A 144,179-nucleotide genomic window follows, 5' to 3' on the forward strand; every position below is an offset into this window, starting at 1 on the left:
TTTTATTTTTTTTTCATTACCCTCAGTCGTGATAAGGAATCAGCATACTCTGTCTTTTGAATGAACTTTTATTTTGAGTCACCTGTAAAGGCGTTGTCGTGTGCCCACTTGCACCAGTGGTGTGGGGCGTCGGTGTGAAAATATCGACACAATCTGCACCGACACCGGCATAATAGTTTCGGTCTCTGTACCCGAGCATCCAATATAATTTACTTCTGACACACGGATATCAATGTGACAAGAAAATCAGTGTAATCTCACAGCATATTAAACCCCAGAGATGGAATAATTTATAGAAGCTGATCAACTCTGACCCCCGACTAGGTCAGGAAATCTCCACTGCCTGGATGACTAAGTCGTGTCACAGAATTAGTCCACTGCCTCGGATGATTAACAACACTATTTCAAATAAATGGCCTCTTGTGCTATTCAGAATTGAAATGTCTACGTGATAAACAAGCATCTTTGTCAATAAACGTTTGTGCTCCGTTGTTTTAACTGTATTGTTCTCAATATTCTGAATAGAGCTACCAGACCTGTGAGCGATGGGCTCTATTCTTTTCTTTTCTTAAATCCTAGCTTGGCCAATTGAATTAAAGGTGTAATCACAACAAAATGGGGGTTCTATTGAGTCTGGGGGCCTGAATCAATTTTCTTTTCTTTTTTTTTTCTTTTTTTTCCGTGAGAATATTTTGAAAACCCATTACCTTCTTCTTCACAATACATGCACTACTCTGAGGTAAACTATCATTTACGATCCCTAAATAAAACTTTGGGGATTGTAGTTGTATGATGACAAAAATGCAAAAACATGTCATTTGCCTTTATTGCAAAAAACAATGGAAAATGTCACAGAATACTTAAAATCGACAAATATCCTGTCACAGACTAAAGGGAACATGGTACGGTGTAATACGGTTTTCTAAAATCTTATCTATGCGCCATATGTTCAGACGATTTTGGAGATTTTGATACATAGCATCTGTTATAACTGATTTATTTAATATGTAGTGATAATTTAATTAAATGAGGTAAAACACGTGTTGTATTGAAAATAATCCATTAGTCAGGGTCTGTTTTCTGATCTGATTCAATATATTCTTGATCCACGTTAATAAAACATTGGCCTGCCTGCTTTCAGCACCACGGACAGCTCCACGCTCTCTTCGTCTCTCCTCGGAAGTTCTGAATGGGCCTGTCAATATAGACTGGACATATTTCATTGCCTTAATCACTTTTGCTGATTTTACTTTAACTTCGTGGTTTTCTGGGCTCCAATATGATTCAAACTTTGTAATCTGGAGGCGGGGGGTCACCCACCCTGTGTAAAAACAGCTACACATGTTCTTGCTGGAGGAGTAAACGCCGCCTCTCTGTGCGTCCTGACAATGCAGCAGCTGTCACAGCTGGAAGCGGCCAGTCAAGTCAGAATCATCGGCCGCCTGAGATTGCGGTGTTTTTATTATTATTATTATTGACTCGGTCAGCGGAGAGACTAATATTGACAAGTGCAGCGCTCTTCGTAATCTAGCAAGCTGAGACTTTATTCTTTTATATATATATATATATATATATATATATATATATATATATATATATATATATATATATATATATATTTTTTTTTTTTTTTTTTTTTTTTTTAATTTAACGTCAGATCAAGTTTGACCAACACTGGCCTGCCGCGACGGATCCAATCAGAGTTCAGATCAGCTTCATCTTCCCCCACCACCCCTCCCTCTCCGTCTCTTTCTCTGCCTCTCTTTCTTAGTTGCAAAAAAAAAAAAAAAAAAAGGAAAAAATGTTCTGCAGCTGGGCTGCACCTCAATGAATGAATTGGTGCACTGTGAGCCACCATCATCTACCCACTGGATTTCCATTTACTCCCGGCATCCACCCCGAACATATGAATCTGCTTAGACAGAGCCTTTTGAGGAGTTGAAAAGATCAGGTCGGAGAGAAAATGGCACAACGCGTGGTTCTCTTTTTGCTGTGGCTCTTTGACCAGTCCTTAGCCGGATTTCCGAATCAGATTAACATCGGTAAGTGTCCCGCTCGTTTCGGCGAGCTGCTGATTGTTGTTTGCGTAATATAATGCATGGTTGCAGTTTTCTACTGGGAACTGAATGCGGAGCTCTCCGCAATGACGCCGGACTAACTTGATTTTCCCCAGTGCTGCATTCTTAAAGCAGCTGGTTTTAAAACTACAATAAAGCTTCGGCTTCTTGCCGAAAACTACCAGAAATGGTTACAGATGATGACGGGCAACATTTTTATTTTGTATTTTATTTTTTGTCGTCTCTCAATTCCGAAGAGTTCCAGACCCGGCGCACCGATCAGTAATGCATGAGTTAATCTGTAAATAACAAATAGTTTCTTTGTTCACGCCGAGTTCCTCGACGAGGGTGAAAGCTGGTGATGAAACTGTGCACACCGCCGTTAAGAGTTGGTCTGATCTTGGTTTTGAATCTCTCCAAAGGGGGACTGTTCATGCGATCCACGGTGCAGGAGCACAGCGCGTTCAGGTTTGCTGTCCAACTCTACAACACCAATCAAAACACCACCGAGAAACCTTTCCACCTCAACTACAACGTCGACAATCTCGAGTCGTCCAACAGCTTCTCGGTCACCCATGCATGTAAGTGTGCCGCTTCCTTGTCGGTTCACGTCCAGAGCGGCCGGTGCACTCCTGGTGTCCGCCAAGAACGAGCAAGAATTACCCAGGTGCTTTATGGAGATTGCAGCCGAGTTTCAGGCGTGCAGACAAGTTTCTGTCGCCTCTTCTTCTTCTTGGATTCAGAAGGTCTCAGTGGAAATAACAACCCCGTGCAAACACGTTATTTTCTCACCATGAAAATCTATTTTTAGACTGCGTTTGTTGTTATAAAACACAGCATATTCAAAGCATACGTCACATAATTTTGCACACTTATTCCATGTTGTAATATTACATCACTCAGTTACAGTGGCAGTACCTGCATGAACGAGCCCCTCCTTCAAGTTTCAACATGCAATACGCAACATTGGGTTCAGAGGAATGTAAAAAAAAAAGTAACAATCTTTTATTCGTTTTTCCACAAACATGTTTCACAAATCCCAACTGTGCAATCAGTAGAATCAGTGTAAATCCATTTCAAGGTTTTTTTTTATTTACCAACATGTTTGTTTGTTTTGGTTTTTTTTGTGCTTGTCTTAATTTGAGGTTACATTAATGCTTCCCCAAATATGGAAATGTTGTTTTTGTGTCTTTACAAACAGCACAATCTCAAAAAAAAAATCTGGGTTTTAAAGAATCGCCGTTCGGTGTTGTCTAAGCAGTTTGACCAATATTTTTGCACAAATCTTGATCAGATTCATTCAAAAACAGTATAAAAGCTCGTTAGTTTACCACCAAATTGGAGTCTCAACTTTAACGGATTCATTTTTTTTAAGCTCCCCTGCCGCCCCTGATTCATGACGCCCTGTATGATTAGTCATGTTGCCCCTTTAAAGCAAGACAGTACCTCCCTCACACATGTCGTCCTCTTGCCAAAGTCATCTGATCTGCAAAAACAGCAACAACAAAAAACCCTCTTTAAAACTGTTTAATGTCAATAATTGTATCACATATTTAATTGGCAATAAGAAAACTTGAACTTACTTTTTGGGAAATTCTTTCTTGTTCTTTTTTTTTTTTTCCTTGTTGCATGTTTATGATCATACCGTAAAAGCTGATGAGGGGGAAAAAAAACAAAAAAACACGTTTTTGTGTAGCTTTCAATATCTCTTTGAGTAAAGCAGATACATAAAACAAGAGATGAGCGCAACAGTTTCCTTGCTGTTAATCATAAACAAGGACCTCCATTTGGTGAAACAGCTAACTTTGTTGGCCCACAGCTTCATGCGACTGACTGCATGGCATGATCATAATGGTCCCTTGACTTCCCCTGTCTGCTGGAGCATCGCCTACTGCTCTGTCCTATGATTCCCCCCCCCCCCCACCCCCCACCTCCATCTTTGTTGGAGAGCGTCTTCCCCGGCATTGCAGAGTCAGCTCATTAGCACTCAGCCCTCATAGCACCTCACCGTGCTGTCATTGGGTGAAAGGGGAAAAAAAAAATCCATAGCTCCCCAACCATCGCCAGCAAATGAGTTGGACTCAGACCTGCAGAGGAGGTGGGCCCGAAAACAGTGAGGCAGTCGAAGCAGAGCATCATATCGCAGGCAGCAGAGCAGCAAGTGGCTTAACGAAGGCATCCACGGGAAACAATAAGCAAAAGAGGGTGAATAAATAATAGATAATACCGTTCAATTCCACGCATGTTGAAGAGGGAAGGGGAGGATAGGAGAACGGGCTGATATCAGAATCTAATTAAAAACAGAGGCAAGCAGAGTTTTAGCAAAAGGAGTTTTCACCCCGAAGGAGCAGTGGCATTGTTTCTAGCTTCCCTTGCTAATAGTCCACCTCGGTGTTGAAGGGCTGCATTCAGCTGCAGGAAAATCATATACGTTTGAAACAAAATACCTGGGTATGAGCCTCAAGTTGTGTTTTATGTTTTGCTGCTGCTTTGCAGATTTGAAAAAAAAAAAAAAAAAAAAGCACACACTACCTCAGGTGGGTTTTTCCAGAACAAACACATGCGAACGAAACATCTGTGCAAATCCTCAATGACACTCAGCAACCATTTGGTAATACATCAATGGTAATACATCAAGTCTTGTGTTCTGCGACTTTTAGACGTCTCTCCGCTTCAACACACCCAAGTCAAACAATCAGGTCATTAACAGGATTCTGGACAACCTGGCTGCATACTGAGGAGATAATTCAGCCATTTGATTCAGGTGTGTTGGATCAGGGACACAGCTGAAAGCTGCTGGACGCCTTCCCCCGAAGCCTCGATTTGAGGATTCCCTGTAACTTAAACACTGGTTTGTAACACACATGCACTGGCATAGAAAAGCTTCTTCAGCAGGAAGAAGCTGCTCATGTGTAGGTCAGGAATGTAATAAACGTCTCGGGGTTCGTCTCCCACTGGCCACTTGGTCAACCCAACCCCTTTGTCCTTTCTCACTTTCATTTCGTGCCTTGACACTAACAATTATGTACTTAAGCCATTCATCTTAGTTTATGTTTGTTAGCATTTTGGTGAATTGTGTTGTAAAATTGTACTAAAAATGCGTAAAATCTGACATATAATTCAGTTTAATCAAATATTATTTTTTGGGATATGTTATGTTCGTTGGTTTATCTTCAAATACTTACTGGCTCCAGTTAACTCAGACGTTACATGAGAGATAAAGATCGCTGGAAGAAACCTGCCTATCGGTAGATGGTATTTATTGGAGTCCCACAAGTCACACTTCCTGACAGTAGAATATGAGTAAATTATAGGAAATTGCTTTAAGTCATTAGATGTTAAAGTCAGCATGAAATGTCCTCAATGTAGGTATGAATTTAAGCTTGGTTTGTACAAAAGTTCAGACAGCAGGCACCTCCTGTTTGCACCTAAAGAAGTCAGATATGAAAATCAAATCTACAGACGTCCTCAATGCTGAAGGGCCAAACGAAACGAGCTGCACCCTCATCACTGCCTCTCAGAATATCAGAACGCAGAGGAAATCTAATTCCAAATGCAGCCATCTTTCTTAGAAAAACCTTCACTGTCATCTTGATGCAGACATTCCTCTGTGCTGATTGTGGGCTCTCTATATTCATCTATTGCTGCCACTAAAGTACAACGTGCCATAACCACAGCTTCATGTCGTAAAAAGCTGGATACTTATGAGACGTTTAATTGTCCCTCTGATCATGCAGTTCTTAGGAGGCAATGAAAGCCTTTCAAAATCGCTACCTTGTTACACGGTCTCAGAATCTGCTCGATCCGACTGTGAAAGAGCTCGCAAGAGATGTGCTTGAATTTACAGAACGGATTTCCGTACTTATTCCAAAATAGGCCAGACCTGCAGCCAACATGCCTGGGCATTGCAAACGAGGAGCTAATGTGCTGAATTTTATTGTTAGTAGGGAGGGAACCTGCGACACTGTCCAAATCATTTGTTGTGCATTCGACAGCCAATGTGTGCAGCCATTTTTAATGAATTAGGACACACTCTGTGTTCCAATGAGGCTTGTGTTACAGATTGAAAGTGTCTTAGCAACCGCTAAGCAGGTGCTACATATACCTTTTTAAGCCCTCATTTGTTTTAATTTTTTTTTCTATATATGTTAAGGTAAGGTAAGGTAATTTTATTTATATGGCACATTTTCAGCAACAAGGCAATTCAAAGTGCTTTGAAGTTATTGGTCTGATGTAATATTTTAATTTAAATTATATGCCATGTTCTTATTATAACTCACTTTATCAACTCGCTTCAGTAAAGTCAGTTACTGAAGCATTTGCATTTTTCAAAAATGTTCAGATTTATTTAATATTTCTGTATCTAGTTTTTATTAAAACACAGCATGTTCTTAAACTGTGCCAAGGCGTACGGTGATCAGGCATAACATTATGACTAGCATGAGCTTCCTGACTGGGTTTGCGGTTATACCCGGCTAGCTGCACTGTGCTGCTCATTCTGATGCATTACCACAACTTTTGAGGTGCAGCACCTTCAACTGGATCAAGTGGACAAGCCTTTGTTCCTCTTGTGCATCAATTAGCCTATCCATGTTCACTGCAACACACCCAAGTTGCAGTGTATCACTTTTGACCCAATCATCCAGTCATCAAAATTCAGCCTTTGTCAAACTTGCCTAAAACATTACCTTGGGTTCATTTGTCCTGCTTCTAAATGTTGGAAACACAATGTTTCCAAAGTGTTCAGCAGTATTTGTTGAAATTAATAAGACGGAAAATTATAACTCGGTGCAGAAATACACCACTCAGCCAGAAATAACCAATCCGAGCCAGGAGGAGGGTCTTAGCGCTGTCAACCACTCTCATACACACAAACCCTCCTCTTGCTCTCTGCTACGCTACAGCTAGTTCACCACTACCATGAATATTGAGGCCGGGGACACAATATTCCCTAGAATATTGTTATACGACTGCGGAGAAACTGATTTTCTGGAACGCTGAGTTGCTTCTCCGTCATTAGCACTCTGAGCAGCACTGATTGGCTGCGCTGAGACCTTCCTCCCAGCTCTGATTGGGTGTTTTTTTTTGGTCGGGAGCGGTGCTTTTCTTCAGACAGCAACAGCGGCTCAGGGAGAAGGTGGAGGAGCTCAGTCTTTTCACAAACTATATCTGTCTAATACTATACTGTCTCAACATGGTGACAGTTTTAACAAATATTGGAAAATGTATATCCCACTCAGTAACAGGTGTCATGATGGAAACGTAATCAGTGTTGTTCATACGTTTTGATGTAATTTGTGCCCTCTGTGGTGTTTGTCAAGAAGGTGCCTTGATATTCTTGTTAGCTGAGGCCACAAACTGAAGACAGCTCACGTTGAGCTCACAGTAGTCCACAAGCATCGTACATTTTCTCTTCCAATATGGGGAGCAAAAAAAAATAGATAAAGGTTATTAAATATCACTTATCTGCTGACTTACAGACCTTTGGGTCTGTGCGTTTTAGTGAGTGAGGACCGCCTGTGCTCGGAGTTTTACATTCGTCAGGTGTTTTTTGCTTTGTTTTGTTTGTTCTGCAAGCTGTCACGTTAATTTACCGGACATCCAAAGTTCCTTTGGAATGATTTGGCTCCTGTGAATGACTCAGCACACAACAGTAGCAAATGCCTGCTGTGTGTGCTTTATAAATGTTTTGAAAAGGGTACCTTTTATTTTAAAAAATTATTTTTTGCATCCTTTAAGTTGTTAATTCTAAGAACCGCAGGACGTCACTACGGTCAAACTCGCTCAAAATCAAATAAATTGCATTTGGCTTTTAAAAATGAAACTTGACAATCCTTGCCTTTAATAAAAGCTCGGTTTTCTGCCGTTTCGATTTCTTTTAGGCAACTTTAAAGCCATGTGCTATTAATGAAATTAGTGACTTTTAGAACAACAATGCGTGGCTTCAAAAAAATCCCCGAGGCTTTGCTTTGTACCGCAGCAGCATGGTGTGTCCTTTGGTGACAAGACTGTTGTTGCTTTGAAGTAACATACGAAATTGTGAAATGTGTAATTACCAGCTCGGGCTCTATAATAGCTGCTGAAGCTAAAAGTCAGGTGTGCTCACAGAGAACTCAAAAGTGCTTCAAAGGAAAGGCTCCGCGTTTGAGGAAAAGCAGAGCAGACAGCATTAATGTTGCTGATAGTCATGGCTTCACCAACTTAATGACACCGCCATCCTTTCTTACCTGTTTACCCTTCTTCTTTGCTTCCTTTACCTGAGGCAAAAAAAAAAAAAAACATCAATCCTCTGCACATCTCTTGCTGTGCTATTTATGAGATTACTTACCTTGATTCTTGTTAAAAGACAATTTTGCACTCCTTGGCTTTTGAATCTTATCTCACCGCTCCCCATTCCTCATTCTGTCATTAAGCTAATGGTCTGTGTCCCCTTTGCCAGCCTTTTTACATCTGCCTACCCTCTTTTATTGAATCCTTGAGGTCCTTAAACTCTGGCAAGATCACGTGCTTCCTTGGCTGCTCTGTCCGTCCGCCTTTTCTTGCTGATCTTCACTGCAGCGAAGGCTGTCCCATTCCAACAGTTTGGGTTTTTGTTGAACTGAAGGAACCAGAGTGAATGTAACAGATAATGCATCTGTTGTAGCTAGTTGGCTTTGTTCCTCAGAGACACCAGGAATATATGAAAAAAAAATATAATATGTGTTTATCAATGAGTTATAGTGGTGTACATAAATTTAGCTGGGCTTTGCCAGGTCAGCTGTTTTTGCTCATTTTATGTGAGCCAACTGGCTGTTAGCTTGATATTTGTTTCCAAGGTAATAAATGTGCTAAAATGTCCCTTGATAAAGACAAATATGAAAGGAAGACAATAATAATAGTAAAAAAAACGATAGGAGAAAACTGAAATGTGAGACTGAGGCATTGGTACTGTTTGTTGAGTTTGTTCAATTGTTAATAGCCTAATATTGCGAGACAGGCTGTACTTGTATAGAACCCCAAAGAGCTTCACACCACATCCAGTCGTTCACCCATTAGAAACAGAGAGAATATTATATATTTAATTAGTCCTAAACGTAATTGCTACGTAATTATGTTAGAGCCTAACGTAATTGTGAAACTTGACTTCGTAGTCCTCTGCATATGAGCTACTTGAATATAATTTCAAACATTCAAAAGCAATGGAGATTAAAAAACAACAAAAGCTTTAGATTAGTTTTGGAAAATTTCTTTTGCCGTTTTTTTTTTTTCTCCACAGAAAACTAACAGAAACAACAACAACAAAAAATAATGTGACACAATACGCAACGTCTTTATCAGTTATAGTTCCCTTCTCTCTATTTGACAGATTCACTCAGACTGTGAGTTGATAGAGGGGAAAAAATTAGTAGAAGAAAATGTTTCCATGTGCTTTATAAACAGGCCATTATCATTTCTTTGTGTTAGATCAGTTATGATTACTTCTATTTATCAAACACCAGGAGAAAAAGGAGAGAGCCCAGTGAACGCTAACGTCATAAAATGCTGTACTGCATTACAAATGTTGAAACCCATTTAAAAACAGATTTTTAGCTAATTAATAATTCCTAACGTTGGTGATGTTTCAATGCTGAAAAAGAATTATATTTTTTTTAATGTTGAACACGCTGCAGCAGCTCCACATTTCAACTTGTGTCTCCCAAATGACCTGCTCTTTAACCGCCAGCTGTTGAGACTGGTCAGCTGGTTAGTCAGATGTGGTGGCGTGTTAGTCATGTTTAGTTTGAGGCAAGTAAAACTAAGACAACATGGCATTTATGTTTTTGCACCGTGACGCGGGCTAGTCGTGAGGAGGAATTCTGGACGAATTGAAGTTTCAAGTTGGTCAAAGCAGATTTTTGAATGATTTCTGCTTAGATTCGGAGGCCCTGCAGTCATGATTTGTTTCAACATATTTGTGCCCATTTAGAAAGGTGCTTCTCCTCATACTGCCCAGAAACACCAACGGATTCTTGAATGGGATGTGGCAGCTCACACTTGGACAGAGTGCAGGTGGCAAACGGCACATGTTGCGGAGCCCAGACAAAAAGGGTGCTTACCAAATCTTTGCGTGCATTGTTGAGTGTAGCTTTTGGAGATGCTGTTGTTTTGGTCCTGTGGGAAGAGATTGTAAACGAAGTGACAAGGAGGCATGTTTTCTGCAGCGCATGACCTGCAAGCACTGACAGGGACAGGCTGTCGTCTGAAGAGGCTCCTCAGGTGATTGTAAGAATGCCACAGCGTTGGCTCTTGGAGGCTTGCACAGCTCAGCTTGAAAGGTGTGATGAGGGCAAACGTGGGGGAAAGAAAAGAGGTAAACCGAGCAGTGTGAGGGCTGAGAAAGGAACTGGGGTATGTGAAAGAAAGAAGGAGAATATATATATATATTTTCTTTCTTTCTTTCAAGCTGCTCAGAGTGTGTGTGTTTGCGTGAGTGAGTGCACGACTGTGTTTAAGAGAGAGATTTCTCCAGGCAATGGGGGGGTTGTACAGGGACATGCCATCACAGTGCAGCTGTGTTGGAGGCACAGATGGAGGTTTGTGTGTGGCTATGATGCAGACGTACGAGAGACCCCACGAGGCAAAACTTTCTATCGCGCTTACATGCCTACACGTACTCTCCCACAAACACAACCACTCGCTTGCAGAAAGACAACCAAGCCCTCTCGCGAGCGCCACTATGGTTTCCATTTCTCAGACATACACCGTTAAGCTCTCTCGCAAATACTGTCATATTCTTTTAAATATATCAATATGCTCTCAAGTGTCCTTCACGCTTCACGCGCTCACATTTCTTTTTCCCCCCCGAGGGAAAGTCTCTTGAAAACCAAGAATATTACAGTCACATCAGTTGATTAAAGTGTGAAATAGAATAAAATTAATTTTGGTTCATTTTTAAATATTAATTTTACAAATTTTTCTGATTCATGTGCAAATAGTAACTTTTAATCTACATTAAAAATATTTACACTTCTTTTAGTATTATTTTTTCATTAAAGAGCTTAACATGAGGAGAGATTTTACAATAAAGCGGCTCTGAAACGACGAGACGTTTTAACAAAAAAAAACAAAAAACACTAGGTATACGGAGGACCAAAACTGACAGAATTAAAAATAAAAAAGGAAATAACATAAATGACCCAATAAATAAATCAATACAGTTAAAATGTGCCACTTAATTTCCAAAAGAAGAATTTTTATAATTTATTTTACCTCCATATTTATCTTTCCAGATTAAATCTAACATATTGCAAATGAACAGCACAGTGATGGAGCGACAGCAGGCCAGGCGATCTCAGGGGCTTCCGGAGGTGGCTTGATGTGGGTCTCAGTCAAATGAGTGGTACAGTAGCGAGCTGGGACGAGGTTACAAGCTCTGGGAGCTGCACAGCCTGAGAGAGGAGCACAATGTCAGCACATCACTGACAACAGTGCTCAGATAGCAAAAGAGCCAATAAGTGGAGGATGCTTTTTTTTTTTTTTTCTCCCCTGATACAAATTCAGATTGTGAAAACCTCTGCTGAATTTGCAAAACCAATAAATTCAGTTTGCGGAAGTTGTATTTGTAATTGTTTGCTTATTCGCCACTGTGTCCATTGTCTGTCTTGACAGATTGGCCCCACCTGTTTAATGCTCTGTTGAAATTTTAATGAGAAATGTACAACCTATACGTACATAGCCTATAATATTAGCTATAACATCAAATCTAACTACATGTCAGGTAGCAGATACCAGACCCAGAACTAGAGGCAGGACCACCAAACAGGTCAAAAGTTTGTACATTTATTTCTGCACTTTCATGGAGGTTTTTCTTGTTCCATCACTCAACTTTTCAGCACCACCTTCATGTTTTGTAGCTTACGTTCCCTGCTACATCTGCATAGTTAATGTGGACTGATCTAATGTTCCTTATAGCATCAGGTTATGTTCCGTAGAGAACAGACATAATGACAAAGCCGGTCCAAAACAAAGCCCTAAGTAGCTCCTTAGGGCCCCGAGACCTTCAGAGGCCTCCACCATCAATGATTGAATTGAGCGTAGAGCTAGAATTTTAACATTTGTTTATTGAGAATGGAATGCTATTATGTTTAAAAGTTTTATCAAAGATTAATTAAAATATTTCAAATAGTTATGCATGTACATTTAAGATTTAATTGGCAAGTTTACTTTGTGAAAGTGCAAAGAATAATCACAATGTATTTTGACTATTATGTTACTGTAGCTACAGTCTGGTGCCATCGGTTTCTTTGGGTTTGAGCTCACTTTGTTCACAATTACATCTCAGTAAATAATGACCAATTATCACTGTCTGCTTTGAAGCTTGGCCAATTGAAGCTAGCATTGATGATGTTTCTTTAAGATGGTTCCCTAAATCACATTCTGCTCAAGCCCCCCCTACAACACTGGCCCTTCATGATGAGCCAGAGCCATTGCACTGTGCATCTCTGAGCTGGACAAACAGGTAGATTTTATTTACGTGGCACTAGTTGGGACAAATTAGGTTTTTTTTGCAGGCTGGGCTTCATTGAACAATTTTCTTTTTTCTGATGTCAGCCGACCGGCCCCGAAGCACTCGTTCATGTGTTTTACAGGTCCGCTCCGCTGCCGCACACTTAGCTAATCTACGACGAGCTTGAATGGAGCGGAGGAGAGGTCGAGAAGGCATTTGATTTGGCATAGTTTGAGAAAAAGCGGCGCCGCAAAAACAACAGCACGGTGCGTGACTACGGCGTGAGCTCGACGGCTAAACCGCAGGCTCACCAACCCATCGGCTCACCGGAGAAATTCCCGGTAGTCCCGTACGCCAGACCGCCCCTGATCACTGGGGAACACGGACAAACAGGATGAACAACCAGGCACATAAGCAGCTTTGCAACTATATTTATAGCAAAGCCTCACGTCTCACAGAGTTTTAGGTAAATAGGAAATTAATATCCAATTCAAAATTAGCCATAAGTTTTTCAAACATCCTTACATGTTTATATGGTTACATGAGAGAAAGTTCTTTTTCTTTTTCCTCGAGCTCCACAGATAAAAGGCTAGAGACACCCCAAGGACCAAGCCTCCAAAGAAAACAATATTTCTGACCTAATTTACTGGCCATGAGATGCCCTCTGCTGCATTTCTTCTAATATATATATATATATATATATATATATATATATATATATATATATATATATATATATATATATATTATTTTTTATTTTAGGCACATAACAGAGGCAGTAATGAGATTCAAAATACAAAAACACGACACACTGCTAGGCATATCCAACACAATTAATTTTTAATCAGAATATCAAAGATCCTCTTGAACCCAACCTAAGGAGAAGTGCTGCTGTCGGAGAGTTATTTGTCTTGGACCCTGCGATACCGGCAGATGTTGTTTGGTGCGACGTTTATTCCTCTCTTGCTGTTGCACTTGGCTCAAGTTCTCTGCGCATCTCTTACAAACACAGGGCATTTCGCCATTTTCAGCAGCTATCAAGTTTGACTGGAAAACAGTACGGTGGGAAATGGTTGATTTTAAAGATCAGTTAACATCATCATATCTTTAAATTAAAAAAAAAAAATTTGCAGGCATGCCAGCTGAGCAGGAGTCCCCATTGATCCCCTTTCTGCTCGGTTTCCTGAATGAAATGTCACAGAATTTCAAGTGAGATTAAACGGGATTAAGAAGTAATAATTAACTTGAAATGTCCTGGCAGACCGACATTAATCAAAAACGGACTGCTGTTTACTTTTGCTCCACAGTTACACGGCAAAACTATCAAGAGCACTGGCAAGGACGTTTTGGAAAAACTAAAAATAAATTCCTCTTTTGTTGTAACAGCGTAAAGTCACACTTGAAAAAATGTTGAACAATTAAAATGTCAATTTTTGGTATAATTATTCAGTCAAGTGGGGGGAAAAAATATTAAATTTTAATAAGTACATGTAATTGCTTTGAACAAAAACCCTCGTGGTGAAATTATTAGCACCTCTACTGCTAATACTTTGTGCAAGTATTTAGTTTTCTTCTAAAATAATTCTTAAGGGATCTTTGACTATTCTCCAGAAAATATTTCTCACTTTTCAGTCTCATCGGTCCTCTTTTACAGACCTCAATTTCCCCAGAGGTCTTCTTTAGGATTTGTAGCTGTGGCTACAATCCAATAACTTGCCACCCTCGGCTTGTTTGTGTGTGCGTGAATGGGTGAATGACTGAATGGGTGAATGTAAAGTGAAGTGCTTTGGGGTCCTCCGGAATAGATAAAATGCTACATATCATGTACATCCCATTTACCTTTTATGTCTTAGTATCAGGATGACCATGGGAGAAGGTTAATCTAGAGTCTGATCAATCATTTCTGGATAAGTATATTGTTCAGAGGTCATTAACAACATCCTGGCCCGCAGCATCACAACAAACCCAGCGGTGTTCCCTTCAGCTCATTATTAGTCTCATCTCATGACTTTGTGGTAGAAATCACCACTAATGATTTTGTTTAAGCTAGTAGCAATTATTTCTTAATGTGTGATGTTTTCCCACCTATTGGTCTCAAATAGGTGGGAAATAAGAAATTTTAAGTCAGGCCGTTTGCACATCTACATCAGAGGTGCCAATGGGTTTGGCAAACACTGTACTATATAAATTGGGGCCTTTTAAGATAATTAAAAAAAATATACTGTGCTAATTTAAAAAAAAGAAAAAAAGAAAGAGCTCTAGATGAGCAGTGTCCAAAGCTATTTGTGCCTCACTTGAATACCTGAGGTTACCATAAAAAACAGAAATTAGCAAACTTAGGTGCGATATCCTGAAAAATTATGGATATTTGAGCTTTGCTGCAACGGCGTTACACCAAGTCTACGTCAAGTTCCCTTTTTTGCCAGCAGACATGATGTAACATGACAGCCCATATTTGCTCTGCCCATCTGCACACCGCTGTTCAAATAACGAGGTGGGTTCTGAACTATAAGTCAACAATGACAGGATAAGTCCATGTTCCCTTATTGAAGATGATATCAACACGGTCCTGTGATGAAGAAAAGCAGCAGGCAGAGTATATGAAAAAGCAACAACACACACTGGTGGGGGGGCCACGCGGCTGGAGAGACACAAAATCCTTGCAGCGCATTAAACAGGTTTTGCCGCTGTTCTCTGTGCAAAGAAAAAGCTGCTTCTGATAAGGAACAAACACCACTTGTTGTGCATTTAAAGTGAAGCAAACAGAGGGCCAAGCAGCTTTTTTTTTTTTTTTTTAAACTATTCGTCTCACGCCAGCTGTCCGAATATGTGTGATGGCTGCTTTCCATTTTGTTTTCTCACTGAGCAAAACCTCTCAAGCACAGTGGGTTGTGTTCTTGCGACCGAGAAAATTTCTTATTTCAATATGTCATTTAGCCTCCCGCCCCAGGTTTGAAATGGCACTAAAGTACAAAGAGAGTGAACGACAAGCATTTTTTAAAACCCTGACTCTTTCCAGTCAGTGTTCTTGCCCATTTTTTTTTTTTACCCATTACTGTAATACTTACTATTATTTCTGTATGTGCCCCACTTCACCCTGTATATGTAGATATACACTGCTCAAAAAAATAAAGGGAGCACTCAAATAACACATCCAAGATCTGAATGAATGAAATATTCTCATTGAATACTTTGTTCTGTACAAAGTTGAATGTGCTGACAACAAAATCACACAAAAATCATAAATGGAAATCAAATTTATTAACCAATGGAGGCCTGGATTTGGAGCCACACACAAAATTAAAGTGAAATGTTCCCTTTATTTTTTTGAGCAGTATATATACTTACTGGTCATATTCCTAAATACACCTTTGCTAGTATTTAGTTTGTCCTCTTTTCCTTTTAGAACCGCCTTAGTTTTTAGTGGCCAGATAGGTGTCGGATACATTCAGAGATCCATGTTGACTTAATGTAAAGTTACCCCAGATTTTTTTTTGACTGCACATTTGTGATATTTTTTGGCTCAGAAAGTTCTGGTGGAATTTTCTGTTCCACCAGATCCCAAAGGTGCTCTGTTGGATTAGGGTCTGGCTGCTGTGGTGATTGCTGGAATCCAATGTCGCGTTCAACAGACCAGTTTAAGAGGATTTGAGGGTTGTGCCAAAGTGTATTATCCTGCTGTATGTAGCCACAAATAGATAAGTACACTATTGTAAATTGACGCACATGTCCAGGAACAATGCTCACGCAAACCCTCGCATCTGAACTTTGCAGTTTGAACCAAAGCTCATCAGAACAGACGATGTTTTTCAGTCTGTCACGGTTTTCCACTGCATGTATGACTGCCTGAATGAAGGCTACTGTGCTTTGCGCATGTTTACGAAGAAAGGTAAATTCAGCGGTATGATATTCTGAACAATAAGCCATTTGAAAACAACAAGATGTCATGAGTCTTCTATTGTTTTTCTATTAAAATAACTTTTAAATGTTAGAGATATTTGCCCTGTGATGGGCTGGTGACCAGTCCAGGGTGAACCCCGGCTCTCATCCAATGACCACTGGACCTAGTCACCAGGCCCCCTGCATCCCTGCAAGGATAAGCGGGTATAGGCGATGGATGAATGTTATATATATTATTCTCAGTGAGGTAATGTATTATTGCAGCCAAAGGGATACTTGTTTTTTTTTGTTTGTTTCTTTAGGTCGAAGCAAATAGATTATAATATACAAGGCCGTTTAAATTTTTTGTTTAAAAACTGTGATACTTTGAAACTATGGTATTTTTTTTTTTTTTTACTCAAGATTGTCCAAGAAATCTCAGATCAGGTAGTTACTAACATGTCCTCTTTCTCCAGTCACACTAGCCCCATGCTAAACTCCACTACAATACCTGTAATCACTGAATCAGTAATCCTTTACTTGAGTCAGAACAACACATGCGCATTGTGCTTCATTAGAGGTTACTGCATTGCTCTGACTTCACTGAGCCCTAAAGAAAAGAAAAAAAGAGGAATTTTTATATTGTCTTCCTCAGTGGGAGGCTGCAGACCGCATCGTCCTAACCAAGGTCGGGCAGCTTTTTTTTTCTTTTTTTTCCCCTATTTCTTCCAAACATCCTCAAAAAAACAACAACAAAAAAACACATTTTAATCTTTTTGGCCTATACATCATCAGCCTATCGATTTTCTTTGCCTTTTTGTGCTGTGTGCTTTCTGTGCTAAAGGCAGCCAAAACTGAAGCGGGTGTGTTGTGATGAATACAAAGCAACCAACTGGGAGTGTCACGATGTAGTTCTTCAACTTGTAAATATTGGATCACAGTGCGACGGGGGCTTCCAGCTTGCAGCTCTCCATCTGCCGGCTGAGCAGATTGATCTGCACGATTCTGGCCTGTTTCGAGAGAGCCAGTCGCTGGCTAAGCCCCTGCCAAAGCAGCATGTCTGTGCAGAAACAAGGGCTCCATCATAAGTGATTGCTTGTGACAGTTCACAGTCGCCGGGCCACTGAAGCATCATAACCTTGTGAAGCTAGCGATTGGGCGCTCTACCACAGAGGGGAAGAAGGAATAAAAAAAAGAGAGGAAAAATATTAGCATATTTCTTGCAGTGATATAAAGATGCAAATAAGATAGTTGTGCCAGGAATAGCCTCCACGGTTAACGCTGAACTTTATTTCTATAATAAAAGGCGTAATCCAAAGCAATGGGGGTAGAATTCGTGGGATTACTGCAACTGTGGCTGCAGCAGGATAAAAAAAAATAAATAAATAAAAAAAAAAAAGGCTTCGGCGATGTCACAAAGAGGTTTGTTGTTGCCGTGGCTTAAACTGCTAATGATGGAGAAACTGAGATATTCTACGGCGAGGAGGAGGAACAGAACCTGAGCCTTCGAAATCACTGTAGTTGGGTTTGTAAACTGCAGCAAGCTCAGTGAGATTGCTCACTGATTCACGGAGGATGCATGGATTTAATCAATTCTGCATGAATGCTGTAAAGACTAGGACAATATCCAAACAGCCATGAGTAATATGCTTAGAATCTGTTGTAGAGGACTGTAAAGCTCCATTTCTGTTTCGACTCGTCTTGCTGCTTGGCCACCGAAGAATCGTCATTTGTTTTGAGATGATGTACATGTGGGCAGCCTTGCTTTAGATTTTTTTTTTTTTTTTTACTGCTGCTCTCCTGTCCTTAGTGCTCACTGACCCCCCCCCCCATCGGAAAAAAAATTAAGTGAACATGATGTGCTTTTTCAACCATTACCATCCTCTGTTTCTCCATCTGAAAGTTAATTCAAAGAGACTGCGGTGGTGTGGCTCTTGTATTTTCACACATGGCTACATAAAACCCGTGGGTGGATGTGCTTAGGCCGCTGTCCGTGTTTGCGTGTCCATGCATGATTGTTGTGATAAAATATTGAAGTTGTCCATCATGCTATAATCAACCGCCCCCTCCCCTTGTTTTATTTGTCACGCCTTTCTTTGTCCTGCAGCAGCTTTATTCCCTTTGACGAGTTCAGATCAGAAAGAAGAACCTCATCTGGACTCGTGACAAACTTAATACGCATCAGCAAGTGAGGGAGTGGATTCATTCCAAAGGCCTTTGTGGAAATTGTTTCTTGTACGTCAATGGCTTTTGCCATTCTAACAGGGCTAGAACATAATGAAAAGCAACACAAGTTCAGTAGCTTTGTGATGGTTATAAAGGAAGAGAGAGAAGCATGGCGGCGAGATAAAGAGATTAACCTGAGATACTTTTGTTCATTGAGTAAATATGCTCAAAATTATAGGCTGCGTTTTTCAAAATGTTCCAGTGAGTATTATAGAAAATGTATAATTTGGTCTGCAACCTTTTAGTGTCTTCCACCAAATGGTATTTCTGCTTTGCATCCCCTTGATGTTTCAATGTATTTATTATGTTGTATAAAAAGAGTTTTTGCTGTCAAGCAGGTATTGAAGAAAGTAGAGATTGTTCATTTAAACCTAGCATAGAGTTGATTATTCAAAAATACACTGCTCAAAAAAATAAAGGGAACACTCAAATAACACATCCTAGATCTGAATGAATGAAATATTCTCATTGAATACTTTGTTCTGTACAAAGTTGAATGTGCTGATAACAAAATCAAACAAAAATGACCTCCAGCAGGTCATAGTTGAGTTATATTGTGTTGTTTAAGTGTTCCTTTTATTTTTTTGAGCAGTATATATATGAAGTAAATACTGATGATGCTGCTGCTAAACATAATATTAAATATTGCATAAGTTTCTCTACAATCCACTCAGGTCCATCTTTGTAGTTTTTCGTAATACAGCTTACTACTGTACAGTCACAAATAGATGTTGCTGAACTCTCAGGCAACTTGACTGAATAAGGACTGGACGCAGCTTGAGGTGATTTTCAGATCTGTCATGCTCATGCCACAGAGGCTTTTTTTTTTTTTTAACCATGCCTTAAAAATCTGTGGCAACATGGCTTAGCTGCTGATGAAACTCACTACTGAAACATAAGTCAGATATCCAGTAGTGTTTCTGGGGGGTATCTGACAGCCTGATGAACTCTTGTTCAACGTCGTCACTCAAGAACTCTTCAGAGTCTTGTACATTTCTCAAACATCTGCTCTACTCTGCCATTGCTATATATATTTTTATGATTTTTCCAATTACTTTAAATTTCCCTGCTGGCGGTCATATTTGCTCTGTCTGTTCCCATCTCTGAGCTGTACTGGGATTGATTTTGTGTGTTTTGTTTAGAAATAAGCCTAAATTTAAAATCGTTCTCGTCAGGCCAAAGTTTATGAAAAGTTAAGGAACATTTCAGGGCTTCCAGTTTCTAGGGCTTTGTGTCTAAGTAATGCTTTTTTGGCCTTGGGACTCCCTGTAGCTGAATTAAATATTTACAAGTTATGAACACTTTTGTTCCATGAGAGGACTTAAGTGGTTGTTTCGCAGCCAGCGTGTTGTTTTACATCCAAAATCCATAATGGGCTCTGCAAGCAAGTCATTTTCTACCTTCCTAAAGGTTGTATATTGCAAATGCCCCTGAAAAAAGCTGTTGTGGTGTCACTTTAGGTCATCAGTTATATTGGTATCCTGACACATCTCAGCAGTCTTTGAGTGCACAGCTGCATTTCTAAAAATAAACCCAATAGTTCAGCAAACCAAGTCAGCCCCTGTACATGTTGACAAAAAGCCTTGGGTTAGACAAGCCCATTTATAAGACAAAAACAAGGCGACTGCAAAAATGACAAAACACATTATTTATTTTGAGTAAAAGCTCCATCATGGAAGCTGATTCACACTTTCAAATTTGGTCCCGTGTGCATCTTGTCATTAGTCGACTGTGGCTGGAAATAAAAAGCTAATCTCAACAAAATATCTGTAGCAGCTATGTTGCACAGCACCTTAGTCCCTTGCAGATTTCTTTCCATCAGTACCATGATAGACAATAATTCATTTATAATAAACACCCACAAAGTTAATTGATTTCCTGAATATTAAGAACATATGTCCAGGCTGTGGCTTGTACATTTTTAGTTTGTGACTGAATTTGTAATAGGGCAATGTGATCAATGTTAAATATCCCAGCCTAAGTGACACATCAAGAACATACCTGTAGTTTGATACAGTTTCTTTCTGTTCCAAACGTGTTGAAAATAGGAAAGGTTTTTCTCGTAAGCCAGACTACAACTCGATTTTAGGACACCTGCTTTTTTCATGACATTCACCTATCATTGAGCACAGAACAGCAAATGAAGATATAATACTTTAAATAAATAATGGTCCACCGTTACATTTCTCTTCATGAGATGCCATGCATGCAAACATGCGTGTTTCAAAAACCAAAAGTTGCAATTTAAACCCGCCTGAAACGTCACTTCACAAACATTTTTAATCTGACTTCTGAACATAACTTAATCCATGTTTTACTCAGCTCTGTATTCCAAACGCTTGAATAGGCTGAGATGATGGTGGCATCAAAACTCTTAGTGGCACACTGACTGGTTAAAAAGTATTTAATTTTGAACCTTGGTGGCACACATGACTTGTGCAACTTTATACACTGCAAATTAACATCCACTTTCCACTTTATTTGACAAGGGTTAGGGCTTGGTCATGTTTAAATCCCACAAATGTTACACAGACAAACCTGGCAAGATATCGTTAGGGTAACACTTATTCTATGCCAGTGAAAATAACTAAACAGATTGATGGAATCATAAAAGTAACATATTTCAGAACTAAAAAGGGATTTTCTCTTATTTTTCACCATAGACCCCTAATTGATGTAAATCAGATCTTTGTTTCTAGAGCATCTCTTGTCTATGAGCTGCTGAGTTCAACTAACACCCCACTACTATTATTCCACATACCAATGTTGTAATTATAGCTTGGAAAAAAAAGATTGCTTTGAGAAAACAATGTTTTAGTTTGAAGGTAGCGGATATAAAAAAAACCACCTCTAATCCTCTTAAGTTACATCTTAGGGATTCAAAGAGCCGGTAATTAGCAGTAAGGTTTATTTCACATTAGTGACCTGCAATTCATCATTTTATTCTGTAATCAAACAAAAACACAACAATATTTTATTCTGTTAGATGTCTGAGTTTGTATAGGTTTTAATATAGGCTTTACTTCCATTTATTTATTTTGAGAAAATCTTAACAAGCAAGAATGAAATCTGCTTTAAGAGCGTGCCATCGGAGGTGGTGGCATGTGAAGAGGTTACATTTCAGTCACTTTGTCACAGGGCCATGTAAGTCCTCTGTTTTCCATTTCAATCTCTCTCCTCCTTTCTAAAGCATTATCATTCAGGAACAGCGCACCGTCTCAGCGAGGGCACTAATAAGATGGAAAGTGATGTCGGACTCTACATACTTAACCACGCCTGCGCTGAGGCCGAGGCAGAAAAAAGGGAAATGTTGAAGTGATGCCTTCAAGGTTAAACATGCGATCCCATCTACCATCCTCTTTGACTTATTCTGCGATTTGTCACAAAGCGACAAATGGCGGGGTAGACAACGGTCCTCTAAGGTTTCTGTTTTAAAATGCAGCCTTGTCACCGGGATTTAGGCTGAAAATTGCTCAGTGACATGTAGCTTGCTTTTTTTTTATGTGAATGTTCTCAGTGGCAGGATTGATACATACTTCTTCCTGATTTGATGTAATTGTGCAGTAGACACATTGCTTTAGATGTGAATTTGAGCCATACTTCATAGCTGCAATGAAAAAAGTTGAACGTTATCCATTAACTGTTGAGCTGATTGTTCAGTAAATAGCAACGTGAAGTCCGAAGCCACCCTGTGACAAATATCAGGCAACGTCTGAATTTTATCGAATGTCGTGCAGCAGGACAGCTGCTGTGACAATTTATGTCATGAGCATCTCCAGACATATATCCTTTGCCATCCTTTGACAGTCTTATTCTAGTAGCTGTTGCTGAACTTTTCTGCTGAAGAAACAAACAACTTTCCTGACATCTGAGTGTTTATAAAATTGAGTTTGCAAAATGTGACATGTGTGAGTCCTGTACGTCTTTTCAAATTCCACATTTTGTGATCGGCTTAGCTGCTCTCTGGGTGATGTAGGACAAGTAAAGTAAACAAGAAGCTGCAGCAGCCGACGCAGTCTCTCTCTTTCTCTGTGAATGTTGTAAACTGTAAAAAAAAAAAAAAAAAACTTTTGGATTAGAAAGAAAGCATCCAGATTCATTAGATCAAAATATAACGTCCACAGCCTGCCAATTATTTACTTAAAAAATTTCTCAACATATATCAAATTTAGACTGAAGTTTGTCTTGTTGCTGGAGAAAAGAAAAAATTGAGAAGCTTTGACTGAAGCAAAATATACAAATGGCACTAGTGTGTATTAGATCCTGTAATTCGGAGTGAAAGTCAGTAAACTAAGCACTTTAGTGACATTTTACCAGCACTTAGTTTCTTATTTCTTTCTCCTTAGTCCCATTGCTTCAAATGTTTTTTTTTTTTTTTTTTTTTTTTTTTTTTACCTGACAGCTGTTCTTCTTGTTGGATGAACTGGATTCAAAACAAGTCGGCTGTGTGCAGGACATTGCACAGAAAATATACCAGCGTGAACCTTTCGCTCAGATCAACAGTCTTACAGCTGAATCAAATATTTCAGTGTCATCTTGTTAAGCTGTTGCTTTAATCTCTTTGATGGGGCTGAGATTTGTTTTCCCCTTGCATCTTTTTACTCTCAAAGGCAGCCTTAAGGTGAACTGTCTCTTATGATTCAGCGCAGCTTATCTGCCCCGCCTGCTGTGATGGCAGAGGCCAGCAACACTTCTGACAGCAACAGTTTGAATGTTTGCTGTTTTAGCGTGACACGGCTGAACTTCGCCTCACTCCTCGCCTTTTCTCGTGGACCTTGGCGCTCCGCTTCCTCTGATCACTTCTCTCCCACCTCATAGGTGGTGATTAGCCTGACTCCTGCGACACTCAGAAAAGTATCTGCCCTTAAGCAGTTGTGCCGCTACCCGCATCCCTCGCCCTCGTCCGTGCTCTTCCTCACTTCGTGGACCATTCTCTGCACTTCCTCCACATTCATCTAGAAAGAAGAGGACGCTCTGCGCCTGCAGTGGCAATTGGGAGGATTAGTGGTGTGTGAGGGACTTTGTCACCAGCTTTTCCAGGAAATCCAATTACAGACTATCATAAGCCTTACATGTTTCATACTCTGCTGAATCCTCCTTAAAAATGCACACCGCTAAAACCGGAAAGGTCAGTGTTTAGCCTCCATCCTCAGTGTAAACTGTGATGACAGGTGAGCAGGGTGATCAACTTTGAAGGGATGAGACAAGTTCAGTAGCACTCTCTTTTTTTTTCCCCTCTGCATTGCAGCAAATAGTGGACTGCATGAGCCTGCTGAAGAAAAGGTTATTTGCACTCTGTAATAGGATGGGATCTCTGTTTGTGTCATGGCGGAGGTAAAGCGAGGGCCAAAGGGGTGAGGTCTGTTATCTCCTCACACAGACAGTCCTAATTGCATGTGTCAAGGAGATGGCATGCAGAGAATAGGGGCATGCAGAATGTACCAGTGGAGTCTTATCAAACTGATTATTCTGCAGATGAACCACATCGCTTTTGGGGTGGTTTTGTGTTTTTAAATGTTTGAGATGCACCCTTATTCAAACATCTTTCTTTTTTTCTTTATTTGCTGTCTGTGTCATGCAGTGTTTTTAGCCATTTTATACAAAGGCATTACTATAAGACCACAGAGGGGAAAATATCTGTCTGAAGGAGACGGACTTGAGTCACAGAGCCCCTTGAGGATTGCTCAGCAGACGCCTGTACCTGACTGTACCGGCAAAATGGCAGATGGAGAGGCAAAGGAGGCTGACGGCTGAAGGACTGCGAGGCACAAAGCAGGAAAGAGAATAGGAAATGAAGTCTTGTGTGTTGAGATATACATGCACATAGGCTGACCTTTGTGTCTCAATTCCACAGGTCTATTTCACATTCATGGCACATTTTCTGTCTTTTGCAACTCAAAGTGGGAAAACTTTTGATGTGTCGTGGCATTAATCGGGAAAACGAAAGATTTGACACGCAGACAGTGGGCAGACCTAATGCTGGAAATTTTATTATTCACCTAAAGGAAAAGTGCAAGTGTTTGCCTTTTTCTTTATTCAAGCATGAACCATTTACTGAACAGATTGCTTATAGGACCACAGCGACTCAAATAAAAGGAGCATTTGTTCCACATCATTTCTTTTGGAAAAGTGATAAAACACCAGATGAGACTTGGTTTTTGTTTTTTAAGTTCAATTAAATAGGCGTCTTGATGTTTCTGGCATGACACTATGTTTTTTTTTTTCTTAATTTTGTTTTAGCTCATTTTAAAAGAAAGAAAATAATCAAACTTTGGGCAGAAGGACCAACAGAATGTTTTTGTTTATTTTTATTCTACATTTTATTGATACTCACTGCCAAGAGCTACTTACATTATATGTTATCATAAACAATTAATGATGATGAAGATGATGATGTTGAAAATTGGTACTTACATGCCTGAAAACATGAGATCATAATGTATTATAATCCTGTCTCTCCTCGTACTTCTTTTGATTCTCATGTTACATGTAATGGATAGAAGTACTTTCTTTTCTTTGTTCAGTCAAACAACAGGTGAAAAACAGATTTAAAAGAAATCTTTCTTTAGAAATGAACACAATAGTAGGTAGTAGAAGCCAATCTCAAAGCTTTTCTGGCTGTCAGATTTCTACAAATGTATGTTATTTTATTTATTTATTTTGATGACAAGTTAATTTTGCTAAAAAAACGACACACAATTACGTAGAAGTTGCCCAAAGTACGTTGTAAGTTTGTTTCAACTTTGACAGTAACTATTCCTTCATGTTTTCTGGGCAAAGAAACTGCAGCTTGAAAGCATCACCAGGCCAGACTCTATTGTCCAATATACAGTCACCAGGTAAGCACTCACATATATGCAAAAGAAGAAAAAAAAAATGCAGACACAGATGTGAATACACCAGTGACTTGCTTGTGCTTGTTTTCCAACCCAAACAGCAGATGAGGCACCGAGCACTGGGAATTCACAACCTGGCAGCTTGAGCATGGGGCAGATGTCAAATCCAGAGTTTCTTGTACAGAGTCGGAGCTTCTGTGAAAAGCAAAGTGAATTTTAGATGCGATCACCTGCAAAACATCTGCTGGCTTTGATTTTATGTTTATTGCCAAAAGTCCAAAGAACAGCGATTTCTAACCGTTAATTGGCGGAATTTAGGCAAGACGAAAAAAAAAAATTATCAGAAAGTGACCTAAACACAACACTTTTGGATTTTAGATCAAATGTCTGAGTCCAGCCTCCTGCCTGATCCTAACTCTATCTGGGGCAAGCTTAACCCAAAGATCAGACTGTGCATCGTGTGTTTATATGCATGTTGTAAATTTGGCTCTACGTAGAGTAGTTAGTGTAACTAGAAAAAATAAGTAAAAATATAGAAATAAAATAATAAAATACGCAAACACTGCTGAGCATAATACATAAAGTCACTATGCAGTTAAAAGGAGTTAGTAGGGATTTTGAAAGACAAACAGGGCCACAGCATCACAGGTCCTCCACCGTACTTAAGATTGTTAAAATTATAAACATGTTTTCTTACAGAACTGCCCCACAGCATGTTGCTGCCACCACCACCACGTGTAAAGTTATTACAGTGTGTGACTTTATTTAACAGTCTCTGCAGTGTTCGTCCATATTGTAATACAACTTTCTGGACATATTTGACTTTGCAAGTAAAAGAGATGGATTATGCAATCAAAGATAGAACTCAGCTTTGCCAGACCTTTTTAATTATAATATTGTGTGACATTTATCCAAAGGCATAATTCATTTGACCTTAACTCAATCAATGCTAAATATAAGTGTCGTCATAATAACAAATTGCTACATTCCTGAAGGGTACAAGATAATAAAAGCTAAGCTATTCTTTATTCTTAACATTCCCACATTTTGTCCTGGCCTTTGCGCTGGTGTGATTTTTTGCGGGTCAGATAATTCAAAGTTGATTCAGCAGGACTAGGAACAGCTTGCCTTTATCATCTCACGGCATCGCGGCGGTTGAGTACTTCTTGAATCTGGGTCTGCCATTTGAGTTAACAGTTTGAAGCACTTCATGTCTCTGTATGACAAGAGCTGATGCAATCCCCTTGGGCACTTACAAGAGATCTCCTTGTGACAGCGTTCCTCCTTCAGTTCCGAGCAGAAATGGCGGGCCCTGATGTAGGCGAGTTAGATGGGAGCAGCGGGGGAGAGTGGGAGAAACCGGCAGTGAGGCGGACCAGAGGGAGAAAGAGACTGAGACGTTGGCAGAAAATGGAGGAAACGTAAGAAAGGAAGAAGCTGAGCCAAAGCGGGAAAGTGAGAACGTGGATTTTGTGACACAGGCGAGAAACACAGCTAATGCCATACGATCATCGTTGACGTTAACCATTCCTGGCTCCAGTACCAAAGCCTCTTTTGTGCCAGAGAGAGCATTGAGGCCCAATTACCACCAGTCTGAAAAGTTATACATACATTTTTGAAATGAATGCCTTTATTTGATGCGTAATCTGTTTCATGAATAAGCCCAGAGTGCCTGGAAGACGTCACATTTCCCTCTGAACTGGCACACCAGGTCAGCCATCTTAAGTGATGCATTGGAAATGTAACATCCCCGTACGCTACTGAGTGTCCTGATTATAGAAGGGAATGAGGGCGGCACACTGTGTGTTTGACCAGTGAACTGGAGATGGGATGCATGGTTTCCTGCTGCAGGAGGAGGGGGGAGGAGAGCCACACTTAGCTGCAGAGAAAGAAAAGGGGAAAAAATAGGATTAAGGAGAACAGAAAAGAGAAGGAGCAGATGAGAGGGATATGTGGTGTGTTGTTTAGCACTCAGTCAAAAACAAGCCTCTGTAATGACTTTGTCTACATGCACATGGTCGTCCGACCTAAATAAAATTAGCCTTATTGAAATTCCAGGTGATGCTCCCGGAATCATATTAGCCGATACATAACTTCTTCAGAGTTGGAGAGCAGCTCGGCTGCCTTTATTTCCAGCCGGAGCGTAACATTTATTTCATTCCTATTTAATTGCTAAGAGATGAAACTTGAGGCCAGGGCATTTCTGCACAGCGCCTTCTGCTCCACCACACCGCGCCGCTCAATTTTTTATTTATTTATTTTTTTTTGTTTCTGCCGAAGTCCGGCGTGAATCTGCGCTCCACTGATGGGAGCCGAGCGATATTATGGGGGAAACAGTCTGAGAGAGGAAGAAAAGTGAGAGGCACTCAGGTGGAGAGAAAGACTGTCAGGCCTGAAGAGGATGTGTGCTTTGGGGGATGACCAGATGGCCAAAAGACAGGAGAGAAAAAAATAAGAGGTCAAATTGGGAGGCGAGGGTAAAGAAGACGAGACAAGAGAGAGATGCTGAAGTGATGGAAGAGAGGAGGGTCAGTGCAGCAGAGGAGGACAACTCTGTTACAAAGTGATAAACGGTGTACATTTCGGAGCATAATAATTCTGATCCATGGCTTTATTTGTTTAAAATATGATAATGCATGAAGCCGGCTTTTTTTTTTTTTCTTACTCAGGGGTTTTGTTTTCGTATTAATGAAAGAAGTTTCTGTTCTAGTTCAGTCTTACTTCCTATTTTATTCTATAAATTCACATTAATAGGAAATAAGTGATGCAGCAACTGAATGTAACAACACAAAGGTACAAAGTTTTCATCTAATAAAAAGCAACCCTTGTTCTCTTTTTTTTTTTTTTCTTACAAGTATTCATGGTTTTAATAGCCTGCACTTTATCTTTTCCCACTAGCACCGAGTAAAAGCAAATTGGTCATCTTTATTTCCGTGCACCGTTTTTTTTTAATTTAAGCCCACCAGCTTAAGGAAGATTAATTGCTGATTAGATCACATTTTTCAGTATTTAATCGAGATCAGTATCGCTCTTGCTGGGGAAAGTAATGCTACAAAATTACACAGTAAAATTACCTGCTCATACATTCATTGAGATTATCTGCGTGCTACTTCTCGCACCACAATGAATAGTGTTTTGTATGAGTTTTAATTAAAATGCCGTAGCTAGTTGCTTCAACAAAAATGGCTAGCTTTGCTTTTTAGAACCTGTCGAAGCACAAAATCGTTTAGTGATTATCAAAAAACGACTCTAAGATTAAATTAACATTACATCTTCAAGAATCTCAAGGACATCACTAATATCTAATGCACTTTAGATCTCTGATTTTCTAAACAAGAAATGTATAAAAATTTGAATTGCCTTGCAAGAGTATAACCATTAAATGTTCCACTTTTTTTTTTCAAGTAATAACTACAAAATTTACTGCATTGGCCCTGGGATATTTCTGTACTAAACCAACATAAATACACTGTAATTGTGTTACAACAAAATTGAAAACTAGAAAAAAAAAAGGATACATAGCTTTTCAAATGTTTTGTAGATAAAACAATATGAAAAGTGTGGCAACTTCTCCACAACTTTCTGTTTGACCCATTTGCTTTGGTCCTTGGTCTTTATGATGTTTGTTTTTTTGCTAATGTTTTCTAATAAACCTTTGAGGCTTTTTCAGATCAACTAGATCACTAAGACTAAATTACGGATGCACTTCAATCTGGATAAACTCAGACACAGAAAAGATAATTAAAGGATTTAATGACAAAATGAATAACAATTCTTTAGAAATGAATGACAGTTTTTTGGCTCTTGGGCCCCGGCAGAAGATTTGAGCGCTGTTTGCCGTGAACTCGGGTGAACATCCCCAACGCTGATTAGGGATGCTCTCCCCCGAGGCCCGACACTGGTGGTGGAGGTCAGGAAGGATGACGTCCTGGAGAGTTGAATGATGCTGGTGGAGAAGGGGGTGGAGGTGGGTTGCGCACAGCTGGAGAGCGGCTGCTGGCGTGGGCGTGGATCCTTATAAGCGGAGCTTGATTGATTAATGATTGAACACGCCGGGTCCAGGTCCAGCGCTGGGGTAGGAGGCGGAAAGCATGACGCAGCGATTGGGTGGAGCAGGTGAGGCAGAAGTTTTCCAGCTTGAATTTGCGCATGAGCTCCATTTCATTTGTGATCTTTCAAGATGGTTGGTTGTACTGGATTTAATTTATTGGTATCAGAGTAGATGGTGCTCAATGCAAATGTACGCCACATTCTGTGGATTTTAATTTTTATAATTTTTTTTCCCACTTCACCATTATGAATGAATTTGTGAAGGTCTATGAAATCTCAATACAGTTTGCAGATGTAACCAGATAAAACTGAAAAAGATTTTAAGGTAGCATACCTCTTCACAACATGGCAAAGGTGTAGGTGATAGTAATTACAGTAGAAATGTGAGGCTGTTAAAATATTCGGTGACTAAAGATGATGGTAATAGAGGCTTTTTTAAAAAATTATTATTATTATTTTTACTTGGAAAAAAAATACTAACCAGACATTGCCTGTGCGTGGATAGATTGATTATGCAATAATATAAACAGAAAATGGTTTAGAAATGCTAGAATACAACATGTTTCACAATAAAACATATTTGAACCACTTTGAGGTTGTTTGACATTTAGAATCTCTAATTTTCTAGCTGTACCTGAATGTGTCATGCACCATCTCATTAGCGGAGATTCCTCAGACGCTGCAGGTAGCCGTATGACGTCACGTCCGCTAACTTGTTAGCCTAGCAGTGATGTTGAGTAATTCAGCTAAATGCAGTGAGGTACTGCTTTTTAAAGAAGTGTAACTTTTTTGCCCCCCGTCTCTTTTCTCCACTGCGGCTGCATGAGAAACAGTAATGTTCACAGAAAGCCGAGTTGAGTGAGTCCTCTATTTATTTTTGTGTCGTTTTTTTTTTTTTTTAAGTTGCGCTGCAGAGCGTTCTGTACGCATCCGGTCCATAACTAACCAACAGGATTGAGAGAGTGGAGAGCCATAGAAAGTCACTGTAACAACTCTAAATTCAGTTTTCCTAAATGAACAGCAACCTTCCTCCTTCTGTGACATCTAACTAGAACAGAAATGACATAACCTCCACTACAAAAGTCCATAATCCCATAAAGTGTTGCTCAGCGTAGATCATGACCTGCGCACCTTCTGTCAGGACTGAGATAAATTAACATTGCATTAACTCAGCCTGTTGGGTAATAATTCAGGCCTGGAGGAATTCCAGTGCTAAAGATACAAGACCATCGGGTTAACACCCACATAAAGCATAAACAACTTACTATCAGTTTCTTGTGTGAGATAAAAATAAAGTACTGGGGGCTATCATAGACTAATTTGGAATAATTCTCTTTTTATAGGTAACCCGAGCCATCAACCTGATTACCTGATTAAAAATCCAACACCTTTCAGCGTCTTGTGTGGTCTAATTTCTGGACATCACCAGAAACCAGCTTGCAGCTCCTAAAAGCTGCAAATTGGTCCTGTTAGCAAATCGGTCACAGAAGAAAGCTGTAAATCAGACTAACAAAAACTTAGTATTGCTGATTGTTTCCATGAGTTGGATACTTTGAAGACAATAATGGATTAACATCACTACAAATGAGAAAAAGATTGATGGTTTTCTGCAGACATGTGGTTTTCACTCTGGGGTGTCAACATGAGCCCCACCCAAAGGCTGCAGTGTAGAAACATCAAAGGCAACAACAATAACAGTTTTATTTTATGCATTTTAAAACATGACAAAGGCAGATCTTTAATGATCAGCTGCTAACACATGTTGGAATCTGGGCAGTCATTGCATGCTATGATAATAGTACATTTGGAATATATTGTTACTGAAAGTGATATTGCGAATAGACTTCGCAAATCTCAAATCATGTTCAAGTTATTTTCAGTGTAAGCCTGTTTAGTTAATGACTGAAATGGTAAAATGTTTAATATTTTGAGCAAGGCGTGGTGAAATACACTCGAAGCATCAGTCTGTTATTATCATTGGGGCAAATTATTAGCTTCTAATAAGGCACTAACTTCAACATTATCAGGCACCTGCATTGCAAAACAATATCGTTATTACTTTTTTTGCAGTGCTTACACAGTGCATTAAACAGGGAGCGCCCATTCCCATTGACTGGACATACAATTAAGCAGTGGAAAACTAGCTCCGGGGCCAATGATAGATGGATAACTTTTCTTGCGTCATGGCTGTCTGCCAAGCCATGCTTATCTTGGCAGAAAGCCATTGCCCACGTCAAGCCGCCTCAGCTGGATGAAGGATGCATTTTTATTTTCATTTCCATCCATGCACCTGCTTGTTTGTTAGTTAGCAAAAGCAGTAAAGCCCTGAAGACGGCCGTTTATATGTTTGCTTTTAACTGGAACTTGTCCAGTAGTGATTGAGAGAGAAAAAAACAAGAGCCTTCTGCACCAAGCTTAAAGTGCTCTACTAAAAATCAATATCGCTGCTCCCGTTAATTGTATGTAGTGGTAGAATAACTCTAGTAGGGTCTATAGCGCAACGTATACACATTGCTACAACAACAAGCCCCCTGGTGCTGTATAAGCAGGCACAATTGATGTTCATTAAGGCTGACTCCAAAGGCGGAGGTGCAGCGGCAGATTCTGAAGACAAGATTGTTTACTACCTTCAGCAATAGTTAGGTATGGGTTGCGTAAAAGGAGGAGAGGGTGCAGGCATGTCTTTTGGAAAGAAAACGACCGGAGTTAAGCCCGCAAAACAAAAGCAGAATGCGTCTGTGCAAGATGTCACCTCCGTGAGACAATCTTTATTGAGCTCAGATTATTCAAGATGGCATTGTTCTTGGAATCACAGCAGCCCCCAAAACATTTCCACTAGAATAAGTTTGTCTCAGAGAGGGGATTCAAAGGGTTTCAACAGGGGATTATTTGGTAACGACGTCTGGGCTTGCTCAAAGGTTAACCCTAAAAGCACAGGACGGCTTCAGCCAAGATAAAGGAGCTGCTGGATCTAGACCCGTAGGATAGGTCTTATGTCAGTGCTCGCCCAAATTAAGAGGAAGTGCAGAGGAAGCCGGGTTTCGACTGGGGCTGCAGCTCTCACTGGCTCCCGTTCACTTTGGGAGATTGTCCCTCTCACCCTGCAGCCCTTACCCACAATGCCGCAGTCCGGTTGTTGATTCGCTTATCAAGAAGCTTTGTTGTGTGCATGTGCGAGAAAGAGAGAGAAAGACAGAGATCAGGAATACTTTGGAAGAGGTCCTTGTCTGAGCAAAGATGGAAAGGGAACAGAATTAAAGGAGATGAGGCAAATCACACCAGTGACGAGATCTCTCATTCGCACAGCAACTCTGCTTAAGAGCCAAATATCTGAGCACCATCATGTTGTTCTTTGCGCATCAGAGGGGGGTTGCACATTCAATCACAAAGGCTGAAAACCCCCACGGGGAGAGAATAAAGAAGTATCGTCAGCCTGATTAGAGGGCATAAAATAAGAACTGTCACCTCTGTGACTGTTACTAACATCCCCCTATTTAAGGCAGGAGTCGAAGCGATGTCTCACTGTGTAGCCTAACTGAATATCCATCAGGGAATCAGAAACAAATATTTGAAACAGCCATCAAACAGGATTGGATGAAGCCATCCTTCCCCCCCCCCCCCCCCTTGTAAACTGAACTGCTGAACTGTAATATTCAAAGTGTTTAAGAGTGATGAGAATGCTTGATTACCCAGCGGGAAAACTGGAGAGTCAATCAGAATATGTTTATGATCGAGCAGGCAACCAAAACACACCTGTAGCTTTTAATATTAGTTTACACCTTAATGGCTTCTGACTTAATGGAAGCTGTTCAAGCCTAGCAATTTATGCTGTCTCACTAGAGTGCAAGATGAATACGCAAACTGTTTTTTTTGTGGCCTCTGAAGAAATGCCAGAAGCTCTTTCTGACAAAGAAAATGGATCATTTTACTGAGCTGCACAGTTCCGGGATTGTCTGAGTTTTTTTTTTTTTTTCCAGACAACGTCAAAACTAATAAACTATTTGTTATGCTCACTCTGAAAGTAAATACCCAATTAAGCATCGTTTCTTAAAAACTTTCTAGGGATTTTTTTTTTTCAAACTCATTTGGCCTGTGTAAAGAAAAAAAAAAAAAAGATCTATCTTGGATTTGATGACACTTGTTACATTAAACACTTGCCACAACCTGCCACAACTGACAGCTATTATTTACGAGACTGCTGAAAGTGAAAGTTCACTCCTTGTGTTTTTTTTTTAATTTTTTTTTTTTACTGGAGGTGAAAAGGGTTGACGTTCGCAGCTCTTTTGGAGGGAGCCGACTGAAGCGGGGACAGGAAGCAGCAGCGCTCACAGCTGCTGTGAATACCGCAGCGACTTGTTCACTTTGGATGAGGGAGCAGAGAGATAACTGCTGGGAGCTTCGAGCTGGAGCTGGAAGCTTTCACTGAATGTTGTGACGTTTCTATCCGCTGCCTGCCACTTTCCCAACATACAAGCTGCAGCCTTTATCAGCAGATCCTGTGGGAAAGCGGGCTGTCTTTTTGGACGCAGTGCACTGATTTGGACGTCACCAGATGACTAACATTTACCATATCCTACAGTGACATTTATCTTTTGACCTCCGTTTTCTATACACCAGTGTTTGAAATTGCATTGCGTATTTAAACATTTAAGAAATTGGTTTTTTTTTTTATTATTATTATTTTTATGAAATTGCCTAAAGTTTTATATCTTTTTATGGTTACAGAATTCACTTACAAATGTTAATCTTCAAAACTATATTGCATTGTCTTAGAGTGACAGTTTGGTACTGTCATTTCCAGGCTGATTTATGAAATGTTTTATTCATCAAACGGTCGTCGTGAGTTTTTAGTCTTTTCAGCCAAGATTCTTCAAGTCCTTGCGGCGTAATGATGAATGCTTTCTTTAGAAAATCTCATAAAGTAAAAATGAAAATAAAATCAGATATTACTCATCTTATTGACATCATCTGTAGCACTGATTCTTGTTTAATTGCAAAAAGGTTCATCGGCACTCTTTAGGGATTATAATGCTCTGCAGAAAAAGTATTCTCAATTCTCTGTGTGTCACATTTTTACATAGCCACATGTTTCATTTATAGTACAGGGATTTCATGTGATAATAATTCCCTGTTTTTAGTTCTATCCATTTTCTCTTTTCTCTGGCCAGCAAAAAAAAAGACAAACCCATATCCGTTTTTAGAGTAGGGAGGGAGTGTTTATCACTATGTTTTTTTTTTGTGCCACATATACTATGTTGAATTAAGACCAAAACAGTAAAACTTATGTTAGCTATTAAGTCATAATGTTTCCACTTTTACAAAGTGAATGAAGCAGTGTTTTCTCACACAATCCTGCTTTAAATGTCATTCTCTGAGGCTTTCAGAAAACAATGAACTACAGGCGATGTCTATTCACTGAATGGTGAATTTTATTTGCGGTCACAAAGTAAAGGGGATTACAAATGTGCAACATTTTTTCTTTTTTTTTTATCAAAAATGTTGAAAATAATTTTCCATCTGCTTTGCAATTATGTACTACTTTGTATTGGTCTGTCACATAAATTTCCAATATAACATGTTGAAATTTGTGGGTGGGATGTGAGAAATGATTAAAAAAAACAAATCAAGAGGCATAAATACTTTTTCAAGACACTGTAGATTGTCACATGCACCCTGAAAGACATTAAATAGAAAATAAGGAAAATGTCACAGCTCAATGTTGTGAGCATCTACATTTGTGTGTTTATTTACTTCCATTCTTTTCATTAGTCGTCTCTGAGTTATCAAGCGCACAAAGAGCATTTACATGCAGATGACCCCTTTTTTTTCAGTCTACTGTGTGTTTGCCACATAAAGAACGATTCCAGCCTGAAGTGTCGACGCTCAAGCTCACAAAAGTGAAAACATGCTGACGCGTGTCCTCTTGCGCTTTGCTGTCCCTGCAGTTTGCTCCCAGTTCTCCCGCGGGGTGTACGCCATCTTCGGATTCTACGACAAGAAGTCCATGAACACCTTGACCTCCTTCTGCGGCGCTCTGCACACCTCCTTTGTCACGCCCAGTTACCCCACCGATAACGAGGTGCAGTTTGTCATCCAGATGCGGCCGACCCTGAGGGGCGCTGTGCTCAGCCTGCTCTCCTACTACAAGTGGCAGAAGTTTGTTTACCTCTATGACACCGATCGAGGTAAGTTGAAGAGTCTTGAGCCGGGCTCATACGGACTGAATTACAGCGGAGAACTGTGTTGCAGTGACTCCATAAAGCTAGTGCGTAGCAGGATAATGGGAAGTTTAAATTTGCTCTGTAATACCTCATGGGAGCCTTATGAAGAGTTGCACTGTTATAACTCTCTAATAGAATATTTTGGTGTTATGAAAATATAAAATGCACTCACTTGCAAACCATCACCCTTGTAATACTCTACCCCTCTAAAAGCAATAGCACTTTTATGAGCTATAGCATTTGGATCCGTCCAACAGTTGACTGGTTGATGCCAGTTAATCTCCTCTTTAATCGTGTTGTTGATATTGGCTCGTCTTTCAACTGAAATGAGGATGTCACAGCTGCTACTAAAGTGTTTCCAACCGAAGTCAGACTCTCCGGCGGCCTGCGGGAGCCGTTCATTGTGTTGCTTCAATGGGGGTCTCTGTGCAAGTTCCCAGATTGCCTTGCATTGTGGATGCTGTGTACATGACAACCTGTCAACACAGGAAAGTGTTAATTTGTTGGATTTCTAATGTCAGGCGGGGAAATGAGCTCATTATCTCTCAGTAGAAAGACGATCCTCTCCTCCTACCGTAGCTTCAATTTGTTCAAACATCACCTTGCCGGGGGGAGAGGGAGATTTCCAGGAGATGACAGACGAAGTCAAAATATCTCTTCCTCTTTGTAGGCGTGCCAGAAACAGTGTTTTCCTGGGAACGTGCATTGTGAAGTGGGGTTGCTATATTTAGTCATTATAGAGAAAAGCCCTGACCAGCAGATCCAGTGCTGTGAAAAAGTATTTATTCTTTTAGCTTTTTTTTGTCACGTTTTAAGACCATGAAGAAATTTTCACGAACAGTTTAAAATAAATTTAAACACAAGGAGATAATATTTTAAGACCTCTAAAGGCTTATTTATGTTGTCATAGATGTTATTTTTGAATATTTTGTTGATTCTACAGATCTGGCAGCTTTAGTGAAATTGAACTTAGTTTTCCAAAAGGAATAAAAATGAAAATATTTTTTTTAGCCACAGTAAACAAGTTAACAAGAAGGTGATTACTTTTTCACATGGTGTTAGGCTAGTTGGGACGATTACATTTTCATATATATATAAAACTATCATTTTAATAATTGCTTTTTTTGTATTTCCTTGAGTTATCCTTGCCTCATAACAAAACATTTAGGTTTAATAAAAGGCAAGAATGGAAAACACAGAGGCAAATGTTTAAATTTTATACAACCGTTTAATCCCAGCCACATTTCTCTTCCGCATTCTGCCTCCTTACTTGGATCTTTTGAGGTCCAGTTTCACATTCCCACCTTCATCTAAATTCAGGTTTGAGGCAGAGTATGAAGTGGGTTTTCATGCAGAGTCCTCTTTTCCTGGGTCTCCAGGCCTGTACGGTCCACAGCTAGGGGCCTTAATCCTCTGCACAGCCTGTAGATAATGTGTGGTTAATTAGGGTCACTCTGACTAGGACACTCATTGGATCTCCCCTGCGGATGCAAGCAACCCACATGTCCTTCAGAACAACCAATACTGCTCAGCCCCTGTGCTTCTTCTTTTTTTTTTTCTTTTTTTTTTATTTTACTTTCTGTAGTGTCTGAAACTTTCTGGGATAGAGCTGGAGTCATATCAGAGGAAAATGGCCTGAAATTCAACACTGCAGGAAGTATTGGAAAGATGGAGAGCTAGTGATGACAAATAGACATGGTCTTTAAAAAAAAAAAAAATGGCAAAAGGGGGCAACAGAGGGAGGTAAAACAAGAAAGAAACAAACAGGAACCAAACACCAATTCAGTCCGGCAATTAAAGCAACAGCAGGCGCCTGTGATTTACAGCCTGTTACCTGTGTACAGACAATTCCCAGCGTAGAGCACATCCGCGTGCTGAGGCGCATGCCAAGCCACTTTTACCTCTCTGCTTACAGCCAGCGGTGTAAAACGATCCCTTATTAGTGGGAGGACATTGGCCCCAGGAGGGGATTAAAGTCGTTTATTGATGCACTTCATCCAGCACTTTGGGGGGCTTTGACACTTGGCTCATCAAGCAGACAGATGTGTCAGAGAGCCTCTACCTTTGCTTATCAGGTAGTGCAGCTCCCCTGGCATCGTGGACACTGACTGCTGGCCAAAGCAAGAGAGGAGTGACGGGGGGGGAAACTGCTTTCAAGGGTGCATGTTTTCCTTTTAGACTCGCTCTGAAGGAAGGGGAAAACTGGCAGACAATTCAATACGTTGTTATTAAAGTCTTTCAAATGATTTTTATCTGTTACTCTGATCAGATTTTTCATGCCGACATTATGTACATGCTCAAAGAGATGAGATGTGCACTTTGATCCACGACGACAAATTCTAGTTTTTTCAGTCAAATGTTGACTTGATTTGATAAACTAAAACAAAAATAAAACAAAAATATTAGGGAAAGGGCAAGATACCCCCCCCACCCCCCAAAACCTGTCTGTTATTCTACTTTTCTGTGTCTGTATTTTAAACTTAAATGGTTTTAAGGGTTAAATTATATAGAGCAAAACATTTAAATCTGGTTAAAACACAGAATCCATATTGATCGGTGTACAACACATATGTTTTACATATTTGGGACACTTGTAATTTTTTTTTTAGAGAAACGGGGTAGAGAAAGAAACTGAAGACATGTCGCAAATGTCCTGAGACCGGGAATCGTGAAGTGCAACAATCTCTTAACAATTCTGTTTTCAAAGCTTTGTTGAGATTTTTTAATTAGCCCTGTGATCCTTTTCAAACCTGTTCAAAGCATCAATGCTTCCAATAAAACCGTCCAAAGGTAAAACCTAGAAGTCTCTCATGTCTTGGCCAACCAAGTAAAGGAAGACCCCCTGGAAACTTTACCCTTACTTTATAAACGAGTGAAATAAACAATTTTTAGTTTTATTATCATTTAAATCACAACATTCTTCCCATATGCATAGACCACCACCTTCTTTGCCATGTCATTTACTTTCCCACATTGTGTTTTTTCTGTTTTTATTGGTTTACTGTTTAGACATCAGTACAAGGGGTTCATAAAAAGCTCCGTATGGGCCGACATGCAGAAATTGGTCCTCAAGGTCGCAGTTGCATGATGAAAATCGCATCATTTTGTTCTCGGCCTCATATCGTCCGTCCCGTCTTGTCGCAACCCTCCTGGGAAACTTTTCGTTCTGTGCATGCACAGCTATTGTGTGAATGATCTGAATTTTGTGGCCGTGTTCGTTTATGCGCAAAACAGCCTTGACTGCTCATCTGCCAGAAGCTTTTTCAGCCTGAGAGCCGGATGGCAATTTTCTGAGGCGGTGAGGAAGTATGCACCGTCGGTCCAAAACACCGAGCTCCGCCCGCTCGGTTCTGGTCCTGTGCAGCAGGAGAACGTCCCACTGATGCCTTCTGCTCTTATTTTTTTCCACAACATGGAAAATAAAATGAGACACTGCAGCTTGTCAACGACTATTTCCTCTTCTTCTGAATTTGTGAACTTCTAATAGTTGTTCCTCTCTGCAATGATTGCTGTGTTTACTATTTAGTTGTAAATCACACAAAACACCATGATGTAGACTGCAGTGGGAGAGGTTTCACAGGAACTCAGCTAGGTTTGTCTTGTGACCCTTTTAGGGTGTGAGCAAAAACCAACGTCCTTTTACGTGGCTTAAAAGTTTCTTTCTTACCTGTTTAGGTGACATTTTCTCCGGGTAAAACATACAATCATCACATTTTAGAAGCCATCTTGAATCAAACTACACCTGACAATAATTTAACAACAAAATGAAGGCTTTATGTTAGAGCTTTGCCCTGCTGAGAATGTGAGACTGCACGACTTTAGTTTATTGCCAGGCAGTTTTGCTTTGGTGTTTTGTTTGTCTGATGGAAACGTGGCTTTTGCTTATTCTTTTGAAAATGTTTCTTGAAAAAAATAAATCAGGGAGACGTGTTTAGAAAAATAATTTCCACGTACAAGATCTTCAGAGGGGACAGTGGTGAAAACAACAATAAAAGCTAAATATAACGCAGTCCCTTTTCATGAGAGGCTACATTTATGATGTGCTGAACACAAGCATTGAATTAAATAAATAAATACATGAGAATTGCAAATGAGCCTGTGGTCGGGATGTGCAACACTAATCACCTGTTGAAATATATTTTCCTTTTTGCTTTCTAATTTGTGTTTGATAAAAGATTTGATCATCCACAACACTGGCAGCAACTTTGCAATTATTTTCCAAACTCTCCTATTAGAGAGAAAAATACAGAGAGGGGAAAACAGCTGAGTAGTACCAAGAGGTTTTTATTCAGTCAATAGAAAAGATTAATTACAGCCACACTATTCATTTAGCTCTGTTATTGGACAGGCAAAAAAATGCTTTTAGCCCTCTGTGCCGTGCTTTCAGTCAGAGAGCGATGTCCATACGCTTAAGGCTCGCAAGTATTGGAGAAAAATGATGGGAAATTTGTATCCTAAATGCCAATATGCGGAAGCATTTTGAAAGCAGATGTCGCAAAGGAAGAGCAGCAGCTGAAGCAAATGGAGCTTGCACAGGCGGTGTTACACCGTCGTAATAAGAGACTACTCTCCTCTTATCTGTGGTAATGAATTGACAACCTTCCTTATGTGTGCATGTTAATATGCATGTAGATGGAGGGAGATGAAAGATCCAAAGCAACTATCACCACCCTCTACTTTGATTAATATCTGAACGAATAAGCAGAAGGAAACTCTTCGAACACACACACACACACACACACACACACACACTCTCTCTCTACAGATACCCCTGTGAAGGGGAACACTATTGCCCTGCTCTTACAGTCTGCATCATCATATTTCCCCTTAAAAACTGGAGCGATATGGGATGATCGGGTGAAGGTAGATGGATCCTGCCCTTTCTGTTTTTGCGGTCAGGTATGGGCAGATAATTGCCAGGTCTGTGCAGCAGAGACAGATGATTACAGGCTTTATTGTCTCTCCCAGGCACAGTCAACCCTGATTCAGCAATCTCACCTTTTCTTGATTTATGAGTCACTCTCCCTCATTCTTTCCTCCCATCCCCACATCCCCCCATTCTTCTTCTTTATGTGCTTTTAGCTTTCACTTATGTCTTCTCCCTCCCCCCCAAGTGTATGTCTTTGTGTTCACTCTGATTGTTGTTGCACAGCAGTCACAACCTTTCCTTCCTCGACGGCAGCAAAGTGCTTGGAAAAAGATGAATTGCTGTACAAATCACAAGGGGTCAGAGAATGTGCTGTTTGTTTGACGTCCAAAAACAAATTTGAATTTTCCGGATCACTTAATGTGAATATCAGCGTCGCACAGCTCATAGTAATTTTTGAAGGAACCGGTGCTGAGGTTTTTAAAGCGCTTCTTCCACTGAACATTTTGACAACATTTGTCTTTGCCTCGGCTGCATCCAACTCATTAACTGTCTGTTAAGCTACTACTTACCATAAAACAGGGTCTTTTGTTAACTTCTTAAAGATGTCCTTAACATTCAGCCCCATGCACAAACTCATAATCCTAATCCAACAGCTGCTTATTGGTACAATTAAACTGAACTTAAAGAGCTTTGACTTTACTAGGCAAGCGAGTTGCAATACAAGAAAAACACTATTTAAAAGTCTGTCTTCAGGATAGATTCACAAATGAGAAAGAGCCAGGTGGATGTTTGCATGTACCCATCATAGGCACAACTCCATATTGATTTGGCGCTCTTTTTTCAAAATATCAAATAAAATCCCAATTTGCCCACCTCAGATTAGTGAAAAGTGGGTAGTTTCACAGTGCCACGCAGCAGCGAGTGTGCTGCACCAAAAATCTGCACCTACACGCTCAAGTGAAATTTCCGACTGTCTGCCTGGACAAACGAAAAGTTTTCAGGTGAAAAGTTTTGGAATAAATCAAGATGAAAGTGTGATCATTTGACTGTGATAATTGAGATGTAAGTTTAGAGAAGTCAAAATAAGTATTATGATGTGATGCTGACTTCTTGAAGATGTGCGACTCTTAAAAGAAGAGCATCATTCAAGTGCATGACTCGTGCAAAAACATCTATACAGATTTTCAATTTACTTTAAAACATAAGTCTTAGCTGCCATGTAAAATAATTTTTCTTCTTATATTATGTCGTGAAAACTTTCCTCCGTTTCTAAAAAAGACCTTTCAGAGGCATTTTCTGGATGAAAAAAATATATATATTTTTCAAAATCTGGGGCAAATGGCTGGAAACATTCAAACAGATGGATCCCTGCTTGGATAATATTTGTGTCACTCTGAGCATTCACTAAACCTAACTGGGAATTGTTAACACGGTTGCAGTAAAACTAGAGCAACGGCTGCCTCAATGTTACAGCCACATTTCATCTGAGCTTTTAGCAGTTCTCCTCCTTTCATTACTCAAACTACATTAACTTTGAAATTGTAATAATTTAGAAATATAGCAGACTTCACAAAAGTGTTTATGTGGCATCTGTTGATATAAGAGCAAATGCACTAATGATATATTTCTACGACAAACTGCTAAAACATCTTTGTAAGTGTTTAACTACCATTTTAAGATGGATTATATCTTCAGTAAGGGGGATTTTTTTCCTTTTAAAAAGCCAAGGCAGAGCTTGAAATAGTCTACGCAGCAGCCTAAGCTTTTGTGGTGAAAAGCTAACACATGGGGAGTTAAATACAGGGCGATCCTGAGAGAAAACCTTTTTAAAGCTGCAAAAGACTTGAGTTTGGGTCGGAGGTTCACCTTCCAATGAGATATGAAAAATCAACATATACCCAAAGCTGCAGTGGCCTGGCTTATACTCAGAGTCAGGGAGGATGTTAGATTCAATATGCTATTTGTTTATCGCCTCCCAGTCTGTAGATTCATATCTAACATATGTTATAGAACTAAATATGAACATACCCCCAAAACACTTGTCCCCTTAATACAGCAAAAGGTGAATGCACAATGTATTGACTCAGATATAGTTTACAGATGTCCCACTGAAACCACTTTGACATTTGCTGTTGTAATGTAACAAAGCATTAGTTGCCTTTGCAAGGCACCATAATCCTGAATCTTTGGTAACAATGAAGCAGTAAAAATGAAGATCCAGTGTCACAGGCTGAGTCATCGGACAGTGTCCCTGAATTCTGATTATAATGATCTAATTATTCATTTGTTGTTAGAAAATATTAAAAAAACATATGTTGCAGCATAGCAAAAAAAAACACCTTCTATTTGTGCAAAAGCAGTAAGCAGTACAGTTAGTAGTTACAAACTAATGAAACCACAGAATAAAGCCAGCCAATAATGTTTATCAGCATATTTTGGAGAGAATGTGTGTGTTTTGTTTTGTTTTTTTTAAACTGTGGAAGTATCAGAGCCGGAGGGCTTTTCTATTTATATTTTTGGCAATGGCCTGGAGATGCCACCTTCTCACTTACTGTTGTAATAAAAATGATTTAGGCTTGTCTCAAAATATCACTTGCCACACGAAGGCACTGGAGACAAATTAAGAATAATGCTGAGCTATGTATCCTCTGTTTTCATTATTCCCACCATTAATCAATACTCTGAGTGTGATGCAGCTCATAGGAAAACAATTCAGCACATGACTGCCTGTTGCACAGAGGAAAGCTAATATGACCCTTTGCTTTGATGATTTGCTTTTATCTTTCAAGTGGTGACAGATCAACCATGTCACGACCTCATGATAGCATCTGGACAAAGCAATGCCACGTGAAGTCTTATTTAATTTTTAACCATTTTCAGAGCATGCTTTTTTTTTTTTTTCTCAGTGAACTCACCTGAAACAGCAAGATGTGTAGAATAAGGATTTCATAATCAATTTTCATAATATATGGTCTCAGATGGCAATATAGATATCTACAGAGTAGAAAAGCACTTTCTGTCAAATTGATGTGTGAAATGTTACGGCCAACAAAGATATTCTACAAGCTTGCTTATAAAGTTGTCGAACAGTTAAAAAAAAATAAAAAAAAGTTCACATTTCAAACTTTGCACAGGAGGAGTGTGTTTGCATTGTATAAGAAGCGCTGAGGGATGTTAGGAGCTCCTTTATTGTCTTCTGGAGAACAGTTTGTTTGCATAAACCCAAATCAAACAAGTCAATCTGGGTTTTGCACAATGTAAGCAATGACAACTCAGTGCTGTTTAAAACAGCAAATAAATGGTGGCAATGGAAAAAGTAGAGAATGATTCTTTTCAATGCAGTCGGATGTTCAGTTTAAACATCCACAGAATTTATTTAAATTACTTGCAGGAACAAGAAATAAAAGCAGGGAAAGACAAAATGTTGAATGAAAAAGCATTTGTATGTCTGCATTAGAGAAGGTGAGATTGTATTATAAAATATGTAACCACTGTTTGATTTTATTCAAGCTCTAACTCTCCAAATAACCCCTACATTTCATCTAATTAAATTTCCTTTAACACTAGAACATCTAGTGTTTGACAGAACCGTTTTTGCTGATCAATGTATCTAATTTGCAGAAACGGTTAGGATACACTTGAAAGCAGAAAAAAGTCTCTACTGACCCCATAAATAGTTATATCCGTTCCACAAAATATTGACATTTTTCATAATTCGATAGGGTGAAACCTCTATATGTTAGTGCTCTCAAAAAGAGAGTTTACATTTTAAACTCTCTTGTTTAAAATGTAAGAAAAAGAAAATAAGAAATACAATAGGCAATCCAATACATTTTTTTAAGGTGCACTATCTTGACCAAGCCTGACCCAGTGTGAAAAAATAGTTTTCAGTTTTTAAATTGACTGTGATTTACCATATCTTTTTGAAAGATGTGTTTAGTTTTAAAAGCCATACAAAAGAAACCCAACCCAAACAAACAATGAGAAATCTTTCTTTCAAGATGAAGTAGACTAAATGTTCTGAAGACCAACTTGTTATGCCCAAATTTAAATAAGTTCAGGATCAGATGACAATTAAGGTACGCAACATCCATCACTGTCTCTGCTTCAGCGAACCACGGTAAGAGGCACTGTTCGCAAAAGTAGAAATCATGGAAAGGTGGTGAAAGTTTCTGCCAAAAATATTCCATTAGTGCATTAATAATTTCTTGAGAATGTCGCATTAAAACCCAGACCAATACCTTAAGGAAAAGCACACCTCACTTGTCTCACTTAAGGTCAGTGTTTGCAATTCAACAAAGGCAAAAAATAAATAAATAAATTCAAGGGACTGAAAAAGACCATCTCACATTTGTCAAACTAAATATTTTGATGAAAGAAGAGCTTTTGAACAACAGGGTGACCACAAGTAGCTTCTTTGATTTTGCGTAGCTTCTGGGATCCTTTGCACAAAAGAGGATTTTAAAACTGTATGCTTTCTGTCAGGCTACAGTGCAGCAGAGAGGAGAAGAGAAGGACAGATATAGGTCAGGGGGAGTAAATATCTGAAGTGAACTTTGTTCCCCATCCTTTAGCATCCTCTCTAATTGGCTATCTAGAGACAGTTGCCTTTGTTCCTCAAAAGAGTCCTACAATAAATGCCTCCTGCTTATCTCCCGAATGCCTTGGATGGCAACTCAAATGAAGTCGGATCTTTAATTAGATTAATGTGGTTTGGCATTCCTACTCCAGTGTGTGTCAGCATAATTAAAGATGTGATCAGGGTGATGGGTAGTGTTAGTTTTTCCACCACTCAGAGTATTTTGCATATAAGCCAGAAAGCTTCATTTTGGTCCCATCTGACCATAGCACTTTCCTCACTGTGTCCCCCTACATTATTTGTGACAATGAAAAATGCAACTACTTATGGTTTTCTGGTATTAAAAAAAAACATTGGTGGAGTGCATGACTTGTAAATCTCTGTAGGTCTCTGCAGCTCCAGTGGAGTTAAGATGGGTTTCTTGCCTGCTTGTCTGATTAATGCTCCCCTTTCCTGGCCTGTCAGTTTTGGTGGATGGTCACATCTTGGTCAGATTGCAGCTGTGCTGTGTTTACACTTTGTTAAATGGATTGAAAGTTACTCTTGAGGAATGCTCAAAGCAAGGTGTTGCTTTATTATCTAACCAAGCTTTCTACAACTTTATCCACGACCAGGCACGGACCGGTCTGAAATGATAACGGTATGGTAGCCTCACTTGTCTGCATGGATGTGTTGGAGTTGTTGGGTTGTGTATTTGAGTAAGTTTAATCGAAAGGCGGAAGTAAAGAGTGCTTCTGTAGCTTTACCTAAGCTGGACTTTAGCTGGACACACATTTTGTATACACACATTCATACTTGTGATTCCTTTATGTGTGCATATGATTTAGATATATAATCATTACATCAAACTCTGTATCACAATCTGAAACACAATAAAAACTCCCAACATGACACATTACGCCAAATATCAAGCAATCAAGTACGAACTCGCACGCTAAAGGGGAATTAAATTTCAGCATCACACCTGTAATTTAAAACAGCTTCCAAAGAGAACTATGACTACGGATATTAATGTGGGGGAAGGCTAATTTTGAAACTCTAACTTCCCATATCTGCCCGAATTGTTGTGTAAAATAACACGTTTTAGAATTGTAGCCATAATGCAGTGATACTGCAAAACTTTGATATTTCTTTCACTGATTGCTGATGCTAATGGTAGCTTGTTAATTTCAAGACAAAATAAACCTTACCTTTCTTCCTCCAAGTTGCCGTCTGTCTTCTTAAGGTTGTCAAAGTTTTCCCATATAGCCGACTGAACAGAGCGGTGGGGGGCATTTCAGGGGACTCTCCTGAACTTGCAGCGCTAGGGATGCACACACTTTGTGACTTTTTCATATCGTGGTATACCTTGGAACCGGTTTCTGGCTCATTCCTGTCTGCCGTGTTTCCTGATCCTCAGGATGCTGTTTGTTCTTTAACAGTCTTGTCCAGAACTTATACTGATTTTACATGAGACACAGATAAGCTCTATCAACTAATTAAGGAACTCCCTGCAATTTGGCATTCTAGGTTTTATTTAAGGGTATCAAAGTACCGAATGTCCAGTAGCAGAATTGGTGGAGTTCATTTAGATTGTATCAAAGGACGCTGCTCTTTTTGTGTTGACCTCACTTCATTTTAAAACTCAAACATGCCTTTCACAAAAAGGCAAATCGGCAGCGTATTTTCCGCTTTCCTAGTTGTTATAACAATTATTTTGCTCCTGCCCTGGCATTAATTCACACAAATAATTTCAAACAAGTGCAACCCTGTTCTCCACAAAAGGTGATTTATCCTTTTTTGCCCCCAGTCAGATAATAAGTGTGAATTTCAGCCGCTTACTGCAGCCGTGTCTGTATCATACACACTTTGTTTCTTCAACATTCAGGTCCCATTTCAGCAACAATAATAGCACCTCAGCTGCACCCAGCTGCGACACACAGACGCACGCACACGCACACACACACACACACACACACGCACACGCACACACACACACACACACACGCAAGCCTTTTGTGCTTTACTGAACTTCTCCTTCATGGCAAATTCGTAACAACTAAATTATGCATGCATCAGGAGAATAAATCAGCTTGGACACGCTGACAAGAAAGGGCACATCAGAGAAGCCATAAAATGCACTAGAAAAATAATATTAAAGAAATATGGATGAAGCGATGCTTCACCCGCATTCACCTTCTCTTTTTATTTTGCACACATAAACTGGTATCACTGCCAAAATGACAGCCCAATAAACAGTGTCAAAGCTGCAGAGCCAACCATCTAATTCAGTAACCTCTTGAAAAACTATGAGTCAAGCACCTGTAACTGAGCAAAAAAAAAAAAAACATGATATGAGAGCCACCGTCTGTCAGAATAAGCAGACAATAAACCTCTCTGCTTTTGCAGTGTCCTCTTAACTGAACCTGGTATAAAGCTATTTTACCACCTGCCCAGTGTTGGCTTCAGCAGCCATGAAATTACAGCTGGGAGCTTCCTTTTTTCATTATAACAAAGTGCCCTGGCCTTTTCTTGAAGCAGCCATAGAGAAGGCTGATTGCTTTGATGTTACTGTATGCCACTGGGCCAATTTGTTTCTCTGAAAGAACAAACGTATGTATAATCCTGAACAGTAAACAATAAACCATAATCATTTCAAACTAAGGAAAAAAAAATCTTCCTCTCCTTTTACATTTTTCTTTGTGCTTCAGCTGTGCAAAGACTTCAGAGCAGAACCTAATTAGTGCCTTCTAAAAAAAGAAAAAAAACATACGCAACTCTATTTGTCAAGATCCATGCATACTGTACACAAGTGTGGCGTAGTTTGTAGTAAGTGAAGTGGAACAAAAATTGCCAGGGAAATATCGAGGAGCTCCCCAAAGTCTGTGGGTGGATTTTCACCTGGGAAAATGCTCCTCTCATCTCTCCTGCGTATGTAAAAGAAACAGACAGCACGCTGATTTTGTTTGATTTTACAGCTGCTATCTTGTTGATTAGAACAACACCCTGGATAGAAGCTGTTCTGGTTACACTCCTGCCGTAAGTATCACGTCAAAGCTTTGGCAGCATGCTTTTGGGCTATGTTGGCGGCCTTTCTTTTATGTAGAAATTATACCAGGAATCCTTTTTTTTTTTTGATTAATCTCCTCACTTTCAAATTGCACATGTTGACGCTTTGATTAAATTGCTTCGTTTTACATTGAACTTTGGTTGTCCTAATGAAGCAGCAGTGTTGTCACCCAGTTCTTTTAACCTTAGTTTAACTTACAAAATTTTATTCAGACAAACATGGTAGTTTAATAATGACTCTATTGGCTCCAGTCCAGGTTTAGAAATTTTCTCTCTGCCACCACAAAACAACTGAGAATGAAATAATTTCTTTGAAATTTCCAAAATCCAAAACGAAAGGAGACACAGAAAGTCATACATTTGGCCACACACCAGCAGAGGTAAATGGTTTGCACACGGTGCATGTGGAGTTCATCTCTACCTGATCGTTTTTCTCTTTCCTTTTCTTTGTAATATATCTTCTGTGGAGAGATTGTAATAGCATTACCTCTGCAAAGCAGAGTCCCCATCTCTCTTCGGTCAACCCTACTTTTACAAAATGTTATCTCTGTGCTTTCAGCTCAGTTGTTTCTGATTCCATGTGAGACCTGGGACGGTGCTCAACAGGGCATTTCAGGCTGCCAGATACCCCCATTTACCAGAGCATTGGCACATTAGAGCAGAGAGCTATCACATTTAGTGCTGGCTCCACGTCTGTCATATGTGACCCCTTAGATTTTAATCCATCATAAGTAGGTTCAGGCTATTTGGTTTGGGCTGCTGATTTCAGCTGATTGTGAACCAATTAGTTTTTTTGAGTAACGCTCTCAGGGTTTCATTGGCTCATTTCTTTTTACAGTACCTTGCAAAGTATTTAGACCCCTTGGACCTTTTTACAGTTTATCATGTTACATCTGCAAACTTCTCTGTGTTTTATTAGGATTTGTGCTGCAGTTTGAATAATTACACACAATGGTGCAAATTTGTGAAGTGAAAAATATATAAATATATATTTCAAACGTCTTTAAAATAAAAAAAATCTGAAGTAGTGCAGCTCATATTGACGATTTCAATTTTTGTTGGTTGAGTATGAGACCTTGTATCTTCTGCCTGTTCCTTTTCGAACAGATCATGTAAAATTTCATGTCAGTTGGGCATGATCATTTTTTGTTCTTGTTTTTACTTTTTGTCTCTTTGAAATAAATAAACCCCTATACTGAGATTCCTATAAATAAAATCCAGTGGAACCAATTGCTTTCTAATGTCACCAAAGTTTGTCATGTAAGCCACAATAATTATAAGCAAATGGTCAGATCTCCAACTAAGATGGGAGAATCTGTGGACAAGACAAGAATGGGAACCTATGCTGAAAACCAATAGATGTCCAATTGGTAGTTTGCCACAAGCCACGCAGAAGACATAGCAAACATAGAAGAAAATGCTCTGGTCATAGGAAACCAAAAAATGAACTATTTTGACCTACATGCCGCTCTTTGTGGAGCAAAATGTTGGACATAATCCTGAACACACCATCCCCACGATGAGAGACGGTAGTGGCAGCATCAGTCTGCAGGTCTGCTTAAGAAGGGAAAGCAAAACTGGTCAGAGTTGATGGGCGAATGCAGAGCCATTGAGGGAGAAAATTTGGAATCGAGTTCACCTAGCAGAACAAGAACCCTGAACGTACAGATACAAGTTGTGAATCAAAGCCTGTTAATAACTTGGAATGGCCTATTCAATTTCCATGCTAAAATCCCGGTGAGAGTCTTTGCAAAAGACTTAGAAATGGATGCTTTGCTTTTTATCAATACCTGACTTCACTTGTCATAAAACACAACACATTCTAGATGTTGCAATTGTGAAAAAAGTTGAAAACTCCTGCACCACTTAAAAAAAATCCCAAAAACTTAAAATACATGGAAGTTTGTGGTTGTTAATTGACAGAATGTGAAAATGGGTATGGCCGTATTATTTTAGCTGTTTCATTAGATTACTAGATTTAGGGTTAAGATTACTGAAAGGCAAGCAATAACAATAATGTGAAATGAGTAGCTAGTGTTGTGGTTCTGAAGCTGAAAGCCATGTTTCAGCTAATGCTAAGGTGCTTGATTTAGAGGGATTAGAGTATTTCTTTGAATTACAGAGTTCGTGCAGATTGGCTGCAAGATATGAGAGGAAGAGAGTGAGGGGGGGGGGGAAGAAAGGGAGATGGAGGTCTAGCAATGAAGCCTAATGAGAGTCAGGCAACCAAAGAAGCTGGGCAATGAGATTAGATGCAACTCAATTCAATTACTGCTGAGCCTCCACGGGTGACGCTTCAAAACTCATCCTGTTAGGAACCGGTTCGGAGACGAAGGAGAGGGCTGCAGCTCTCGCTCAGCCACTCTACGCTGCGCTGCTACAACGTCTCATTCGCAGCAGCTCTGCTTTTATAAGCACACACAGTGTCTTTAGGCCCCATCTGGATTTGATAGCAGCAAAATGTCGGAATAATTGAGTTTTTATCCAATGCAGCTGTTTATGCACTGCTCCACAAACTGTACAGTTGTTCCAAGAGAGCATTTGGAGATTAAAAAGCAACTTAACACCCTGTTCAGGCATGAAAACAGCCCATTTACATGTTCAGAAACAAACTTTTGTCCAACAAAGTCTCTCTGCCATTAGTTACGCCTTTGGCACTGACATCACTTGTCTCTCAGCTTGGTTCCTTCGTATTAGCTCTGAGTCATACATTCACTCCAACTGCAGACTGTACAACTCAGCCTGAACATACGCTTTTGTAAATATAAATACTGCAGCTGAATACAAAAAAAAAATGTTTTACAAGTTCCTTTTACTCTGTCGAACATTTAGATGTACATCTAACCCATCCATGTTTCAGCCTCAGGAGCGTGTGAGCAAGTGCTTTCTTTTCTAAACGCAATCGCAGGCATCAAAGTTAACCTTTACTTTTGCTCCGTATCCTGGCAACGTTATGTTGCAGAAACACTTGTGTGTTTTATCAGAACCAAAATGAAGCATGAGAGGAGGTCACTCTGACATTGCCTCACTATTTGAGATGCCTAAAGCGGATGCGTGGAAGACATTCCTCCCAGAAATGTTGTACCCAAGGCAAGAGCGATCACAATGAGAGGTAATGAAAATGGATTTATAGAGATATACTCTTGTCTCCATGCTATGATTAGTACTGAGAAGCTTGATCAGCAGAAGCTGCTGCATGCTGTTGCATTTGTAGTGCAGCAATTTATAGGAGGTGATAAGGAAACTGTGTTGTTGTCTTCCATAATTTATGTAGTTGACTGTGTTATATTTTCAGATGCAGCACAGCTGTGGAGTTCCTGGCAAAGACTTGCATTTATTTACAACTTCTTTTTTTCCCCATGTTGTAAATAAATACCACTATCAAGAGCATTTATGAGGCCCACTAGAGTGGCTTAGAAGGATGAAATTTTATACGAGCCGAGGATCAAACTTCCTCCATCTGCAAAAATAGTGACTGACTGCCTCGACTCTGTTCTAAAAGCATAGACAATGCTTAATTGCAAGTGAACCTTTCCTTAAACGGTTTTGATTTTAATAGACTAACACAAAGCAGTTAAACTTGAACCGAATATTTACAATCCACAGGTAATTTCATTTAATTTCAATATAAATCTGGTTGATGAACACAACAGAGAGGGCAGGGATGGGAAGAAATCTAAAACAGAGTTGGTGTTTAAAACATTATCTCAAGCTTAGAAAATACCCCAGAGCGCTGTTCAATCCGTCGTCCTAAAATTTAACTTTTGAGCAGGACTCTGCTCCTAACCATTCAACTAGAGCAAGGGTGGAAGGATTTATATCAAAACATATTTGTTTAAGATAATTTATGAGGCCTACCAAAGCTATTTAGAAGAATGAAATAATATTCTGGCTCAATCTATGTTGGTACTACAAAATTTGGATTCAGGGAGGCTGAATACAAATTCATGCCAGATTTTTTATTCTTTTTTTTTTAGTTTAGTCAAGTGAAAATAATGGATATTTGCATCCATTTACCTCAAGATTATGAGGTACTTTGTGTTGGTCTATCACATAAAGTCCCAATAAAATGCATTTAAGCCTGTAGGTCCATTTAACAATGGTAAAATAGGTATTGATGCTAGTGAAAAAATGCATTATGTATCATGAAAAAAAGTTTCAGTTCTGTGTAGAGTTTTAAGTCAAAATCACAAAACACAAACTTTTCTGCTGACTTGGGAGGAAAAAAGAATAAGAGCAGAAATAATCCTTCTCCGGACAGACTATTTACTGCCACCAGATTCCATCTCTTCATTTCCATACAAATGTAAAACTCTGCAGGCATGGAATCTTCTGTGAATCTTAAATGAATCCAATTGTTCCTGAGCAGATCCGCGTTTGCCAGCGGCAGCGAGGAGACAAATGCTGTACAAATCAGCAATTTCAAAATAAAAGGCCTCCATGATTTGAATCTGATTGACGGAACGGTGTTTCATTCCTTCGCACTGGAGACTTTTTTCTTTTTTTTTATATATTTATTTCTTTGGCACCTCCAACCTCATACAAAAGAACATTATATATTTTCCACCATTGACACTTGCATAAAATAAGCCAAAAATCCTCTCCGCATTCCCATGAGAGTCTTTTTGTCTTTTATTCCTTAAGGTTCTGAGATACATAATATTGCCTGTCAAGCTGCACAGCTACAACCATCAGATACCTGTAAATCCACAACAAACATCAACTCGCATCTTTTTATCATGTCATACCGCCGAGGTGATTACAGCGTTCTGAATGGCTCACTGACATTTTCTACCTTGCCGAGCTTTCTTAAACATTTCCAAACCAACAGAGACCATTTTGACCCAGTTAATCTGCATGACGCCTCCTAACGTGAGAAGCTTTTACTGCTGGGAAAACTGCCATGCTGTTCAGCTGGCTGATGATTGGTGAGGTTCAGAGCGCATGTCTTCAATGAATAATGCATCCATGTTCTTCAAACCTGCATGCTGTCACTTCGGCTTTAGGCGGATGAGTTTTGAGAAACTATAGCAGACGAGCTACATTGGCTGGTCATGTTAAAATCATATTAAACTCTATATTTTTCTTTTTGCTTTACTTTTAATTTTCTCTTTCATTTATATGTACAAATTGTGTTGTATGTGAGAAAAAAAAAACCCACTATCTTCAACATTTTTATGCTCATTAAGTTTATTTGATCCTCTGGAAGACATTTAGCCACCAGTCAAATTTTTGGGGGTATAATTTATACAGATATTTGGCTGTGGAAATTTTTTCCACTTAGCGTCTGTAATCCGTCGTAATGTTGGTGATTCTTGATTGTTTTCGGCTTTTTCTATCTGCTGTTATGGACATGGTTTTTGTAAATTCTGCAAATTTATGGTAAATTCCGGCAGAGAAATACCTGGATGTCTATACCTTGTTGGAAACTATGCATGTATGAATTTTTCAGAGCTAACTTCTTGAAAGCTGTTCCACCCATCTGATGAGGCACATCAACGCAGCTATGATATTGGCCCTTGTGTGGGCGAGGACTGAGGCAAATGATGCAAGTTTTACGGGTGTGGGGTCGGTTGGACCCCATTTGGTAAACACAAGGGTTAACGAAGCTATGGTGCCTTTTAAAATAAAAGCCACATTTTGTGCAAAAAAAAAATAAATAATAATAATAATAAAAATAATGGAATTTTCACTTGTACTACAAACTCACCAGAGCTTTTAATTGCCCAGGGCTGCAGTAAACACAACAATGTGTTGCACAACAAGTACTGATCAATTCAGCCTGAAAACCTGCAAATCTGGTCGTCCCTTCAGTCTCCAGGCAGCACGACCCTTTACCTTTAGTGATGACACAGTCTGGATTAGGCTCATAGCAATCCCAAGCCTCAACCTTCTTGACCAGGACATTTAACATTATTTGTTTTGATTTGTTCTATTTTCTTCTTTCTTTAACATTTTTCACCGTCAATGTGGAGATCTGCTTGCCCAGAGAAAGTGCTTACAGGAGTAAACAAAAAAAAGACAAGTGCTTACTTTGTCCACAGCCTATCGTCTCATACCAAACTATATAAATCATGATTTAAAATCTATATGTGCAAGCCAGAAATTTGGTATTGTTCCACACTTTTTTCTCCCCCCGCCCCTTTCTGTAATAGTCACCCACATGTCAAACTATGAAAAATGAACGGAGGTACTGAATAGAGGCTTATTTGACATTCAATTTGCAATTTCACTGTCCTTGGTTTTTAATGAATTACCAGCAGTGTGTTTGATTTTCATGAATAACCTTCATGTTCATTGTCACTTGTTCAACACTGGAGATGAGTTAAGCCATTTTTATTCCAGCTTGTGCTACATGCAATTCATCGCCCCAGAATTAGGGCTACATTATTCATTCTGTGGCGTGCGATTTGACCGCAGTGTTTCTAAGCGCACTGTTAAATGAAAATATTTCACGTGTGAATTAATCATTAGAAGGGCTCATTCCCCATTCTTCTCATAGCATAATGATCTCTCTCTCTCTCTCTCTTTAACACTGGCCTGGATGAATCTTTTATTGTCTTTATCTTTAAATGCTCAGGCACAATCCTCCGAGGAGACAAGGGACACGGCAGAGTGTTTCACAGGAACGTCAAAGTCAACATGTGGCTGAGCTAAATGCCATCTTTTAATAGACGCCAAGTGCAATAAAACCACTTACTGATCTTTCAATGATGTGGAAATACAATCCCCCTTCATGCACATAAAATTCGGTACAATTTTGCACACAAATTGTCCAAACAATAGACAATATTTAGGCTCTGCAGAACTCCAAATACTTTTAATTTAATGAGATGGCCTTTTAACCTCCATTAACCACCAGAATATTTCAGAAATCAGGCTGCCCTTGCATAATTATTTCTTTGACCCCAACTGTGTTTTTTTTTTCTTTCAATCCACTGAGTCATCCTGTCTTCCTCTCCAGGTTTTTCCATCCTGCAGGCTATCATGGAGGCGGCAGTGGCCAACAACTGGCAGGTGACTGCTCGCTCTGTCAGCAGCACAACGAACGCAACAGAGTTCAAGCAGGTCATTGAAGAGATGGACAGGAGGCAGGAGAAGCGCTATGTGATCGACTGCGAGGTGGACCGCATCGATACCATCTTGGAACAGGTGGGTGCCGCAATTCAGATTCATATTCTGACGTGGCAAATACCAGAATACTGCAACTAATTCTTCTTACAAGATCCAAAGAGTCCCAAATCTTTTGTTGTGCTCGTGTGTAAAACGCAAAATTAATTTATGTAAAGTAACTCTATATTCTAAAGAGAAAGTTTTACTCCAGCAGGTAAGAGTGCTCTCACACACTGCACTTTACTGATGTGCTGTGCAGGACAAAAGTCTCCTACTAATAACACTACAACAGGTGTTGTTTAGTTAATGTTTTAGGAAGGGGTTAATCTTTAGTCAGTTTGATCTACATTAAGAAAACACGCCGTGTTGAATGAACATGAAGGACACGCACAGAACTTTCATACAGTTGTAATCCTTCTTCCATCTTGATTCTACTCTGGCGTACTGTACGTATTCAGTGACCCGCATGCACTATCTGCAGACGGTTCAGATTTTATAGTTGACCGTACCGATTTCCTACATTTCTCATGAAAAAATCCGTTTTTGTTTGTTTTTAGATCACTACTAACTCTATTTGTTTCAGCTCAATCCTGTTCTGTTCTGCTACTTCTAGGAAAATATGGAAAAAGAAAAAAAGGCCCATGGTTCCAGTCTTTGGGGATATTTTCTACATGTTCCTTACGGAGTTGTAGCAGACCGCAATGCTTAATGCAAAAGTATTGTTGGCAGCTGTGGTGCTTCTAGTAGAAGGAGTGGAGTCACTTACTTTGGTTTAATGCACTGGTCAGAAACTCAAGTCCTGAAGGGCTGATGTCCAGCGGCTTTTATGTGTGTTCATGGTCCAGCACAGCTGAATCAAACAGCTTGACTGCCTCCTCAGCATGCAATCGAGCCCTGCAGAGTCTTATTATGACCTAATTGTTTGATTCTGGGGAGTTTCAGCTGACACATCTTAAAGTATAGGACAGGACTCTTTATAAGGCAGTCATGTGTAAAAAAGGCAAACACCATCAAAGTTGAGGTTAGAAAGCACCACCAGATGCTAGCAGAATAATGACAGAGTCATGCGGACTTTCTGCATCACTGCTCATGTTTTGTAGCAGTTTTGATACTTCCTAATGTCATGCCTAATATCAGATTAGACACACTAATTCTACCTGTCGAAGATCGGTGTGGTGTTGCATGACTGATGAACACCTTCTAGCCTAAAACCTGGAGGTCTCAGCCTGAGCAGCCATTTGGAGAGACCGCAGATGACACAGCCCGCTTACTCCCTCTCTGAAAACCCGAAACCCGCTCGTTCGCCGATCACATCAATTGCCGGAGGAGCAAATGAAAGGTCCACCAGTTCTTGTCGTACAGGGAAACACAATTACCATGAATAGATGAGTGGCTATTATTTCTTGCATCTCCTCTATTTGCGTGGCTCACTCCATCCTTCACTGCTTGCTTCTGCTGGGTTATGAGGCAATCAGCTATAGAATTGGATTCTGCTGGTTAGCATTCATTTAGACATTGGCTTCTGTTTACCTCACAATATCCCCTCAACAACCATTATTTTCACTTGTTTCTTATGAATCTAATTTGATCCCAGAGCCACCGTTAAAAACAGAACTGCTGATAGTGTTAATTTGCTGTGTCTAATTTAATTCTCGAATTGCAGATTTCCTTCCCCTAACAATCCTCCCGGTTTGTGTTAACAACAAGCTTGGGCTTTTAAGGAAGAATTAGAGCGTTCATTAGAAATCACATGCGATGCATATTAACAGTAATGTGTGTAACTGCTTTCTGTCATGCAAACCATTACAATGCCGGGCAATAATCTGTTTGACGCTCTCCCGTTTCAGTTGGTGTACTCGTTAATAATGAAATGGTTTTCTCTTTGCAAACGCTGCTCTTCTTCGCAATCATTGTCATCGCAAATTTTTTCCCCTCCAAAGTTTGTTTTTGCACACCGAGATGAAAAGAGACGTTCTTACAGCCGCTAACCTTCAAAGCAGCTGTGTGCTTGGTTTTACCCCTTCGTTCTGCGACAGCCTCAGCATGGGGGCTCCCTCCCCACCCTTCTTTTTGGGAGCTAATTGGAATAATCCGTCCAGCTCTGCCAATATAAATGAGTCACAGGCATTCATGGAAGCTGCTGGACTTCTCTCTGTAGTTCCCCCCCTGTCGGGCCACACCATTATACTCCGAGTCAGGAATGGACTGTGTCCCATTAGGGAAATCACACCAAAAATGGCACCCACTGCCATCTATGTGGAGACCTGTGGCTTCTACCTGCTGCTGTGGCTCTATTAAAAAGCGATTGCAGACAGATACAGATACATCGGTGGCAGACCGGTGAGAGGGTTTGAGCAGCCGGGATCAGTGTCCGTGTGCCGTAATGCTGACTTGTCGCTTTACTCCGTCAAGGTCATTGCCCGTCGAGACGGAATCAGAAGGCGGTGCGGATTCAGCAGCCTGACTGCTGAGCGAAAAAGAGAATGTTCTCAGTGGCTTAGTTTTGTGATTTAATTGTAAGTAATCCCCCTGCAGAATAAATGTCTTTATGCCAGCTGCTGAAGCTTGTGGAATGTGGGGATGTGTTGAATAGGCAAGTTTGAGCTTGCAAAAAATTGATACAATTGTTCCACAGCAGAAAAAAAAAACCTCGGTGAATGAGGAGTTTATGCAGTGATTGGAATGCTGCATGTTTTATATTTTGGTATCCTGCCAAAAATTCTGCAGGGGCTAAAGAGTTTGGAAAGTGAGCGTTTAAATGGTGATGTTCATTTGTGTTCAGCTACTTTTAATCTGATACCTCTAACTAACTTGCAGTGCAACCATCTGCCTTCTGAAGGCATGTTGGTGAATAAAATCAACTAACTTGCCGAACTGTAATTTGATAACAGTAAGAAACATTTTATGTGATAAAATAACGACACGACATAAAAGGAAAACAGCAAACATGTCAGGGATAAAGTTGTAGAGTTTTAAGATTATGTTTTCCCTTTATAAGAAATGCATTGTTGGTTTCCTGAGTGTGTGATGTTTTCCAAACACCTAGAAAATGCGAAAGAAAGTAAGTCGGTTGGCGAAAAGTTAATGATTGAAACCAAATAATTGACGTCAGGTTATGCTCAATTTAAGCAAAGCATTTGTCTTTAAAAAGCATGGACAATTCACTGTTTCCAAAATTAACACTAAGTCGACTAAGTAGACCGACAGATGTGAAGACTTAACGTCCTAATTGTGACTCTTAATAACCTCTGACGAACCCTCTCACAAAGTATTGTGAAACTCTGCAAAAATGGACTTGTGTTCATTTCTGCTCATTTTCTTCATCATACAAATGCAGAGCGGGCATTCTGGTATTTTCATCTAATGACTCTGATTAAGTAATTATTAAAACTGTGGCTCATTGATTTTCTGGTGGGCCAATCACCTTAATGAATTAGTTATTTTAGTTTGTGCTCTGAAGATGATGAAGGGCTCATCACGCTCACTGTACACAAAACATTGCCTCTTTTAAAATCCAAGCACATCCGCCTGTGCGTTATTTACACTGGCTCCGTTTTTACGTTTGGCATGATGTAACAACCTACCAAGACACATATTTACATACTGCTGTGTCAGGCCACGTTTTAAGAGCTGAGTGAGCTGCCCTGTAAATGTGTTTTGGGATGCCGAGCAGAAAGCTACACCAGCGCCATTATCATTTTATGCTGTAACAACCAGTTAGGATTTATCACCTGCAGGACTTCTCCATCAGTACTGCTCTGCAGATAAATTACCCCAACGGCCGTGTTTCCCAAAACCCATTTATTGAATCTTGGAGGTCTGTGACATTATTAAGTGGCGGGAATGTCACATTAAAGATGGATTGTAAACAAGAAACATTTTTGAGTATATATTAAGAAGTGGTTACACAAAGATTGTTCTATATTTTCACATCTGTCTGAAGCATGTATGAGATTCCTCATGTCTGTTTAGATGGTCCTTTACTGGCCCACTTTCCTCAAGGGATTGATGTGTTGGAGCCTGTTCAGAAACAGCAACCTGCTTGTCATTTCTGTAAAGAAAGGCAGGGGGAAAAAAAGAAAAGAAAAGAAGAAAAAATAATAACTGAGGACAAGCCCAGGGCGAGCAAGCTGTTCAAAGAAAGGCAGACAATGAGCTCTGTGCCAGCCACAAAGCTGTATTTTAATGCAAGGAAGAAAAAAAAGACAATAAGAAGTGAACTGGGTTTTCAAAGAGAATGTAAAGAAAGTAGGTGCTTCTGGGGATTTGTTGGCCTAGCCTTCTGCTGCCTGCAGAGGCTTCAGTGTGGTCATAAGGAATGGGCTGGGATGTGATGGTGTGCATGAAACAAAATCAAAAACACCACAGTCGCAGTGCTACAGATGCAACACTAACTTGTCTGGCACAAGACTGTTGCATTTTATTTCTAAGCAAACAAGAGTTAAGATATTTCTGCACTGAAAATGCATAGAATGTATAAAATGAATATGTATAAAATGAATAGGAGCTTTACACTGAAACATTTGAGATGAGCATCATAATCTGTAATCTGTAACTCCATGTATTTAAGTCTACTGGCTGGATGAAAATGTTCTTTGCAGTACATTGTAACCTGGTCCATTGGTCGGTCGTGGTCATTAAGCCATCCTTAAACGTTAAAATGTCAGGTTTTTCAGTTGCTTGTGTGGAGAATCATCCCTACTCCGTGCTGAGTTCTTGATGTGTGTGAGGTTGAAAAAGAGTCAGTGAGTTGAATCCATGATTCCAGTTATTAATACCAAAATACAGCTGGTCCATTTCACATGCTACCTTTAGGAGCTTGCAGGACAAAATGGCAACCAAGAACACTTTGCGATCTCCTTTGTTAGCCTCTGTCTAAGCTAAAGAGGGCGTTCCCTAGTGTGTCATATCCTTTAACCCTAGCTCTCATTTGCGTTACCTAACATGCCATTTCCTTTAGCTTCAGCTTAGCAACTAGCTAAAAGAGATAGAAGGAAAACAGAATTATTTATTCTCAACACTTGAAAAACGAGTTTGCATTCTTCGACAAGTTGCACATTTTTGTGGGGGGTGTCGGGTTGTTTTGCAATCAATTAGATTATTAACAGGAGGGCATCAGTAGAGTATGAACAATGTAGTAACATGATTGTTGTTTGTAAAGTCGCCATGGCTTCAATCACATACGCTAAAAGACACTAAGCAACAGTACATGGTGAACATATTAATAACACATTTCTCTCATTTTACATTTTTGCACACTCATCATGGAACATCACAAACACTCAGTATCATAACTTAATTTACTTGTATTAAAAATGTTCCATCATTTTTAATAAACTGGTAGTAGTAGTAACAGCTTTTAACTTTGTCTTGTATTGACTAAAAAACACATTTGTTCTTTGTATTAAAGTATATCTGTTTTAAACTACAGAGTTCTGTTGGAAGATTTAGACAAATCTATAAATGTATAAGAAACGGCGAAACAACATGAAATTTTAATGTATCCTCAAATAAATCCTTTTAACACGTTGATATTAACTGCAGTGAAATAAACACTGCAACATATTTTAATTGTTCACAGCTGAAAATGCAAGACAGGATTCTGATAAATAAATGAAAGAACATGTAAGTGCTTTGTTCCTGTCTGCAATGCATCATTCATATTTCTGGAACATTCTGGGGGTAGGAACACATAATCCAGCCAGGATTCTGAATCCTGTGCTTTTATGAGTTGCAGAAGCCTACATATATTTAAGATTTTACTGTGAAAGTTTGCCATGAAGTTGCTACTCAGTTCATCTGCATCACTGACTCTTTTGACAAAATAGATCCTCATCAAACTGCTTCAGGCATAAAGTTTTGCATCATTATTTTGGCTGTCATGCCAAGTATAAGTTGACTTTCACCTACAATGTAGGTATTATTAGAAATGTGATAAACAGATTAACTAGATTGTTCTGAACCTTACAGCCATTCAGATAAAATATAACTTTCTTTGCATTAGCCATAATAGGGAGCAAGTAGAGAAGTATTTATTTCTTTAAAGAAGACAAGAACACCTTCAAAAAGTCCTCTTTGCACCGTTTTAATATTTTTAAAACAGCTAGATTTAAGCCTTACAGTTGTGTGTTTGATATATAAACAACCCAGATTATTTGACAGCATGATGACAAAATATGGTTCAATTCTTGCTTCTTTTTTAGACTATTTCTTTTTTTGACCATTTATGCACTGCTGAAATGTCTTAGTTGACCTTTTTAACAGCACAAATTTCTGCTGTTGGAGACTGATGAAGCAACCTTGACTGAAAAATATGAAAAATGGAAGATTCTGACTAATGCCTCTTTTGGAAAAGCACTTCTGATTTTAACTTTATCTTATCTCCCCTTGTCTTCTTGAGGAGTGCTCTGGATGAGTCCTTCATGCTTGGTACAACGTGCTTTAAAGTCCCTCGCAGTAACCTTCGCTGTTGAGGGCCATTTACAAACTGTGATTATAGAATTAAATAGGATTAAAGTGTTATCATCAAAGAGAAAGTGACCCGCTGACTCGACGTTTGAATGAGACGTTCTGTGAGATATTATGATGTTTCTAGGACTGCACAGGAACACAGTGTAAATTAATAAAGCCCGCGACCCCGGGGGAACCCTTATTTTTACGTTATCAGGCGTGAAAAATTACCCAGATCGTTTTCAGTAAAAGCGAGATAGGCTATCTCGGAATTTCAAAGTTTTGGCGCACAAACATGAGCTGCGGTGTCAAACGATTTCTTCCCTTCAACGCGTCCCACACCAAATTGCTCTTATATCTCCAAGGAACGAACGGCGAGATGTTATCTGAATTACAAGTCATGTGCATCTAAAACGTTCTACAATGAGGGGGAGGCCAACGCTTCTGCCACCGTCTTTAGGGGCATAAATCACTGCAGCCAGGGGGAAAAAAAAAAAAAAAAGCATCCCAGCCACAGCCGGCTGTAAATTAAGCTGGAGTACTCCAGCAAGAGCACCTCTGCAAGAGCCTTGAAGTAAAAATAGAGACCGAAGAGAGGAAAGTCCTTCTGCATCAAAGGCTTACGGAGATCAGATTCAGCCTATTGTCCCAAACTGTGTTGAGTGCTTCACTTTGGTAGCTCACTGCAGAGCAAAATGAAATAGCAGTCAGGATGGCTTGTTATAGACACTTAAAAATGCAAATATAAACCATACTTTAAATTCAATGGGTTTGAATCAGAGTGCCCTGTTAGAGCAGTGATGCCGTTAGATTACTGAAATGAAAGCAGGATCAGAGTGGTTAAGACCCGCAGAGCCAAGATCAAAACTGGCCAACATTGGCAATGATCAACCCGTGATGCAGCCTACTTACATTTTCTGAATATCGTGTGGAGAATTATGCATTCACACCCTGTGTATCACATTAAATTATCTTCAAATGACAAACCAGAGAGGAGCTTTAATTGTTAAACAGGTCAGAGCTATTTATTTATTGAACTTAGCAACCGCTTTGAGGAATGACAATCATCATCAGACATCATTATTTATCTTATTCATCAGTAAAGATAGTCATATAAAATAGAAAAAAAATGTATCTGTCTGTTTAAGATGCCACTAGTGGGCCAGGATTTAGTTTTTTGTTTTTGTTTTGTTTTGTTTTTTTAATATGAACAAATTGTGTGTAAGTAACAGGTGGAAACAAATCAACTCCTTCAGCTGCAAAAACTAGGTGGGGTAACGTCTGCTAACACCAAACACAAGATAATTGACTGGGATAATTAGATTATTAATACTACCATGCACAAAAATATTTACAGTGACCGCAAAACTGTCTGGATTCATTGAATCTTTTTGCATCTTACACTTTATGAACATGAACCTTAATGTGTTTTATGAAAAATGTGGGTCTGCATGACAGATATTCCCACCTGAGCAGTGGATATCGGCAGCTTTTCTGGAGACAAAGGTTCTCCATAAGTATGGGTGTGTGTGTGTGTGTGTGGGTGTGTGTGCGTGTGTGTGTGTGTGTGTGTGTGCGTGCGTGCGTGCGTGCGTGCGTGCGTGCGTGCGTGTGTGTGTGTGTGTTCCCTGGTCTTCATGATTCTGTTTGTTCATTGACATTCTCTTAAAAACCTTTAAGATCTTCACAAAGCAGCTCGTTTTAACCTGAATTTTACACACTGCTGAGGTCTAACTGCAGACTATTGCTTCTAACTTATTTTGTCAAGTGACAAGTGCATTTATTATTAAATGATTTTAGACGTAGAAAGTGTCAAAAAAACTTTAAAAGTCAATGATCGTTTTGCTTACAGTTACTTTGTGTTGGTCTACTGTACGTAATCCCAATAAAACACAACTAGATCTGTGGTTTTCATGTGAAAAAAGAATTGAAAAAGCCGAAGGGGTATTATGATTTTTGCACTGTGTTCCTTTTCAGTTTGGTAATTTATTTTATTTTGGTTTCTTTAATTTTTCAAGTGGTGGCCTAAACTAATGACGTCGTTATTCACTCATCTTTCGCCCACCTTAGTGATATTTATAAAGTTGTGGGAATCATTTCAGTCTGCCTTTTCCTGTGTTGCTGCTAAGTCTGCGGTAGAAAGGTCAGACTTTGTGGAAAACGTTCATAAAAAAATCTGAAGCTGTAGTTTTACATTTGGCTCTTTCTGTCGGCTATAGGTCCCATTCATGGCCGAACGAAGGTGCAGTCAAGGTCAGATGAGTTTTCTTCCCTCTTGAGACTTGAAAGAAAACTCGAATTCTGCAAAGTCTCCTTAAGCTGCAGAACAAAAGGTGGCGGAGAAAGCTGCTGGATCGATGTACAAAAGGGGAAAATCATTCTGGGAAACAGAAGGATTTTGTTTTCTTTAGTGGTGCTGTGTATTTATGTTTGCATTCCAAAGACCACAGCAAAACAGACCACCTGAGAGTAATAGGATGATGGAAGATAATGACCAAGACACACAAAGACCCAGTGTAAGCTAATTTAAAATCGTCTTTGCTTCTAGTAAATATTGCATTGTGCTAAAGACTGCAAAAGAAATTATTCCAGGAAAAGTTCAATAATTTAAATCAAATTAGAGAATTGCGATCAATCATCTCATGAGAATTCAAAACACTCTTTCCTGTTCTGTGAGCCAATATCTTATCTTAATCAGACTGTCATAACACAGATCTCACAAAGCGTAAGGGAGAGATTCTTTCGGCTTTTTCTGGAATCATCTTCAGCTATCTAAACAGCTCGAATCTAAAGTACCAATCACTTAATGGTTACATACATAGACATCTGCAGACGTGAACTGCAGATGTCACCAGTTTTGTGAAGCTCTGACCTGCGGACATCAGTTTCAGGCAGTTTCAGTTTTTCTGCCTTGACCATAAACCATATTAACAAATACTTATGTTCGACTTTCTTCACATAGATGGAATGGTCTTAACCACAGACCACACATTGTTTCAGCATTGTGAAATAACAAGAAAAAAAATGACTATAGTCATAATATTTTAAACTTGCTCTAGTGTGTTAAATTACAGACTGGCATGACTTGAATGATTATCATGGTTAGTGTCTATATCTAAGTCTGTTTACCTCAGCAGTATTCTCTGATGAGGTAGTAAACTCTTACCTCAACAGTGAAATTTCCAAAACACTGTAAATGTTTTGTGATCTAGGTTGATCCATGGCAGAAGGAACTTAAACTCTTAAAAAGGGGAAAAGGGCAAAGTCACATTGCCTGTTTAAATGTATCAAAAAGTCTTGATTTCATTTTTAATTTTAACTTACTATCACTGAAAGTAGGAAACTTGCACTCCAACCCTCAGTAACAACTTCAACTCTGAGTGTTATTAGGATGATCTGTTTGCATTTTTGCACAGCTCAGTCACCAATCAAAACATTTTTTTTTTTAGATTTTTAGTTTCAAATCACAGATCAGGGCCAGTCAAGCATAAAATCATCCAATTTCTTTCACCAGCTTTAATTTCTCGTTGCATCGCCAGTCATCTATGCTTATTTACCCTGATGACCGGCTCTGTTGCAGCATTGATCAATCTCCATTGCAAAATGTTCCATTAAAAAGCTATTGCAAAAAGTACAACTGCATTATTTGAACTGTGTTATGTTGTAAAAAAAAATAAAAATAAACAAATCCATAAAACAGAGTATGCTGGAAGTAATCTTTTTTAAGGTTTGATTAGGGTTAGGCAATATGAGGACAGTAGATCAGAACGTATTAGGATGTACCGAAGGTCTGCTGAAGCAGAGCGTTCTCTGCAGATTTTATCCTCCCGTCTTGCATGGGCAAATCAGTTTTATTTTAATCCTTTTTCATTAGCTTCATAAACTAGCATTGCACCTGCCGTAACACTCTGCTGGGCCTCACCTTGGCACTCAGACAACAATTTTGAGTCCCACACTGCTGGACCTGACACGGGAAAAAAAAAAAAAAGAAAAAGAAAAGTTTCATAACCTGGTTTTTCTGTACAGTGACTATATTTATTGCAGAATGAACATTTAGTTTTAATAGTTTTAATTTGGCAGAACAGTGTAAGAGTGAACATGCTTTGAGTCATGACTGCTTCTTAAATGATAACTGCATTTGACACAGGTTAGTAAAATTACACAAGCAGAATCTGTTAGAAATATAATTTTCCTAAGAACCTTGTTATTCCATGGGAAAACTGTGAAAAGTGTGTGATCATTGATTGAGCCCAGTTAACCAATATCAAATTTGTTAGTTTTTTTTGTAGAACCCTTTTCATACAGACAAGTGTTGCACTACAAGTGATAAAACTAAATATACTAAAACTAAATATACCAAATTTTGAAAAATTTAGTTGTTTGAGAGAATGAGTGATTAAGAAAACAAAAATATGTAGAACAGTTAAACAAAAATAAATAAAGTACAAACTCTAAAAACATAAACAGAACATAGAAATAGACATATCAAAGTATGTGTGATAACATCTAGAATCTTGACACAGATAAAATCAAATAATTAACGTAATACTTGCTAAAATAAATCAAAACACATCACAGATGTTTCCTTGGATGATGGGGTTTCTCGCTGAAACTTTTGATCGTGTTCAATTCCCTGTGTTTGTTATTAGTGTTATTTTAAAGTAAAACAGGACATGATAAATAATTATTAGCTTAAACATAAATCCAAAGTAAATAGATTCAAATTAGAAAAATGCCTTTACAAAAGACCTGGAGGGTCTGGAAGGCTTGTGGGAGAGAAAAAAAAAAGTGCATTATTTTTGCCATATCGGCAAATCCGCTTTAATTGAAATCCACTTTAGAACGGGCAGAATTAGCCGGAGCGCTCACTGAGAATTACTCCCTCATTATCCAAACTGAATGGGTGCTGACTGTTAATGTGTCTTAAGATACTAACCCTTCCTTTAGGAACCACTTTAAAAACAATTGGTTACTATTAACTCTTAAGAGCGTCTTAAAATAAATGTGCTTTTTTTTTTACTTCTGACACAACAACTGTTTCTTTATGCTGAAATAAGTATAGCTTCTTTGCTTACACACTTTTGTTTAGTAATGGTTCTTTAATGAGTTTGCATAACATGGACCAGTCATTTAGTGGTGCAACGTGAATGTTTTTAGCCCGAGTCAAATCTTGCTGGCTGCTTATTAAAATAAGTTGAGGTTTGCGCGTCCTGGCTGGAGGTGCCGTGTATTTCTGTTGTCATCAGTGTCTTGCTGCACTTCATCCCAAGGTTGCCTTATGTAGCTGTTGCCAGTCTGGCTGTGGGCTGCAGGCGTGCAGGCGGTGAAGTCTTTCTGTGCTCTGCTCCAGAGCAAGGTGTGAGGAGGCTTACAGCCAGAGTCAAGGTTAGCGCACAAAGAAAGGAGTGTGGAGCCCTGGGCTCTGGCTGCAGAAATGCAGCAGTGCTTGAAATACATTATTACACAAGGTGGATATGTGATTAACTGCTCCATCTAAATCGTTAAAAGCATTGCAGAAAATGCATTTCCATGACATTTTCTGCCACTTATTCATTAGAAATGAGACTGATGGGCTCTAAAAGCCAGCTCCTGCTATTTCAGCTTTGTAATCAGTTCATTTCCTCTTTGTTTCCGTTTCATTCCTTTGGTTTGTTCCCATCTGTCTGACATGCGCCGTCGGAGGTGCAGAGCCTTAATGATGAGGAAGTTGTCAGAGAGTGCTGACCCATCGATACAGGCTGAGTGAGAGGTTTTGTGTGGTTGTGCTCCCTCATGTGCCGTTCTTGAAAAGCGCCGCTGACATTTTCCCCCCCTGTTGTTAACAACTGACTGGTGTCTACAGGGAGGCAGACAAGTGGTTTATTTTATCCTTCAGGTTGCTATGCCTAAGCAAGGATGAAGTTCAAATTGCTTCACGCTACTGTATACCAGCATGTCCAAAATCTGCTAAGATTATCGGAGCTGAGGCAAATGTTGTAATTGCAGCTGAAACGAGAGCGAAGACTCGAGCTGCAGGGAAACAAGGGCACCTTTCATCACTCGCTCCCATTCTGTGGGAATGCTGTAAACTATCCCCTGTAACAAATATCCTGTGTCCTCGGCTTAACACGCAAACTCAAACATGATAAACCGACAGTTTGCTTTAGAGACGGAGCCTGAGCCAAACATGTGCAAACATGCTGATTTTGGTGTAAACTGGTGTTGCTGTGTTTGTAAAGAAGAAAACCTTGGTCTATACAAACTTCGTCTCTGTGGTCTTCGCTCGCTCAGAAGTCAATTGGCAAAAGACGGAAAACTTGGGGGGGCGGGGATAAACAGGCGGCACGAGGCCCTGGCTGAGCAGTCTGTCCAGGAGCAGCGCACAGAAAGCCAGGCGATTACAAGGCTCTGCCGGCGGGTTTACAGACGCACCACAATAAAACAAAAAGACAAAAACAACAAAGTGGAGTTAGAAAAAAAAAGATAGCATATGGTTTTTTACGACTGCAACGAGAGTGAAACACCGCTCACTATTTTCAGACAAGCTGCGTAGGTTGAAACATGCTGTTCCGCTCCAAAGGTGTGATATTTTCAAAGCATGGTGTGATCCACGTCTTATTGCCTCACTGTAAATTTCTTTGAAATATTTTTTTCCCCACATTTCCACCTTAAAGACCAGCAGCTGTAAAAGATTCCTCAGTGCGCTGTGAAAGACTTCAAAGCCGGCTGAATATTCAACGAGGCTCCGCGTTGTTCTTGTTTCTGTCTTATTATCGTTTCCTCTTTAATGAACACTTCCTGCCTCCCCGCTTTCTCCTGCTCCATTAGAGAACTTTGCTTTGTGTAAACTCCTGCGACGTCCGGTGCACGCGCGGCTCGTCGCTGCGTTTTACGGAGATTGTTGCACCCACTTACATTAGCCGTGACCCCACCCTCTCCCTCATCTCATGGGTGGTTTGCTGTATTGATGTTTTATTTTTATTTTTTTTGTCTCCCACAGGTTGTGACCGCGGGGAAGAACAGCCATGGTTACCACTACATTCTGGTCAATCTTGTGAGTAATAACCATGCTGCTCCCCTGAGAAGGAGTGTAACCATTTATTTATTTATTTTTGCTACATGTAATAGAAAAAAATGCGCATACTCATAGTTGGCCTGCAGTATGGAGTAGGAAAAAAGAAGTGCTCTGCATGTTTTTAAGTTCTCTGTAAATTTTTTGTTTGTTCTGGTCAGAAGTTTACATGTATTCAGCCTACTAGCCTTCTTAACAATAATCAGTTTTAATATAGATTTGGGACTATTTTCATGTTGGACCAAACAGTCATCCATTGTCTTTGTAAAGCGAAATAAGACATAGAGGAGGGATCTGAAACTCCCATCGTTTTGCAAGATTTTGACATCTTTTGGCACTTTCTAAAATTTAGAGGAGCCCCTGCTCCAAAATCTTCAGCTGAAATTTTGCAGCTTACGAGAACAATCCACCTGCTGTCTGGGAAATTCTTTGCAACGAGAGATTAGAGTTATTTAAATCCAATTAGTAAGTAAGTAAAACTGTATTTACAAAGTACATTCCAAAATAAAAAATAAAAAAATCACAGAATTAAAAAGGAGACGTGTTTTTAGCAGGTCTTTAAGGGAAGCCACTGCTGCTCTCATAGTCAATGACAGGAATTATATTTGGAGGATTTGAAACTCGAGAAAACTGTGCCGTCTGTCAAGCAAGGTGATGATGGTGGTACTGGTGCGCTGTAAAAAGAAAAAGTAGATAGGATATTGCCGAAATAGGACCATCTCCAAAAAACATTTTATCTTGAGTTTCAGCCAGCAGATAGCAAGATGAAACGTGGAAAAAAAAAAAAAGATATTTCAAGTGTAGCAAAGTGCCAGAAGCTTAGCAATCTGCTACTGAGTATTTATCCAAACATTAGTGGGAGTTCATGGGTATACATTTCTCACTATGTGTGATGAATGGAAATCCACAACAAATTCAAGTTTCTGCACCCGAGACTTGTTGTGAAAACGCATCGAGGTGGTATTTTGTAATTATTTCAGCCTGAAAAAGGAAAATTCAAAAATGCATGATTAAAAATCCAAACCCTGCTGTCATATTACACTGCACAGTCACTGAGCATACTAATGGTTTATTAGATAAAGATGATTTAACCTTTTTAACCATCTTTCCTTATTTTCCCACACTCTGTGGAAGGAATAGCTAATTTCAGCTTGTTATTAGCAGGGGAGGTTTTTTTTTTTTTAGAAATTGAAGGCTCGCTCTCACTTGGTGCCCTCGGTGCCGTTTCTCTGGCTGTAGAAGATGTGATTGTGCAGGAGGCAAACACATGTTCTCACACACCATGAGCTCCCAATGTTGGGCCTTAGAAAGAAAACATCAATTTTACCATGAAAAGAACTAACTTTCATGGTTCTTGTGTGAAGAAGGCGATTTGAAGGCAGTGCATTTAGGCCATTATATACCGGGAAGCAAACATGGCAGCCAGCTCAAATATTTTGACACGTTGCAACACTGACTCTGGACAGCTCCCTCTCTACGGTGCTGAACAACTGATAAAGATATATTTTTGCCTAACATCCAAAGACACAATGCTATGTTTTTGAAGGTGTTTAGTGTGTTTGAAACTCTGGTTCGTTTTCCACCTTGATGTGGTTCATTTGTGTAGATGTGAACACAGCATTTTCTCTCTGGTGGGGACTGAAATAACTCCGCAGTGATTTCTTAATGTGAACATGATCCAAACTCGATCCAACACGGCTACCAGGTGTACATTGCAACTTGAACCCAATGTCTTTTGTAGTCATGTATGCGATGTGCTGTGTGATGCAGGAGAAGAAAAAAAAAATCAATGAAGGCTGTTTGTCTTTTGAATAGAGCAAAAAGCCTTGGGTCAACTTTCCAGAGGTCTTGTCAAAATCTCTTTGGTATACTTTTCCCATGACATCATTTGATTTACATATTAGATTCTCACTTGAAACACAACCTCGTCTTTCTGTCTCGACATTTGGTTCTTCTGCCCAACAAACAAACTAAAATCACATTTCTAAGAAAAATAAAATAAAAAAAACAGCAAGTCGCAAGAGTGTCATCGCTGACCCATTTCACTCGTGTGTAATTTTTTAGGGATTTTCGAATGTGAGTATGGGCAAAGTCATCGCCGGAGGAGCCAACATTTCAGGGTTTCAGATCGTCAACCCTGAGAACCCGATTGTGCAGCAGTTCAAACAGCGATGGGACCAGCTGGATGAAAGAGAATTCCCAGAAGCTCGCAACGCTCCTCTGAAGGTAGTCGGGCCTTCGCAGGGCTTTATTACATTGTGCATGCAGAACACGCCGGTCGTTCCTTCTGAAGTGATCTCCATCAGCTGTTCCTCTCTCATCCTGTTTGCCTTTATCATTCTTTTGCCCTCTCGCCTACCCTCCCTCGCTCTTTGTGGCGTCTTTGCTTTGCATTTCTCAGCGCAATCAATATATTGATAGGCAGTGCAAGCCAAGGTTATATTGCAGCTTCAATTTACATCTAATTAAACAATGATCAAGGAAGAAATGGATTTGGAATGCCATTTAATTAGATTTCGCCGTGGTGTGGTGGTCAACAAACAAGTGCCTCAACCCCTCGGTGGTGAAAAGGTCAGGAGAAGTTGCGAGGTAAGTACGTGGGAGATAAAAGTCAAACTTTTATCCTTTATTCACCACCTAACTCCGCAATAAAGTTTTGGATGAGGTCCTGACATTTAGATAAGTCCTTGATAGCTTAAGTTGTATTTAACCTACCGATAAGCAAGGTGTCAAAGTTTGCATTCACCCCAAAACACACAAACCTGACCAGATGCCGAAATGCTTTGAAGCACACAAATTGCCTCTTTTTCATCTGACTTCTCTCAATTTAACAGCCTGTCAAAGAATAAAAAGTCTTTTTGTTTTCACTGCACAGTTTTTTCAGCATCATATGTTCTGTTGTTTGTGTTTATCACTCTCTTTTTTTGGACAGTACACCTCTGCCCTGACCCACGACGCCATCCTAGTGATAGCCGAGGCATTCAGGTACCTGAGGCGCCAACGCGTAGACGTCTCTCGTCGAGGCAGCGCAGGAGACTGTCTGGCGAATCCCGCCGTACCCTGGAGTCAGGGCATAGACATCGAGAGAGCTCTGAAAACGGTAAGGAAGGGATATGGGAGGGAGTGGTAGGCTGAGACCAAACAGAGAAAAAAAAAAAGGGGGGAGGGGGCTGAGAGAAGTAGTGATGCAGGGTTAGCATGATAAAGATGGAAAGTGACAGAGAGAAAGGGAGAGAGTGCAGAGCTATTCTCCGCTCTCTGCCTCCAGATATCTCTGCGCAGAGCTCACTCAAATCCAGGCCCTCATTACCATAAAACTACATCTTTTATTAAAGCGTATCCAGTTCATCATTTGATTAACGGACTGAGTGCGCTCCAGTTGCAAAATGGACACGGGCACCTTAATGCCAGCTATATCTGCAAAGTGATGCAAGCCTTCCACTTCTCCCTCGCTCAAAGTGTCTGTTTTTCCATCAGGTCCAGCTGCAGGGGATGACCGGGAATATCCAGTTTGACAACTATGGCCGCAGGACCAATTACACAATAGAGATACATGAAATGAAAAAGGATGGGCCAAAGAAGGTAAGACCTTTTGCAGCTGCCAGAGCTACTTGGAATCATTTCCCTTGGCCAACATTAAAGTTAAAAAGTTTAAGTTGGCTTGTATTTAGCAGCAAAACTGTACACCTTTGCATCCCCAGTACTTATTTAGAATATGAAAACTTTGTCAAACAGAAATGTTGCAATAATAATAAAGAGGAATTTTACACTCTATTAGAAATAAAAAAAAAATATATATATATATATATAAAACAAAACATGGATATACTTTTAGGCCTCCAAAATAAAATGCAGTGTACAAATGGTTTGTTTGTGCATTTTATCTAAAACCATTCATATGTAGCTTTAGATAGAAAGCCTTAAATCTTACTGGCACCTTAGTTGAGATTTACTCTTTACACGGACTGTCAAAGGAAATTAAAAGTATTAACCCCCCCCCACCCCCCCCCCCCAAAAAAAACTTTCAGATTATTTATTTGAAATTGTTTGAGATGTCAGTAATTGTGGTTCCAGTAATTTATTTATAAAACATTTATTATTTTTCAATGTGAAATTAACAAAATGTATAAATTAAAATTTATTTTTTTAATTTTCCAGTGTGGGTTTATGCAACTGCACTGAATGATGAATTTTATCTTAATGTATCTTTTTAAAGAGGTGCCACCAAGTAAGGGTTTAGTTGACTAATACAGGATATAGTTGTCCAAGAAAAAATGCCCTTGCCACTTGTCTTGTCAATTTATTTTCTAATTTTTTAAAATTTTCTTTATTGCAATAACATTATAATTTTGCAAATAATGCCAAATTATTTCTAAAAAACTAAAACAAATTAACCAGATGATCAGTCAAGTTCTCCATTCTCTGAACAAGTTCACAAAGCAGAGGACTAATCCATCTCAAATGGACTTTTCTGAAAGTAATGTAGCCGGTCGTGCTTTAGTCGTGCATAAAACGGTTGAAGGCTGACGATGTTGTAATCTGACTCTCTAAAGCGTAGCCTAAAACCCAAACTGTGATCTTACAAAGTTCCTTCAAATCTTGGGGCTTCAAAAGTGGATTTCTCTTCATTAGTAACTGTGTGGGTCTTACGGGTAGAGTTAACAACAAAAAATAATCCTGATTACTTTCTGACCCTCTGTTAGGTAGCAGCACTGATGAGGTAAAAAGCATTAAAAAAAATCACACCGATCCTCCAATCTGACAGCTGAAACTGAGCTGTAAAAAAAAAAAAAAAAAAATAGGCATGGCGTTCCTGTTGCCGTGGGATAGTGCGGATATGATTGTGGTTCTTCTCCTGACAGTAATTACCATTCCAATAACCAATTACAGTAAAAGGTATCCAAGAATTCCTCTGGCTCCTCTTCAAAATGGTAATTGCCAGTGGAACGTTCGCATTATAACCAGAACCATATGATGACCTCTGGTTTTACTTCATAACCCAACTGAGATCCAAGAGGCAGCTGCGAATTTCTCCTTTGCCGGATAAGTGTAGGCTCAGTCTGATATGATGTGTGATTATGCTGCCTGCCTTGCAGGCGTCCAAAGCCCACACTTCAATTAGCTTTGCATAGCCCTCGCCGACATCCCCGCACAGCCGAACAGAGGCGGACAGAGCAGGGAGATGGATAGCGAGAGAGGGAGAAAGGAGGTCAGTGGGAGAACGTGGAGGATGGGGGAGGGAGATCAGACAAGACGGGCAGCACTTTGTCAGGACCTGCAGCCTCAGCCACCCCGGTGACAGCTAGAGGATGAGGGTTCTTAGCTGTGACTGCCACGAGTGATGCATGAGCTGATATGTGTTGCACTTGCTTGGGGTGAGATGAGGACATACCTTCTGGAGCTCCTCAAGCTCCAGCAGCAACACCTCTGAAACATAGCTGTCAGACAAATGGATGGGGGTGCAAAAAGAAAAAGGAAGCATTTAAGAACATTATTATTATTATTATTATTAAATACTAAATACTTTCACAGCTGTGAGCTCAGCTTGGAGTTCAAGTCTTAGAAGTTTGCTGTTTTCTAGCACCTCCTCTTGGAGCAGAAAGTTAATGCACTGTTGTACACCTGTTTGTCGAAATCAGTGAAAGATCTGAGGAACAGAAAAATGCTCACCAGATGTGAAGGGGAAACTCCCGGCCAGCAACACTGCTGGCAACTACATATGCAACACGTTTCATCGTGAGCCAAAGCAGCCATTATTTCAGATGCGCAAACAAACACTTGACAGTGATTTGCCTTAAACATCTGCACAGCAGAATACAGACGGGCTGCAACAGGCAAGCAAAAGAAACTGTGGAGCGTCCTTAATTATTCACTGTATATGCAGTTAGCAGGCCTGCGTATCAATAATTTACTATAAAAACCTGCAACGCTGAAGGTGTAAGGGATACAGGCGGGCTTGAGTTTATATTTCACAGGAGCTGCTTGGTTCCAGCACAAAAACAAAAACAAAAAAAAAGACATTTATAATCTTGGCACTCATCTATATGTTGAATGCAGAAATATTAAGTCTTCACTGTGTTCTTGGATAAATGTGGAGCTCTTGTTTGCCTGCTCTGAATTAGTAGTCCACTCGTTCGCTGCTATTTTGCTGTTATTTTAATGAGTTTGCATCACTGCACAGTTCAAAATAATATATACCCCCTCTACGACGCCTTGTTGAAGTATTCATATCCCCTGATCCTTTTCGAATTTTGTCATCTCACACAAAGCATATCAATATGTTCCATTGGGACCTAATGTGATAGACAAAACTCCTGCACCTTTCACTGCAGTTACCGTGGCAAATTGTTTTGAATATCAGGTTTGCACGTAGAGAATGAAAGTTTCGCCTTTTCATTTTTTCACATCGTCAATCCACTGCGTTGGACTGTGACAGTAGAGAAAAATATGTCTTGGAATTTGGGAGCCCTAAAATGTCTTTAGCATCTCAAGCTCCATGTACCTTAGCTAGAAGGATAAGACGGTGTGAACACACCAAACGTGACTGAAAATGGGTATAATACGTGTTCATTGCAAAGGCTCAGTGGCACTCAAAAGCAGATGAGCTCTAATTTCTGGACTGATCAAACTTGGATGAAGCTTGAACAGTTGAATCGCTTCTAGTTTCTTTGTGGACTATATTGCCGCTCCTGACATCTCTGACACAACCTGACTAGTGACCTGCCCTCTGAGCATCTTATTCTTAATCGCATTGAAACAGCCATGTTTGTAAGTCACGTGGGATAAAAAAAATAAAATAAAAATCTTCCAAATACATGAACAAACTTCCCTGTACTTCTTCAGGAAAGGTAACTCCACAGCATAATGCCACCTCCACCATGCTTCCCCATGTTTACAGTTGGATTAGAGTGACATACTTTAATACTTTTGAAAGGCTCTGTCCATGTTCTCATCGGCGTATTGGAATGTGTCGCTCACGGCTGATTTCTCTTTGCAGATTGGCTGCTGGAACGAGTACACAGGATTTGTAAATATTATGGATCCTCAGGTCAACATCTCAGAGGAAAACCGAACCATTGTGGTCACTACTATTATGGTACACTTTCCACGCAGTTTTAAGTGTTTCACGTATTCTGCCACTCGAGGTCATGGTGTTGATTCCAATGAGTGATACATTCTGTCCTGGACGGGTAGAACCACATCTTTTTTGTGTTGCTTTCCACCCACTCACTACATGTTGAAACAGTCGGCCCCAGATAAGCGAAGGTGGCGGTTTCGTGGCGTGGGGAAGGGTAGTGGGGCGGGGGGGAGTGTTTCAACTGTATCCGTGTGGGTGTCAAAGCATTTTGGTTTCCCATGTTTTAGTGGCCTGTCGTAGCAGTGACGTCACAATAAATGGTGTAAGTGATTATAGTTGACTCCATCAGTTACAAAAAAAAAACAAAGCAAAACATAAAACGCATACGTAAGTAGACCCGTCTGTCCTTTTCAAGTAAATGTTCAATGACACTTGGGACAGACCGACTGCAGAATGACGAGAGAATGATGCTGCAGTGGTTACACAAGCTGGGCAAAGCAAAATAAACAGCATTGGAGAAGGATAAGTTGGTATGGCGGTTTCCCCTGTTATCACTTCTTCAATCTATTTTGCTTTGCTCCTCCATGTGTTCTGTGTTGAAGTATATACTAACCCTAAGCACTTTAGTAAAGCCACATTAAGAGAAATGGAGCACATTCTTAAGCTAATTTAATTCAACCAAAAATATGTAAGGCTTACTAGATGGCTCATAACAGAAACATTTTATTGCAACACAAAACATTTCGAAATGATGGAGAAAAAGTTTCTGAAAAGCAGTGGTTATCTTAAAAAAAATATATATATATATATTTATATATATGTAAATGAATGAGAATCACACAGAAGTGAGAGGGAAAAAAAAAAACGAACATCTCCAGAGGAGGAAAAACAGACTGCCTGAGTAGAAAAATACTCTGTGGATCCAGTGTGATGGGATACATTCAGCACAGAACAAACAAATCATTGCTCTCCCACTTGCACTCTAATTGTGTGTGGCTGTAATGACAATGCCGCCTCTCCTGAGCAGCCCTGTTGTTCCGTAATGACGATGTGCTCAGTTAGAGGAAGGGTGAGCTGCACAAGTCTTTTTTTTTTTTAAATGGAGTGAAACAGCTGGCACGCTCCTGGTCTGCTTTTAATTATTTTTGTTATAAAGGATTTTTATGTCGCTTGATTCTAAATGACAAATAGCAACCAGTTGATTTTTCTTTTTTTATATAAGCTTGTTTGCTTACTTCTAATGGAATCGCAGTTTATTATTGATTCATTAAGTGTTTTTTTTATTTAATTATTTATTTAATAATTACTAATAATGTAACAAAATGTTACTTTTTTCATTGATTGAATAAGACGAACTAACTGTGCATTGGTGCAGTGTGCTTGCTGAGATAGCAGAGGCACTTCTCTGATCCCTCTACTGTCACTGGCATTTACTTGTGAAACCCATTCCCCACCCCTGTTCTCATCCCCATTCTCCACTGAGCTGACCCACGCCCTGCCTACCACTGACGCAACCTGATTATAAGAATAATCTGGCTGGTAAAATTTATAAATGTATATTTTCTTTTACATATAGAAAAAGTCACTGAGTTGGACTTGCGGATTAAAATACAGTTTACTACAAACTGGTTTGGCTTGGTGTCTGCTGGCTGTCAAGGCTTGATAAGAGCAGCCGAACCGTGTGATCATTCTGCTTTTATCACCGCATATTTGTGCATTAGCAGGCCATCATTTGTTTATGCACGACTGCATGGACACGTTTGTAGCTGCTAGTAATATATGGAGTGTGTGTGTGATTTGGGCTTGGTGTGCATCTGTGGTCACGTTTCAAGGAAAACATTACAAGGACAGAGAGCAATTTCCCATGAATTAAAAAATTTGAAACATACTATGGCTAATTTCACACATGCCATGAGGTCAGGGTCCATTAAGAACCATTTGTTGACATTTTCCCACAAAGTTGAGGTTTCAAATAATGTGTGTTTTATACAACACCCAACACAACAACTCTTAAGACAAAAAACAGAACAAAAATGATGAGAACCTAAATATCTAAGACTAAAATATTTCTATTTCCATTATTATTAATTCTTGATCTCCTGCCAATTATAGCAAAGATTGTTGCAGAGGTCACACTCGGCATATTTAGGTGAAAATTTTGGAAATATACATCGTCTTAAACAGTATTAACACGAAAAGCTCTAAACTACAACTTCCGTTGTAGCACAGTGTAAGATTAATAATTACTTACGGATTATACACTCAGCAGACATTTTTTATTGATTTGAGTTTTAGGACATAGTGCATCATGCTGTTGTAAATAGCCAGAGGAAAACTGGTACAATACAGATATAAATTATAAATATCTCCCATATCATTTCAGTTTAACCTGTAATACAAGGCAGGATTGATCCATGCTTTCATGTTATTTATACCATATTATATCCTTTAAATTTCACAGCTTCGATTGAAATGCATCAGACTTTACAGCATGTTAGCGTCTCAGTTCTTTGAGCCTGTGTTAACTGCAGCCGCAGCTTTCTGTTGTTAGCTGTCAGTGGTGACACAAGGTGTTTTTCATGTTGCTGTCACCAATCGTCTCCAAGATTGCAGATAGTTGCAACAAGTGGCTACTTGACCTGTTGTTGCCTTTCTATTATCTTGATGCTGTTTGCCCATTCTCCTCTAAATTATGGCATCGGCCATTTCTGAATTACAGATCAGGCTATCGGGCACCAACACCCAGACCAGGTTCCTCATCTTTACCACATCAAGATGCAAATTGCTATTTGTATTGCCAAGCATTTGAACAGGGATAGCTAATAAAGTGGCCAATGGGTGTAGTATTTAACATGCTAATTATGAGAACAACCTTAACCCTGAACATCATGGGAAGTTTGAGGAAAAGGCTGGATTAAGAATTACTCCTGGATTATGGAGTTAGAGGTTCGGAGGTCAGGAATAAATAAAATCTCTAAATTTTATTTAGAGTATGTCAAAAAAATACTTGTGTGTGTATCTTTTGTTTGAGTGTGTACATGTTTAGTGTATGTGCATGTATTTGAATGCATGTTTGCATATTTCTGTATTTTTTTAACGTGTACGGGGGCATAGGAGTGAATAAACCAGCATATGTTTGAATCAACAGGAAGCTCCTTATGTGATGTACAAGAAAAATTATATGCATCTGGAGGGGAATGACAGATATGAAGGCTACTGCGTCGATTTAGCATCTGAGATTGCCAAACATGTTGGAATTAAGTACAAACTGTCAATAGTAATGGACGGCAAGTATGGAGCCCGAGACCCTGAGACCAAGACGTGGAACGGGATGGTGGGTGAACTGGTCTATGGGGTGAGTACTGGGAGTCTCGATTCTGCTGATTACATGACAGTTTGCAAGGAACTTCAACATGAGAGGAGATCTCATTTTTCTGTCTTAAGGTGATCACCAAACCCGCGGTGAACTCATCAGCTCTTGCCCCAGTTCAAAGTCCCATGATGTCCCTTGAAGCTCAGCTGTGAGTGAATTTGTCAAATGCAGCCTGAAGCATTGGGGAGTTGGTGATCATCTTGAGACGGAGAAAATGAAATCATTTCTCAGTGCTGTTCATTGCAATTAATCCTTCTTGCTTAGTTTAGAAACTGTCTCTCTCCCTCTCTCTCTCCCCCAGTCGAAACAGAGGTAGGTACATGAAAACAATGAGTCCATATGGCAAACACACTGTAATCACTTTGATGAATGAAAGATTGTATGTCTTTGAAGTGACTGTGTAATTATGTTCAATGTTTCACGTGTTTGATGAATTATGCCAGATTCACAGCTGAGTAATCTGCTTTAGAATCAACAGCTAAATGATGGTTTGCGGTTTGAAGCAACAAGATCCATATGGCGCTGCGCTTCACAACCTCTAGCGTTAAGGACGGGGGTCACGGTGTGTTATACATCTGACGAGAGTCAGCGTGGGCACTTGCGACACCTTTAAGAATTTCCAAAATGATCCCGACCCCTCCCAGTCACCTTTCTTTGAGGCCTCAATAGTTGAGCAGGGGCCAAATACAAAATGCATGAGAGTCAGACCTCCTCGCTTGTTCAATATCCTCACTATCAGCTGGAGAGATTGCTCGGTTTCACGTGCCAAATTATCTTTCGAATAGGAAAAGTCCACTCCCTGCAGATGAAAGTGGTGGGGAAACTGATTCCAAACACATTGCAGTCAAGTCTTTCCAGCCCTGCGCCTTTGCAGCAGGTGGGCCAGTCCTAATAGTTTTGTACATTCTGACCTTTTGACCAGTAAATTAATTTGATTTTCGTTGTCTTTAAAAGGTTAGGCCCGAGGCTCCTCTTTATTGTTTTGTTTGCCTGGCCATTGATTGAACACAGCACAGGAATTAAATGGTTATAGCCCACGTCTCAGCGTTGCGTTGACAGGGTAAAGAAAACAGTCGTGTTTATTGGCTCTATTTGTGTCGCTCCTTGCTCCGACCTCATAAAAAGCAAACACTCTCCGCCTTGTGCTCCTTCAGTTCGATGTTTTCTCATTTTTTGACATGAAAAGGCAAACGCAGCACAATGCAACAATGGACGCTATTGTCTTTTCCCACACTAGCTTCTTTGAAGAGGAGCATTATTTAATTAATCACACACACACAGTATGCACTAACATTGTCTGACATGATTAATTATTTTCTTCTGCTTTTACAGAGAAAGCTGTTGTGATTTCTGAAAAAGGAAAAAAAAAAAAGGGCAGCACCACCTTCATTGGATTTGTTTTGATAGCGTAATGTGATTGAAGTAGCAGAGCAAAGGGAGAAGGAGATAAAGAGAAACAGCTTGGAGAAAGAAAAAAAAAATACAGCGCCAGAATAAGCTATGTTTGGGAAAATAAGTGTAAGACACTGCCAGTGCTTTCAGATGTCTATGTGCAGCAATGATTTTGCATTCTGCAGATAAAAATGTCTAATTAAACAACATGTACAGTTTTTTTTTTCTGTCCTACTTCCGTGCAAAAATTCAATTTGGTGTTTTGTTTTTATATATCTGAAATTTTTCTTCCACTTTCTGCCTCATTTAGTCAAACATTGCTCAAATACCCGTCTGTCTGAATGGATCACTTCCAAGCTGCCTCTCTCTGAGCTTTTTCTCTTTTCTACCTCTAAATAGAACAATATTTCTGTGTAAATTTTTTCCTTCTCATCTTAGACCTTGCCTACATTTCCAGCAACTCTTTTTGCTTTCCTTTGTGATTCACCTTTTTTTTTACAGCTCTCCTTAAAACAGGATTTTTTTTTTTCTTCTTAAGAGTCATATGTAAAGTGAGATTTAAACAGCTGCAGTCGTTCACACGTACAATGACCTATTTCCCTAACATGTTCCCTGTGCATGTCCCTATTTCCAGAGGGCAGATATAGCCGTTGCGCCTCTCACCATTACTCTGGTTCGAGAGGAGGTGATAGACTTTTCCAAGCCCTTTATGAGCTTGGGCATCTCCATTATGATAAAGAAGCCACAAAAATCCAAGCCTGGCGTTTTCTCCTTCCTGGACCCACTGGCCTATGAGATCTGGATGTGTATAGTGTTTGCCTACATTGGTGTGAGCGTGGTACTGTTCCTGGTCAGTCGGTTCAGCCCGTATGAGTGGAACCTTGAGGAGCAGGATGAGACCAAAGACCCCCAGACTCCCCCCGATCCACCCAATGACTTTGGTATCTTCAACTCTCTGTGGTTCTCACTGGGCGCCTTCATGCAGCAGGGCTGCGACATCTCTCCAAGGTGGGTGAGCTTCAGTAGACACCTAGTTAAGGGATAGAGTAAAAATAAAAGTACAGTTTTATTTGGATTGTGGTCAGAGGTTTGCATGCATAGCACAAAAGTTGTATGAACGACATTTGTCCACCTTTATTATTCCATTTGCTTTATTTGAAACACTAGTGCCACTCGCAGGGGAAATAGTCCCTCTGCTTGACACCTCCATGACAAATGGTAAAATGTTCCTACATTTGGGAAACTCTCTTTAACTCCTCCAAACTTTCTTCACCTCTTTCAGTAAAGTGTTTGCTCTCCCCATTTGTTTTTAGCGCGGTCAACCTGACACTGCCGTTTCTTTGTTCTGCACACCAAGGTAGTAACAGCTCTGAATTGGCCATCTTACAATATGCAAGTGTTAGTCCTCCCCGCCAGCGCAATGTAGTTTTTGCAGCTCTCTGGGGGATTTAAAGTGCAATCAAACAGAAAAGAATAGCCAGGCACTGTGTCAATACACACGCTGGACGATTCATTGTGAAGTGTGCCAAAACAAAACAGATCAGTGGACTTCAGCCAAGGATAGTTCCTTTATAAGTGGTGACGCTGGATAAAAGGAGAATACTAAAAAGGTGTTGCACACCATTGATGTTTTACCCTCTATAATGGGAGACTTCTGATGTATTTTATGAGAGACGCTCCATATAAACGCACAACATGGCACCTTTTGTTTTTTCAATACCAGCTTGAACTCGGATTTATGGTTGGCTACATCCAAGTAGCTTCTCTCCAACCCAAGACAACCTCACTTAATATTAGTCAGGGTATATGCATATATTGAATTGCATGTATAAGTTTCGCCCCGTGTTGATATGAAAAAATTTATAAATTAGTCCTTCTAATTCTTGTTTTAAATGTTCACACATCTCATGTTTTTATTAGCGGTAAGCAAGAAATTATCACCATAAGAAAAAAAAAAGCTTCAAAACATCAGTGTGTAATTGCGCACTGAATTACTGAAATACATGGTCTTTTCATTAATATTCTAATTTATTGACTATGAGTGTAGATGACATTTATGTTAATGGTGATTTATATGTTAACTTCTGACCAGAATCCTGCATGTTTTTCCTGATTGCACAGTGTCTCACAGTTTGCTACTTGAAGCTCTGGACTAATTTTTGACACAGACTTGAGAGCAAGTTAAATCTGCAAGTTTAAAAAATAAAAACATTCAAAGATGTTTTGCTATTTTCTTTGGACGTGTGCTTTTCTATCTCCCTAAAGTGTTTCCATCTCGGTTTTACGAGTTACCAGGAAATTCTCATGACTGATCCAATCATCTATACACCTGAACACAACTGGTAGATGTTAGCAGCTCGACAGGCTCTAATTGCATTTTTTCGTTTCCCCCGTCGTACACCGTCCCTCTGTCAGGTCTCTTTCAGGGCGTATCGTTGGTGGTGTTTGGTGGTTCTTCACCCTCATCATCATCTCCTCCTACACTGCCAACCTGGCTGCCTTCTTGACTGTGGAGAGAATGGTGTCGCCTATAGAGAGTGCAGAGGATCTAGCAAAGCAGACAGAGATTGCGTACGGCACTCTGGACTCAGGCTCGACAAAAGAGTTTTTCAGGGTGAGTGGAGTCAGAAAACAGGTTTTTGTGCAACGCACCAGCTGCATTTTCTATCAGCCAAAGTGGTAAATCATGTAGAGCCCTAAATATTAAATCATAGACCTTTCTCTATGTCCTTGATCGACAACTCCTTCGCAGCTCTTCCCTTTGTGTGCTTTCAGAGAAGAACTCCTGACCTGTGAGAAATTCACCCAAATAAGTCATGTTGACAAAGTATCAATTCTTGAACTCATTGGACAGGAATGTCAAATTTATGCAGCGCGCGCTGCAGTGCGCAACCTTGAGGCCTTCCGAGGCTGTCAGCAGAAAGCATGATAACAACCCTGAAGGCTCAGAGGTGATAAAAACAGGAGGCTTAATCAAAGCACCCACATAAGACTCAGACACTGAAGGGTCAGTTCATGAGTTATAATTAGCAAGGCAGCCATGGCTGGCAAATTAGGTGTGATGAGGAAGAGCCCCCGCAGGTCAAGCAGAGCGGCCGAAAAGACATTTCAGAAGGAATCAGCAATATGTCTGCCGGCGTGAGAGACTAGCTCAGCAATTAAGTTATAAATTACTTAGAATCTGAGGTGTGAGTATTTGAGTGTCTTAGAACTAATCACACGCTCACCGTGCAAGAGCTCACCGAAGCTACGTGTTGTCTGGACGATCAGTCTTTTGCCTTGAGATCCGTAGATGTTTTTGCTCGTGGCGCGCTCACAATAGCATTCCTGAAAACAAATTCATGAAACGTTGCTCTAACTGTGATGACAAAAAGGCAATATGACAGCCTTTTATCTTGTGCTCCCCTCATTACTCATCACCAGGAGAGAAACATTACACATGTTTACCAGCTGCACACTGTTTTTAGAGAGAGTCTGACTCGAATTTTGAATCACAACCACAAAATCCAGAAATAAATCCATGTTCTTTCAGTCAGCGAAGAATGAGGAACTGTCTGCAGGGCTTGATGTTTAAAATTCTTTGGATAAAAGTCTGTAGCCCCTCATGAGCGAGGCATGAAAGATTCAATTCAGTGCAGATAATGCTTTGTATTTAAGGAAACATATTAGGACTGACAGTAAATTTATTCTTCACAGAATATCTGACAGAACTTGTCGCTGATCTGCTTTTTATCAAAAATGCTGCACAGGTGTAAGCCCGTACGGCGCACAGTAGCAGCAAATGACGACGGAGACTCCCTGAAAGGTACGCTGTGTCACAGAGCAATGCGAGATGCGGCTGGGGAGTCCCATTCTTCTGTATTCTGTCTAACGAGTGTCCTAGTTATACATCCCCAGATCTTCAAATAGGAAATGACATGTGTGAAGCTCTATTCCAGGGGACTTTTTAATTAAAGCTGCAGAAGGCTGACAAGGAAGAAAACTCACTGATTAATAGAAGTTCAGGTTCTGTTTCAGATCTGTTTCTTCAGAAAAAAATACATCCGGTGCTAATTAGACCCCGTACGCCATCAGCCAGCTGGAAATTCAAAATCAAGCCCAATTTTTCAAATCCGACACGTCATCGCATCTGACACCACTGGCCTCTAATTTTTGATGCTTTCACCTGATTTATTTTCCAAAGCTCTCTTGACAAGTAAAACAACTTTTATGATCTAAAGAATTTATCTGCTTTCAGTGGCACAAAAAAACCCCAAACAAACATGGAGGTATGAATATTGCATGAATTCACAAGTTTTTGGTTACGTTATTCTTCTCTTCTCCCTGGTTTAAGATGAAAGCACTTTTTAGCTCCAGTCAAATTGACTATTTGTAAAAGTATTTTCTACCTGACTAGAACCGTAACACTCCTTGCAGTTTGTCTCATCATCTGGGGGAATGCTTTGGATTGTTTTTGCAAACTCCGGGTGTTGTAGCAGATATTCCAGAAAGCCCAGATTCCGACGGCCACCACCCACTAGGACAGCTGGCCTGGGAGCCCATGGATGTGCCCAGTGGAGGCCTCCATTACTCTAGGCATTTGGCAGTGGCTATCTAACAGCTCTTGGCTCCTTTCCCCCAGACTACCATGCTTCCCTGGAAGCATTTCTCTCCCCGGTCGTTAGCCTGTCTGTTGTTTTACCTTGAGATGGTCACTTTACTTGAGCACTACAGCTGCACTGCAATGCATTAAATTGATTTAAGTTAGTCAATTAGTGTTTTTTCAGTGATTCTAAAACAATGGGGAGGTACACCATTGATTGTACATTTACCCTCCTTATCAAGTACAAATGGGAAAAGTGTACATATATCTGTGACACAGTTATTGGCATTCCTGTGGTTGAAGCTTTGTGCAGCCCCGTTTTGCCAATAGAAAAGTAATTTCCCTGCGTAGAGAGAGAGCTTTCATGTATGTGCCTTTTCCCCGTGCCGTTTTATGCACTCATCTGTTCAGATCACCCCAATAATTTGATATTGTCATTTCACAGTTACTTTGTATCATATTAACGTTGATCTGACCACGTTTTAAAGTTTGTCTTGCAAAAAGCAAGGTAAAAAGACCCAATGACATGTGTTGTCAGTTTTTGAGCAGTCAGTCAAAAATGTATTTACAGTCTCATTGTATTTCAAGTAGTTCATGACCTCATGCACTCAGACGATGCGATCTAAGACTCCAGATCATAAAACAGACCCCCAGCATCACAAATCCTCCACTATAGTCAACAGTGTGCATGAGATGCTTTTCCTCACATTCGTATCCTTTGTTTTTTGCCAAACTGACTCGGAGTGTTTCGTATCTAAAGCTCTATCTCAGCCTCATGAGAGTAAAGCCCACAGTTGGAGACTCCAGACATTGACATTTGTGATGGAATAATATTTTTCTGGCTTTCCTGAGTTTAGCTATCATCTGAGGATTGCTGTGGAGTCATTGTGACCTCAAGAGACTTGGTATTTTTGCTATTACTTCCATGTAACTTCAGCGTAACCATTGCGTGTGAATGCGTGTGCGAATGGGTGAATGACTGAATGTAATGTAAAGTGCTGTGGACTCCAGCTAAAGTACCAAAAGTTTATTAAATTTAACATATTTTCATATGTGATCGTAAGACGGAAAATGTTTTTTTTTTTTCTAGCATGCCTGTCAGACGACTTGTTTGCTTGTCCATTACTCTGTTCCTGACTGTTTATGGTTGCAGATTAATGTGGCTGAAAGAAATGGGCCCCCGTGTCCCCTCATAATTACACCACAGGGAAACAGAAAATAATGGATGATTAATCCTAAACACTATGATAAACCTAAAGTTGTACAGCAAGAATTATAATTTTAATTTCTCAAATGTTTTTCCACCTAACATTATGTCCGTGCAACAAAAGCTAAATTTATTTTAAGGGTTTTTACACAGTCTTACGGGGAGCGTCAATAAACTCCATCCAAATGGCTCACTGCATTGCTGAAATGCACAATACTGTGAAGACTGGATCAGACGACCTTTGGCGATAAAAGCGAGTTGACTTGGTTGTTTAATTACCTGTAAAGACATGGTCTGGATGATCAAATGCAATTCCAATGTCCCTTTGTGCACCTCATTTAGTAGCAAAAGATGACAGAATCATAACTGCATGGGAAGTAAGGGGGCTTTGTTTGCTGCTCCCCTCGAAAAGATTGCCTATTAACCAAAGCTTCAATGGCAAACTATCATGCATCTCAGTGATCTGCAGGTGTGTTGGAGATTAGGGGACACAACAGCGAGGGTGCAGGCACCAATACGTTCTGTAAAGCATGAAAATCAATTTCACGTCTCAGCTATTGTAGCACACACTGCTGTCTCAGGATGGTCTGATACAATGTTTAATAAGCAGCTATTTGTGCTTAGCAGACCTGCATTAGAGCGGGGTTGCATGGCGAAGAGACAGCAAGGCAATTTTGTATAAGCAAACCCTGATTTGCCCTGGCATCATATGCAGCACAACTCCCAGGACTCTTGTCACTTTGCGTTTTAGAACAGCGTTAAGTAAAGGGGAGGTTCTCGCAGAGATCAGAGGCCGTTTGCATGAAAAAGAAACCCGACAAAACGTGCGCACTACAAGATAGGTGTAACCTCTGAGGGGAAAGTACAGTCCTCCGAGGATTTGCCGAAGTTGAGATGAGCAGCGGCGGGCTCTGTGGCGGAGCCGACGGAGTCCAGCACCGAGCATCAAAGACGAGTAATTGGTATTCAGGGTGAAGCATGTGGCACTTCAGTGACAAAATACACCCCCAGAGCTTCAACTTTCATCTCTTCCTACTTGAGATACAGGTAGTCCTGGTGTACAGGATATTGAAGGGAAGCGGCGATGTCGACGAACAAAATGGAAGGGAAGTTGAGTTGAATGAAATGTAGCAGAGGTGCTCGGCGATGGCCTTTAAATGCACAAGCAGTGGAGCATACGTGGGGGGAGGCTGTAATGAAAGCGGCCCTGCGGTGCCAGAGGGAGAATAAAAAACAGGCTGCAGTTCGGAGGCCAGCGGGCAGAGGGCTGGGAAATGCTGCATAACTCAAAATCGATACAGATTAAGTGGTTATTTAAAACGGAGAGGTCAATTTATTTGACTTTGGAGTTTAATCACTTGTCTCTTTAGAGACGTTTTAATGACGTGATTGGAGATTCTAAAAAGGAAAAGAAACACATCTCTCTCTCTCTCCCTGCTAAATTTGACAATGATCCTTTAACATACAGAGCTGCGGCGGCGGTCCTCTTTCCTGTCTTCCTGTCCTTTTCTGTCAGAAAAGCAGAGATAATTCAAAGGGCTTCATTCAGACGTGTAAGCACTTTCCACAAAGACCTTAAATTTATTTCTGCAGAGTAACCTTTTAAAGTACAGGAGGACAGTACTCAACTTCTTATGCAGTTCTGAGCAGTGGCTAAAAACTAGAACCTTTATTCCATACATATATTGGTATATTGTTCTCTGATAGTAAAGAAGAAGAAGAAAAAAAACATAATACTACAACACCACCAGCAACATTTAGATGATTTTGTATAATTATTTCAGCACTTAAACCACTGGACTTATTGTTGTTTTATAGCAGAAGAAAAAGCTGTAACAAGTGGGGCTGGAATAAATTATTAATAATAATAATAATACACAATAAATATTGTATTATGTTTTACATTGCTTTAGGTGTGATTCAGGCAATTACATGTATTGTGACTCAATTCACGTTTTATGCTCTGTTCTTGATGTGGAAAATGTCTTTTCCATACTTCACTTTCTTTCCCATTATGTAAATAATGTTCTTCCTTTCTTCTTTCCTTCCTTCCTCTACATTTTTCTTTCTTCTCTCCTCCAAATGTTGCACACTTCTGTTACGCTTTTTTTTTTATGTCTCCAGAGTCTGTATTATCCAGACTAAATGTTTACAGTCGACTGCAACTTTCTCCTTTTTCCTGTTGTCGATTATAGCTTTTTGCGTTTCCCTTCCTCTAACAAATCCTATTCGACCGCTAAAATCTACGTGCTATGTTATCTTTGGTTTAATAATCAACACAAACACCAGCCAAAATTAATTCAGCTCACTTTAATTTTCAACAAATCTGACAGCGTTGGCATTGAAACATGCAAACCAGAATAAGCTCAGCTGTCACAAAAGGAATGTTAAAATATCAATCTTTGTATTTATGTTACACATATATCACAATTAAAACAATATTAAGGCAAGCTGTTTGAGGTGAAAACATTAAGCATGATCTACAGAGGACTCAGCTTTAGAACTTGTTGAAACTAATATGTTTTTGCTTTGTTTACATGTCTTACTTTCTTACAAGATGAGTTTTTCTTGGTCACTAAAACTGATATTTTAAAAAGAAAAAAAAAAAAATCTAAACGTAATTGGTTCTCAACTTGTCCTGATCTGTTTCTATCACACTTCAAATATAATTTGACAACATTAATGAAAGGGACAATAAATGATGTTAATATTCTATTCTGTCAATTAAATAGAGATTAAATGGTCTAATGTCAGAGAAAAAAAAAACTGCTCAAATGATCAAGTAACATTTGGGCAAAGGCACTGCTTCAGCCATTTTTAAGACCCTTTATCAGGTTGAAGTTATTCCCGCCTGCCAACTGGGCATGGGTATTATAATATTTTTGACAAATATCTAATCATGTAGATGAAGTTTTTGTCAAAAAGCTGAGGAAAAAATATCACTCATTAAAATCTCCACAGTAGATTTTCTGGGTCCTCGGAGATATTGATCCCTTTCTATTTCTAATGTTATCATAACCTTACTTTAAGAAAAAATTCCCGAACTATCCCTTTAACAAGCCTCTATCTAGACTCTACTTGTATTCAGGATTGTGGTCCACATATTACATCTCATGTTTAGCACTTACCCAATCTAAAGAGAGTTCATACAGTATCAGATATTTGTAAAACAAAGCTAATAAGGATCACTGCTCTCACCATCAGTCGGCCTTTTCCCGAGGCAAGTGATGTCTGTTTTCTCGTCTCGGGTCAGAGGCTTTGAAAACATTACATTACAAGGCGGCAGGAAGCTCATTGTTTCTGGTTGATTTGCTGGTTGAACACCTACACAGATGACGTAACCGTGTCGCTGAGGTAGGAGGACTGGCTATTTAGGTACTCTGCCACGAAGCCAGCAGCGAGGCGATTGCTTCAGAATGACTTTCAGAGACTCTGAGAAGAGGAGAATAAGACGCATGCAAATGACGCAGCTTTGAATCGTGTCTTTATTTAAATATGAAAATATATTTTAAACGGCGTAAAGATTTATGACTCAGCCATACGTTAACAGGATCATTATATGATGTATAGAATGGCGGCACATATAAAACCATGTTTCCAACAGCATTTAATAGCTCCTTAAATCGTCTCTTAATTGCTTATGGACTTTAGTAATTGCTCTCTAATTGAATTTCTCATGCCCACCAAAGAACATGAATGATAACGTTTAAAAAGAGATGAGCGATGTTTGTTCGTATTAGTCAGCCCTAAACGCGAGCGTGTTGGCGAGCCCGTCTGCGTGCACATTAATGTGCCAGCAGTCAACAATCAAATAGTTCTCTTTCCCTGCTGAGCTCTCTCCCCCGAATCTCGTTTTCTCCTCCCGTTTTCTCTGCTGGAAGCATCTCAGCTGGGATTTTTTTCAGTACCAGTGAATCGGCCTATTTGGGCTTCAGTCGCACTTTGCAAAACCTCTCTGATATTGATAAATTGACTTCATAAGGCACCGCAGCAGCACATTCTGTCGTCATTGATCAATGTTGAGATCTATTCTCGATGCAACAAGGAGCTTTCCCACCGCTGAGAGGATGAGCCTCATCGTGTCTTCTGGGAAATGCCCTCCGAACGAGTCTTATTTTCATGCTGTCGCACACTAAATTATAACTGTTGAACTGAAAAATAAATAAAATTTAAAAAATAGCTGCTATTTTCACTGAGTGCAGCTCCTCTTGTTTGTTGTGTTTGCATTAAAGCAGGACTGATATAACCCAACCACCGGGTTTTGTTCATTTCAATGGGGGGGGGGAACATTCATCAAACAGATTTTTATATTTGCGTAACGTCGCTGCCTCGTCTTAGCCTCACCCATGGCCTGATGTGCAGTGACAGATGCCTGCAAACAAACTATATGATTACATAAAGCCAGAAAAGCACTTTCATTTGGTCAAGGTTAATGCTTTTGTTTAATAATGGGAATGCATTAGAGATGGATACTCTACCGTTAGGGAGACTCCTACTAATTCAAGGCAGAGATCCCTCTATAATAATCAGCATGTTTGGACAGGAAGAGCAATGCAGTTGATGATCTACTGTTATTATTCTGTTTAAAAAAAACAAACAAAAAAAACAATGATTTTCGCCTATTTTCTAACATTCCTAGGAGAAGGAGAATACTATTGTCAAATACTTGAACAAATGAAATGAAGCATATTGTAACTTTTATTTTTCAGCGTAATGCACAACACATACAAGACCCTGCAAGCAGCCTATTCTTCATTTTATTTTTCCCCTGTAGCTAATTGTAAAATCCAGTCAGAAGGCTGATAATCAGATAAACCAAAGCATCGGCCCATAAACCAATTTCTTGGTTCATGGATCAAGTCAATATTATAACTTTAATCATTACTTAATAAGATCATATGATCAATATTTCATTGTTTAGGGGGTTTCAAAATATAATTTAAATAATTATAATGAATTAACTAACTCTTAAAAACATGGCTTGTGGCTGTTTGGAGTAAAAATGGTAAATTATTCCCTCAGATGCACAGAAACATGAGTAAAACTTTTGCATGATAGCGAACAAAGATGTCGCTCTAGACTGTAAAGCTCTACTTTTTTGGGGGGGTCCCAACACTATAAAAACAACTTGTTGAATGAACAAAACAATGTGGCCTTTTTATCACAGTTAATGAAACTGGACACGCTTACTGATAAAAAGAAAAGAAAACACAAAAGTTACTGGGGAGAAAAGTTCATTTAAGTAAATTACACAAAAATAAATCATAAAACCATAATCATCTTAAGATGGCCACCCTAAAAAAAAAATCCACTTTGTTTGATTCAGATCAGTGACATCACTTGAGGCAGTGAGAATTGGCATCCGACGTCTACAATTGACAGGTTTGCAGTTATCAGCTGGCATTAGTAAACACTCTGGCACAAAAGCAGCTTTTGACAGATTCCAGTGTAGCTTCAGAAGCCTTTTCATCTCGCCTGTTAGGATTTGCCCCTGAGGAATCCAACTCAGATGAAGAAGAATATAATAAATACCAGTCGGAGCAAGAGTTCAAGATGCATGGGTTTCAAGCTCTACTGATTTCAGTGAGACTCCCACAAACAGCAAGCCATGGTGCATGCTATTGACAGCCAACGCCATAGCAACCTGGGATGAAGACAGTCGTTGTGTCAGGACTTTTTGGACCGAGTGTTACAGACATCTTGAGTTATAAAAACCATTGTGGTTGATTCCTAAAGTTGTTTGCTTCTTGAAAATGACATATTTTGCTCGCGTAGCATCAACTAGCCAACTAGTAACAATTTTATTAAAAAGATGTATAAGATGAAAAGAAAAAAAACAACATTTAAACCTTGCAAATCATAAAACCTTACTCATCCCTGTGAAATAACATTACAGTAGTGGAAATAATAATTTTTAAAAAATGGCATTTTGGTTTATATGTGACACAATATTGATTGTATGTTAGAAACAATTCAACAACAGCAAGAAATCTTGTCAAATGAGAGAAAATGGTTGTTATTTAGAAAAAAAAATTAAAACCAGTGAAATCAACCGACTGAAGGTAAATAAGTCCAGTAGGTTCTGATCAATGGAGTTAATCTGGAGAAGATTCATGTAGTTGTACAACTAAATTAGCAATAAAAAAAAAGCAAAATCATTGTTTTTTTTGTTTCATTCAACAATTTTATTTGTCAATAATTATATTAAAAATAAATAATTCTACAGCTCTATGTGACAAAAGCAAAGTTATAGATAACTCTGCTACCTTAGATTGTTTTCATTTTGTTTTTACTGCATTCAGACAACGTGAATGCGTCTTTAAGTCTTCATGGGGCAGTTTTTGAACCTCAGCTCATCTCTGCCTGGACAGCGATCACAACAACAAGATGTGTGACACGGCTGTGCCAAAGTCAAGTCCAGCAGCAGCTGAATATTTTAATTGATGCTTATTATAGATAGCGTCCAACTCTCCCCGATTTCACAGTCTCACTAAGCCGGACCTGCGGCGCTGGAGAAGCACTCGTCTCTGTCACTTTGTCACGGGCGCTTTGTTGTTCACTTCCCCGGCTTCCTCTGCGCGACGCCTCTGAGTCACACGCAAGATATTTCATTAGCCATGTTGCTGTACGAGTGTAATAAGCTCCACAAGTTGGAGACGAACTACAAACAAAACCTTATTTCACTCGCTGAGGCTGAACATCTGTCAAGGATATTATGCTGAACTTGTGCATGTTTTTAAATAAAAAGATCATTACCTGCTGTTTACTGCCTGTTGAATTATTTATCGAAGTATTTTTAGAGCCAGGTAATAAGTACATTTTTGGAATAATGTTGATGTGTGATGCTCATATGTACATGCAGGGACTTTGGGATGTCAAATGTTTTTGCTGCGTTAGATCTGCAGAGAGAAGATGGATTTTGCACATTTTTGTACCTCGTGATCACGTAACCATTTGTCGTGGTCGCATTTTCTGGGAGTATTCAAAGATATCGTACGCGCTTTCCCAGATGTCTATGACTACTTCGCAGCGCCTTTTTAGATCAAGTGATCACTTAAGCACGAAAATCCAGCAAAATCCATCCCGTGTGGACGCGAGTCGTTGAAACTTCTGAAGTCTTTTTCTCCCTTTTCTCCTCCGCACAGCGATCCAAAATAGCGGTGTACGAGAAGATGTGGTCTTACATGAAATCCGCAGAGCCCAATGTGTTTGTTAAGACCACGCCAGACGGCGTCGCCCGAGTGCGAAAGTCAAAGGGCAAGTTTGCCTTTCTCCTTGAGTCCACGATGAACGAGTACATCGAGCAGCGGAAGCCGTGCGACACCATGAAGGTGGGAGGGAACCTCGACTCCAAAGGCTACGGCGTGGCGACGCCCAAAGGCTCGGCATTAAGGTGGGTGGAATATTATAACAATATCCCCCCCATGTTGTTATAGTATTCCACCTACCCTGATGTCCCCCTGTTGTCATTCTCTTCTCTTCTTGTTTTGTATGGAAGCAGAGGTAACGGTAGTCATGCCTTTTTAACTGTACTTGGATTCAAAGGTTATTTGATGTTTCTTTTTTTCCTGCATAGAATTGCTGTTTTATGTTAGAAAAAAAAAATACAATCTAATCCAGATGAAAAGGTAAACGCTAACAATCATTTCATATTTATGTCTTTCTTACTGCTGTTTTTTTCTCTCCTTCGATCTCTCCTTCTGTCCCGTGTGCTGTCCTACCTGACTGTTGTGTTGTCACTTTTAATTTAACAGTTCAATGGTTTTTCAATTTAGCCTTTAAAAGCTGCGCTGTCACTTGTGACGAATGTTAATTGCATGATGTTTGTTGTTGTTACTTTTTCTTCTCAATGACAAGTGTCCCCATCCCGCACACTTCAGTTCTTAAACTACGTGACCCATCATGCCACCTTTTTCCAAGATTTAACACTGTCTCTGCCTTATGTGAGCCTTTATTTATCTCTCCATATTCTTTAAATTCTTAAACAATTTGTCCTTTTCCTCGACCATTCTGATTAACAGTAGTCTGTGCGTAAAGCCCCTTCTTTGACACTGGTAGTTTCTCTACCATTGCTTCCTAATATGCCTTATCATCATTCTCACTTTGCATTAGATTTCTCACGGACCTGTGCATTTTCTTACAAGTTATGTTTTATCGTTTCAAGAAATGCTGTTAACCTGGCAGTTTTAAAACTGAATGAGCAAGGCCTCTTGGACAAATTGAAAAACAAATGGTGGTACGACAAGGGAGAGTGCGGCAGCGGGGGAGGTGACTCCAAGGTCAGCCTCGATGTCACCACAATCGGGTACCATAGTTCAGAGTAATCGGCAAAGCTGTTAGCAAAGAACGCAACCGAAATCCAGCCCGATCCGGACCATACCAAGCCAACCTGCCGCACTGAGGCAGATGATAAAAGTGTTAGGTTGACCAGATGGTGTAATGGCTTATTTGGCAGCTAAGGAGCTTTTGCCTTAACTAGCTGGAAAAACATCACTTGTAGAGTTAAAATGCTGAGAAGTAACACGGCCTCTATAGTTGTCAAAGGATTAAATGTGTTCACTCACCCTGATGTAAAGGGCAAGTCAATCAATATGAGGGAGTAATAGAGATGCATTGATCAGAATGTTCTGGCCAATTTATATTCTGTGGTTTTTGTAAAGCTTTGGCATGTCATTAACACTTTTACCTGATTCTGGTTTCTCTTCAAGAACTGCGTTGTAAAAAAAAAATATATAAGAATAGCATTGCGATTAATAATTTACTGTTTTCGAAGACAAAATATTTACATTTTAAACTGACTTTAGCATTCTCTAGTCGCAATTTACACAGTTAATGTAGTTAATGATGCAAAAAAATTGCACTTTTTGTATTAAAATTAAAATGTATTAATCTGAAATGTTTAAAATACTAAACTCTTTGAAATCCAAAATGTTCCATTATACAGTTCTTGAACGCTAAAAAGGATAAAGCTGACCAAATGTACTATAGCTTGTTCAATTTCCTTGTGCTTTCACACAACCTACAACTATTGACAATAGTTGCTTTCAGGCTTCAGTCAGTAACAATATACCACACCAAAGAGTGTTGTTGTCATCAGACACACCATACACACACAAATGTTTGGTGTTTTCACTAATTGGGAAAAAGATAACTGAGTTTTTGGCATAAGTTCATCTTATTTTGATCACCATCTGATTTCACAGTGCGCATTAAGTTATAATAGCTGATAAAGTCACATTTACTTATAGAAAAAAAAAAAAAGTGCCTGTCAACAATACTGCTTTACAAAAGTCAACATAAGTGCGGTTTTGGAGATTTGGTAAAAGCGGCTTTGCTGTACTTTGGTACACAGCTGCTTCACATTAACAGCTCAGGTTAAGAGGAACCAGTTCTTCTCAAATGGAAAATGGCTGCCAGACAGAGGCAGACCATAAAGCAAGGGGAACAGCGGTGTCTTGAGGGGACTAAGCATTACAGGCAAACGTGAGAACTCTAATTAAAGACAACACTTTTGTTTTTCTTTTGTTTTTGTTGTTTTTTTAATAAAAGCTACCTGTGGTTTGAATCCCTTCCAACTGTGACCCCTCAGACTACCAGGCCTCTCCAACCTTTTTCCAGTAGTGAAGAACGTTTTCCAGTGCGCCGACCAGCAGTCCAAAGTGTGAAACCACAAGCAGCTTCTGATGGAATGAGTGAAGGATTGTTGGGTTCTGACAAAATCCAATTTAAATTCAATCTTTAAATTTAAGTTGTGGTTTTGTTTTTTTGGGGGGGGCGGGGGGTTTGTATCATCATTCCAGCTTGCAAAAACAGAATGCTTCAATAAAAGACCAAAATTACTTTGTCGTAGTTATACTGATATAAGTAAATCTCTTGACTCACCCTCTGTAAGAAAACTCCTCAATGTAATCTTCATCTTTTACACTTTTTGTTTTCTTTTTGCCAAGCAGCTGCTAGCTTTTTAAGTCGCTTGTTTCAAGAAGCCCCTCTGGCCACATACAGCAGTTTCCATCACTCTTCTCTGATGCGCTATAGAAGTCCGAGAAATGTACGACCTGTCTGTTTCATGGTTTCTCCTCAGGGAAGATTGGAAAGGTAGACTAAACTAGCCTGGAGCTGGATGTGTTTGGAGCATCCAATCACCTGGTCTGGGACGGCTATGAAGTCCCGTTAGCAGACATGAAGAGATGCACGGATTTGTTTTCACCCAGCAGCATGCACACACACACGCACACACACGCACGCCGAGTTCCCCCTCACCCTCAGGCCCAACACACCGCAGCCCAGATTGACTTCCAGACACAGAGCATGTTGCTGGGTAATTGCATTGTTAATCAATGTCTTTCCAAGTCAAGACAATGGTTTGGTCTTCACACTCTGTTTCTCCAGATTGGCTATGAAGGATATACAGTGGTGTAATCTTCTTTCAGTGCATTATGGGGGGAGGGGAGGAGGGACACATTGTTTCGAGGTAGTAGTCAGGTCACTCATTTATCAATGTTCTCTGTTTTTGCTTCTAATTGAACTTTTATATCTGATGAAAAATATAGCTGAACTACAAATGACTAAAAATCATGAAGTGGCTCCTAGATGTGTGCTTTTATCTAGATTAGATTTTTTTTCTTTCTTCTCTCCGACATCTGATCACTTAGATCCCAGACGAGGCAAATAATACACTTGGTTATGCAGCTGCAGGCAAACATGAGACAGATATGCCACCACTCTTGATTTTCGTCCTGCGGCTATCGTCTGTTACTAATCTGTCAAAACACAAAGGTTTCCTCCGTGATAAACAGCAGCAAACCTCGTACCGCGTAATTCCGCTTTCATTTTTGGGGCCTCATTTGCTTCCAGAATTTGGCGGTATTACACCAAGACAAAAAGCGTTTTGTTGAAGAACGTACGGTCTGAATCTGATTTTTCCGCTGAGTGAAGACAAAGCTCCTGGCAGAATGACCTGCAGCTGATAAGCCGCTGGTTCTCCCTGCCCGTTAATTTCTCTGGTTGATGGTCACAGACTTGCAGATCGTACCGTCAGTACCTGCTCGTCGCCGTGTTAGCAGCATCTGCCGATTACTCGAAGCGATTAGGTAGGTCCTGGCTTTACACTAGGGGTTATACAGGTGATAGGTAGAATGCCTGCTCTTTGTGATGTTGACTACAGCCAGGTGTCCTGCTTTATCGCTTTGTAAAGTATGTAGTAGTTTAAAAGTTGAATAACATAAAATAACATAATATAATGTTATTTATGTTATTTCCCACGTGAAGAACTCCTGTAAACCTTGCAGTATTGAAACTCAGTGAACAAGGCATCTTAGACAAGCTGAAAAACAAATGGTGGTACGATAAGGGTGAATGTGGAACCAAGGACTCTGGAAGTAAGGTCAGTCGCTGCAGGTCTTTTGTACTGATTCCAAATTGCATTTTGACGTACTGTTCATATGCAAGACTAAAACTTTTACATTTGAAATATGCATTTTGTTTATTTGCCACACACACACCTTTCTTTTTTCTTTTTTTTTTTTAAGAGTACTTTGCAATTTCTGCCACACACTGTAACCCAGTTTCTATGTGGCTTTAGGCACTGCATCCCCAAATGGTTTTTTTTTGTCCTTTTATGAAATTTTTAATTAGACACTTTTTAAGCAGTATAACCCATGACACTGTTTTATGAAAACTGTAATGATAACATTAAGGGGAGACTAAACAAGTGCCTTTTTTTTTTTGTTTTAGATTCAGAACGACAGCAGTTAACACATGCTGATAAATGCTGTTTCGTTTTTTGCTCATTTCCATTCTTGACATTCATGATGCTTCGACCATTATGCTGCTGTTTCTATTTACCAAACTGTTAATGAAAAATTGATTTGTTTGTGTTCTTACTACTTTGCATCGAGACGCGTCTGTTGGATTCTGCGGCCTCCTGTGGTGTGATGAACAAGCAAAACCCTCTTATTGTGATGAGTTACACAAATTCAACCTCTCTGAGCAGCGGGAGCGCCGCAGGGCGTCCTCCAAATTTTGTGGTGACTCACAGAGGAGACTTAACATGCTTTGCTTGAGCATTACAACAAGTCGAAGAATGTAATAAACCTGATACTTAACCCTCTGAGATCCAAATGACATGGTAATATAAGGTCTTTATATAGCTCCATGCTCTTAAGGTTAAACTGCAAATAGTAAAACTCTAATAAACAAATTTTTCGTAAATACATTTGGTTGGGAAACAGCAGCAAAATGGTTTCACGTACAGTAGATTGTTTTTTTGGTTTTTTTACTTTTAACTGAGCTATCATTTATATGCTATCAACTTGACTGTACTGTATGACATTGCTACCGTGAGAGTTATACGTACATGTCTCTGAGAGAATTAAAAAAGACAGGGATTTTTTATTTATTTATTTTTTTTAAGAGCTATCGACCTATGCGATACTGACCGGCTTCCTTTTATGGTTAAGTGCAGAAGCCATTTTTACGTACAAGTAGCTCACAACAGGAAAAGCTCTACATTCACCAGCAGAGTAAAACACACTGGCTCCTTCTAGCAATAATTAGGTTCCTTATCAATTTTTTTATTTATTTTTTGCTACTATTAGGGTATATTTTCACCAAAAAGCAATAATCTTGGCTTCTGATTATATAGGATTTTGTTGCTTAGCTGCTGACACTGATGTAGTTGATAGCTTTGAGTAGTTTAAGGCATAGTTTCAGAATTACATGCTGCTCTGCTGATGTTGTTCCACTGCAAAACGCTTAACTTTGGTATTCACTTTCCCCCAGGACAAGACAAGTGCTCTCAGCCTAAGCAATGTGGCAGGAGTCTTCTATATTCTGGTTGGAGGGCTGGGGCTGGCTATGATGGTGGCTCTGATAGAGTTCTGTTATAAATCACGACAAGAAACCAAACGGCTAAAATTGGCCAAGAATACCCAGAATTTTAAGCCGGCTCCCCCGACCAACACCCAGAACTTTGCCACATACAGAGAAGGCTACAACGTGTACGGAACCGAGAGCGTTAAGATCTAGAGGTATGTTGGCTCTCTTTACCTTCCACAGAGTCGTCCCCCCCCCCTCATGCGTCAGGAGAGATGAATCATTTAGGGGGGGGTTTTCTTTCACCCCCATAGCAGTCAGAGTGAATTATTCAGCTGTGTGTATGCTGCCAGTGAAATTGTTCATGGTTGTCATGTTGGACAAAACCCAATTATTTCCACAGACAAAAAAAATACAAAAAAACTCTGCTACACAAACTGGAAAGCAGTTGAGCAACAGGATGGAGGAGTGGTAGCAATAAACGAAACCACACGTGTTAAACGGAAGATGAATTATCATAGTATCACATCGAATAGATAAGTCAGTCAGCAGTATGGACAGACTGACAGACCCGAGCCTGTAAAGTGTGGCAGCCCTTTGGGTCTGAATGCAGCTGCTGTGAGTCCTCTTCCTCTGCCCCCGGGTCAGTAGAGTTGATATCTAAACTGATTCCACACTTTTATCAGATTACACGAGACTGCAGAACTTGGCTGGCCACAGAAGCCCCTCAGCATAACCCATTCTGTCTGTAGCCACGCACGCCGTGTGGACTGGTACTGTCTCGTTGAAAGGCTGTCACAGGGTGGCGCTTCACGAAACATCAGACATGCAGACAGAGGATGCCACTGCCACGGCCCTCAGCTGTCAGGCTCCTGCATCGCTATCAGAGGTGACCCCCCCAGGAGTGACCCTGGAAGCTTTTAGACGAATCCGTGATCCAGCACACCTGAATTAAATTACTTTTCAGAGGCCTTTCATATTTTATGGTCATCATTAAAAGGTGGCTTTTTTTGACATTAGCAAGCGTGTGTAGAGTCTGTAGAAGTCCCTTGACATGCTCCAACACTGAAGTTCGAAGATTCATCATTCAGCCTAGGCGTGGCCCTGCTCAGCCAAATCACTTCTCAGCAGTTTGTTTCGTGTTTCTCACTCCTCTGAATGACTTGCAGCTTGTAATAAAAGAAAGACAGTATTATTCCGTAAACATCCGTCTGAAAATTATGCATTTTGAAGCATTTACCCAAGGAAACAATTAAATTACATAGCTCAGTCTGTAAATAACATGTTGCCCTACCTTTGTTAGACATCTTAAAATTGAAATGTTCAGATGCTAATTACTTGACCTGGTGTATTACAATGTTTAAAACCTGTGGCTTGTTGACGTTTAACTGTTTTGTAAACAAGTCCAATTATGATCTGTCAATATAAATATCTATTGATCAACTGTATATCTCATTATCAGTAGGTTTTTAGGATCCTTTTCCTTTTGCTAATAATTAAGTACGTTATGGTTAAATTGCTGTCTGCCAACCCTGGCTGAAACTTAGGCTCAGCAGCCAGCTGTTAACTTGTTCAATTTGATAGAAAATACCTGGAAGCATTGGAGCAGACCAGAACAAACTAAAGCTGTGAAGTTGCACAACATGAACGCACATAAAATGAACTCAAAACCACTAAACTGCCTTGTAAGGCCGAGTAAATCTGCAGCCACATTTCTGATTGTGAACCCCTCCCGACACGTTGCACCCAGCCTTTCTTCCAAATGCTAATATAAATGCTAATCATGTTGAGCGCAGCTTTTTGAAACCCTTCTCTTAGTAGACACAGAAACCACATCACATGAAGCATACTGAGGACTTTCTAAAGAAGTTCCTAATGTAAACCTGCTATTAAGACTTCCAGCTAAAAGCCACCATGAACAAGTGGGAACCAGGAAACGTCTATAAGTAACAGTCCACTAAAAACACATTACGTGTGCTTTGTTTTTGATTACATTGATTGCATGGGCGTTCTCATTAAACGCAGTGCGTGACATGTCAAATGTTTCAAATGCCAAAAGAGCACATTTTCCCAATCATCTTATTGCTGTGAGAAATGGAATCCTCAGATACGCCGTTTTGTTCCTGAGAAGAAAAACTTTTCCATCATGTGTGCCCGAGACATCTGCAATGATTTCTTTTCACACCGTGTTCTTTTTATCTGATTAGGCAAGAAGTTAGCTGTAAAACAGAACACGTCGTTTACATCAAATTGTCCAAATTTGATGGCAGGCGAAGACATTTTTCTTTTGCTTCTGTTGCCGATGCCGCCAGTCAGACGAGTTTGAGTTAAAGCTGGACAGCCGTGAGGAAGCACGGCGATCACATCTTTTGACGTCAAAATTGCCGAAAATATTCGCAGGCGATTGATGTTGCTTTTGTCACTGCAAACCTCCACGTGCCATACAAGGTCAAACAAAGACTTCCAGGTGTTAAGGTGCAACATTTCTTCACAGACTTCTGCTGCAGCGTTCTAAACTCCTCCCATCTCTGCCTCTGCTCTGTTCGTTGATGCAGGTTTACGAAACGTTTGGGCCGTCATCTACAACTGTGACTAAACATCTGTGAAAGGCACGGGACCACACGGGGTTTGTGCTTCATGACATGATAATCTGCATTGACGACACGACTTGACTGGTCATGGGAAAAGCCGATGAGGTTTCCTCCGCCTCTCAGTGCCTTATGGAACTCCGAGTCTAAACAATGCAACTCGATCACAACGATAACGCTTTTTTTGCTTGAAACTCATACGAAACAGAAGAATGATGCAGAGTTAAAACACACACACACATATTATATATATATATATATATATATATATATATATATATATATATATATATATATATAAGGAGAGAATAAAGCCATCATTTGCAACTCTAAGCACATTTTGAAGTGCCAGACAGACAATGTACAATACATGACAAGTGTCCAATTGGTTTTCTTGTAATCAATATGATCAGATTACTCTTCATCCTTCTGCTGCCAGATTTCCACTGGTTCAATGTGCTGAATTTATTTTACTAGATCTACTCAGTGCACCGTAGGACACTGGTTCTTAGATAATAGCTTTTTATGCTGCTGTGAATCCCTTCGAATGACCATGAACTTGAAGAGGAAAGACCCGTTGCTTGTCAAGCTCGAAACAAAGATGCGTGTCGTTTGTACTCAGAACTCTGGTGCTGCTGCCAACGTCGTCTTCGGGAAAGTCTGACAGGACTCCGGAAGATATCGGAAGAGGACGACATGAAGCAGGACCCGATTCCCACTTCCAATACTGCCAAGAGTGTGTTTTGTATGACAATGATTATGTAGTCTGGCTAAAGAAATATATACGGATTTGTAAAATATCGAGGAGGTTTTGATGCTCTGAAAAGTCTTTCCCTGAAACCTAGATTAACTCAAGTCTTCTTCACATCAGAGTAAAACCAAACACATGGGTACTTCAGTTGTGGATTAACTGTAGTCCGATTAAAGGCTCGCGGTATTTTTTTTTTTCTGTATTTTGTTTGTCAAATTGCACATTTTCCAATGAGCTGTGGTTTGCTTTCAAAAACGATTTTCTTCCATGAAAATTAAAGTGTTTAGTGATTTTACTTAGTAAATGAAAAATGTATAAATACAACAACAAAAAATAGACTTTTTATAAGATGACACTGGGGCATCTCCTGGAGCTTAGCACATTTCCATACTGCTGTAATCAATTGTGTTCTTTCATAAAGACTGTGATTCCATAGGATTTAGGAGGATATTTATCTAATTACCTAAAGCTATGGGCAGATAGTTTTATATTAAAAAAGAGACAATGTGAAGACAAATAAAGAGTAAGCAGGAGAGATGTGTAAATTTAGACAAATGAGAATTACTTATATTAACTTTATGACAGATTGGGTTTTCCCTTCTTACATTATTTTTTTTTCTTTTTCTAAAGAACTGCATGTGAAAATCAGTGATGCTTGATGAGCCCTGCTACTGACAAACTGATCCTAGGTTTAATGCTAGAAATAAAGTAATTCTTTTTTTTTTCTTTTTTTTTTTTTACACTTGTTTGAATTTGTTTTGTTTTTTAGTAGGTGTCACCTCCTGCAGAAATAACCCTAAAAAAAACAAACAAATGAAATCACCAAGCGTCGTAGTGGTTACAAAAGATGCATGCGTAAATTGCTGAACCTCGTCGAAGGAGGCGCTGTACAAAGAATTTTAATACATTTTTGTAAATAAAATGTACAGAAAGGTCCTTGTGTCTTTGTGCTCATTTCCTCCTCTTGAATAAAATGTTCTGAAGTTAAAACGCGTGGATTGCAGAGAGCGCCGTAGTCGCAACCTCTGTTGGTGTATCAATAGCCTGAGCAGAGCTCGAACGGATGAACACATAAAAGGATGAGGTTTGGCTGTAATAGTACGATATCGAGCCGTTAGTCAGTAAAAGTGTGCGCATTGGATCAATAGTAACCACTATCCGCTTTAATCCTGGTATCTTGCCTTGTATCCACTGATTGAGGGCCACATTGACAGCTTCATCTGACGTGCGCTCTTTCTTCCCTCCTCACTCTTCACGAAAGCCTCTGTGACATAATCAATAATGTATTATAACCCCCAAAACTTTATGGAAGCACACCGCCTGCTCTGTAAGGTTTTTCTCGCAGGGTAAATTTTGAAATATAGTGTCTTCCAAAAACCTTCACACCCGTCAAACCTGTTCTCCTTTTGCCACAGTTAAATACATGGCTGTATTTCACTGGGATTTTATGTGATGCATCAGCAGCTCCCAGCCCCCTTGTCCTACATGTTATAGACGTGTCTCTGTTCCAGCACACCTGATCCAAATGATTGCATGACCTCCTCTGCAAGCCATCTGGCGCTATTTAATCCCGTCAATCACCCGGTTATTTAAGTCAGGTGTGTGGCAGAAAGGAGAGGACTTAAAAAATGGGGGGGGCGTTTGAGGACTAGTGTTGGAAGCAATCGAGATAGATCATTGCAAAATGGCAAACGATTGTGGAGTTTTGGTTTTCAATTCTTAGAAATAAAGATCACAAGTATATTACACATTTGTTTTCAGTCCCATTTCCTTAGATACACCTAAAGTGATCTGTATATCCTAACCAACAAGTCATCTCTCTTTTCTCTACCAGCCTTTCACACCTACAAACTTAAACATTTGTCCATTATATATACCATAAAATAAGGAAAGCTTCGCCAGACTGGATGGTGGCGCTGTAAGCTTCAGTTTTTTCCATTCTTGTTTGAGATTCTCTGTTTTCGGAACAGTCTGCCACATTAATAAGCTGTGATCTAAATTCCTCTGCTTGACACTGAACTTTCACGCCACTCTCAAATGTTTCGCAGCCAGGTTTTCTTCCACCATTCCCATAAATTTTGCTTTATTTATCTTCCCATTAATCCTGGAGAGATGTATTCCCACAACACAATGCTGCCACTGGCACTTCTTACCACTGGCATGGTGTTCAGGGTGATGTCCAGTGTTAGTTTTTCTCCATGCAGCAGTAGCAAAATAGTTCAGTTTGGTTCTCAACAGACCAGAACACCTTGTTCAAAATCTTTGAAGTGACCTCTACACTCTAGTTTTTTCTTTCTTATGAGGATGACTGTTGGACAGTCTACCATAAACACTAGATTTCTGTAGGCTGCAGCTAATTGTCGTCTTGTCAGGGTTGTGGATCTCTGCAGCTCCTCCAGTGACTACTGGCCACTTTATGAGCCGTTTTTCCTTATTAATTCTCTCCTTACCTGGTCTTTCTGTTTAGCTGAACAGCCATACCTTGGTAGGTTTGTAGTTGTTTCACAAGCTTCCCAATTTTGGAGTTTTGTAATATGTTTGACCTGAACTAAATCTGAAGGTTTTTACTGACCGTGTCAGTGGTTTCAGGGTCTGCGTCCCAGGTGAAATGAAAGCCTCCGTCCAGAGATCCAATCTGCCAAAGCTCAAATAACAAATCCACCAAACATGACAAAAACAATGTTCCTTTTGTCCTTATTTTTCATTTTTGGAAGCTGCTGCTGCGATTCAGGATTCATTCACTTCCTGTGGAACCAGCCTGAGCTGCATGAAACATTACGAACCAAACAAGCCATTACTGACAAAGAAGGAAAGGATATTGTTTTTTTTTTTTGTTCTTTCATTTGCTTCACCGCTTTCCCTTTCCTTTTTGTTTTTTTAGTCTTTTACCCCCTTTGCTGTGCCTGGATCGCTACCAGCTAGGAATAAGACAATGTGGGGGCGTTCAAGAATGGCGCAGCGACACACGAGGCTCATGAGACCAGTTCTCCAGAATTAGTTTGCTCACCTGTCAATGACGGCGACAATATGCAGCAGATACTATCCTAGAAGAATGAGGTTAAAGCAAGGGTAAAGCAGACATTTGGATAAGGCGTCTAATCTGGAAAGTAACACAGGTGAGGGGTAAAGGATAAACAAATCACGAGAGCACGTTTTCCTCTGACCAGAGGACAGATAATCGTAACACACTTTGAACTGTGAAACCAGTGGCGGCCTGTGGCAGTGAAACAATCCTATCTAACTCGGGTTCACTCACAAGTGAGAAGAGGGTCAGATATTTCTCTGCGTAAAAGGAAGGAGAAGACAAAAGGCCGCAGAAGGACCTGACCTGGGAAGTATAATTTGATTACTTCAGCAGGGGGGGGAAAAAAATCCACCTTCATTGTTCCTCCTCACTTTGCTGCTCGCTGCAGCCGTTCGCCTCCTCTCTCCTCTGAAGGACACGATAAATAAATCACATTCCAACTCACTTGTTCCATTTTCCTCCTTTCTCCACTTTAGCTCTCCGGCTATTTTCAAGTGCACCTGAAGAGACCTGCACTCGACAGCCTCGGCTGACATTTAACAGCCTTTCCGAGCGGGCGCTCTATTATTTAGGAAAATAGTTCAAATTCACCGGAATAAATAGGCGCTCAGCCTTTCAACAGACTCCGACTGCTTCGGCACTTTGTTCTTGGCGTCGACGATCTCTCATTGGATTTCATTATAAAGCTCCTGAAGAACTTTTTTTTTTTTTTTTTTTTTTTAATCAAATTTATAGTCTGCACAGATGTAGCGAGAGATAACACGTATAGATCATGCGTGAAGCCTCCAGGGCAGCAACTGGCAAATGACATTAAAGGAATATTAGAAGAGAAAACGCGCCGCGCAGAGTGATTTACGCCAGCACACAAGAAATTTCAAATGCGCTGCTTTGCATAAAAGTGTTTGCAATTTGACTGCAAATATGATTCTAGTGTACGCAAAAAAATAAAAATAAAAAATCTCGTCTGCAGACAATGAAGGAGTTCTGTTGTGACTTGGAGTCCCGCGCAAACAGCAACAAGAAATCCAGGAAGTGCTTGATTGAAAGCGAGCAGTCAGGACTCATAATACAACTCTGCACAAAAGTTGTGATTACTGGCAACGGTTGTGTCTGCTTCAGCATTTAATGCGACAGCCGCCCTCGGAGTCCTGCGTGTTTGACACTCGTGGTCTGCGACTAATAAAAAGAGAGTGCGGGCTGCAGGGTAGAAGACACGCAGCACTGTTGACATCAAAAAACACCAACAAAGCAAGCGGGTCAGACGAGACAGACAAAGGCTGCCTAAACATGCAGAAGGGACACATGGGGGGCCTCCAGTAGTGCTTTGTTTTATCTGGAACAAAAAACAAAACACATGTGGCCACTGACTGTAAAGGATAGAAAAAAATATTCATGCCCACTTCAGCCTAAGCTGCTTCAAAATTCAGGATTCAGACTTTTGAAATGGAAAAGAGTGAGTGAGGAAGTGATTGTGAATAAACCTTCCAATCCAACGCAATTTGTAAGTAAATCGTTAAAAGACAAATACAACAAAATGCTATAGTTCTAAACATTAAAAAGTATTTTACCCGTTTGTAATAAAGTTCTAGTTCGTACATTAAAACCTAAACATTACGACGACAGGTCAAAAATGTAACAATGTGTTTTTGAAGTTTCTAGTCAGTTGTGAAGCGAGAAAAAAAAAAAAAAGATTGTGTGTACACCAGAAATTTCATAGTAAAGGCTCATTTTGATGATTCTGTCTTGAAACCATTAAATGTATAAAAAAATATTAGGTAATATTTTGGCATATCCATAAAAAGTTGAAAGGGAGGAAAAAGTATTGTGGGGGAAAAAAATGCACCAACAAATACAACCCTGAGATGATTGTCGAGCAAAATCCAATTCAAGAATTTGGTTGAGCTTCACAAAGAGCGAAGTGAGGCAGATCATCAAGAACCACCATGTACCTGAGTCTCAGCCATGGGATACGGTGCATTCCTTGTGTGAATCCAGTCCTAAATCAGAGACGGTGTCAGAATCACCTTACCTTGGCTGAGAAGAAAAAGAACTGGATGCTTGCTCATTGGCTTAAAGTCCTTTTCCTAAGATGAAAGCTAAGAGTCTGGAGGAAGAGCAAATAGGCACAAAATCCACATTGCTCCAAGTCCAGTGGGAAGTTTCCAAAGCGATGATTTGTTGTGCCATGGCGACTGCTGGTGTTGGTTCGCTGCGGTTTCTGAAGTCCAGTGAACACATAATTCTTCAGCACTTCATGCTTCCTTCTGCGGACAAATTTTATAAAGATGCTGGTAGAAATTATATCTTAGAAAAGTCTCATGTTGCTGTTTAAAATATCTTTTTTATTATCATTACTGATCTTTTGTAATATTCTCGAGTCACTGAATTTTGGGTCTTCATTATCTCAAAGGCAAATATTCATCGAGAGAAAGGCTCTTGAAGTAAGAAAAAAATATCGAACCTTTTGACAATATTCTGGTTTTTACATCTGTTTGCCAGGAAGTGTGTTTTAGAAGGAGCCACGCACAAAGAGGCAAGCAGGAATATATTAGGAGTGATGTAATGAGAAGTGAAAGCAAAATACACACACACACACAGAAAAAACAAAAAACTAACAGCATCAGAGAGGAGAAGACAACTGGGGAAAACCCAGTGAGAAACATGGAGGGGAAACAGCAAGGAGTGGCTAAAGACAGAGAGCATTAATACTGGAACAATGATTACCAGGGTGGGAACAGGTGAGACTAATTAACTGAACGTGTCACAGCTGCAGGGGAGCAAAAACTGAGCGAGCAGAGTGGAGAAATGGCACAAGGCAAAAAATATTAGGTACATATTAACTAAGCAGAGCATGGCTAAAAGGCAAAGTAACTAGGAAATACAAGGGGGGGGGGGGAATGAAGCAACAGGAAAAACAGAAAGCACCTAAACAATCAAGTTCCATATTAACCAGAAATTGCAACTCTAAGCATTAACCCATGTGTACACTAAAATCGGAACAATTAATCCACAGAGAATGAGGGCCAACTGATTACACTAGTCAGAGTGATTACTTCTCAAACACAATTATGGTCCAATCAAAATTTTAATAATATTTTAATCTCAAATCACTCAGGGCAACAAACTGGTGATAAAGTGAACACTGTTTTGTCACAGCACAAAAGGTCTCATTTTTCATTCATCCCTGTGTGTAGGATGCACAATCGCTAGTTTACTCATCAGTGTGTCCAGGATCACTTATATTTATACCGCAGTATAAAATTAATTGCATACGAAGGACGTGTAATTGTTAATGAAACATCTCTTCTGCACAGAAAAGAAGGTTTCCTCTCTTTTGAAAAATATATTTGTTTCTGGTCCCAATAAAGACACGAATAAAGCATAATTGGTCTAAGCTACTTGGATTTTTTTTTTTCTTTTATTGTCCAAAAAGAAAAAGATAAATCGCTCTACCAATTATACTTGAATCATTTCTACTTCTTTATAATTTCTTTGCATTTCCTTTTATTCTTAAGCGTGTTGAAAGTCATGTTGGCTGGGTAAAAAACACACACAGAGATTAAACCCTCTGTTCGCATCTAGGCATCAAAAGTCTCCCATAGAATCAGGAGACCAGCGACGGATCACAAATTGTTCTTCCTTCTGAGTTTTCCATAATCCCACAAGATGCCCTGGGCGTTGTTTTCATCAGCATGATACCTGAAGCCATAGCGCATAACTTCCATTTAGTATCAGAATCAAAAGTTATTTAAAGGGAGATTTTACAATAGATGTCGAATCCGTTGCACAAACCATACAATAACCTGCAGCTGTGGTGCATTATTGATTGGTGAAGCTCTGTGGAGAAACAGTATCCTCCTCGTCTAATACTGAAGTTTACTCTTGTGTTGGTGCTTGTAAAATCTACGTAAAATGTTGTTTTAATAAGACATTATCAAAGCCAGTAATAGTTCAGTTAGTCGTAACCGATGCACAGGCGTTTACGGTGTGTGGTGCAGCGGATGATGAAGATGAGGAGTGCTGCATCACTGGGATGAAAGGTCGCTGACTCACTCCGCCAATCTCTAACGGCTCTCAGGCATCGAGTCTCATTTTAGACTTGAAAAGATTCATTGTTTTGTTCAGAACCACATTCGGAGAACTGTCTTTGTATTATTTAAGGCCTCAACTCAGCGATGCACCCGCTAAATTGTTAATGTTTTTGTCAAGTTTTGACTGTATTTATTTTTATTTGTTTTTTTGTCTTTCTGTTGACACGTCCAGTTGCCAGTATTTGGTACAAACCAGAATAAAATAAAATATAGACCTTTCTTGACGCAAACAGCGGCATAATAAAAGATTAATGGTGTTGAAAAGCTTTCTGAAGATGATGGCACAGTTATAGTAATCATGTTGAAATTTTCTTTGCAATTGGCCTCATTTTGGTGAATCATTACCTTAATTCTTGCTGCTGATTTTTTTTATTTTTTTGTTGTTTTGTAGTTCACTGTATCTAACATGTTAGTACAAAATAGCTTCCTAATCTCTTTTCTAGCCTAATTAAGGCTGCAAATTGGCACCTCTTAATCCTGCATTTTATGAACCAATACAGTTTTCACATGTTTTGCTTCACATTTTCAGGAAAAAAGAAAAAAAAAAGCAGCTGCAGAACACCACTGGGCTGGTTGTTCAAAAAGAAATGAGGCAGAGTATCAATCTTCTCCTCAGGGGTTCAGCCAGGTGAATCTTTCAGTAACATGGATGAAAAATCTGCAGGTGCTAGAGGAAAGCAGCGAGCGCATGCTCCTGTTAGCATCATGCTAAATCCCTCCTTTGATGAATTTCTCTGTTCTGGGGGGTAAATGTAACTTCTGGACAAATGTGCGTGAGCTTTGGAGCGCATTGAATTGATTTACTCCAGCTTTGATTGTTCATGTGTGTAGTTTTCTACTTTCACTGTGCATGTGGGGGGGCAGAGAGAGTGGGAGAGAGAGAGAGAGGCATTGAGAAGATTTGCAGTGAGAGACATGAAAAAAAAAAAAAAAGAAAACAGGGAGTGGTCTATGGTCTGCAGAGCCTTGTTAATAGCTCCAGTAGAGCTGACAAGTAGCTTGGTGTGACAGCACATCTGGACGTTGCACTTGTTCATTACAGCTTAGGGCTGCTTTTACAGAAACGTTTTTTGGCACATGGCTGACGGCACAAAAACACAAGCTTTCAACAGGATTCCAAACTGACCCAGATATATTGCAGACTTCGGTTAATATTTACAAGTGAAATGATCATCAGTCATCGGCTCCCGCGCTGCAGTGAGTTGTAGCGTTTCTGAAAAGTAATCTATTGTCTTAATGTCTACTTGTTTAAATACCGCTGGTCATTTTTCTCCAGTGTTAGCATTTAAAGTCCAATGTGTAATCCAATCATCATAATATAATATTTTTTGTATGTTATTACCATAGGCGTAGGAAGCGGGGGGGACGGGGGGGACATGTCCCCCCCAATATTGGAGAGAGTCACATTCGTCCCCCCCAATAATTTCACCGCAGTTGCGAAGAATTTTAAAATCTTCCACTCGCGTGCTTTTATTTTGAAGGCGCACAACAGCACATTCAGCGGAGCGCTTCCTGCCCCTCCCCCCTCTGAACGGCTCAGAGTAAAGGCAACAGCAGAGAAACTCCGTTTGAAGGAGGTAAACTGTCTGTCAGGAATGTTGCCATGAATATCGCTCGTTTATAACGTCTTGTTGTCAGTTTACTTTCATATATAGAACTAAATCTTTTTGGTTAAGCCGTTTTAATTCTGGAATAGTCACATGTCCAAAATTTTACTGCTAACTTTGTTTAACAGTTAGCTAGTCTAGTTACAATGATTTATTTAATCAGAATGAGACTGAAACAGCAGCGAAATTAGCCTTTTTATTATTTAAAGTGAGCAACATCTGATCATACTCTACCAATTAACATGTATTTATATATTATATTATATTATATTATATTATATTATATTATATTATATTATTTAGATATTTAGGAGAACAGCAGTGATAGAATGATGTTGAAAGGTGAAGAAGCTCTGGTGAGGTCTTCATTTAGTTTATTGAAATATGTATTAACTGTTTTTAATTTTTAAATAAACTGTTTTATTATGAGAGGAGCAGGTCAGGGAAGACATAGGAGAGCCAGTTGGAGTTTCAGAGTGTGAAGATATAAAACTTATATTAATTTCAATAAAACCAGAAAGGAGAACAGGAGGAGACTGATGTCAGGTTGATTTCTTTCAAAGTTTCAATATTTTTTTCATTATTTCCACACCATAGGTTAATGGTTAGGAGACAATAAAAAAGTGCTTGAGGAGAGATTTAAAAATAAATTAATGAAAATTTGTGCTACACAGTAAATAGAGTTGAGATGAATAATAATGTATACATCTGAAAATTAAGTTGTGTAAATTCTCATTCTGTATGATAAAAACATACTTTTTATATTTAGTTCACATTCTGACACTGTACATTACTGTAGTGTCTGTTATAAATCCATGAATCCATGCAGGAACATCAGGCTGCAGAGAGTCAGAGGGAGGCAGAGACAGAAACACATATCTGTAGATATTTTAGTTAAATGTTTGCGGGTGAATATGACAGGGAAATAAACATTTAGGCTTTTTGCCTCAGTGTTTTTAATGGATCTTTGGTAAGTTACTGAATGCAGGGATGGAAAGTGAGACTGAGTTAACAGTGAGGAGCTAAGGTGTCTGTTAGACGTGAAAAGTATAATTTTTATTTATTTTGTAGATCAAACTGTTGCACTGATGTAGAGAGATGTTCAAGAAGAACAAAACTTGTTTAGATTTTATTTTTGTTGGTCAAACTGCTGTATTGAGTTTAAAACTGCTGAGTCCTATTTTATGAGCTGTTTTCTACTTTGGTTTTAGAAAGAGCTAGAACCAGTTCAATTACCAGTCAATTTATATCAAATCTGTTAGCCTGTCTGTGCTACCAGAGTATTTAGCTTGCTAGTTGTGAGGCAAATGCTAAAGTGAGTGTTCATCCTGGAATGACGGTCATTATACTGCATAACTTTAATCTGATTATTGGATTGTAAATAGTAACATGTTAGAATACTTGTTACTGAAACAAGGGTCAGATTAGAGTAACGCGTTACTGATATGTTGATGGCATAAATAGTTTGACATTTCTGCTTAAGATATTTACTGATCTGTCAGGTTTCCGATATGCGTCCCCCCCAATGACAGACTCGTTCCTACGCCCTTGGTTATTACGATCATAACAGAAGGAAACACGAGTCCACTGCGGTTCTTCTTTTAACAAAACACTAATTGGCCGGCGATGAAAGTTCAACTCTGTATATAGACCCAGACTGAAGCGTTTTCTACGTCTCTTGTTTTTCTCTGCCGGAGTGTTGCTAAACAGTGAGAAAATAACATTCTCATTTTTTACATCAATAAACAGATGATCCCTTTGAAATGACACTTCCTAACTTGTTTCATCTGTGAGTCACACGATGTAATATCCAAAGGCTTCCCAAAAAAATGTCTTAAATATTATGATAATCTTACCCTGAAGAATTAGTTTGATATATTGAAGCCCTTCCTCGCAGAATATGCTCTTAGCTAAAACGGTAAACAACATTCAAATGGAGCACAAAAAAGGCACCGCAGCACATCAGAGCTCAATAGACAGCTGACGGAGGCGTGCCGAAGTCCAGCTCCCCAGAGCTGCATCCTGTGGCTTTTTCTTTTCTTTTAATTTTGTTTATTCAGTTTTTAGTGCGTACAGAATTGAGAACATTGCAAACAGATTGTCCCTTTCCGAACCAAAACGAGCAAATCTCACACGCTAATGGACAAGAGAAAATGCATACAACGAAGTGCATTGCAATATACATTTGAGCGTCGTGAGAAATGTTGAATTAGAGCCTTTGCATGCAGACAAAAAACACGGTCTACTTCTGTTGGGAAATTAGAATAATCTAGGTTAGATCGCTTATATGGGCGTCAATCGTTGGGTTTACTCAACAAAGGAAGCACAAATGACAAATCAAACCAGCTTACTGGGGTACTTGGCGGTGGCGCGCCGCATGCTTCGGCTTTTAGATGATTCGGCTTCTCTCTGCAGAGCTGAATGACGTGCTGATGAGGGAATTTAGCCATTTGATTCAGGTTTGTTGGAGCCTAAAAGTTGCCAGATTTTACCTCTCCAGGACTACAGTTGGATACCAGTGGGCTTTTGATACAGGTTTGGTGGTAAAGAGGGTGTACAGTAACGAAAAACCACGTTTCATTTTCTGGATAAAATAATATCTTAGAAATAAAATAAATATTCCATGACAGCTGAAATGAGATAATGATTATGAAGCCCTAGGGGAAAATTCAACCTGTAAGACTCTTCTGGCATCACGTATCACCACGCTTTCACCCCAGCCAATCAGGACGCACCACCTCTCTACCTCGATCCAATCACCTGGCAAGAGCTTCTTCAAAAGGCGAAACAACTACAGATCCACCCGCTTCAGTTGTACTTCAACCCACCTTCTCTCCGTTTCCACCACCAGCCTCCCAGACGCCTCCAGGTTCCATCAAGACTCCTCTCTCCAAGCTCCGCTCCACCACCAGTGACCGGGGGAAGACCTGCCTGAGCTTCGTTCGAGCCGATCATTCAAGCTCGCTGCAATTCTCAGCACGCACGTCTTCCGCCGGTGTCCGAGCGCCAAATTCTCGGTCCAATAAAATTCTGTAACTGCTGTTTCTCTCTCTGTGTGAGTCTCTACAGATTGAAATATCAGGACAGTAGAATTTTATTTTGGGAAATGTTGGGTTCATCTCTCCAGACTAACCTGAACTCTGGTAGACAAAGGCAATGACACAACATGGCTGCCACAGTCAGCCTAAGGATTTTACCGTCTCCAATACACAGCAGAAGATATCAGACCAGCGCAGCCTGTGATTATGACATTACACACCTTAGAACATGTGTCCGATAAGAGGTGCAATAAGATCTTGTGGCAGAGGTTTTGAAAATATCGTAAAAATTAAAATCTATATAGTAAAACTTAATCCAATTCCGGCCAGTGTGTAGCTTTGTCTGATAAAACAAGCACAAATCATCACAACCCTAGAAAGGAAAATGCGTGCTTTACGTTCTGTAACTTCCGATGCCGTTTAAGGTTCGCCTTTTTAATAGGAAGCTGTTCCTGAGTCTTTCTACTGTTCTGATAGTGTTGAACGATAGAGAAGGTTGGCCAACAGCATTCAAAGCTCCAACAACTTTCGGATAATTTGTGTGGCAGCAGCTTTTGGTGCAAAGCAGAAAACGGAAACAATTTGTGCTGCCAATGTCACATCAGACTCCGCTGCTGTCTACAGTAGTGAAGATTGAATAATGTGGGGAAATTGTCTTTGAGACACAAATTGTCTGAATTGTAGGTAAACATTTTTTTTTATGTTTTAAATAGAATAAACAAGGTAGCCATCTTGGATTTTGAGATTGAGGCTGGAGAGAAACCTAAAGCCTTCCAGAATAAATTTCTTTGAACTTCACTGCTAATTTTGTTCATAATAAAATTGCACAGTAGTTGCGTGCTGCCATGGATTTACTATGTTTTGTTCTGTTTTGATCACTTTAGAAACTGAAAAAGTGTTGTTGTAATGTTGGAAAATGTAGTATTTACTGAAGTGGTGGTCTTCACAGATCTCTAATTAGAGATTTTTTTTTTTTTTTTTAAACACAGCTCTGTGGTTCTTATTGGATTATTGTGCATTGTGTTTTGTTTGTGTGCTGAACATGTCAATTTCCAAACCCTCATGTCCTTGAGCTAAGATGGTGGTATGATGGATGGAGACTTGAATGATGCTAGGCAGCTTTTATCTTCCATGAGGTATGTGGCCTTTGCACTAAGCGTCTCCTCTGTGTGAGTGAAAGCAAGTTAACAATCTAGAACCTTAAAAACTTGAACAGCTGGGCCTCAGTCTCCGGGGACTTTAGCACCGTTCGGTAAACTGATGTCATGCATTTCACTGTCAGCATCATTTCAGGGTAAAACTTTCCAAGTCACATTCACTGGCCCCGGGGCAATTTTCAGTTTCACGGTGCAGACGGTAAAAATTACTTTAAAAAAAAAAAAAATGAAGAAAGTGTAACTTAAAAAAAATTTAATCCATGCATATCACATAGTTTCGGAAAGCAAGAAAAAAGAGCTTTTTAAAGATGTATGTATTTTTAGCACTTTTCCTGCTGCGACAATGTAATTGCTCAGTACTTTGAGTTTTTTTTTTTTGTTTTTTTTTTTTCAGCCAAGCCGAGGCTAAAGCACTGATCAAACATCATCGCTTTAAATGAATCCTTTTCCTCATACCGAATTCATTCTGTTCGGGGACACAGAGGACAGAGCCAGTCCCAGCTGTCGAGGAGAGAGAGACGTAAGGAACAGCTTGGGGAGATCACTAGAGGATCACAGACGGAGATGAAAAAAAAACAACAACATACATTTACACATATGCGGTGTAAGAAGCGCAAACAAAGGGGGACGAAGGCGGATCATGCGAACCCCACGCAGTCTTTAGGTAAACTTTGGACCTCAAACTTTTGGAGTCTAAGAAAAAGAACTCTTATTATTTCACCAACATGAGCTACAGAGTCATAACTTTAATTCTTGCAACATATTTGATGCACGAATCAAGTCTTTAGCACGCTTGCAGAATCCATATCTATAGATCTGTAGATCCAAATCGATAGAAGACTGACTGGTAAAGGTGAAGAGGTGAAAATGAGATTGAAATATTATGACTATAAAACACAGTACTTGTCTCTCTAGCTTACACTAAATCTCTGTAGGGATGTGTTGAGGTCATTTAAGCTCTTTTCCCGTCTAGTTTTCAGGATCGACTGATGACAGATTAATGTTCTTTAGCATCGTAACTCAGATGTTCGGGTATCAGCGTGCGGCTGTTAAAGCCTTGTACCATTTCATGAAGTTTTCTTGTTCAATAATAAACATTAAAAAAATAAATAAATAAATAAATAAGCTGGTCGAATTGCTTTGCAGTGATGCTGCATATGCTTTAGTATCGGGACTTAATAAAAATCTCCTTTATTGTTCCTTAAGGGACATATTTAGGTGTTCCAGCAGCAAAGTGACAGGTGAATGGAAGCGCCACTACAGTGAAATTACAGTAATAAAATTGCCGAATAATGTAAATGTTATTTTACATGAGAAAAGTTGCATAACTAAAACAAACACAGTACAGTTATCAAGCATATGAGCGTCATTTACAGCACCCTCCATAATTATTGGGTGTGTGTAAAAATCTCATGCTAACAAACGTTTTTTTAAACAAAATCTCTGGTGCTACAGTTGTTGGCGTCTATAGATAATTACTTTGCATAAACAAACTGCAGCTTTTTAGTAGCCAAGTTTGGTTTATCAGAATGTTTAGGAACCTTTAAATTTCAATCCACTGGTTCACTTTTTATTGGTAATTGCAATAAATGAAATTGGGTTTCACAGAAGCAAGATGAGGAGGAAAACTGAGTCTCCCTATCGTCTTCCTGGGATACAGGAAAATCACACACTTTGTCTTTAATCGAATAAGTGTGGGATAATCCAGTTCATTCTTGACTTAGTTCTTCAAGCTTTGTAATATTTACTGACCGATAGTCGAGGAATGGGAGATGTGGACATTGTAAACTCCTTCATAAAGCCATTGAAGATGTGCAGACCGTACCAGGCCACACTCAGGCGAGCAGAAATGTTTGTAAATTCCAAGACAATGACCTTGATGGAAACTTGGCTCATTTTCTTAGAGACTGGAAAGTAAATGTTGAGGGAAAGGATCCAGAAGACCGTTTTCCCGAAAGTCTCACCGATGACATGGTTTCACAACACAAACTTGTTTGCGCTTCAGAAAGGGAAAGAAAATCTGGTTGTGACAGAGAGGAAATGCTAATATTTTAGGGATCAACATGGTCGTGGTGGGACGCATTTGTTAGCCTGGGATGTGGTTGTGCTGGTCGAGCGAGGGCGGCCTTCGTCTTGTATTAATTGCAAACACCATGACTGTGGACAGATGCAGACAAATAAATCTGATATTGTTGATGAAAACTTGTTTCACTGGTGTAATTACTTAGTTATGTCTATCCTGCACCCAAGGAGAAATATTAAGACTCAAAATGAAGCTCTTCAAAACGGAGAGATAGACTTACGCAGCGTGAGCGCGCATGGGTAAGTTGTGAACAGTGTGTGGCCTTAACAATGAGCCATGCCAATTTTAACTGTCTTTCCCATACAACATAATTAAATAAACTTTTATTTAAAGTTCATACTGCTCTATTTTAAGAGCTCAGATGCACGTATAGCGGACACGGTTTTAACTCCCTGACAAAAATATGTGTTTGGAAAGAAGAAAAAAACACTCAGCATTGGAGGAGCGATTCTTTAAAAATTAAAAAATCTTAAACTCATGTGACTAATCAATTAACTAAATGTATCCTTGTAGAAGGTAACTATTTGTTCTGATTTTGTGTAGGCTGTGTATCAGAGTTATGCTTGTTTGCAAATCGCTCATTCGCAGCTCTCCGTTTCTGAAACTCCCATCTTGTCACTGTTTTAAAATGCTACGCTGGCTCTACTCCGGCAATGAAATCAAAAGAGGGGCAGGCCAAGACAGTACAAGAGAGAGAGTGGGAGAAGTAATTTGCTTCATTCTCAGAGACATCTAAAGAGAAAAACACCTCACTTGCGCATTTGTAAGCAAATATGAAAGGTAGAAGAAGAGAGGACGTAATGCGTTGCTTGTTTGATGTCTCTATTCAGAAATGACAGTAGCATAAAAGCACGGCTTTTTAAATTTGACAAGCCCTTGAGCTGATAAATAAAATGTACCTTCTAAACAAGAGGATGGGAAAAGGGGGAGAAAAAAGAAAGAAAAAAAGAAAACAAACCTATATGAGACAAACAGAGCGGACACAGCGTGCTCATTACGGTTGAAGTAGGAGCAAGGGTACAGTCGATGAGTGACACAGTGCGGGTCTTTGAACAGGAAGTGATGTTCCTGCCACTGCTGCTGCCTCCACATCACTTTGTGTGTGTGTGTGTGTGTGTGTGGTCCGCATATGTGGTCAGGACGCGTGGCAAAATACACGTTATTCACTCAAACTTATTTACAAGCCTGACTGTAAAACGTTTCCCTACAAATCTTTTTAATTACACGTGCAAGGTTGCAGTGACAACATATATAAAGCACGAGGTGTGTAGCCACGCTTTGTGTGTGCAAACCGAAGTCGTGAGCACAACAGTTGTCACTTTAACTGATCTCAGTCTTGGATCAGAAATGCACAGTAGATTTCGATGACTTCAACTTTTGAAAGTTGAAGTTTGTTTGAATTTCAGTAGCCTTTCAAATGGACATTATCCTCTAAATAAATAATGATGCTAAGTACTATTAAAATAATTCCACACCAACAAAGAGTAATGCTTTATTTAGAGAAACAGATTAATGATTACTAAACAATTATTGTGACAATAAGTTGAATTATTATTTTTTTTACATAACTTTAAGAGTTTCTTCATTTCATAGATATTTGAAAAGCTTTGCAGCTTTTTCTCTGCTGCAAAACTTTCAGTCAAGTTGAGTCGTGATCTAGTCTGTTTTAGTCGATTTGTTTCTGTGTTCAGGATCATCGTCCTGTTCATGATCCATTATTGGGATATTTATGGAGGAATTAACTGCTTACTTAGAAAGCAGATCCTAGACCAAATTATCAACCCTGATCCAACGTAGCTGACAGCTGGAATGAAGTATTCTTGAATACCCTATGATTAAAGTTTAACCAACATGTCACTTTGTGTTATAGACAAGCATCTCTATTGTTGCATAGATCATGTTGTTCATTTAGCTGCAGCTTTGCAAACCTAAATCATGCTCTTGTTGCAGAGACAATAGTTGTTTTATTTTCTTTTCTTTTTGTACTGTCAGCTCTTTCAAACAAGCCGTACTGGCTCAGGCTTTTTCTGAATGTCTTGTCATAAACTTTAGCAGTTAATGTGGTATGTAAGGTCAGTAGAGAATTAAGATTTTCTTTTTTGCATTGGGCAAAAGTTTTAAAAGTTTTCCTTTAGCGAAAAATCCTTTTTCACTACACTACAGACAAATCTAGTTTTCCTACCTTCCCTCTTACATCTCAGTTTTACACTGATTGTATTTGCAGTCATGGAAACTTACCTTGGATGCATGCCTGAATGCAAAAAAATCAAGTCTAAGAAGTGCTTAGATCTATGCATTTCATGTCGCTGATGCAAGCACATGAGGTAAAATCTATTTTTATGGTAACGTATTCTCCCAAAGTCGTGAAACCTGTCTGAAACAAGAGTAAAAACAGTCCAAGAGTTACGCTTCGCATTCCTTGTCCTGAAGCAAAACCTTTCACATTGTTGAAAGTGAAACTACCGGCGACATCAAGAGGAAAAAATAAAAGAAGGGTGCGTGTCATGTAAACGCTGTCTCATCTATATTCAGGGGAATCGCTGTTTCAAGTGAACTCATCAGCTTATTTCCAAATTGACTGTCGTTTCCAGCGTTGACCATAAAGGCAAAAAAAAACACTTCATCGGCTTCTCCCCCGCTGACAAGGGGGGCTATTCAACAGGGATCAGTTCAATAAAAGTGCCAAGGCTGCAAGACGGCCACATCCAATCACAGGTAGTGGACAGTGGCACCAGTCTGAGCGAGAGGAGAGATGTCGCTCCCCAGAAATGACACCACGCAAATTCGCGAACACAAGAAATTGGTTTGCCCAACAAATTCACATCAAAATACGAAACACGGAGGCGTGGGTTGCTACGTGGGGTATAAAACGCTTAAACACCTTGCACGGCGCGGACGTTTCCCTCAACGCGAGGCGTTTTATTCACTCAGCGGGTAATGACGAGAAGAGAAACTTCAAAGGCGGAGCGCTTCAGGAAAAGTGTTTTACAGATTTATAGGATTTTTCAATTGTCTGCACATAACAACCGTGTCTTATGAGGGAGGCTATTTTTGAGCCATCTCCCTCAGCTACCGCTCAGTTTAATAGAGGAGTAGCAGGATACTTGCCTAGAACACTGTTCAATTTGATTAGGCAGTTCGTGGGGACTGTGGACTTTGATAAAAGATTGATTTATTTTCCAGAGAGCTTGAAATAATAATCCTCTGCTAAACCTTCATGGCCTCCGGGCCTAAACTTTTAATAACGTTATGAGAGAGATGAGATGGGTGCGTTACTCCAGGCTTGTTGCAGTGCTGCTCAGCTGTCCTGTTTCTGTTGGTTGTCTGATGAATTGCGTGTCCCTGATTACATGAGCCAGCCATGAATACGCCTTTGTTATTCTAATCTTGAACCATATGCAGAAAAAAAAAGGTGCCAGTGGTAATGTGCGTAAAGCTGATAAAAAGGCAGCAGCTCTTAAAAGGCTCAACCTTGTATCAGTATTGAGGCTTAATATAAAAGAGAGAGAGAGAGAGAGAGAGATCAATGTGGAGATGGATTTGGTCGGACTGCAACCAAATGCTGAACTAAGAAATGACGGCACACAAGGGAGATGGGGATATAAGCAGACTGAACCGCCTTGAACTGCCACGGGGGGCTCATAAAAACTGAATGGATATTGTGCTTGGTGTGAATTATTTAAATCTGCAGGGCGACGACCCAACAGATGCTGCATTCGCGATGAGCGCGTCGGGGAACGGACGACACTGCTGAGGTGACAAGAAAGACAAAATCACGAGTGGAAAGTCAGTCAAGGTTTGGTACTCGGGAGAAGGAAGATGGCGTTACAGTGCAGATGGACGTGTTTTTGATTCTTCTAAGTACAAAGCTCATCAAAAATACCCGGTGAAGCATACAAATAGCTCACCAGCAACTTCAAGGAGAGTTTTTCTGCTGTACAAGTAGAGATTTATTTCCAATGATAAATGAGGATGTAAATAATGTTTGACGAGCCAGTCGTGACGACATTTTAGTGAAAATACTTGTTTTTTTCAGAATTGATTTAGTCTTTTGTTTTTGTTATTGCCTTATCAGAGATACTTGTCTCATTTGCTACCAAAAACAAACTTCATGTCTGAATGAGAATGATTTGAAATCTGAGTCTGCCGGCGACATGAATAGCTCTGGACTCGACCGTATCATGCATGCGTTGTTGATATAGAAACACGGTGTGACGTCTTGCATGAAATATTCTCACATATCGCCATCGCGTTCTCAAAACAAACATGCCTGGGCGTCGATATTTTCAGCAAAGCAATGGGGAAGCGGTGAGGTACTGAGACAGACCTCTGCTTCCCTCCCACTTCCAGCCTATCACATGTAAATAGGCTGAGACGGAGAGGTGTCTGGCCTTCCCTCAGTCCTGAGACCAAGATGTTATTATTTCAAAAGCCATCCCTCCCCTCCCACAGCTTCAGAAGCTCATTACGATTGATAACTGATAGCATCGCTTAATCACGACTGGACAAAGGCCGCGACCATCCCAACAATTCCCCCCCGGTTGAATTAATGGTATTCATTAAGCCTCGATGAGAAGCTGTACGTACGCTGCGACCTTATCCTGCCGCTTCATCTCCGCGAGATTCGACTGGGTTAAAATGCGAGCCCGCGCAGGGAGAGGCGCGGTGAGGGGGAAACAAAAGAGGATAAACAAATAATAGGAAGGTGAGGGAATAAGGAGTAAGAGCATGAAGTTGAACGAGAGGTGTGTGGTTTTTTTTGTTTGTTTTTTTGGGGGGTGGGTTTTTGTTTTTTTTATAAAAACTGCCACTGCACCTACACGGTCCCAGTGGGCGGATCGGGGCCAGCACAGATTGTCCCTGAGCAAATTACCATCAGCTTTGCAGTGGCTTGATCAAGCCTGGACTAATGGCCCTCTAATGACTCATTTCACCTAAACTCTCCTGAAACATATGTGAACAACATTCCAGAGGCTGAGGAAAATCACTTCCTCCTCATTAATAGGACCAACCTGAGGTGTAATATCCACTCAGGGACTCCAGGCCTTGAGCTAAAGGACATCATTCAGCTGCTGCTTTAAAATCCACGCTGACGCGAACGTGCCGGCTTGTACAACATGAATCATTTACGGCGGCACTCCAACAGCTTGCTAACTTGCCGCTGTGCTCTCAAACTCCCCCAAGCAACTCGAAACCAGCAGCTCTGGAATACACAATGATGTTGGTCCCAGATATACCATAGAAGTAATGATGGGAATGAACTTCAGGCAGTGTTGTATATTTCTTTTTTTTTTTTTTTTTTTCTAGATCTGTAGGATTTTGAGTTTGGTTTGTTGCTGGTCTGTTTGTAGCATCTTATGGTCCAGTGGCTCACTACTATTGCTTCTTTTCCTCCAGTGAATCAGCTTCCTAGTTTCTCTTGTTCCTCTGCAGTTCACAAACCTGTGTAGCATTTAGTAATCATACTCCACCGTATAAATACTCACCGGTTCAGCTACAGCTACACCAGACTTTTCCTGTCTTCTGCTATTAACTTCATGCACCACGTCCTGATCTGGGTCCTCACCAAACCCAGACATGGCACGTCCAATCTCTCACGAAAAGCCATAAAATATACTCCCCTTGACAGAAAACATGGACCTGGCACTTTTTCTCTCCCACAGAAATGATTTGGATTAAATTTAGGCACCATTTTTTTCTTGCAAAATGTCAGAGATATTTCTGGCACCATTTAAAGTGATAATTTCATTATCTGGACAATGTTCCTATACTTTAAATTACTGTGTTTTTTTATGTTCACAGCTAATACAGTGCAATATTTGGCTTCAGGCACTAGGGACATAGTTAGATATTTGTTCTCTATGTGTTCGGTTTTATTTTTAAAACGACATTAGAGAGATAATGAACAAAAAGAAGAAGTGGGCTGTTTGTTTTAGCGCCTTCATTCCCAGCATACATTTTTGGGTAAAGCTCAGAAGTTATATTCAGCAACTTGCTATTACAGAACAAATGGTTAGCAGTTTCTTTAAATGGGAAACGTCTTGTGGGCTCTTCTAATGCAGCAAACACACTGAGAAAGTTTATGTTGCTTAGCTCGGTTGCCGTAGCAACCAGTGAGGAAAGATTGGCCACATAATGTGTTTTTAAATGGACCAACAACTATTGCGGGCTTCTTCCTCTACTTCAATCTAGACTTATACAATATTGGCTTAAATAACTTACTCATAAGTCCTCTTGAAATGTTGGAACCTGCTTTTAAGCCTCTTTGAGCACAACAATTAATTCTGTAATGTGTTGAAAATCTAAATTATATATTGTGAAATATTGGTTTACATAAATATTGGGATTTTAGGAGAAAAGAAATAATGCGGTAACTATTTGTAAATCTAAACAACCTCTTGAAAAAAGTCATCAATAATCCAAAAGAAAAAAAAAATCTGATATTTTAATTTGACATCTTATGAAACTTTTTGTTTCTAAATTATGGGGAGAAAAAAAGAAACAGTCCAAAAATAATTGCTCACCCAAAATTCCCTCCCAACACCTGAAATTAATTTCCAAAGCTGATGAAATCAGCATGCTTTGGATTCACAGACAGTCACACACAGTTAGTCTTTCTTTTAGAATCTGCAAACATGAAAACAGTTGTTAGACCTAACAAGCTGAGGAGTATTTTTATGTAAAACATTTATGTGTTTTTGTAATTACGATAAAAGAAACGCGGCAGGCACAGAAATAATTTATAAAATCTGCTTTATAAATAGTCAAAGCTCCACATATACAAACAGGGACAAAGAGAGACACGTCAGACAAGGTTAGCCCAGATCAAACGTCTTAAATCTACAAATACCGCTGGTGCCAATTGGGTCACCTTGAAACTATCTCAGAATTTGTTTCCAAACTATTTACAAAGTAAATAAAAAAAGGATGCATGCCCTTGAGCCAGAGCTTTTAAACCACATCAAATCAGATGGCATGTTCAATCAAAACGTAATCTTAAACAGAAACTACAGAAATGCAGTGAAGAATATTTCAGGAACATCATGTTTAATCTGAAGCAAACAACAGAACAAGGGTTATATATAGTGCCAATTCACAACAAATGAGGAAGAAAGGGAATTTTATTGGCCTTGAACATTACATGGTGGCTGATGCTAGGAACTGTGAAACTCAAACTAGAAATTCATTAACCGGTCATCTCTCAATTTTACGAAGAAGGAAAGTAAAATATCCAGTGCGGTGAGCAGTAGTTGTTTAAATAAAAATGTCTTGCTGATAACACAGGTCCAGAGAATAGCCAGATTGGTTTGAAATAATAGACAGCCAACAGAATCTCTAATGGTCATTCGCAGAATGCAATCTCAGGATCCACAAAACGTCAAACTCGGAAGCAGATGGGCTACCGCAGTAGAAGACCACCTGGTGTCACTCTTGTCAGCTAATCTGTGGTGGCAACGTTCGCAACCTCACCAAAAATTACTGCCTGATCCAATGAGCGTCGATTTCCGATGGGACATTCAGGTGGTAGGGTCAGAATTTGGCACACGAAGACACCCCAAACAATTCTCATCTCGCGTTGTTAAAAAGTTCACAGTTTTTTGTCACTCGTTTCAGAAAGTGAAACTCAAACATCATACAGATCCATCTTACATAGAGTTAAATATTCCAAGCCAAGAAATATTTGAGCCACCCTTACATGAACTTTTTAAGGATTCATGAAAATCCAGTCAGGAATTTAATTTGGAGGAGCTTCAAAGAGCAGGTTGAAGTTTCTCTTTCTTTTATATATATATATATATATATATATATATATATATATATATATATATATATATATATATATATATATAAGAAAGAGAGAAACTCCACATATATAGTCAAAGCTCCACATATACAAGCAGTATATGTGCAGCTAACAAATGTGTTTGATTTCCACATACACATTTAGGTGGGAATCATATCTATATAATTCATTTCAATGATTTCCAACATCCCAGTTGCTGTTTGGACCAGAATGAGAAAACAACACTTGCGACAATTAAGCTCAGGCCTATAAGTTTACAATCTGGCTGGAGACTCAGTCCCAGATTACACACTTAAGGTTTAGGGACAAATTGCCCAGTTGCTCTACCATATAGCCATACATCATTGTCAACAGTCTGCAGACAAACAGCACTCCCCCCATTGTGAGGCACATAGTTGACTAATGGATTTGTGGCAAACACAATATTTTTTTCATTTAGTCGCTGCTCAGTCAGTAATTGCTCAAAGGGATGGCTATCATGCTAACATTCCTTGCACAGAGCTTTAGTGGGTCATCTGCACAGAAAAGGAGACAGAGACAGAGACAGAGAGGGCTGCTGTAGCTCCCTGCAAACAATGCAGGATATCAGATTTCCAGAGAAGAGTGGGCAGCAAACAGTAAAAATCTACATGTGCCCTGCTAAATGTGCTTGTAATTACCAACCAAGATGCCACTGTTAAAATACCCAGGCTTGTGGGAAATGCAAGTCATCTGTGCTTGTACTTTCTCCGCCATCCATCTGTGCATGTGGAAATGTTAAACGTGTGAAGCGATCATTTTAGAAAAGGCCTCCCAAAATTCACAGGTCAAGCAGCTTTGGTTTTTTTTTTTTGCTCTCTCTTTCTGTTTCTTTCTTCTGCTGCGACTGCTAGAGACGGGCGCGGATCATCTGTGAGCCTATTAATTAGTCCAATCACTGGCAAACAGGCCTGCATTATCACGGCAGCGCGGCAGTCTTTCAAAGCTGAAATTAAACCGTGCGCACCACTGTTTCTCAGCCAAGCGGGAGTAGAGATTTAGCTCTGCTGGCACTGCGCACGGATAAATCAACAGCACTAAGCAGCCTGTGGCACTGGCATGGCAAGAAACGGAAAGGACAAATTAATGTGCTGCTGTTTGCGACAAAAAGGACAATATGTGTAACGACAAAACCAGTGATGAGCACTTTGGTTCAAAGCACGACCGCTCCGCAACTTCACAAGTGAGAACTGCCATCGGAATAAAAGGGATGAGACAAAAGAGAAGAGTAAGGAGCTCCGACGAGGAGAGACGCCGACGTTCTTCCTGAAGGACAAGGATGAGCAGCGAAAGACGTGAGAATCCGAGACAATGATAGAAGAAAAGAGAAGGGAAGAGAGGAATGCTCATGTAAAAATAATCACGAACGAGTGTCCCCTTGCACAATTCGGTCCGTCCCCAAATGCTCTGGCCCAGATTTCATGTTTCTGGCAAGTATCATGTTTCTCAGCTCAAGGCCTGTTTACTTCCATTTAAAATGCAGATGTTGGTAATAAATCCTGCATCTGCTCATTTATTTGGGGAGGACTGCACCTTGCTTTATTAAACCAATCTATCACTCAGGGCTCCTGAATCAATGGGATGCAGAAGAAAGCAGTGTCAGCACGCGGCACGTGGGGAGAATACCAGAGGCTCGTACAAGGAGAGAAGAAGTAAGAATCTATCAAAATGTCGGCCGGTGTCGATGTACAGTGACAATGGTCAGACACTTGTATAGATAATATGAACTCTTTTTTTTTTATTTATTTTTTTATTATTTTAATCTACAGTGCCATGAAAATAAATTTGTCCCCGTTTGAGATTTCTTCTGCAACAGATCATCGAAGAAACGTGAATCAGATAATCTGAGTAAAAACAAATTTTTAAGATATTTTTTTGTTTAATAAGGGGAAAAGCTAACAAAACCAACCAGCCTGGCTCTGTCTGGTCAAAGTAACCTAGCATGAAATGACTGTAATAAACCTCTTTTTTTCTGGATAGCTGACTTCTGTTTCGCTACCTTACTCCCTGCAATTATGGTCAGTGTTCACAATTTAACAAATGGAAAGAGAAAGGCCACGCCTGACCAAACAGAACTTAAAGAACCATCTCACATTTGCCAGAAAAAATGTTGTTGGTTACCTGGTTACATCCACCCTGATAAAAAACAAACAAACAAAAAAAGCAGTCCCTTGTCCTACACTTTGCTTCATACCCATGGATGTTGAGAAATGATTGCTTCTGGGAGGCACGGTTTTAAATTTTACCTTTGCCCGTAAAGTATCAACTTGCCAGAAGTTGCCTGCACTGTAAACAACCATCCTCCACTGTGAAGAGGGAAAAGCGCCGATCTGTTAACGTTAACTCAATACTCGGAAGCGTGGCCGACACAGACCGAACAATTTTGTTCACTTCCTCCGCTGGCAATGCTAAAACTACCAGCAGACTACAATTCTAAAACGGCACAGACAGACGGTTGACATCATCGTTCACAACTATGTCTACTTCTGTTCGCTGATTGGTCCGGTCATAAATCTACCGGAGACAATCCAAGTCAAAGGGAGAAAGTCCAGACTGTGCTGGAAGCGAGAATTAATTTTTTTTCTTTTTGAGTGGATCTGCACAGGAAGGCGATGGCCAGACTAGGTTACATTTGGCATTGAGTGAACACAGGATTTTAGTAAGAGAGCAACGTATCGATAATAACGTGTAGTGGTGGCCGTATTTTTTGTGTGACTTGCTCTCTATCAGAAAATCCTGTAGAACAATTGCAACCGGCACCTTTGTGACCTTGAGCTTAAGTACAATCCATACCACACTCCCAACATGTTGAATTACCTCAAGGAAAAAAAACAAAAAAAACAAATTAGGGTTTTGGAGAGGCCAAGTTAAAGTCAGGATTTTTCCAATTGAGATGCTGCAGCAACTTCTCCCAGCACTATTATCACCGACCACAGCATAATTTTGATTTGCTGGCTGAAGATGGAAAGGCATCAGGTGCGGCATGTAAGTACGGATCAAAATGCATCCACGTAATTAATTACACTCGGTCCTTATTAGGCATTCAGATATGCAGTATTATCCCGTATGCCGTTCATCTAGGAGAACCAGGGGTGAACTGCTTCAAACCGAGCCCATCTGGAGACCCCCTCCAAGGGATTTGCTCTCCTGCGGTAGGAAGGGCCACATCAGCCTCGATTGCACAGCTGCCACATCCACCGCCGCCCAGCCCGCCAGGAGCTTGTTAAATAAGTCTGTCTCAGCACGCAGGCCTGAGCAAAAGGAATATAGAAGAGATCCGACTCCGCGTTGGGAGATGAGAGAGAGAGAGGGGGAGAAGAAAGCTGGAGTGTAGAGTGAGAGTGGGAGGGGGTAAAGTAGGTGGGAGAGAAAACGAGAGTCGTGAGAAAAGAAGAGATTTCCTATGCAAAGTGGACCCAAAGATTGGTTTGAACTTTTTGTTGTGTGTGTGTTGCTGCTGATCGGCTAACTGACACCGTCTCCTCTTCAGATCGAAGTAAAACTGTCTGAGGTGGAACTTTTTAGAAAGCTTTTATCGGATCGTGAGTCAAAGCTGAGAGCGAGCTGTCGGTCGCAATGATCTACGCCTGGTAATCTGCCAGCAACTCTTTGTTTATTCATATAATAAGCTCAGCTCTAGACTTGACATACGACACTTGGTGTCATGCTAATTGACTTACTTGGAGACCTTGATGGATGTTAGGCACAATGACACTTTTACTACAGAACCAGGCAGATGTTTTACATGCACACACACACACGCACACGCACACACACCCACGCACACACACACACACACACACACACACACACACACACAATATGGCACAGAAATAAAGACAAGTGACTCAAGAACCTGTTCAGTATGCCATTCAGTAACTTCCATACTGTGTACTATAGCTAATGTTTTTGGTACAAGACGTTTTAAATCCCCATCTGGGTGTAATTTGGAGATTTTATGTGGAATAAATGAATGTCCACTAATTCTGGATTACAAGTTGGACATCTGGAGGATCCTCAAAATCCAACATGGCTGCACTGAACATTAGAGGTGTTGATTGCTTAGGTGAAGAATGTTTTTTGGGCCTAGGTTACTCTGTGAAGCATTTCATGAAAGACTTTTTATAGACTGTACGCTTTGTCACAACAGCGTTGGAAGGTAAATGGAAAACAGTGAAAAATCTCATTAGCTTGGAAGAGTAATGGTAGGAAGTCGTGATCAGTTGGCTATAATCTCTACTTCCTTCCTGGGTTTTTGTTCTGTCACTGGAACACAGACAGTAACGTCCCTCCTTGATCCACGTTCCAGCTTTTGACACAGCTTGAGCACAGCGCGAGACCGCCTCAGTTTCGCAATCATAAATATCACCTAGTAAATACAATCACGCTGAAAGCAGCGCTGGGTGCCTATTTATGCAGATTAGTTTAAAGGCAATTGCATTGTTGGTCCAAATAAGCTTACACCCAGAGAAGCAAGCAGATTTTCGACTGTATACTACGTACCGGGTCCTCAGCTCCGTTTGAACTTCGGTTCAAAAGAGAAATGACTTGTTTCCACTGACTGTGACCGTCAGAAGTGATTTTGAGTGTGTTGCATCCTATTAAATTGCGTCTGCTTTTAAATTCAATCATGCATGAAGCTCTAACAAGGTGTAACATTCTCCGCTGCTTTGTTTTTTTTGTTTTTTTCCCAAATTCAGGCTTCCTCTCTCTCTTTTTTTTTCACAGTGCAAATGCTTTAAAGAAATAAATTTGTCAACGTGTGTTTTTCCACAGTTTAGTGAACCCCTCCACAGTTTTTCCTTTTAAACCACTCCGTTTCTCTTGGGTGCCCCTTCAGTACCATTTTTATGGACCAATTAGGATTAGAAGGATGTTTCACCAGGCAGTTGCTTGTTTTTAATCAGCGCCAAAACTTTTGCAATTTTTTGTTGCATCTGTATGGACTCATATTAGATGCACAAAGATTTTGTTCTGGTTAATCAAAATTAAATTGCAAACAGGCTGTGTCTTCGTGAAACAAAACGCACATTTATGACGTGGAAGGCAAATGACCCATTTCAAAGTCTTGTATTATTTTTCTTCACCTTTACAATCTATCAACATATGACTATGGAGCTGAAGAAGTGCAACAGACATCAAGTTAGTTGTGTCAAACATTAATCCCATTAAAGCTGAACCACAGAGTTGATTGATGCAATGAAAAAAAAAAGTTTCTCACTTCTTGGCTAACGTTTTTAATAGCCAAAGAGCGGAAATGTTAATCCACTTCGGAAAGTTCAGTTTTCATGTCAACTTGTCTTCATACTGAATTCAATCAACTTTTAAATTTAGAACAAAACAAACTGTTGTATTTTACTAAACTAGATAATTAAAATCTGATTTGGAAATACCCATAATGATTTTATAATTTCTAAAAGAAATTGTTTTTTTTTTTCAAAAATCCTTTTCACCACTGACCTTTTGGCAAACGCAGATTCGTAATATTCTTCTTACACAGCCCTACTCAAGAGTCAGGTGCTGCTGATAAGAGGTAACTGTGCAGAAACATTTGTGGGACGAGTAGTAAGCCAAGTGCATCATCATCATCATCTATCAAAGCTAACAGGAGGCCCCCCGGGGGCCCGCTGCAACAGCAGCGCACACTCTTGAGTGTCTGGGAGGCCTTGTCTGGACGCATAAAAGGGTCAGCAACCGCATGAGCTCAGCTTCCTCGAAGGTCAATGCACACATCAGTCTGGCAACTCTCATATAACCATCAATCATCAAACTTTTCCTGGCAAGCCGTTTTTTACTGCCAATTATGCCAATATAACAGCCTAATTGTGCATATAATAGTCAGTTGAAAGCCCAAAGTCAAACGGAAACATGGAAAGTGAACACCGAATGTAGTCTGCAAGGAAACATGACAGCTAACATCATGTTTCCTAATGGCTTCGCAGAAGTACTTGGTAAATATTAAAGTAAACAAGCCGCTGTTATCTTTTCCTCCTCATTACTCAGTTGTGTTTTCATACATTTCACTGTGGCCTGTGACTGATGTGGAGGAGTGCTTGAAACAAACATTTAAAGAATAGTGAGAAAAGCTCCAATTTCGGAGTTTCAAGGACTTCTATTCGGCTAGATGGTCTTAAGGTGCCACGAAGCTCATGCATAAATCATGCAATCATCATCAATGCATATTCAGGAAAGCTGTATCGCCCCGCTTCTCTATGGGAGATGAGAGGGAGCCCAGACTGTGACAAAAACCAGCTGATTGTAATGAGCTTTTCTGTGGCTTCCTGCACTAACAAAACAAGCCTAAATTAATCATGATACCACCCTCCTACTGCGGCAAGCAAGCCTAATGCTTCCATCGGCGCACCCTGTTGTAAATTGGACCCCAAGACAGACATTGCCGTGATGCAGAGAGAGCCGGGCTCCGAAAAGCTTTCATTTACGTCACTCACAGAAATTTGTGAAAGAATTCGTTTTCGGTAATTGGCTTGCTTCTATGAAACATGAATCAAATGGCTGCAGTTTGTTTGTTGAACCATCTGCAGTGAAAGGCATTAGATAAGGGAGAGGGAACGTGGGGGAATAAACAGCAGCAGAAATACACATGAAAACCTACAGCTGGCGCCACAGGAAGCAATATCTCTTAAGTGTGTGTGTGTGTGTGTGTGTGTGTGTGTGTGTGTGTGTGTGTGTGTGTGTGTGTGTGTGTGCGTGTGTGTGTGTGTGTGTGTGTGTGGGCGTGTGCGTGCGTGTGTGTGTGCGTGTGTGTGTGTGTGTGTGTGTGTGTGTGTGTGTGGACTCCAGTTGGAAGGAGGAGAGGATTGATATTTTGATATTTTTAGATTTCTGGCTCATTTTTATGAATGTGCATCTGCAGCATCGTTTCAACTTTTAACTTAAAAAAAGAAACGTCAGCGTAGTTCATTACATAAATGCTGAAGCTCGTCCATGTCTGCGAAAGTTAGAGGAATTTATTCTAAGTTTGTACTTTGTATTATTTCCTCATAGCGTAGCATGAAAAAAAAAAAACACATTCACTTTATTCAGAAAGTTTCAGCAATGGCAATCCTATTCAGTTCTTTTTCTGAATATATTTATATGTCCTCGGATGTTAATGACTGCTGATTTAATTTGAACTCTGAATGACATACTTTGAAAAACAATAACAAACTCAACAAGTATTAAAAAAAAATCTGAACCTATGAAATTCTGTGCTCTGCAAGTAAAGTTTGCTCTCAAATGGATTCAAGTTTCACCCTAGTTTTCTGTATTTAGTGCATTTTCATGCTTTCCTTAGGTACAGCAACCCAAGCTCTCTAAGCAGCCATATATTTCTCCCATGCGGTGCAGGAAGCCAGAAATGGTTGCTCCCAATAAAAATCCCAGCAGAATCTTTAAATCAGCTGCTCTGGCGGCGGCGGTGTCATTCTGGTTATAAGACGATGACCGTTTTGAAGGTTATGACTTGCAGCGATCAAAAGACATCAGCCTCTTTAGTAAGAAGATGCTCACATCCTCTCTGTCTAACTAATACTTGCCTCGTGATTCTATTACCTAGCGCGCCCGAGGGTCTGCAGGGACAAGAGCCACTCAGACAGGAAACCAAGGGGTGAGAGAAGGCAAGGGCGAAACGAAAGCAAGTGGACGAGTGAAACATGAATATACGAAAAAAGACTTGAATGTCTTCCTCCTTGACATACAGATTGCCTGGGCTGGGTAGATTTTATTCCAGCCACATGCCTCGGGGATATTCTGAATCTTCTCATTTTAGGGTTCATCTTTCCATTTTTGCATGTTCGACATTTTGTGATAATGGAGAAACTGGGTCAGACCGGCACACACATTCCAAGTCTCCTGCTAGTTCAGAGATGGGGGGAACTTTTTTTTTTTTTTTTTTGCATTTGCATTTGCATTCACGTCAACTTCCAGTTTATTCATGTTGGGGATTTGTATGTTTTTATGATAGTGAAGTCCCAAAATCTACGATAACATCACTGGTGTTACTGTAAAGTTTTTGGAAATGAAAGGAAATTACATTTTGGAATAACAAAATAAGTTATTTCTATTTGCAGATAGAACCAGTATTCCTCAACACAGATCACTACATGTGCCTCCATTATGACTCTTAAGAAAGTTCCTAAACCATTCAGGTAAGGTTTTGTGCTGCTCTGTGATCAGGGTTAAATTAGTTTCATTTATTTTTCTCTTAAATAATGATAAAAGGTAAAGTAGTAACCCCCAAATAAGATGGAGCAACTTCTGACAAATTAACTTGCTTTGTATTCAGGTTTTCATGTTTATATCCAGTGCAACTGTATGCAACGTACATTTTAATTTCCGTAAAGTTAGCAGCAAACCTGAGATCAAATAAATGATTTGTGTCCATTATTCATTTTTTTCCCCAAGAGATGCTTTATAAACATTTCACTGCAAAAAAAAAAAAAAAAAAAAACGTTCCATGTCCGAGTGACATTGATCTCTTTTCCAATCGCCAGCTATAATTAGTGAAAAACTGAAGTTGGGAACTCCGGTCCACGAGGATAGAAGTCCCATGTGTTCATTTATGTGTCTCTGCTCTAACAAAATAAATGCAAATTGCTCAATTATCAACTGAGGCTACCATCAAGTTCCACAGAACTCTGCAAATAACTCTTTTTTTATTTGGTCAGGTGGGATAAAGCAGGGAAATGTTTAAAACATGCCGGTGTGGAATTTGCTTAGTTGGTCTCGTGCACTTAGGTTTAATAGCCCCACATTAGACATACTTCTTGTAATTGTGGCCAAACAGCTCCATCATGGTCTCACCTGAGCAAGGTTTTTCCTCCCAGAAGGCATTTGGTTTCTCCTTGTAGTCTGTAGCAAACTTTGATTCAGCCCACAAGGAGAAACACAGGCACATCTTTCTTGGTCCTCATTCCTACTCCACTTTGGACAGCGACACTGGCGTTCCTGCAGCTTCACGAGCTTTGGTAATTCCTGGTTTGTTCTTGAAGCCTCTGAATCACATCACATGTCAGCTTAGAGGGCTTCAAGTTGCATATGTATTGGTATATAAAGATAAAGCAGGCTATGCTGTCCCCATAAAGCCTGCTCACAAAACGCCTCGTCCGTAACAGGAAACCAGTCAGTTTGAATTAACTAAAAGATGAGTGGTCAGATTCGATGACTTATTTAACATACTTTGTCTTATAATACAGTTTAAAGTGCTGTGGATGTGCGTTGTTGTTAAAAGAACATAAAACACTCGTCCAAGAATCAAACTTTTCCGTTGGTACATCAAGGGAGCTCATCAACCCCCGCGGCTGCGATATAAGAACAAAGGTTGTGAGCATTATGTGTCCAAAGATTTATTGCCTTAAATTTAAAATCTCCGAGCTACAACTAAACCTCTTGGTTGTGCTGGACTCAGAACAACAAAATGCGCAGTGTACACAACGTGCAGGTTCTATATGAGAACAGGGATGCCCCGAAGTAATTTCCCCAAAATGACCCAGTATGAATAATGTACGAATGGAGCACGCCGATGGAAAAGGAATTTAATGGTTTTACTTCATCCTATACAAACTATCCCAAGAGATGTGGCATTACAAAGAAATTATATGGAACCCGCAGCTTCCACGGCAATATAAGCCATAATAAAACTGCTGACTTCAGTAAATATGACTCTCATCTCATCCTGTAGTTTAACTGAAGCTGAAAGGTGCAGAGAGAGAGGAAAAAAAACATTCTGCAGGCAGAAGTGTCTTTGACAAGAAACTCAGGCAGCATGTTTATCAATGGGGAGCCGCTCTGTTATTAAAAAAAAGAGAGAGAGAGAAAGAAAATGTCTTTAGGAGAAGATTCCCAGGCAAGGGGAAAATGAGTAAATGTGTGAAAGGAAGGACAGGAGAGGTAAGGGAAGAACAGACTGGGGGGAAAAAAGAAAAAAAACGGGAAAGGAAGAGGGCCGGCGCATGCACCGACTCCAAAAATGGAGCGGCTCTAACCCGGCGAAGACTAAAGACAGCTATTTGGACGTCACCCAGACACCTGGAGCTGTTATCAGGTTGCAGTAAGTGAGGCTTTTAGAGGGCTGTGAATTGAAATACGAAGCTCAGCACTAACAGGCATTTCAAGGCTCTTTCCCTCTGATGATGTTGGCGTTTTAAAACAGGTCAAGCTGATAAGGCGGCAGCTGTGACCCCGGAGCCTCAACCTGCTTCAAGGAAATCTAACTGAATGGGGGGACAACTACTGTGCAAAGTGCCAGACCAGCTCCTGAAGCGACACTATATCAGGGAGCAGAGCGTCGAGTTCGGCTTCTGAAGCATTTGCACAGGAGGAAATAGGTTGTAAATTAATACAGAGATAAATCAAAGATTTAAATCCTTTTTTCAATAATAATAATAATAATAATAATGGAAAACATCAGCATTTATGACATTGCTGTTCCCTTGACTTCACAGTAATTCAGGCATTTTTCAGGAGAAGCTTTCATCTGCTATGGAGTGCACTTACAACTCATCATGTGTTGCATTAGAGGTAATGCACAGACAGAGTATGTAACACTGGACCATCATGCAGCAGCAGAGCCTGCCCTTGGCATTAAAATGCAGTTTTAGGAATGAAAACATTTTTGAAATGTTTGGTTATTTAGTTTATCCAATATGCAACTCTTTAAAAACAATCATAACACATCTCTGGTGTTTTTCCACTACATTTATACCCAGATATATGGGTAAGTTTTTTTGTTGTTGTTTTTTTTAATAGCTAAGGTGACTGTATTCAGCCTTACTTGAATGAGATGTTCTCCTGTTTTTCCATTTATTACTAGCGGCTAAGAGAGGTGAACCTCTGTGTCATGGTATGTTCATATTTATACTCCTGGAGATTGGAAAGTAATGGATTACCAGCCAACATTTCCTAAGTGATCAATTTTAAATATTGAAGTTTGCATTAAAAAAATCCTCCTTTACCACAATCTAAGAGTGGTAAATGTTATAGCAGAGCCAGTAGTTGTGGTGAGGTATTATTTCTCTCTCGGAAAATAATCAATTTTTTATCAGTGTATGATTATGCTGCTTCTACAGAAATACATTTATTTTCATGTTTTTTTTGGGGGGGGGGTTACTCTTCTTTAATAGGAATGTAAATAAATGTGTTTTTCATGGTTATAAGAGACAAAGCAGATTATGTAACTTAGTAAAAATACTGGTCAGAAATGTGTGACCAACAGCAGAAAAGGTCCCGACACATAATGACGCTCTGAGAGTCATTCGTCTTCAGCTGATGTTCTGACTCAGTGCAGCTGAGAGGAAAAACAGAAAAGCAGGAGGAAGAAGGAGGAAAGGAGGAGCGTTTTTTTTTTTCTTCCTTCTCATTGAATATTAGTCCTTGGGTCTGTCTGTCAGTGCTGAACCAGCCTTTTAGTTTCCTCCCTGGTTCTTCTGCTATTCCCTCTGAAATGCTAATGTGGCAACTTAGTGCGCCAGCATCCGCCCGTTCCCGGCCTCTCATCTTTATATCTCCTGGATGAGCTCATTCTCACTCTCCCAGTCTCCCCCCTCCCCACCTCCATCTTTCTAAGTGTGAAATACGAAAAAATCAGTTAACACACACGTACTTGACTCGTATGTGAAATAATAACATATGTAGAAAAAAAAGGTCAGTGATTGTGTAAACTCAACATTTCGCAGGATTTGAAAAGCAGCCTAATAAAGTCACATGGTATTAAATTTTACTCCTCCTCTCTGATTCACAAATGCAATGACCTTTCTTTATGCTGCTCTGAAAAGAGCACATTTCATGGAGCTTAATCCACTTTGCATGTGGATGAAAGCTGTAATTTTAGCGTTTCTCAAACCTCCCTCCGTCGTTTGCCTCAGCGCACCTTAATCCTTAATGTGCCCACCACAATACGGAGCCTTCCGAGGCGTTCGCGCTCTGAGAAAATTGTTTTCATTTTGTCACATTGCAAAGAAACACAAATCTCAATGTGTTTCACTGCAATTTCATGTGATCAAGTAGTAAAAAGTATTAGTAAAAATGGAAGTAATTTTTACTAAATAAAAGCAATATGTTCTTTTATAATAAAAAACTATGACAAGTTTCAGTCAGCACCTCTGACTCAGGACTATTTGCACATTTTACGGCTTCAATTGCACAGCCACGGAGAACATTGATTTTCAAATCTTCTCTCTTATTCTCGATTGGATTTGGATCTGAACTTTGATTAGATCATCTTAACACATGAATACGGTTTAATCTAAACTATGTTGTTTTTTTTCTTTCACATGTAGCATTCAAGTATTTGCCTTTTTTATCTCATCTGTCCCTTTATGCATGTGTTTGCTGCAACCCTCGCATTACTGCAACTAGGACCTCTAATTTCTTTCACTAATTGTTGTCGTTTTTTTCCTTCTCTAATATAATGTCAAGTTAGTGGAGAGAAAGACAGATTCTCCCACAGAAACTGTGGTTCTCTGCAGCTCCTCCAGAGTTACCATGGGCCTCTGAGCTGATTCTCTGATGAATGCCCTCCAGTCAGTGAAGGCATTTTGGTGGATTTGCGGTTGCGTCATACTCCTTCAGTTTCCTGTTGTCCGTCACTAAACGGTCAAAGTCTGGGATGATGATTCAGAACCATCGTTAATCTTAAAGATGCTGTTTGTTCACTAACGTCCTTCAGCAAACCACTGAGGCCTACAAAGAGCAGATTAAATTAGAGTGTGTAATTAGAAAAAAAAATTCAAAACCATTTTCAGTGGACCCTCCTCTTATTTGTGGTTCAGTATTTGGGGATTTTTCAGTGCAATGTATCTCAAAATCATTAGCAGAAAATCAAATCAAAAGAAAAGGCAGCAAGAGAAGCTGAAATAGCTGCTAACAAAGCTGTTTGACACACTATTGGCCGGTGTTTGCAAAGCAGCCAATTCAAGAGCGCCATTTATTTCCTTGGTGCTGATTGGCTGTGTCCTGAAGAGGCGGGATGAAGAAGACTGTAGATGTTTGCTTCTAGTACCGAGGCAGTTCCCACACATTAAGGTACATTTGGTCTTTGATCTATTAAACTAGGCAGTTAAAAACATGTTAGTTTCAAATATTTGAAGATTTGAGCTATTTCCAGATGACTATGCCTTCCACTTCACAATGTCCCTTTAAAAAAAAAACTGACAAAATCCCATTAAAACGATTGCAGTGTTTGGTTATTAAGTTAAAAAAAAAAAACCTTTTAAGGGGTCCGAATAATTTTGAAAAGCAACCATTGAGACTAATGACTTCTCAAATCTCAGATTGTTCCCAAAGCAGAAGAGTGTGGGCTTGTGCATCCTCCTCACAGACTCATTTACTCATTGATCCAAGGAAAATGGATCTGGTGACGACTAAAGAGGCATCTGCATCAGTCAAGCTCAGTGCACGTGTTGTTAGAATGTGAGCATAAAAAAAAAGATGAGAGAGTTTGAAGAAATCTAATATGCTAAGGATCCCCACCTTCCTCCAAAACATGTTTTTAAAAAACCCTTTAGCTTAATATTACAGCGCACCACATCCGGCAGTCTGCCGGACCTGCTCTCTGGTTGGCAGCATCTTTTTCTGATATCTGTTCTAATAAGCGGCAAAGTTAATCGAGAGCGCGGAGCAACACAGCGTCCCCCTGGGAGCAGCCAGCCAGCGCTGCTGACTGTGGTGCTGACAGCCAGAGAGCATTAAGCACAGGGCTGCTCAGTGAACCATGACGGTGTCATTTCTTTTAATAGGCTCTCTTTCTTTTTTCTTCCTCGCATAGTTTCCTACTCTTTCTCCTCTTCTTCTCACATTTTCGGTCTTCTCCCTTGCATCCTCGGCCATTAACCCTTTCTTTTCCTCTTCTTTGTCGCTTCCCGGTTCTCTTTAATGCCCCCCACCACCATCTCTCCTGTTTAAAATGCAAGATGTGGGGATGCAGTTGTTGCCGAGTACCCCATCGGCGTGTGGAGAACTCTAATTGGTTTGCTTAACCTTCAGAACACAATGAGCTGGCTGTAATGAAGGCTCATGATTCATGGCCAGGTAATAAACCTGAAGAGGGCTGCTTACCCAACACAGCACACACACGCGCGCACACACACATAGGTGCAGGGAAATCGTGAGACTCTGACTAACACACAGCTGCATATGGGATTTAACACGACGACAGTTGTTGTCAGACGGGCGTATGGTCCCTAATAAAGCTCTAAGCTATTCTACTGAGAGACCAGCGAAAAGCATTCCTTCTTGGCAAGTGATTCTCATCAAAAACATGCAACCAACATGGCGGCCAGGTGCAGGCAATTTAAAAAAGCGGGATGCCAGGAGGAGCGGGAAATTATTAGGGTACGTGACAGTTGATAGCATAATGTAAAACATTTTCAAAGCTGGCGTTCTTGGTTGCGACGACAGGGCAAAGCTGCACAGGTTGTTTGCAGGTTTGTTGACAACACAGCCAGTTCCCCTCGCTGCACTGCGCTCCCACAAAGTCCCCCCTGCACTCCCATCAGATTCAGACCTTGCACCACAGGACCCTCTATGGGAGCTAAGTGAAACTGATTAGCAACACAAGGCAATGCTTCCAGAAAGCTGAATTAGCCGGAAATGTGCGTGCATGCGTGCGCGCGTGTGTTTGTGTTGTGCATGTTTGATGAGGTTTTTTTAATGAACTGGCACACTCTTGGTGGGTTATTGCTGTGTCAGGGTATAGTCGGCCTTTTTTTAAGAGCTTCTTGAATAAGTTATGATATTTGGAGAGATAATGAGATGGAGGGAAGGAGGTAGAAGGCGAGAAGGAGCTGAGGTCATCAGCATGAAAGTCGGAACGCGAAGTGACAGTTGGCGCTTTGAAGCAGCTTTTCAAGGTCAGATGGAAATACAGACAACAAAAGCTTTAAAAGTACTCCTTTAAATGTTTTTTTATTTATTTATCAGATTTCAACATAATGCTAGATCGCCGTGAATAAGTAATGTGCTGACAGTATTGACGATTATGTGCTTTCCAGACACATGGTAATATTTTATCCCACAATCAAGTAGCTCTGTTACATTCAGTTGCTATAAAAATGCTGTGCATATCAAACATAACCTAAGAGACGTTTGACTTTGTAACTTGACACCTTGAAATTGGGCCTTTGTCTCTTTAAGAAGCTTGTGCTATTTCCGATGCTCCACCTTCAGCACCTCATCAAACAATGCTCCTCTGTAATGCTGTTGGAATATAATTGTAGTAAAAAGGTTATATTCTACCTTGGTTTTATCCAAACACCCATCCCTGTGGTTTTTGCTTTCTTTTTAATGTTTTTGTGGCCTTTATTTGACAGTAATCTAAAGTGGGTGGAAATAAGACGGGGAAAGCAAGCAGCAAACAAGGAAACAAGGACAAGACTGGAACAGCTGCATCGAGGTATAAAGGCTGTGCGTATGCTCCAACCAAAGTGTTTTTTAAAGCGAAATTTGCCTCTGCGCACACCAGTCTGATCCTCGTTGCTCAACTTTTCGCTCGTGTCTGGACTCTGCATCGAGTAACGTGCTGCTTTGAAGTAGGCGACCCTCTGTTGACATTTGCTTTTAGTCAAGATTCTGACTTAGCCTGAGCTACTTTGCAAATGAGAATGGGCAAAAATGAAACTTTCTACTTGTGGAAAACCTGCCAGAGACGTGCTGCTGTAAGCGCTGCATCAGGCGGCTCTGCGATTTAAAAAAAAAAACACAGTACGCTACAAAACCATGTATCATTTTTGCTTCCTCTTAATCAAATATAAAACAAAATGTAAAAATGTGTGTGGATACTTTTGCGTCTACTGAATGATCTCTCCAGTTCAGTGACAGGCTGTCTGGGCTCAATGGGAAATGATGATAGTTTAGAAACTCAGATCATGGCTCTAAATCTGAGGCAGAGGTTGGCCTGCTGGATTGCTGATTCAACTAATGATACATTCAGCGATGCCTTTGCCACATATAAATTACCCCTGCCTTTGTTTGCTCATGCTGTGTGAGACAACCTACTTCAACGTGTCAGTCACAGAAAAAAAGACAGCAGAACCTTAAGTTCGTGCAAAGCCGAGCCCTCGGTTTTCCAGAAAACAATGGAAAACTCTCAGTCTGACAAATTGAATAAGAAAATAACAACAATAGGAACTGAACAGGGTGAGTTGTAGCTTAAGCTGTTCTTCAGAGATCTTTTTGCTATGCTGTTTTTATTCTACTGCTTAAACAACAAACAGCTCTGCGAAAGGTAAGTAAGAACCTGTACGAATGATTCATGATTAATGGTTCCTTCACTGGACTGCACTTACCCAGGCCTTGAAGACTAATGCACCGATGTCATGAACGTGGGCTTTTAAACCATACACTAACAATCACTTTCTCCATTCTTTAAACCAGACTACAAACCATCCACAAATGTTACCATGAATTCTAATTTCGTACATTTTGTTGAACCGCAGTAAGCATTTCCCAATCCTGGTTGTTCATTTTTCTTTCTTTTTTTTTTTTTTCTTTCTTGGATAGGTTTTGTTTGCGTCGGTACATGCAGAGAAGAGCTTTGTTCACTTATGATATCCGAAGTGTCTGGTTTTCGATGCCGCTGTTTTTTTTTAATTAGCAGAAACTGACGAGCCCAGGGTCAGTATGCTGGTCTTTACAACATCAATGTAAGTAATATTTCCAGATCATTTCTTTTTTTTTAGGAAGATGCCACAGTATGTCTCATAAAAGTACAGGCATTGCACTAATGATATTTATTAAGGTAAGATGTCAAATCCCGTGAATGTGGGTGTGAATTTATAAACTGTGATTCAGGACAGAGAATTATCAAGTTATTAAATTCAATTTTTCGATACGCTCACATGTTGCTCAAGATGAGAACGTGTGGGATTAAGGCAAAGCTGACCTTTAGATGTTCACTGTAAAACTGTCAGAGTTCATCAGTGAACTCATGTTTATCATTTCCCATGGAAATAAACCTACGATGAATTGCTTTTGAAAATGTTAAGGAGCCAATTTTCCTAATTACTCACATGTCTGAATGAGAGATCTTTGTAATTTTCTTGACTGAAATATTCTGCCTTTCTCTAAGCAAACGCCGGCCCATTAATCTTTTTTTCCCCCCTCCTTGTTTACCAAAACAGTCTATTGCTGAGTATTTGTAGCCTCATGTATTGCAGAATTGATAGCATGCACTCTCGTCCTCCAGGGACAAATTACTATTGGACATTCATCCATCAAGAGAGGGTTTTTATATTTCGTTTTAAACACTGCAACACGTAATTTTTCTTACTTGCGAACTTAGGGACATGGATGCAGTTGTGCAGGTTGGACGCCTTGAGTTATATTTTGGGTTATTAAGAATTGGTTCTTTTTCTCGAAATCTATTTTCTTTACTGAGATGGAGGGTAGCTACGGTAGCTTGTTTATCAGTCTGAAATAATCAAGAAAGAAATCTCTCAAGACAATAAATACTGCTGACTTTTGATTGCGTGACTTCTCATCCAGCTGATAAATTATCCTTGATTATGATCAGTCATTTGTTAGGTACGTAATTATGCACAGTCATGCTTTTTCCTCCACTGACAAATCTGCAAAGATATCTTACTGTTGCAAACTGCTAGTTAAACTATGAACTAGCAAAAACAATTGCAGTCCATTTGCTCAGCTGAATATTTTCTTCATATATAAAGTGTGGCATAAACAAACAACAAAGGGAATTTAAACTGGGTGCAACATCCAATCCATCCTATGGAATCCAACATGATATAATCCACTGAGATATAATTAAAAACAGAAATAAAAGTGAGAAATATAATAAAATGGAATATAATATGATGCAATGACATGCACCATGATTAATATGATGCAATTCAATATGATACCATTACATACAAATGCATGATCAAGCACTATTTTATTATACATGTGGTACAATATGATACAACACAACATTATACAGTGTTGTGAAATATAATAAGACACAATGTGATGTGCTATACTTCATGCACTGTTGGCATAACATGACTCAGCTCAGTTCCATTAGCTGCCTTCACAAAGGATCCACACATAAATAGGCCCATAATCCTCAGAGGTGTCAAAGTAAAGCCAGGTTTCTAAACCTGGGACCGTCCTTCACTGACACAACATTAGGCGACATGTTGTCTGTATATCACCGTGCCCATGCCTCACCCGGCCGTCTCTCGCTGCCTTTTAAATTCATCAGAGTGTGAAGATGTCTGGTAGAGCGACATTAATACTTTACTTTATGAACTCCCCGCTGCTCCGGCAGCGCCTTAGTCGGAGAAGGAGAACCTTCCTCGGAGACCTGCAGACTAAAACGTGGGTATTTCTAAAGCCATAATCACATTTGTAAGGTTTTAGGTTGAGAGTTGGAACAGCTGTTGGCAGAGATAGACTTCTGTTATGGTTATGGACAATACGAAAAGGGTGGGATATATCTGCCTTTTAAATTTCACATATTTTATTTGCATCATATAGTTTATTTGTCTGCTTTTTTTTTTTACCGTCACTTTGAAATGAGCTGGGTCGCTTCGGGTGATTAAAGCCACCGCCACCTCTTTATCATTGTGTGCTAGAATGAACTTCTTTGCAACTTGTTTTCCTTTTCTCTGCTAAGCACAACGACAATTACCTTCAGCTGTTGGCTTTCCATTTGTCTTTTTTGTTTTGAGTCTGTCCATTCTGGAAGGAAGAAATGGGGGGCTGTGTTGTTTAAGTGAAGTCACAGAGAGCA

General features: G+C 39.8%; 1 protein-coding gene across 1 annotated transcript; it reads left to right on the forward strand.

Annotated features, from left to right (window-relative positions):
* Positions 1-1,944: 1,944 nt before the first annotated feature.
* On the forward strand, positions 1,945-103,565 carry LOC106929555 (glutamate receptor 3-like). The gene is made up of 16 exons (XM_088009684.1): positions 1,945-2,042; positions 2,480-2,638; positions 35,459-35,698; positions 55,196-55,383; positions 68,774-68,827; positions 70,910-71,071; positions 71,778-71,945; positions 72,323-72,427; positions 75,843-75,941; positions 79,072-79,278; positions 81,323-81,696; positions 83,104-83,302; positions 93,623-93,870; positions 94,642-94,756; positions 99,258-99,505; positions 101,846-103,565. The coding sequence occupies exons 1-15, from the start codon at positions 1,964-1,966 to the stop codon at positions 99,501-99,503; spliced, it is 2,643 nt and encodes an 880-aa protein (XP_087865810.1). The 5' UTR covers positions 1,945-1,963; the 3' UTR covers positions 99,504-99,505; positions 101,846-103,565.
* Positions 103,566-144,179: the final 40,614 nt, after the last annotated feature.

This window comes from Poecilia mexicana, unplaced genomic scaffold (genome assembly GCF_051168715.1).
Source record: "Poecilia mexicana isolate PSO_F unplaced genomic scaffold, ASM5116871v1 scaffold_10, whole genome shotgun sequence".
Lineage (NCBI taxonomy): Eukaryota > Metazoa > Chordata > Actinopteri > Cyprinodontiformes > Poeciliidae > Poecilia > Poecilia mexicana.

Coding starts and splice junctions, on each gene's coding strand:
- LOC106929555 (XM_088009684.1), top strand. CDS start 1,964: ATGGCACAACGCGTGGTTCTCTTTTTGCTGTGGCTCTTTGACCAGTCC. Junction 55,384..68,773: donor TCGATACCATCTTGGAACAG/GTGGGTGCCGCA, acceptor TGTCTCCCACAG/GTTGTGACCGCGGGGAAGAA. Junction 83,303..93,622: donor CGACAAAAGAGTTTTTCAGG/GTGAGTGGAGTC, acceptor TCCTCCGCACAG/CGATCCAAAATAGCGGTGTA.